The sequence below is a fragment of the Lacerta agilis genome, chromosome 11 (assembly GCF_009819535.1).
Source record: "Lacerta agilis isolate rLacAgi1 chromosome 11, rLacAgi1.pri, whole genome shotgun sequence".
NCBI lineage: Eukaryota > Metazoa > Chordata > Lepidosauria > Squamata > Lacertidae > Lacerta > Lacerta agilis.
Genome location: NC_046322.1, coordinates 115051 through 251744, shown reverse-complemented (window position 1 = coordinate 251744; position 136694 = coordinate 115051). Strand labels below are relative to the sequence as shown.

The 136694-nt window shown below is 54.2% G+C and overlaps 6 protein-coding genes across 13 annotated transcripts in view; 3 read left to right on the top strand and 3 right to left on the bottom strand.

The window, feature by feature from the left end:
* RGP1 (RGP1 homolog, RAB6A GEF complex partner 1) overlaps positions 1–3951 on the bottom strand; it is a 9400-nt gene extending 5449 nt beyond the window's left edge. For all 4 annotated transcript variants that reach the window (XM_033164345.1, XM_033164346.1, XM_033164347.1 and 1 more), the window contains exon 1: positions 3805–3951. In XM_033164345.1, the coding sequence (XP_033020236.1) occupies positions 3805–3920 (116 nt within the window). In that variant the 5' untranslated portion in view covers positions 3921–3951. The remainder of the gene's footprint in view (positions 1–3804) is intronic.
* Positions 3952–4321: 370 nt separating this feature from the next.
* Positions 4322–21530, top strand: GBA2 (glucosylceramidase beta 2). The gene is made up of 17 exons (XM_033164189.1): positions 4322–4575; positions 5776–5867; positions 6095–6210; positions 6448–6666; positions 8878–9117; positions 9325–9427; positions 9528–9681; positions 11437–11562; positions 12419–12597; positions 12910–13014; positions 13277–13384; positions 14552–14703; positions 14816–14922; positions 19410–19552; positions 19675–19790; positions 20985–21176; positions 21270–21530. The coding sequence occupies exons 1-17, from the start codon at positions 4337–4339 to the stop codon at positions 21513–21515; spliced, it is 2637 nt and encodes an 878-aa protein (XP_033020080.1). The 5' UTR covers positions 4322–4336; the 3' UTR covers positions 21516–21530.
* A 1487-nt stretch (positions 21531–23017) lies between these two features.
* LOC117055196 (avidin-like) lies at positions 23018–26371 on the bottom strand. Its single transcript, XM_033164595.1, has 4 exons — positions 26218–26371; positions 25424–25637; positions 25067–25187; positions 23018–23070 (listed from the first exon to the last, which is right to left on the bottom strand). The coding sequence occupies exons 1-4, from the start codon at positions 26341–26343 to the stop codon at positions 23037–23039; spliced, it is 495 nt and encodes a 164-aa protein (XP_033020486.1). The 5' UTR covers positions 26344–26371; the 3' UTR covers positions 23018–23036.
* Positions 26372–62967: 36596 nt separating this feature from the next.
* On the top strand, positions 62968–66495 carry LOC117055313 (avidin-like). Its single transcript, XM_033164782.1, has 4 exons — positions 62968–63120; positions 64273–64495; positions 65442–65562; positions 65988–66495. The coding sequence occupies exons 1-4, from the start codon at positions 62983–62985 to the stop codon at positions 66019–66021; spliced, it is 516 nt and encodes a 171-aa protein (XP_033020673.1). The 5' UTR covers positions 62968–62982; the 3' UTR covers positions 66022–66495.
* Positions 66496–67972: 1477 nt separating this feature from the next.
* CREB3 (cAMP responsive element binding protein 3) lies at positions 67973–77289 on the bottom strand. Its single transcript, XM_033164507.1, has 11 exons — positions 77210–77289; positions 76567–76694; positions 74586–74720; positions 74176–74497; positions 72650–72768; positions 72408–72500; positions 71911–72017; positions 71436–71504; positions 71005–71089; positions 70537–70624; positions 67973–69230 (listed from the first exon to the last, which is right to left on the bottom strand). Exons 3-11 carry the CDS (start codon positions 74718–74720, stop codon positions 68821–68823), a joined length of 1428 nt encoding a protein of 475 aa, XP_033020398.1. The 5' UTR covers positions 76567–76694; positions 77210–77289; the 3' UTR covers positions 67973–68820.
* Positions 77290–81773: 4484 nt separating this feature from the next.
* Positions 81774–133484, top strand: TLN1 (talin 1). 5 transcript variants are annotated; one of them, XM_033164627.1, is made up of 58 exons: positions 81774–81848; positions 98867–99030; positions 99328–99425; positions 99576–99705; positions 99867–100019; positions 100152–100294; positions 100934–101061; positions 101332–101392; positions 101679–101783; positions 102061–102216; positions 105007–105108; positions 105337–105413; positions 105503–105683; positions 106735–106848; positions 106965–107282; positions 108167–108265; positions 108436–108486; positions 109287–109454; positions 109747–110041; positions 110207–110373; positions 111078–111206; positions 111323–111436; positions 112136–112249; positions 112362–112496; positions 112897–113025; positions 113131–113233; positions 113496–113704; positions 113794–113913; positions 114973–115170; positions 115673–115812; positions 115953–116046; positions 116180–116269; positions 116419–116541; positions 116669–116812; positions 117255–117416; positions 118311–118451; positions 118640–118821; positions 118979–119111; positions 119443–119544; positions 120391–120561; positions 120757–120906; positions 123600–123701; positions 123870–123989; positions 124285–124431; positions 124842–125008; positions 125100–125283; positions 125443–125568; positions 126114–126230; positions 126340–126525; positions 128134–128241; positions 128402–128404; positions 130108–130213; positions 130419–130543; positions 130766–130891; positions 130977–131039; positions 131222–131404; positions 132108–132236; positions 132395–133484. In XM_033164627.1, exons 2-58 carry the CDS (start codon positions 98901–98903, stop codon positions 132524–132526), a joined length of 7683 nt encoding a protein of 2560 aa, XP_033020518.1. In that variant the 5' UTR covers positions 81774–81848; positions 98867–98900; the 3' UTR covers positions 132527–133484. The 5 variants fall into 5 exon arrangements, with proteins under 5 accessions (XP_033020518.1, XP_033020517.1, XP_033020520.1 ...); XM_033164626.1 differs by having other exon boundaries at positions 81789–81844; positions 98864–99030; XM_033164629.1 differs by lacking the exon at positions 108436–108486 and having other exon boundaries at positions 81789–81844; positions 98864–99030.
* Positions 133485–136694: the final 3210 nt, after the last annotated feature.

Sequence of the window (136694 nt, the reverse complement as noted above, 5' to 3'; positions counted from 1 at the left end):
GGCAGCCCCAGAGCCCCCCTGGCACTGCGCCAAGCTGGTCCCAGCCGCTGAGAGGTCCAGGAGAATCAGAGGGGGGGGTCCCCTTTCCACTGTCCGTCTCTCAGCACAAGTCATCCACCAGGGAGACCACCTCACAGGCTGCCTGGAAACCATCAGCACCTGGTTCCTCACCTGGGGGTGTGCCTGGAGGGACCCCCTCACAAAGGAGGTTCAAGCAGAGGCATAAGCGGGGAGTGTCTGGCCTGGGGTACCAGCCATGGCCTCTCACTGAAAATGGGCATGGCCACAGGCACTCCAGCTGCACACTGGCTAACTGGAAAGAGAGCCTGGCAGATATCGGAGACATTCAGCTTCCTTGGCAGAAGTACACCCAGGCACCCTTGGCCCATGGACCAGAAACTCAAAAAGTCTGCTTCTGCCAGTGACTCCCCCCCCCCCCACACACAGGGGTTGTTGTCTTGCTGCTATGAGCTGCTTTTTAATTACTTTGCCATTAGCCACTTTGAAGGTCTTTCTGACCAAAAGATCAGAATAAAAACACAGGAAATAAAACAAGCATTTCTGCATCAAACGGAAGTGGGGGGAAGGTGGGGGTCCCGAGAGGCCCCAGAAGGAGGGTTTTGCAATGCCACAGCAAGCCAGAACCGCACCCAGGAAGGCAGACTCACTTGGCTGCCACAGCTGCTCCCTTTGGGGGGCGAGAAGCAAAGAGGGTCTGGACCAGCCCTCTGCACACTTGACTGCCCCCCACCCTCAGGCTCCAGGAGATGGCCGCCTGATTCATGCCGGCTCCAGCTGACTGGGAGGAGAAAAAGCTGCAGAAGCCGGCAACACATGAGAGCAACCCAGTCAGATGGGTGGCTAATACTAATACTAATAATAATAATTCTATGAGTCTCTTATTCTCCTGTGCACCAAACCCAACCTGCTGCCCTCCCTTGCTGGACATCTCCCTAGCACATCCATCCTTTCTGCACCACACAGATTTTATAGACACAGAGTTGGGAGGGATCCCAAGGGTCATCTAGTCCAACCCCCTCTGATGCAGGAGTCGCAACTGCAAAGCCCATCAACAGCCCACACAGGCCAGCCGGCTGAAAAACAAATACCCCGCCTGAGGACTTGGGCACCTCAAGCAAAGTGCCCAAACTGGTCAAGCCAGCTTCACCGCATAAACAGGCCGGCCAGCTGTGGAGAAGCAGCTCTCTCAGGATCTGGCAGGTGACAAGGAAGGCAGCCATCGCACGCCAGGGCCTGAGGCCAAAAGTGGGAGGGCAGCCAATGCACCAGGCCCGCAGAGGCTGTGCTCAACCAAACAGCCACGGAGCTCCTTTCTGAGGAGACCAGCATTGCCAAGGCTGGCTGGCTGGGCGAGGGCCACGGTACTTTCAGCACTTAGCCGTACTGTACTTCCTCATCTCCTTAATTGCTCCCAGGTCCTCCTCTATTTGCTCAATTGCCACATAAAACACTGCATCAGTTGTGGGGCTGCCTCAGGAACAGCCAACCCTGCGGAGGAGGCCTAGCACCCGGCTCAGGAGGAGAGACAAAGGCCACAGCTCCCCAGGCCTGCCTCAGAGTCCTGCAGCCTTTGGCCACGCGGCTCCCAAACAGCCGCTGTGAGGGCCAAGGAGCCTCCCTGGACCTCAGTGCATCCGGTCAGTGAGCCAAGGTCTGGCAAGACCCCCAACCCCCTGCCTGGCCTGACCTGACTCACTGGTCTCCCCCACTGATCCCATCCTTTAAATAAATAGATCCCTGCCCTGGATCTGTCCAGTCCTTCAGGTGGCCTGAGCTCACGGTGCCTCTTCTGGGAAGCCCCAAGGAGGACACGAGCTCCTGCTTTCAAGGGGGTGTCAATGCTCCCCACAAATGCTCCTAACTAGCATCAGAAGACAGGCCTACCCCTTCGAGAAAATCTGGCGGCTGAACAGTGGTGAGGCCTGGCGGGTAGACCTGCCCTCTAAGAAACTGGCCCTGCAGAGGGTTGGACTAGAAGACCCCTGGGGACCCCTCCACCTCTATGATCCTCCCTTTCTCAGTGGGTCGGCCCAGCATCCAGGTCAGTCTTTCAAGCCACGGAGAGCCTCCCACCCCCAGCGAGCCCTTTATGAACTGCACTGCTGATGCAATCAACTGCACCCCCCTCCCCCCCCCCAAAATGCCATCATAGCAACACTGGACATGCCCTGCCCTAAACTGGGATGCCAGCACTGGATTTCCTTGCAGGGCTGGCATAATCCACACCCGCTCAGCCCCAGCCCTGCAATTACAGACTTGATCTGCGCTGGCAGTTTTTTTTTAATGTTTACCATCTCAGAAAAATATTCCTTTGGGGTGAAATAAGCTCAGAGTTTAAAAGAGTGTGAACTGAATTAGTTTCTGTTCCTGAATTTACACTCAGCGCCGGCCCTCTCTGAATTGCATTGCTATTTCTCCACCAGCAAAAACCAGCAGAAAATAATTACAAGTTCCTTCTCTAGATAATGGGCGTTTCACACTCATCTTCTCTTTGGCTAATTGGCTGGATCCACCTTCCTGAACGTCAATCATTGAGGCGGCTTCATCCATTGGCTAGAAGCACCATCAACCAGGAAGAAGCAAACGGTTCCATTTGCAATTCCAGAGGGACTGGGAAGCTGCGTGCAAAACTCCCCTTATTCCAGGCGCATTTTGCAGCAGGGAATTTCATTAGTTTCTGGGCTCTGGCTCTGGGCGCAAAACTGGGCCTAAGATTTCCGATCAAAACTGCAGAGTGGAAGGAGAGGAGGACCTTTTTCTGCCTCCCCACTGCCAGCTACTCTCCAAAGACTGGAGAAGACCCTTTTAAGAATATTAGGGGGGTAGCTAGGGCCGGATTTAGGTTTGATGAGGCCCTCAGCTCCTGAAGGTAATAGGCCCCTTTCTATGTCCAGCTGTCCTTTGTCAACAACAAATTGCTGCTGTTTTTTGTGTTGGATATATGCTATATGGTCATTTATGGACCTCATAGGTATCTAAAGGCAGCCCTGTTTAGGGAAGTTTTTAATCTGTGATATTTTAAATGTATTTTAATATTTGATGGAAGCCACCCAGAGTGGCTGGGGTACAAATAATAAATCTATTATTATTATTATTATTATTATTATTATCATCATCATCATCATCATCATCACGTGCAGAATGTAGGCACCCTAAATATAGAAATGAGCAAAGCAGTGATATTTTAGGGAGCAGGCTAGCAGACGGGGCCCATGATTTACATCATAGGAGCTTACACAACACAAAACACTGTTGCTGTAGGTAGGTTTCATTTTATTTGTTTTTTATCTCATATTTTGGAAATGTGCATCGTTTTTTCCCCTTTAAATCTTTGGGGGCGGGGGCCAAGAGAGTGGGGCCCTAAGCTAGAGGTTGTTAAGCTTATATGTAAATCCGGCACTGGGGGAAGGACTAGATCAAGCTTCCTCATCCCCGGCCCTCCAGATGTTTTGAGACTACAATTCCCATCATCCCCGGCCACAGGTCCTGCTAGCTAGGGATGATGGGAGTTGTAGGCCAAAAACATCTGGCGGGCCGAGGTTGAGGAAGCCTGGACTAGACCATGTGAAAAAAGAACATAATAGTTTAGCTGCTTATCAAAAAGTGCCCCTGGCTGGACACCCCGTTGTTGCGCCCATACCCTCAGTTTAAGGCGCCCTTCAGCCCTCACTTTCCTATCTGTGCAAATGGCTGAAGCGACGGCCACTGCGACGGAGGCGTTTCCCGCCCTCCCCGGACGGCCCTCCGCCCGCCCTCCGGGGTCCCCGCCGCGGCTGGCTCTACCTGGAGGCGGACGTGGCGTCGGGCGGCAGCGGGTTGCGCAGCGTGACGAGGCACTCGAGCGGCTCCCCGGCCAGGAAGACCGCCCCGCGGAGCAGCGCCGCCGACACCTCGATCATGGCCGGGGGGGGGGCGAGGGACCCAGGCGTCCGGGAGGGGAGCGCGCGAGAGGGACCGTGCCGGGCTGCGACGGAGGCCCCGCTCAGCTGTCCTCGGAAGCGCCCGCCCGGAGGCCCCGCCCCCCCTGCCTGCTTTCGGCAGAGCTCGGCCCTTTCCGCTCCCGCAATCCCCGCCCGCGACCCATCTTCGGCAGAGCTCGGCTATTTCCGCCGAGCCGTTGCCGGCTCTCTCTCGTTGTCTCCGCCCCGTCGGGCGGCCAGAAAGGGGGCGGGGCGGGGCGGGAGGGGGCGGCGGCGAAGGGGCCGTTGCTGCCGCCGACGCCGACGCCGGAGGCAGAGGCAGAGCCGAGGCAGAGCGGCGGAGCTGAAGACTCGCCCTGGCGGCCGGGCACGCGCAGCTCGGCGCCGCCTCCCCGATGGCGACCCCCGAGGAGAACGGCAGCGGCGGCGGCAGGACCGGCGCCCGTCGGGGGGTCTCCCTTTCCGGGGAGCAGGAGCTGATGCGCGCCTTCGAGGGCTCGGCGCCGGGCCGGGGGCTGCCCCGGTGGGGGTGGCGCCTGTGCCTGGCGCACCGCTTCGCCGAGCGCAGGAAGCCCTACCAGGCCTCCGACGTCTCGGCCGCCGACGCCGTCAAGCACCTCGGACTCGCGCTCAGGTCAGCGGCCGAGGCCCACGGGGGAGCCCAGCAATGCGCCGCAGCCCCGCCGCCGCCAGGGGTGCGGGGAGCCGGCTTGGGCCGCCCCGTCCCGGAGCAGCGCCGCCGGCTGCTCCCTCCCCGCCGCTGCCAGGGCGCGCCCGGAGCTTCCCGCTGGAGCTCCGCCGGGCTCGAGTCTCTGGCGCCGTGCCCGGTAGGCGGCTCCGGAGCTGCGAAAATGAGGCCTCCGGGCTGCAGGCGGCGGCTGGGGCGGAGGAGCCGCGCCGCGGGAGGCTTCTCCGGAGCGGGGACTCCTTCCTCGAGGGACTCTGGACGTGCGCAGAGGAAGGCTGGGCTTGGCTCCTCCGGGCAGGAGAAACGGGGAGCGGCGGGGGTCGGGGGGGGGGGTTCTCCCTTCGCAGCTGACGCTGGAGAGGAGCTTGAGCCGCGAGAGGATCTCCTCCTCTGCTGCTGCTGCCCCGGGTCCAAAGGGCGGCAGCAGCGGAACGTGCTGGATTAGACAGGGGAGCTTGGTTTTGCAGTGGCCAACCTGGTGCCCACAAGCAGGACCTGGGCGCTGCAGCAACACTCCCCTCCTGCAGCGCCAGCCACTGGCACTCAGAAACATGAAAGCCTCTGTGGCTACCAAAAGGGGGTCCAGCGCCCTCACCTTGGCCAACCAGGCGCCCCAACAGGATGCCCCCAACAGTGCTCTTTACATCCACCTCCCACCAAAAAATGCCTTTGGAAGCCCAGCTGCCCTCTGTGACTTAGCCCGGTCCCCTTTGAAAGCCACCCAACTGGAAGGAGTGGATTCCTTTGGGTGGGGTTTGTTTAGTTTTACTCTCAGTAGACCCACTGAAGTTAATGGGCCTAACAGTGGAATGTCACCCATCCTTTAACTGTGTGCTGGTTCAGGGCCTTCGTCATCTTATTTTTGTTGATTTGTCACAGATGTTCTTACTCTTTAAGCTGCCTGAGTGCCTGTTAGCAATGAAGGCAGCACCTAACTAAATAAATTGATGATGATAATAATAATAATACAGTAGTAGTAACAACAACAACAGCAACAATATATGTGCAGGCTCACAGATGTGCGTGTAAAGAATAGCAGAGTATAAAAACGGATTGCACAACTGGGGGGGGGGGCCCTAGCCAGGTTCTTAAGATGCATCCGTGGAGCCCGGCCATGACCTTCCAGGTGTGCCTCTCCCTCCCCAGGTACTTCAGGTGGTGGTACCGGAAGACTCGCGTGGAGAAGAAGCATCCCTTCATCAACCTCTTCAACTCCCAGCCCCTGCGCCAGATCTATGGTGAGCAGGGCAGTGCTTGGCTTCTCCCAGGCCGTGCCCACGGAGCTGTGCCCTGGGTGATGGGCAGAGCCAGCCAGGGATTCCCTGCAGTGGAAGGCAGGGAGGAGTCTTTCAGGAGCACAAGGGGGCCTGGCTGGGCCGCTGCCATGGCTTCCTGGCAAAGTGGAAGGGTTTGCCTCCCGCAGGGCTCGAGTTCACCAGCCTGCCGTCCTTGCTTTCCCCCACAGGCTGCCCGTTGGGGGGTTTTGGCGGTGGCACCATCACACGAGGCTGGCGGGGGGACTTCTGCCGGTGGCAGCTGAACCCTGGGCTCTACCACTACAAGACGGTGATCGCTGACCAGGTGTGTAGCTGTGCGAGGACTTGGCTTCCTGGTCTGTGCCCCTGGGCTGGGCGCGGCAGAGTTGGCGCAGCCGGCCGAAGCTCTGGGGGTGTTGGGACTCTCTGCCCTCTCGGATCAGCTGCCTTGCCGACTGGAAACCTACCTCCCTTCCCAGGGAGCACCCAGTATGGGTGTTTCGCTCCCCTGTGCTCAGGCTGCCCCTCACCTGGCTTTCCACCCCCCCACCCCCAATACCAGTTCACCGTCTGCCTGCGCCGGAAGGGCCAGACCGTCTACCAGCAGGTGCTGTCGGTGGAGAAGCCCAGCCGCCTGCAAGGATGGAACTGGGGCTTCTGCGGCCACTACGCTTTCTACCATGCTCTCTACCCCCGTGCCTGGACTGTCTACCAGCTGCCCGGGCAGGACGTGGTGCTCACCTGTCGGCAGGTCTCCCCCATCATCCCTCATGATTACCAGGTGAGCCTCTTTCGTACCTGTGCAGGTACCTCTGCAGGGGTGGGGTGATGGGTTGCATTGTTCCGTTGCAAGGGAAGAGAGGTGGGGGGCACCTGGGAGCTTTTCAGCTCACTTTGTTGGCCCTTTATTGCATGCTAATCCTTTTATTGCATGCTTTTCTCTGGAGAGAAACTCCTTGCAGAGTAGTTCTTAGGACCAGCTGGGAAAAGCTAGCAGCCCAGCTGTGTCCAGGGCTGGATTGAGGTTTGATGAGGCCCTAAGCTCCTGAAGGTAATGGGGCCCTTTCTATGTCCAGCTGTCCTTTGTCAACAACAAATTGTTGCTGTTTTTTTGTGTGTTGAATATATGGTATACAGTAATTTATGGACCTAACAGGTATCTAAAGCTATTTGCACATGTTGCCCTGCAACCAGTCCATGCAGAATGTCGGCACCCTATATATAGAAAGGAGCAAAGCAGTGATGTTTTAGGGAGCAGGCTAGCACGCGGGGCCCATGACTTACATCACAGGAGCCTGCACAACACTAAACACTGTTGCTGTAGGTAGGCTTTATTTCTTTTGTTTTTTATCTTATATTTTGGAAATGGGCGTCCAGGGTTTTTTTCCTTTAATTTTTTGGGGGGCCCCCAAGAGAGTGGGGCGCTTAGCTAAAGCTTGTTGAGCTTACATATGTAAATCTGGCACTGCCTGTGTCCCAACCTGGCAGCAGTTGGGAGGCTGGCCAGCCCCAGCTTGTATCTGGAACCAGCACATCCTGATTCAGTGGCACTGGGTGAATTCTTTAGCACCCTGAGGCTCCCCCCCCTCCTCCATGGGGGTGTTTGCACCCTGGCCCACTCTCAGAGCGGGGGCCCAACCTCGGACACCTGAGGGCCAAGAGCAGCTGGCCTGGCTTGTTGAGGGTCCACAAGCAGGCAAGGCCCAGGTGGCCTCAGGTCAAGCCGCTTTCCCTCGGAGGTGATGGTGGCTGTGGTGGCTGCTCTGAAAGGAATTATGCTTCCATTCATTTTTTAATATGAATATTTATTGAATTTTACAACAAATAATGATACAAATCTCATTCATCATGTTATATACAATTATTCTTCCTCCCCTCCTCTGGACGTCCCTCAACTCCCCCTTCTGCTGAGTTATTTAGTTTTATTTTCCTACACAAAAATAAAATCCCTTATCATTTCTCTGAAATATCTGTTACTCAAATGAAATTGTGAACCTTTATTCAAATCCTGCCAGTGAATCCAGTCCATTCTGTTGTTTCTGCAAATAAACTGTAAATGGTTCCCAGACTCTTTTGAAGTCTTTTTTGTCCTTCTCTCATAGTTTGTCTGTTAGCTTAGCCAATTCTGCCAATTAGTTCATCAGTTTTTCTTGCCATTGTTCCTTGGATGGTTTTTCTTTTGTCTTCCAGTATTGTGCAGTCATTTTTCTTTTGGTAACTCTTGAGTTGAGATACCTAACAAAAAGGCTTCCATTCAGAGGTCTGAGTGGCTGACTAAGGCAACAAACACCTTTTTTGTGGTTTTGGCATGAGCTGCTGTTCCAAACCAAGAAGTGTGTAACAGGTTTTAGTATCTTTGTTGAAACTACATGAATGAGCATGTGGTAAGCAAATTTGTCACTAATGTAGAGCGAGTAAGGTCACAGGTCACATTGCAGCTCTGACTCTCTGTGGACTGGCATCATGACACGCCTTAAGTTGAGGAAGTGGCGATGGAAGAGCCTTCAGGGACCTGAAATACTAGTTTTCAGGGTTGTCCTTTCCAAAAGCTCTGTTGACCAGGGTTGCGGAAAGTTTGGGGGGTTTCGCTCCCAAACCAGAACTGCTGGAATAACCTCTCTAGCAAACAGTGTCCACCGCTGAAACGTTAATTGTCTTACTGAGACAATGAGGCAGAAACTCCCAGTCCAACATCCTGCGACTCTTTCCTGATAGGCAGGCTGGAAACTTGTTCCTTTGGGAACCCAGGGCCAGGTCAGGAGAGAGCAGCCCTGTGGAAAACAATAGGAGCCCATTGCTCCCACTGATTGTTTTGAGGCAAATTCACGATGCAAATTGCTTCACATAAGAGCAGTTTCAAGCCCAATGTGGAGAGTCCCGCAGCCTGCATCCTTGCTGGTGCATGGAAAGGGCTCGGTTGTCCCTGCTTCCTGCCCCACACAGCCTCCTTTCTGCAGCCCCTGACCCCCTCGCCGCCTTTTGTTGCCTCCAGGACACCAGCCTGCCCGTGGGAGCTTTTCTCTGGGACGTGGAGAACCAGAGCGGGGAGGACATGGAGGTCTCCCTGATGTTCACCTTCCAGAACGGCACCGAGTCCAAGGGGGACCGGATTGGGGGCCACTGGAATGAGCCCTTCTGCCTGGAGAAGGACGGCCGCTGCGTCCGGGGTGTGCTGCTCCACCACTGCCTCCCCGTGAACCCCTACACGCTGGCCATCTCTGCCCGGGAGAAGGTAAGGAGGGGGCATCGTGCAGGGAGGACGGGGGCCAGGAACGTCCAGAGGGAGGCCAGCCATGGTGGGAGAGATCCCTCTCAACTCACCTGCCTCACAGGTGGGACTCTGGGCTGCTGGGTTTCCTATCCCTGCTGCTTTCTGCTTCCCGTGGCGCCCGGTCTTTGCCACCGGGCTGGGTTTCAATTCCTTTGCTCTCCCCTCTAGGCAGGCACCACTGTGACCCACCTCACCACGTTCAACCCTGCTGGCACTGGGCAGGAGGTGTGGCAGGACCTCCTGGCAGATGGCAAGCTGGCATCCCCCCCAGGTGAGCCCCAGCTCCCCCAGGAGGGGGTGGCACAGAGGGAGCAGGGAGGGAGCAAGAGGCCAGGTACCCTGACGTGCAAGGAGTGCGCTCTCTCTTTCAGGGAAAAGCCCCCCAACGGAGAAGGGGGAGCCTTGCGCAGCAGCTGTGTGTGCCACCTGCACGGTGCCAGCTTCTGGGCACTCGACGCTGGAGTTTGCCTTGGCCTGGGATATGCCCTGCATTCGGTTTGGCTCCAAAGAGAAGGAGCACCGCAGGTGAGTGTCTGCCGCTGTGGGTGGGTGGTACACTTCTCAAGGTTTGGCTTCATCCCTGTGGGATCATCTGAGGCCAGCCTCCTCTCGGCCAGGGCGGGGGTGTCCAGGCATTGCTCACAGGCTGTTCCAAAGTGTGCTCAGCTGGCACACCCAGCCTCACCCAGACCGTGTGACGAGAACTTGTGGGCACCCGGGGAAGCTGAATGCTGGAAGAAAGTCCTCCTTTGTGCAGCGCAGAGTTAAACTGTGGAACTCTCTGCCCCAGGAGGCAGGGACGGCCACCCACCTGGAGGGCTTTCCAAGAGAACTGGAGAGATTCATGGCAGAGGATTAGGAGTGGGCAATCGATGGCCGCTGGCCGTGTTGGCCCTGCTCTGCTCCCCACAGCCAGAGGCAGCAATGCTTCTGAATTCCTCCCCCCCCCCCCCGCTGCAGGGGAAAGCGTTGCTCTTGTGCTCGGACCCCTACTTGCGGGTGTCCCATTGGGGCATCTGTGGGAAGAGGATGGTGGCCCAGAGGGGCCATGGGCCTGATCCAGCAGGCACTCTTGTATGTCCTTCTGTCCAGCGTAAGGAGCAGCACCCCCCTTTGTTCCCAAACTGCTCTGAGGCATTTTCCATCAGGAGCAGCTGGGCTGGCAACGCAGGCAGGCAGGCAGGAGAGCAACCAGCCCCCCCCCCACCTGCCACCTTGTGTCACCTTGACTGCTGTTTGCAGACCCCCCCCCCAGGTGTTGCCCTTGTATCCCTCCCCAAACCAGAAAGATTCCCGGGCCAAGAGGCTCACGAAGGGAAAGGCTGGAGCTGAGCTGTTGGCTCAGGAAATTACTAGATGCACCCTGTGTCCTTGACTCAGTTTGTTCTTTTGTGTACACTGTGGCAATGGACGCATTGCAAAGTTGCTACTCCTTTTGTTGAGTTTAGTCCAGCGATCATTGATTGTAGTTGTTGAGTCTGGATTTCTGCTTGTTTGTTATTTGGTAATATTTTGAGAGTTAATTTTATTGTGCAGTGTTGCATTCTGAATAGACCCTTGTATATTACTTTATGTTAGTTGGTGGTTTAAAAGTAATATCTATTAGGACATTGGCATTGGATGGGATAGTTCCTGGGTGTGTGATCTTCCTTGTGCTTCCTGTTGTTTCTACGGCTTGGAAACTGCCTTGGGTGTAGCGATACAGAAAGGTGGTAAACAAAGTAAAAGTGAAATGGAAAATTGAGGGAGTTGACCTGATAGAGTGAGAGAGAAATCCAAGCCGTGTGGAGGCCAGGCAGAGTGGCTGGACCCATCCTCTGCCATTTTGCCCCTTCCTCTGAGCGAAACTTGAACTGTGTGCTCTTTTCCTGCTCCAGAAGAAGATTGGGGGGGGGGGCGCAGAGGAAGACCCCTGCCATTCCCACACAAAGCCTGGGCAGCCCCACCATCCCGTCTGCCACCTCCTGACTGTGCAGAGTGCACCACCACCCAGACTGGCACATGGGCATCTCCCCCCCCCCTCATTGAAGGCTGGCATCTCTCCCCTGAAGCAGAAGGGGCTTGATCCCAGCCCTGCTGCAGCCCCTGGGATTGGGCCCTTTGAGAGGTGGGAAGCCAGCACAAAGGCCTCTTGCACAGAGACACCCCCCCCCTGCTCCCTGGGAGCAGCCTGACATGGGCAAGGAGCGGGCAGAGGGTCCCTGCCTGCTGTTTCAGGTGAGTGCTGAGTCTGGTGTCCTGATGTGCCTTCCTCCTCCTCCTCCTCCTCTTCCTCTGCAGGAGGTACAGTCGCTTCTTTGGCAGCAGGGGAGATGCCTGCCCGGCTCTGTCTCACTACACCCTCTCGTGCTACCAGGCGTGGGAGGAGAAGATTGAGGCCTGGCAGCGCCCCATCCTGGAGAACAGGTACAGCCCTCCCTCTGCTGCCAGTTCTGGGGGTGATGGCACCTCCTGGCAGGGCTCCCACCCCCCACCCCCGCGTGACAAGGTTCCATGCCTGCCGCCTGCCTTTTGCCCCAAGCGAGTGACTGTCTGCAAGCCTGCATGGGGGTCCGTGATGTGAGCTGCCCCCTTGAGATAGTCCTGCCCCTCCCTGAGCAGGGTGCGGCCCTCTGCCCCACCAAGCTCCCTTTCTTTCCCTAACAGGGTTAGAAACTCGCATATATCAGTTGGCACCAAATGGCACCTTAAACCTCGGTTGCGGTTGCCACTACAGAATGTCTGTTCGCCCGGGGCCTGAACTAAATGACCCTCCCAGTTCTCCGATTCTATGGTCTCAGCTACGTTGCTTGGCCATCGCCTTCTCATACAATTATTCATTTCTCCCAGTATGCCAGAGGGAGAAACACGCACAGTGAGAATGGCGTTAACTATGGACTAACACAGAGGTTTTTAAACTGCAGTTGCCAAGCTGGCACCCAGAAATCTCCAGGTAGTTGCCATTGGACCCATGCCAGTAGCAAAGGTGCCTGGCCCCTGGCTAATTTCTAGCACTGCTCCCAGGTGTGGGCTTTGGGATCCCTGCGCCTCCTTCCTTGTGATAGAATCCCAGAACTGCAGAGTAGGAAGGGGTCCCAGGGTCATCTAGACCCACCCCCGGCACCTGGCAGGTGGTCGTCCAGCCAGCTCTGCTTAAAAACCCCTTGACAAAGGAGGGCCCTCCCCTTCCTGTGGTTTTGAGGGAGGGCATGGCGGTAGCCGGCTGGTTCTTCCTTGGGGGGCCCATGACAAGTGCCTTTCTTTCTGCCCCCCCCCATTGCAGTGACCTGCCCCCTTGGTACAAGTCAGCCCTCTTCAATGAGCTGTATTTCCTGGCAGACGGAGGGACCCTGTGGGTGGAGCTTCAGCCGGAAGACCCCGCGGCCTCCCTGGGGGCCTCCCTGGGCCTCTCCCAGCACCTTCCGGTCCTGAGGGAGTACGGGAGGTTTGCATATCTGGAAGGTAAGGGGCCGGACTCTGGCACCACCCCTGCCGCCATTGCTTCTGCATCAAGCGGCAGAGGGGGGTCTGTGGCACGTGGGGAGAGGGAAGGGCACGAGGGGCTTCGCCACCCCCAGCCTTGGGTCAGACTGAGGCACCACAGATTTAAAGCATGTGCACCTTGGGAACTGTAGTTGCCATTCCCAGCACCCATAAACTACAGTTCCCAGGATTATGGAAGGAGGGGGAGTTCTTTGGACGTATAGTGCGTGCATTCTTGGGGCTGGGAGTTCCGCCGGTGCCCACCTGCCTGCTTCTGTCTGCTGCTTCCAGGCCAGGAGTACCTCATGTACAACACCTATGACGTCCATTTCTACGCCTCCTTCGCCCTCGCCATGCTGTGGCCCAAACTGGAGCTGAGCCTGCAGTACGACATGGGTGGGTGAGCCTCGACCCCCCCCCCTGCCCCTCTGCCCACCACCTCCCAGGCGCCCCACCCCCCACCCGAAATGCCCCACGGGATGGCCTCTGCTGGAGTCGGGTCCCGGGGATGAATGGGTGGGTAGGAGCAGAGCGCCATGTCTCCCTGGGCCTTGCCTTTTTGTGGGGAGGCCAAGGCCCCTTGGGTGTCCTGGGAGGGGGGAGGCAAGAGAGAGCAAGACCCCTCAACTGCGGAACCCCCCCCCCTTCTCGCCCGCAGCGGCCGCCATCCTGAGCGAGGACACCCGGCCGCGCATGTACCTGATGAGCGGGCAGACAGCGCAAGTGAAGCTGCGCAATGTGGTGCCCCATGACATCGGGGAGCCTGGTGAGGCCGCACGTCCAGAGCCGTCCTGGCACACACACACCCCTCGGCTGCCCTTTGCTGTCCCCACCCTTAGCGAAAGAGGCGCAGGTTGATCTGGCAGCAGGCACAGCGATGCCCTCGGCCCCCCGCTGGCCAGATCAGAGAACCCAGCTCAGCTCAGCTCAGCTCAGCTCATTTCTTTCCTTTATTGCATTTCTATCCCACCTTTTTCTCCAAGGAGCTCAAAGGGGGTGTCAGCGATTCTCCCTGCACACATTTAGTCTCCACTACACCCCTGCGAGGGAGGCTAGGCTGAGAGGCAGCGATTCGCCCTGAAGACACCCAGTGAGCTTTGTGGCCCAGTGGGTTTTAAAAAAAAAATAGTTATTATTAAAGAAGTTCTTTTGTTACAAAACAAACAAGGAAAGGTACACAGAGCATCTCCACCATCGGTTCCAAGAGCCTTGTTTACACTTCATTTACATTTGGTATGAGACTCTCCTGTCACAGCCCAGTGGGGATTTGAACCCGGGTCTCCCTCCCAGGTCCCAGTAGCCCAATTGACCCGCTGCACCTCCCTGGCTCTCCATTTGAGGCCCCACGTGGGGCAGGATGGGGCCTGAAAGCCTGCCTAAGCCGCTGCTGCTTCTTGGCATTCACCGCCAGCTCAGTTGCCCCCAAGTGCCCCCTCTGATCTTGGGTGAAAGGGGGGCCTTTCCATGGAAGAACCTGCATTTTCGCCCTCTGCCTTCCGAGGGGCCTGAGACACACGTGGAGGGGGTCCTCCTCAGGGTGGGTTTGATTTTAAAAAGCAACTTGGACTGAGTTTTAGCACACACAAAAAACTTAAAACAAATCATTATTTCCTGATGAATAGCCTTTGGACTATAATATAACTTAAATAGAAAATCTTTGGAAAGATTTTTCCTCCAAAAGCATTTTATTTTAAAAATCTGATTTAAAAAAATTTTAATCCGGTTTTTTTAAAAAAGAAGAAGAAACTATTGATTTTTATCCCCTCAGTCCTCCTCCTTCTTTGCTTCTCCCTCCTGTCTCCCTTGCCAGCCCTCTTTCTGCTTGGCCGTTCTCAGGCGCGTGCCCAGATCGTGCCCCGTGTGCAAGGGTGGGGCAACCGGCAGCGGGACCCCCCTGGGCCTCACTCTGCCCCCTCCTCTCCCCCCCCCCCAGATGACGAGCCCTGGCACCACCTCAACGCCTACCTGATCCACGACACGGCTGCCTGGAAGGACCTGAACCTGAAGTTTGTGCTGCAGGTGTATCGCGACTTCTACCTCACAAAAGACTCTGCATACCTGCGGGACATGTGGCCCATCTGCCAGGTAACGCCAAGAGGCGGGCTTGGGGGCAGTGGCAAGGCGGGGGCTGGCCATGGCAGGGGGCGGGCCCCAAATGCCCCCCCCCCCACCTCCTCCTCCCTTCCGCTCCCTGCAGGCCGTGATGGAGTCGGAGCTGAAGTTTGACAAGGACGGCGACGGCCTCATCGAGAACTCTGGCTTCGCCGACCAGACCTACGACGCCTGGGTGGTGACGGGCGCCAGGTGAGCAGGCAGGGGGTTGGGCTGGATGACCCTCAGAGGGCCCTTTCCAGCCGTGATTCTTTGAGGAGGGCTGCCCTGGCCAAGTGCTGAGCTTGGCTCAACACCCTCAGGTGGTTGCAGCGGCAGAGTGGTCAACTTTTGGGCAGGCGCAGGAGGGCATCTGGCGGGGAGGGTCTGTGCTTCAAAGGGGGAGGGGCTCCCTCTGACAAAACGGCTGCCTTGGCTGAGAGGGTGGCAGCCAATGGGCTGGCCGGAGCAGCCGTGGGGGTCTGTGGGGCAGGATCCGACTCCCCAGAGGCCACTGGGCCGTTCTCCTGAGCAGTGGCACTGGCTGGGCCTCTCCAGCATCTCTTTTCATCTCTGCCACATGGAAAAACATGGGGGCGACTTGGAATCAGAGGTGGATTTAGGGCAGCGCAACCAGTTTCTCTGCACTGGGTGCTCAGCCTTGGGGGTGCTGCAGAGTGTCACAGCTGTGACCCCAGGCCGGATTTAGGTTTGATGAGGCCCTCAGCTCCTGAAGGTAATGGGGCCCTTTATCTGTCCAGCTGTCCTTTGTCAACAACAAATTGTCACTGTTTTTTGTGTGGAATATATGCTATATGGTAATTTATGGACCTAACTGGTATCTCAAGCCATTTGCACATAACAAATGGGAACCTACACAACACAAAACACTGTTGCCGTTTGTAAAAGGTAAAGGGACCCCTGACCATTAGGTCCAGTCGTGGACAACTCTGGGGATGTGGCGCTCCTCTCGCGTTACTGGCCGAGGGAGCCGGCGTACAGCTTATGGGTCATGTGGCCAGCATGACTAAGCCGTTTATGGCGAACCAGAGCAGCGCACGGAAACGCTGTTTAGCATCCCGCCAGAGCGGTACCTACGGTATTTTTCTGCTTGCACTTTGACGTGTGTTCGAACTGCTAGGTGGGCAGGAGCTGGGACCGAGCAACGGGAGCTCACCCCATCACGGGGATTCAAACCGCTGACCTTTTGATCAGCAAGCCCTAGGCTCTGTGGCTTAACCCACTGTATATAGGTTTTATTTTATTTGTTCTTTATCTTATATTTTGGAAATGTACACCCTTGAAATTTTGGGGAAGCCCCAAGAGTGTGTGGCCCTAAGCTATAGGTTGTTTAGCTTATATGTAAATCCGGCACTGCTGTGACCTGTTGAATTTTTGAGCAGAACGGGGGGGGGGGAGGCAGGGGCTCCAGCTGACTCAGAGGAAGTTTCCAGTGGGGAGGTGGGGGTCCCAGGTGGGCCTGACCCTCCTCCCCTTCCTCCCATTAACCCCTCCCTTGCTGACAGGCTGTTGTCTGGCCCTTTTTGCCTCGCGCAGCAGTTCGGGGCCACAGCTTTTTTCTTCCGAGGAGAGGCCACTCCCAGCCCCCTCCTCGGTTTTTAAAAATATGTTTATTAATTTTCAAAAAAGATATTATACAAAAATCTGCAAAATCTAGTGTCATTGCACAGGATCTGATGACAACATGCAGAATCCATATGCAATTAGAGATTGCGGTTGAACAAATATAGACGTGAAAAGAAACCCAAATAAATAAATGCACCAGAGGTGTGTTGGATGTCTGGAAGGCAGCGACTGGAACGGATTATGGCACAGATATGATGTTTAAACAAGGCAGGAATGCAAAACTCGGGCCTTGCCATACCAAGGGAAAGGGATTGCAAGTCTTCAAATAAGCCTGCGAGTCAGTGGCCGTTTTGGTTTGTGGGCCAAGGGGGTTGATGGTCCTCAGCCACGTTCCTCTTTGCTTACAGATAAAGGCACAACAGTCAAATAAAGGCACAACAGGCAGGTACGATCCCCCCCTTTTTTTCTTTGGCCCCAGAGGACTCTTGGCTGCTTCTTTAGCTTTTCCAGCCGTGCAGTATCCCACATTTCATGTGTCAAGTAGCAAGACTGGCCCCATTTCTCTTTTATAAAAAAATAATTTTTATTAAAGTTTTACACAATTTTTTTAAAACATCAAAATATCATAACATATAACAAAAATACCATTCCCCAATTTCCCACTCCCCTCCCCCACTTCCCTCCATTTCCTCTTCTGGTTTTTTAGCATATTATCTCCTGCTTATTTTGTTATTTCTTAGTTTTTAAGATTTTTAAAATAATTATTCTTTTCTTATCATTTTGGCATCCTCATTCTATTTCCTTCATTTATTTTGTTAATTGCAAGTGTTTAATCAAACCCAGCTAGTGAGTCCATTTCTTTGCATTGATTCTGTAAATACAGCATGAATGGTTCCCAGTCTTTCTTAAAATCTCTGTTGTCCTTGTCTCGAAGTCTTTCCGTTGACTTGGCCATTTGAGCTTATTCCATCCATTTTCCTGGCCATTCTTCTTTAGTTGGTGCTTCAAAACTTTCCCATCTTGGTGCCAGCAATATCCTAGCCGCAGTTGTAGCGTACATGAAAAGTTTTTTCTTCCCTTTTGGCAAATCTTGACTAGACTGGCCCCATCTCAAAACGGGAGTCTTTTAGGAGCAGGCATGCCGAGTTGCGCCCAGCGTTGGGGGGGAGGGGCATCACGTGTGCATGACATCACATGCATGACGTCCCCCAACGCGGCCAGACCACGCGGCCCGACATCCACCGGGCGTGTTTTTCGGAGGGGGCGTGACCATATGCCCCCCCCCAACAGCCTCCCATTGGAGCCTGGCTCCCGCGTGCCAAGGGGAAGAAGCTTCCTGGGAGTGGAGAGTTGGCAGCAGCAGCGAGGTGCCCCCCTCTCTTCGTCTGGGCTGCCCTGTGCGCAGCTGTGACACAGCAGAGAGAGAATGCCATGCGGGGCAGGTCCATTTCCGGGTTGAGCCTGTCCTGAGGGGCAGAGAGAGGCTGCGGTGAGCGAGGGGCACACGGAGGGTGATGTTCACCCTTGCCCGCCCTGCCCAGCTGCCAAGCACTCGGCAGGGTGGGGGGTGGCAGTCCCCTTATTATTGGGGGTGCTGAACCCCCTGCCCCCCAAAATGAGGGGCTTGGAGCTCCCTCTCCCTCAAGCCCCGTCCTCAGTTGACAGACAGCTGGCACCTCCAGCACCCGAGCGCCAGAGCTGCCATGTGGGGCCTCTAGATATTGTGTGTGTGTGTGTGTCTGAGTTTGGGGGGAACAGGGCTGGCTCCTTTCACTGGTGCTTGGGGATTTTGGGGCTGTCCTTTATTATTTATTTATTTATTTATTTATTTTGCTTCATTTACCGTAGTTACATCCATACATCAAAGACATTTTATAGTCTGTAAATCAAGCTCATCAAAATAAAAAATTCCAACCAAGAAATATATATCTTCATAAATTTGACTTCCTGTCCTTCTCAGCATCTTTCACTCCAGTAAAATTATCAGCAAAATCATAATAGAGTATTAATATGCATCTATGTATACATATCGATTTAGCCCATTTAACCTTTATTTACAGAGCTTATTCAAAAGCTGCGACTGAGTTCAGATTGCAACACTTATTTTTTAAGTAACTCTTTAGAGGTTCCCAGTTATCAATGAACTCCTGTTTTTTCTTTAATCTTTTCCAAGAGACTATCTAGTTCAGTATATTCTACCAATTTTAGTAACCATTCTAATCTGATGTTGATTTGGTCACTCTTCCAGTGTTTTGCTATGAGTACTCTCCTGGCTGTGGTGGCATACAGAAATGTTTTCCTTATCTTCCTGGCTATATCTGGTCCTGTAATACCCAATAAAAATGATTCTGGGTTTTTTTTTTGGGGGGGGGGGGATGCATTTAACATTATTTGAAGCTGAGTATGTGTGTCATTCCAGAAGGTTTTGGTCTTTTTACAAACCCACCACATGTGGAGCATGGCTCCACCTGATTCTCCGCATCTCCAACATGTGTTAGGGACACTTTTGTACATTTTGGAGAGTTTAGAAGGGGTTAAATACCAGTGGTATAACATCTTTTGAAGCTTCTCCCTTAACGTATAGTGTGTGGGGGGGGGGGTCCCTTTATCAGGTTAACTGGACCCAGCAGAGCCTGAAGACCACCAACAAGAGAATTGCCCCTCTTTGCCCAGCAAGAGAGTGTGCCAGGCAGGCTCTCTCCCTTTGGCAGCCCAGACTGCCCCCTTGGCTGCCTGGATTAGGCCACGGAAGAGGGGGCAGATGCAGCCCTGTCCCCTCCCGCCCATGAGAGAGGTTGGGCCCAGGGCATGGCTGGCATGTGGCCCCACAGCCTGCTCTGCTCTGCAAAGAGATCTGCCAGGGGGCTGGTCTCTCTCTGACCAGAGAGCGCCCCCCTCTGGCTAGACACAGCAAGAGGCCTGAGCAGTGTATCCCTCCTCGGCTGCAGCTCACTGCTCTGAGGACCCCAAAGTCCCGGAGCTGCTCTGCCCTCCAGCACCCCTTCCGGTGGTGGCACCAGCGTGGGCCCCAGTTTCCCAGCCAGGAAGGCTCCCCACGGTGCCCATGTGCCAGGGCCAGCTCCCGCCAACCTCTTCCTCCTTTGCTTTGGCAGCTCCTACTGCGGAAGCCTGTGGCTGGCGGCTCTCAGCATGATGTGCAAGATGGCGGAGCTCCTGGACAAGGAGGATGCCCGGCAGACGTACTCTGCCATCCTGGTGAAGGGCAGTGCGGCCTTTGAGAAGCTGCTCTGGAACGGTGTGTGGGGACAAAGGCGGCTGCCTGCCTGGCTGCCTTCTCCCGGGGATGGGAGGATCTCTGGGGGGCTGCAGGCGTCTCCCTCCCACCCGGGATCACCCTCCCTCCATCCTCTCCTCCAGGGAAATACTATAACTACGACAGCAGCAGCAGCACCTCCTCGGACAGCATCATGTCCGACCAGCTGGCTGGGCAGTGGTTCCTCCGCGCTTGCGGCCTGGGAGAGGGCAAGTCTGAGGTGAGGAGGGTCCCCAAAGGGGGTGGGGGGCTCGTCCACATTTGCGAGGGTCCCACCAGGGCGCAAGGAGTCACCCTAGGTGAACTTCCATGGCGGTGGAGGGTCAGCCTGTGGAGAGACTCCCCTCCTTTTCCCAGGGGTTGGTGGGGGGTCAGGCACCCCTCTTGGAGGCTCACATCAGATCACTTTCAAAAGACATCCGAAAGCAGCCCTGGGCAGGGAAAGCGCCTTCTGAATATCCAGTGGCAGAGAGTTCCATAGGACTTGGTTGATGACACTAAAACATGGTTAGGCAAACTAAGGCCCGGGGGCCAGATCCAGCCCAATCGCCTTCTAAATCCGGTCCGCGGATGATCCGGGAATCAGCGTGTTTCTACATGAGTAGAATGTGTGCTTTTATTTAAAATGCATCTCTGGGTTATTTGTGGGGCATAGGAATTCGTTCATTTCCCCAAAAAAATATAGTCCAGCCCCCCACAAGGTCTAAGGGACAGTGGACCGGCCCCCTGCTGAAAAAGTTTGCTGACCCCTGCACTAAAGGCTCAGTTTTATATCGCCATCAGCTGAGTCTTGCAAACTCAATTGACCAGTGATGCTGCGGCAGGTGCTCTCAGTGGCTGAGCTGGGACGCTGGACCTCCATTGTTCAGGGCTTGTGCTTTTAATATCAGAGGGGCAGCATATGAATAAGAACATGGTTATTTTTATTATTTCTTACTTACCGTATTTTTCCGTCTGTAAGATGCCCCCATGTATAAGATGGCCCCAAGTTGTTGAGCTTCTCCCCCCATGCCGCTGCGGGCAGGAAACACTCCCTAGATCAGGGGAAGTTGTGCGCCCGCCAACCAGCTGGCTGGCAGCGCACAGCTCCACCTCCCCCCGCCACTATCCGTGTATAGGACGACCCCAGTTTTTTGACATGATTATTGAGTCAAAAACCTCGTCTAATACACAGAAAAATACAGTATTAAGATTTGTATGCCACCCTTCATCTGAAGGTATCGGGTCGGTTTGCAGCATAAAAATAGAGAGTCAAAAGACAAAATGCAGAATGAAAGCAAAACAAGGGGGGCAAGAGCCCCCTGGGTGTCAGGAGGCCAGAGTCCTGCCCATGCTCCCTCTGCCCCTCCCGCATTGGTGGGTGGGTTGGACTAGATGGCCCTTGGGGGTTCCACAGTGCTCTCCCTCCCCACAGGTGTTTCCCCAGAGCCACGTGCTGAGCGCCCTGAAGACCATCTTCGAGCGGAACGTCATGAGCTTCTCCCAGGGGACGATGGGCGCCGTCAACGGCATGCGCCCCAGCGGGGTCCCGGACCACTCCAGCGTCCAGTCGGACGAGGTTTGGGTTGGTGTTGTGTATGCCCTGGCCGCCACCATGATCCAGGAGGTGAGTGGGGGTGGGCACTAGGGTGGGTGGGCGAGAGAGAGGCAGGCTGGGGGCTGGCTCTCACCCCCCCTCTTCCTCCTCCTCCTCCTCCAGGGGCTGGTCCAGGAGGGCTTCCGCACGGCCGAGGGCTGCTACCGGACGGTGTGGGAGAGGCTGGGCATGGCCTTCCAGACGCCCGAGGCCTATTGCCAGAGGAGGGTCTATCGCTCGCTGGCCTACATGCGCCCCCTCAGCATCTGGAGCATGCAGCTGGCCTTGGAGCGCAGGGGGGCCGGGGAGGCCCAGGCGCCCCCCACTTCCTCACAGGCCTCTGACCCCCCCACCGCCATGAGCCCATGAAGTGGCTCCCTCCTTCCTTCCTTCCTTCCTCCCACTGCAGGAGTGGGGGTCCCACAACTGGCCAGCCCAGGAAGGAAGCTGGCAGGAAGGGGGGGCCTGTGGGTGGGGCTGCTGCCCCTTCCCTGTTGGGCAAGGCCCCCCTTACTGTCCTTATGCATGTGGGGGGGGGGCTGCATGGCTGAGCCGCTCCCTGGGGCGGGGGTCTGTTGCACAGTGTGTATGAAGGATCTTTCTCTGCCCCCCCTCTTTCTGACTGCCCTTTCCTCTTGGGGTCAGTGGCAGGTGTCCCTGCCCCCCCCCACAGTTCACAAGAGGAGCGGTGCTCCATTTTCAAGGGGGTGGTGGAGGAAGGGGCCCTTCAACACCTGCTTTCCCTCCCCCCTTTCTTTCCTACGATTGATTTGCACACAATCAAGCTCTGTACAATCTGGGGGGTGCCTCAGAGTTATTTTTAGATGCAGAATAATTTTAATTTAAAATAAACAGTTGTTGGCTCTCTTGTGTATTTTTGTGGGTGGATGTGTGGGGCAAGGGTAGGCAGACCCCCCCCCTCTTCCCTGGCCATTCCTGGTGCTTGCCTGGCCTGTGGGGTCTGTGGCCCAGCATAGTTCTCTAAATGCGGGGAAGGGGCGGCATCAACGTCCTGCTCCCCCAGTCATGCTCTGTGTTTCCAGGGCAGTGGAGTGCCTGCCTCTCAGCCTTCTCCCAGGGGTCGTGGGGTGGGGTGGCGCCAGGCTCCCTCCTGGGATGCCAATACTCAAATCGCAGGCTGGCCTCGAGAGTGATTTCTCATTGACAATGGTGAAAAGTTTATTTATTGGTTTTTTGCTCATCAGCCCATGAGACAGTTCTCTGGGGCAGGCACAGAGAATTTAAAAGAAAGTTTAAAAATACAGAAAGGCCAATAAAAGCCCCTAGCAAGCCCAGTGAATAAACTATTGGCAACTGCTGCATCAAAAGTTTCCCCCACCTGCAGACTTTCAGCAAATGCCCTCTCTAGCTCAGGGGTCGGCCAGGTTCACGTCGCCTGGGCCGGTTCACTCCAGCAGAGATCCCTCTGTGGGCCAGAGCCCACGATGTCCGCCGTCTGCATCTGCGCAGACACGATTTCCAGCGCCGCAGAAGCGAGTCCCCATGCCATGCTGTGCCAGTTTAGTGCAGCACGCAGGGATTCGCCGAGCAGGCAACTCATGGGTCGGTTAAACGACCCCCGTGTGCCACTTGTAGCCCATGGGCCTTAGGTTGCCGACCCCTGCTGTAGCAAGTGGGGTGGTGAGCCCTTCTTGAGCCACCCTTGACCAAACCGGGGGGGGGGCTGCAGGCTGGTGGGAGGGGTGACCAAAAGGGGGGGGGGAGACACAGCATACATGCACACACATGCACCCCTGAGGGGGGAATTTTGTCCCTCCCCATGGAAGAGGCCAGAGGGGCAGTGCTGGTGGAGTGCAGAGGGAGTGGGAGCCGTCTTCTAGCTGGTCCTATGCATGAGTAGCAGAAGCAGGTCCGGATCCTGGTTCCTTTTTATTTGACACGTACAAAGACGTTCTTGCCAACCCTGCAAGGAAAAAAAGAGGCTGAGGATTGTCCAGCAAATGCCCTTCACTGATTTTGGTGACTTGTGGGTCAGGGGCCAGGACTGGCTTCAGTGTCCTTGGATGACCCTCCCGGTGCCCACGGCCCCTTGAGCTGCCAGCCTTGCCCTCATCCTCCACATGTGCCCTCAGCAGTGGCACCAGAATGGCATCCTGGGCAGCCTTGCAAGCAAGCATGGACTGGGGCATAGAGCTGCCAGCCCCCATTTCTTCACCCAAGGCAGTGAGGGGGCTGCCCTGCTGTTGGGTAAGTCCCCCTCCCCACAAGTCAGTCAGAGGGAGATGTTTGCAGCAGCCCTGCTTCACTTGTAGGCCTGCCCCCTCTGGATGTTGAGCTGGGCAGTGGGGAGAAGGCCAATCCCCATATGCTGAAGATCGTGGGTGCCTGCAATGAAGGGCTTAGCCCCACAAATGTATTGTTGTGGGTGCTGAAGCGCCCATGGCCCCCTGGAGTTGGCTCCAGTGACTGGTGGGGTGGGGATTCTCTGCAGCAGTTTCAGCCTAGGGGGCTCCTCTTTGGCCCATGGCCCGTGGGGATGAGGAATTGAGGGGCTGTTGACTCACAGAGGAAGTTCCCTTCCATAGTAAAAAAAGGAGTAACCAGTTGAATTCCTGCCTGCCACACGGCTGTTAAGGGCACAAAGCCCTTCTCTGCCCTGACAGCAACTCTTAAGGCTAACCCTAAACCACAGAAAGAACTTGGGCTCCATGAGGGACAAGTCAAGCAGTCTTGGGTTGGTTGGCAGGACCACCTTCTGTGCTGTGGTGCCATCAGGAAGCAGAGGACATTCCCCCTTAAGACCTGAATGGGGCTGTCCTCCCCATTGGAAGGGAAGAGGGAGGGGGCTCCTGGAGCCGCGGTGGGGGCTGCTTTTGCTCCTGGGAGAGGTGGCTTGGTCGCCTTCCTGCAGGCAGGGGGAATTCCAAGAAGATCTTGCTACTAACTAAGCCCCGTGTGGGGCGAGGCATCCCTTTGTGGTTGGTCCAGGAAATGCCGCCACTGGGCTTGGCTAAGAATTTGCAAAGCTCTTCGGATCTTGGGACAGGATTTCTCAAAGGATTGCCCCCCCCCCATGCCTCCTTGACCATTTTGCATGACGCTCCCTCCCCAAGTGGTCGGAGTCGCGCGCTCTCGCGGCATCTCTGAGCTTCCGAATGCCTTTCCTACTAACGGGAGGTGGGCAGCCCACCCACGAGGCTCTTTCGAAAGGCTAGTCAGACGCGTCGTTCAGTTTATGTTCTCTCTGTCGGGCTAGTCTAGCTGCTTGCTTGCTTGCTTGCGGAGGTGGTGTACATCACCTAAGGTTAGTAAGCAGTTTTATTCCCCCCCCCCCTCCCCAGGTTAAAATAAAATTCAATTTAAGACCAGTCGTGGATGCGCGTTAGAGGTGAGGCAAGCAGGGTTCCGGCGCTGCAGTTTGGGCAAATTTAAGACTGAATTCTTCGGATGCAAGCAGCGTATTCTGAGAGCATCATGGGCTGCAGTTACTTACTTAGAGGCCGAAGACATTCTTTGGCCGATAGCAAAGAGGATTTGAGCCTTTGACACTAAGAGCCTAATTCAGCACCGAGCTCTGGCGAACTGGACTAAGTCAAGTGAGTTCCTGGACGCCTCTGGCAGGATTGCGTTTTTATGAGGATACCCTCTTTGCAGAGGGGAGGCCGATAGGGGTCGAGCTGGGGCCACACACACACACACACACACACACACACACCGCTTCTCGGGAGTGGAGGGAACTGAATGGTCCCCGAGATCTGCTTCGAAGCGTAGGGGAAAGCGGAAGTCTTCCTAGGAAGAGCTGCTTTTCCTTCTGATCCTGAAAGGGAGGGAACTGATGCTCAGCCCCGACGGGGCGGGGCCCCTCCCCCCCCCTTGAGGGTCTCGTCTGCCTTTTTTAATGGCTGGGGTGGGACCTCCCGGACGGGACCCCCTCCCCAGTCGGCCCTCGGGCCGCTTACCGGTTGGCCTTCCAGTCGTCGGCGTGCGTCGCCACCTCCTGCCGCAGCAGCCACATCGTCTCCAGGGTCTCCTCGCCCTTCTCGTCCACGAAGCACTGCCCCGCGAAGACGGTGATGGAGTCTGCAAGGGGGCAGAGAGAGGGAGGTGGGTGGGCTAGCGCCGAGGTCGCTCTGCTTCCCCTGCGAGGGTCTTCAAGGGTGGCATGGTGGGGAGATTGCCCAGCCCGAGGCCGAGAAGCCACCCCATGACCTGGAAGGGCGGCTGGGGGCCCTTCCCTTCTCCGTCCACGGAGCTGCTCGGACCCCTCTCTATCCCCGCGGGGTTCGTGCCTCCCGCCCTGCCCTCCCCCTGCCTACCGGAGAAGGACCAGCTGACGGTGAAGCCGAAGGTGGGCTGGGCGCGCTGGTTGGTGTGGTGCTGCCTGCCGTGCAGAGGCGACTCCCGGATGGTGGCGTCGGTGGCAGCGGAGACGGCGGTCAGGTAGGAGCCCGAGAACTGGCCGTCCTCGTTGGTGGTCGCGATGACCATCTTGGAGCCCAGATCGTTCACCCACGTGCCCGCCAGGTTGCACTGCGGGGCCAGAGCGGAGAGGAGAAGGGCAGAGCCGGAACGCACCCCAAAGGGTCATCAAGTCCAGCCCCAAAGGCAACTAACTCCCCAGCATATCAGAGAGGGACCCCTCGGCCGCACACAAACGGGCGCGGAGACCCCAATGGGCACCTTGCGCCCCCTGAATATAGCGCCTGCTCCAGCTCCCCGCCCCTCAAAGCCAGTAGTTTTTATTGCCTCCCTTCCCGCAACATTTTTCAATCCCATACGAAGCCACCCCCTGCAAGGCGCCTGTCGCAGCTGCAGGTCAGAAATTAAGACCCTGCGAAAGAAGGAGCCTTAAACCAGAAGGAAGGGCAGCCTACCCTGCCCCACAAGCGCGCAGGGAGGCGCCTCGCCCTCTCCGTTCCCTTCGCGCTCTGACTGTGGCTTCGTTTTCCGCCCCTCCGGTGAGGTGCTGCTGCCGGTCTCTCGCAGAGCGGAGAGCGAGGCGGAGACCACGCAAAGCCCCTCTGCCTAGATGCGGAGGTCTCTCCGACTGCAGCCGGAGCCACTTGCCTGCCCGCCCCATCCTCCTTGCCTCGCCTCTGCCTGGCCCTACCTTGGCCGGAGTCTCGCTTTCCTTCTGGACGTCCAGCGCCAGCGAATAGGCTGGCGAGAGGGAGAGAAGGGCGCCCAGGAGCGCCAATTCTGCCATGCTGCCGAGAGAGACCGTGTGCCGCGCCATCCTCGATGCCGGGAAGGGAATGTCCCCGTCGAGCCGGCGGCCGTCCTCTTATAGCGCCCGAGCGGGCGGGCGGGCAATTGCGCAAGCCGGGTGGGCGCGGCGCGGAGATCGGTGCCAAGAGGGGCGGAGGGGCTGGCAGAGGCATCTCGGGCCCACCCCGGCCAGGCAAGATGTTCGACCACCTGCCAAGGCTCCCTTATCTATTTATTTGCTTATTTTTTTAAAAAAATTGTATGCTGCTGTACCATGGAAATATATCGCAACAGTTTACAACGATATAAAACCATACAGTAAAATCATAAAAAGTTGAAAACAAGTGAAAATCAAAAGAATTAGAAACAATATTCAGTTGACCAGTGTGGGGGTTGTGTTCTTAATTGTCTGCCTGCCTAGGCCTGGCGGAATAGAAGAGGTTTCAGCAGGCATTTAAAATTTGGCACAGAAGGTGCCTGCTGAGTCTCCAGTGGCAGAGAGTTCCATAGGACTGGGTCATGACACTAAAGGCTCAGTTTTATACTGCCATCAGCTGAGTCTTCAGAACTTGTGGAATGACCAGTGATGCTATGGCAGATGGTCTCAGAGGCTCAGCTGGAACAGAAGGGCTTGGGGACCCTGGACCTATGTTGTTCAGGAATTGTGTTTTTAATATTTTGTTGGGAGCCGCTCAGAGTGGCTGAAGCAACCCAATCAGATGGGTGGCATATAAATCATAAAATGATTAATAATAATTAACCTGCAGGTGCTTGCAATTCATTACTTAATTAACCTGCATCTTACAAGAGGTCTGTTTTGCACAAGGTCAGAATTGGGCCTACAGTGTGGTGGCCCCAACCCTTGGAGCAGCCTCCCATTCAGCAACCATGGTCTTCTCCTCTTGTTGTTGTTTTCTGCTGCCCCTGAAATGCCCTCCCTACAAATTCCCAGGTGGGGATAATCAGCATCCCTTCCTCCCATTCACCCTCCCCACCAGCAGCTTCCCTGCTTCTGCCCCTGATAAGCCTAATAAACTTTGCGCTCATGTTTGCTTTCTATCTTTCTTTATAGATGCCCAATTGACTTACTGCCTTCTAAAGGAAAGTGAAGAGTCTGGTCACCTGCTGCCTTGCCCAGGCACATGTGTGCCCCCTGTGGGAATGTTCCCCGCCCATCTGGCTGGGTTTCTCCAGCCACTCTGGGCAGCTCCCAACAGAATATTAAAAACATTATCAAACATCAAACATTAAAAACTTCCCTAAACAGGGCTGCCTTCAGGTGTCTTCTAAAAGTCGGATATTTCCTTGACATCTGACAGGAGGGCTTTCCATAGGGTAGATGCCACCAATGAGAAGGCCCTCTACCTGGTTCCCTGTAACCTCACTTCTCGCAGTGAGGGAGCCGCCAGAAGGCCCTCAGAGCTGGACCTCAGTGTCCGAGCTGAACAATGGGGGTGGAGACGCTCCTTCAGGTATACTGGGCTGAGGTCATTTAGAGCTTTCAAGGTCAGCACCAACACTTTGAATTGTGCTTGGAAACATCCTGGGAGCCAATGTAGGTCTTTCAGGACTGGTGTTATATGGTTTCGGCGGCCACCCCCAATCACCAGTCTAGCTGCCGCATTCTGGATTAATTGCCTTCAAAGGTAGCCCCATGTAGAGCGCATTGCAGCAGCCCAAACGGGAGATAACCAGAGCATGCACCACTCTGGCGAGACAGTCTGTGGGCAGGGGGGGGGGTCTCAGCCTGCATACCAGATGGAGCTGGGGAAGGGCCAGGATTTTGATGAGAAGGATCACTGTGACCTCCTGCCGTCAGCTTGACCTGGCTCCAGCATTTGCACTTCTTGCATATTTTGTTGTGTAACGTTTATTTTTCCACAATTTGTTTTATAACAGTTATTTTTCAGCAACAAACCTTAATCCAAGTTCTGCACAAGCTGTGTGCCTGCCCTTGCCTTGAGCACGTGCCCAGGTGCCTGCCAACTTTCACTTTCGACAGGGAGGAGAGGAGAGACTGGGAGCAAACATAACAGCCCTGAAGGTGGATCAGGCCCAAAGGAGGTCTCAAGACCCAGCATCCTGTCCTCACCGGGGCCAAACACTATGGGACCTGAGTCCAAGAGGAGCAGTCTCCCCTCCTGCGCTTTCTGGAAACTGGTATTCAGTTCAGAATCTGAACCTCAGTTTAATCCTGTGCACAGCCCTGTTAGTTCCCCATCAAACTTTGCAGTGCAGTTTGGAATGGGTCAGTACACCGTCTTGATTCCAAATGGCATCCAGTTATAGATCCAAACCTCCTTCTCAGTATCAAGGACCACAATACACAATTGGGAAACAAGGCTTTCAGAAGCATCCAAATCAGAGCAGTTTGGAACTTTTTGGTCCACCATCTTGATTCCAAAGGGCACCCAGCTCCTCCATCTTCTAAATGCCAAGTATTGTGGCAACTGTATCTCAAGAAGCCCTTGATTGTGCAGAGAACAGGGCAGCAAGCCATTTCCCCAAATATAGAGTAGATCAGGAACTCCCTCCAATCCATCTTTGTTTTGCAGAATAATTTGACAGTTACTAAACACCAGTAGCAATCCAGTTTGGAAGTGCAGAGCTCTAGCCTATGAAACTCAGCTGGCTGCCTGGCAGGCGGGGGGGGGGGAGTCTTCAGCTGCTGCAGAGTTCGGAGAATGAGTTTCATCAGGGCCCCCATTGTTACCCATGGAAACCTGGAAGTTTGAGCCCCTGCCCTGAGTTTTTTAAATGTATTTTTAAAAAGATTTTCTTGATTTACAGAAGTATGTGCAATGTCTCTCTCTCTCGTATTTTTTCCCATGTAACATTTTTACAAATCAGTTTCATTTGTTGTGACACTGGGAAGAAAATGGGGAAAGAGGTGGACAGGGGAAAAGGTGGGTGGGGGTGGGGTTCAATTGCCAGGTAGGTGAGGCTAGGAGAGGGCCTTTGGTCTTCTTGTGAGATGGCAGGGTGCCTCACTCATTTGCTGCCCCCCCTCACCCCCCAGTTGAAGACTACTTGAATGGAGATGGTTATCAGGATTGGTGCAAACCTGGGCTTCAAACCCTCCTAACCACAGAGGGCAAGGGGTGGTGCCATCCTTGACACTTCCTGTTTGGATTGACCAGGCTGATTTCACTGAGATCTATGGCAAAAACGGTGGCAGCAAGAAACCTGGTTTGCAGGATTTTGTTGGTGGGAGATGATGTCACCCATCATGGAGGCTGGTTGGTTTGGCTACAGCACACCTGTGACACACAAACACACAGAGCCTTTTCCCCTGTAGCCAAGGGGAAGGGCAGCTTTTCCTATAGCCAGAGGCAGAAATGGGGAAGAAATCGATCCTGTTCATTGCTGGGGGTGAGGGGTGGGGGTGGTGATGACCCTCTGTGGGCAATTTGTGCTGCCTTCCTTCCGACCTCCCCTTTCCTGCATTCCGGAGGAGCTCCTGGCAGAGCTTGGATCTCTCTTAAGCTCACGCAAATCAGGTTCTTGCAGGTCAGGTTGGGGTGGAAGGAAAGGGCTGCATGGAACAAAGAGGATGGTTCACTTCCATTGACATTTTGTGGTTTTGCTCTTTACAGACGGGTGACTGACAGGCTGCTGTTTATACTGGGCACAGACAGCTTACTCACCTTGTTCTGTGCCCCGCACTCGCATTGCTCCACACCCTGCTGCTCGGAAACAAGAACCGCTTGCTCCATCCTGGGTTTCTCCCTTCCATTCTTGCGCAAGAATCCCCTGTGTTGCTGCCAGCTGCCTTCCAAGCAGCCACTGATCTGAGGAGCCCAAGACTGCCAACACTTCCTGGCAGTGGCTCTGCAGGTTTTCAGGCTGAGATTCCTTGCAGCCTGACCTGAACCTGAGACCTTCTGCATAGCAGGCAGAGATGCTCTGTCACCAAACTAAAGCCCTTCCTCGTTTTGGCTGACAGAAGGTTACATTCCCCAGTGCATCCCCCATCCTGCCCAGTACATGATGCCAAGAGAACAAGAGAGAGGAGGAGAGGTGCCTGGGTCACATCCCAGTGAGGTCTTTCAAACACAGGATAAACACATCTGCTGCAGCAGCATCCAGCCTGGCTGGACGTGGGCCAGAACCTGCTTCAGGTCTGTTGTAATTTGAATTGCTTCAGTGAGGAAAACATCCCCTGTGGTTTGGCACATTGTGACTTGTGGGCGGGGGGGGGGGGCATGTTTGTCCACCAGCTCCTTCTCAGAATTACATGGATTAACATGATCTCTGCCTGAATAAATATTACAACCTTTCTTCCCAAATAAAGGAACAAGCACAGATTGGAAATCCCCCCTCCCTGTGCTCTGGCAAGATTTCTGCAGCTGGCGCTGGAGCAAGGGGCAGTGTGGGGGTTGCCCTGGCCTGGCCTTGGCTGACCTACCATGGGCTGCATCTGCAAGAGGAGGGGGGGACTGAGCCTTGCAGCTTCTGGGAAGGGGAAGAGCACAGGCATGCAATCATTGCTGCAGCCTTCCTCTTCCTGGCAGGGGGGCAGGAGGAAGAGACAGTAGCAGCCCTGGGGCACCTAGCCCCTCCTCTCTGGGACCTTCACCTCTTTTAAAGAGGACTAGACAAATTAATGGAGGATATTTAAACTTGCAATGGCTCTCAGGCACAATGGCAAGCTAGCATGCCTCTGAATACCTGGCTGCACAGGTGGTGTGTCGGCTGGAAGGGTTTGGCTTCTTGGATTATGGTCTCTGCTTCCTTGAGGAAGGACTTCTGGCGAGAGATGGGCTGCACCTCACAGCGGCTGGCAAGGATGCCTTTGCTACAAGCCTTGTGAACCTGATCAGGAGAGCTGTAAACTAGTTCCTGAGGGGCAGGGAGGCAACATTACAAATGACAAAAGAGCACCTGGTAGTGGGGATAATGGCTTCATTGGTGCACAGGAAACTGAGGTGCTGCTCCAGAAACCTGCTAAAGGAAACTACTGTGGGATGTAAAATGCAGGAGCAGTCAAACAAAACATTGCTAGAGTGGACATAGAAAGAGAACTCTAGGCCATCCAGTCGGAACTCGCTGTTTCCCCTGGGCTGGCATGGACTTCCTCTGTGTAACTGGAGATGGGTGTGATCTCACCTAGGCAGGTTAACACAAAACCACAGGGGCGAGACTCCATCTCTCTCTCTTTTGGACCACGCTCTCAAGGAAGGAGCACCACTGAGATACTCTCTTGGCTTCCAGCCAAGAGATCACAAAGGAACTGTTTTCCCTTATGGAACAGTCTCCTGAGTAAATGTTACTTTTACTAAGTTTATGTCTGCCGTCTGGGATCCAATTGTGAACAGATGATTTTTCATGAGCAAACTTTTATGCTTTTATAGAAGACTGTGTAGTGTCTTATTTTGAGAGGGATTAATGGGGAAAATACCAGGACATTTATTACAGAGGTTTTAACAAAGAGCAAGCTTTCTGCTGTGTGTGTGTTTAAAAAGGGGAATGAGAACTCTGCTAATTTCTGGGACTTGTAAACACAAGTTGGAATAGGATATCTTAAACAATATATCCTCTCCTGCACCCCAAAACATTCCCACAACTACAAGAAGAAAGCAGCTGGAGGGAGCAACTCATGGTTTCAGTTGTCTCTACACAAATGCACAGAGTATGGGAAACAAGCAAGATGAATTGGAGCTTTCAGTACAGGATGGCAAATATGACCTGGTAGGCATTACTGAAACCGGGTGGGGTAAGACTCATGACTGGAATGTAGGAATTGAGGGGTATAACCTGTTCAAAAGGAATAGACCAAACAGGAAGGGAGGAGGGTAACCTTTATATGTAAAGAATGTGTACACTTGTGAAGAAACCCATGACCTGGAGCATGAAAAGCAGATTAAGAGTATATGGATAAAAATTGTAGGAGAAACAAACAAACAAACAAACAAACAAAAAATCATTCCAGTAGCACCTTAGAGACCAACTAAGTTTGTTATTGGTATGAGCTTTCATGTGCCATGCACACTTCTTCAGATACCATCTAAACCAATGAGCCTCTTGGGCTTGCTGATCAGAAGGTCGGAGGTTCGAATCCCTGTGATGGGGTGAGCTCCCGTTGCTCTGTCCCAGCTCCTGCCTACCTAGCAGTTGAAAAGCATGCCGGTGCAAGTAGATAAATGGCAGGAAGGTAAACAGCATTTCTGTGTGCTCTGGTTTCCGTCACGGTGTCCCACAGCGCCAGAAGCGGTTTAGTCCTGCTGGCCACATGACCTGGAAAGCTGTCTGTGGACAAACGCTGCCTCCCTCGGCCTGAAAGCAAGATGAGCACTGCAACCCTATGGTTGCCTTTGGCTGAACTTAACCATCCAGGGGTCCTTTACCTTTTTACCTTACATATGAGATGTAATTGCTTTGTGTTTTCCTCTTGGAGATGGTCTATCGTTCCTGCATTTGGTTCTTCTTTTCTAGAGTGGAGATGGTGCCATTGAGAGTTTTTGCTCTGGGGTTCAGGTCATTGATCTTTTCCTCCAGGGGAGTCAGCATGTTCTTCCAGATTTCCGTAAGTCTCAGCTCCTTTTCCCTCAGGTTCCATCTTGTTACTGGGGCATTTTCGTTGTGAGGGGGTGCTGTGGTCTCCTTGTCTTTTCCCTTCCTCTTGGTTGTTAACATTTTGACCATCTTGGTGACCTTGGTCTAGGTTGTGTGTGTGTGGTGTCATTCTGAGGTTGTAGGTGTTGTGACTGGGTGGTTTTTTGGGGGGCGGGGCGTGTATTCTTGGTTGGTATGGAGATATCCAGGCTGTGTTGTTTGGTGGCTCCTTCAGAGCAAAGCCAAGCACGCATTATTGCAGGAACCCCTTTCATTATTTTTGTTGGTGGATTGGGTAAGTTGGGTGGTCCATTTTTAAAAGTCAAAAATGAAAAATTCACCCACCCCTGTCAATAACCCCAGTTACTGATCCCTTTTAACGACCCTCTTCCCCAAAGAAAATAAACATATTTACACATCCCCCTGGCTGCAAGGCTTTCCTGGGCTTCTCGTTTGAAAGTATCAGGATTCAATCCACCATCCCAGGATTTCTGCCAGGGGTATGTGCTGCCCTTGATCACCTTCTGCTTCCTATTGTTATAGCTGTCAACTTTTCCCTTTTCTTGCGAGGAATCCTATTCGGAATAAGGGAATTTCCCTTAAAAAAGGGGGAAAGTTGACAGCCTATGCCTATTGTGTGGCTAAATTCCCACCTTGTGGAGGGGCAAGGGGTATGTGACCTCATGCTTAAGGGATTATGGAAGCAGGGGAGACTTGGATTCCCCTCTTCCAGAGGAATCATTAGTCGCTGGAACCAAGGAAATCGGTCAAACCATTGAATATTGGCGATTATTTGAAGTTTCTACAGTTTTATGTACAGTATTGGATAGTCAGAGGAAACAATAGGATGCATGGTATCTGCTTATTGTTACACTTTTATACTGTAGACTGCTTTTCTGAGCCTCTTTGCTGTTGTGTATGGTGCCTGTGTCAACGGTCATTGTTCTGGCCTTAATTCGAGACTTGGGATTTTTGGGGAGTCATTTAACTGCCCCCCTATTCCTGAGTTTAACAACATTTAAAAGACAGGAAAAAGTGAAACACCGGCAATTAGGTTTTTAATCAGGGGGGTTCCCTGTTTAGTCTTGCAAGAGAGCTAGCAGTTTTGTTGCTACGCCACCAGAGGGCCCTCGAGCAACTAGATTTTTACAGTTACAGGTAGGTAGCCGTGTTGGTCTGCCATAGTCAAAACAAAATAAAAAATAAAAAAAATTCCTTCCAGTAGCACCTTAGAGGCCAACTAAGTTTGTTCTTGGTATGAGCTTTCGTATGCACGCACACGAAAGCTCATACCAAGAACAAACTTAGTTGGTCTCTAGGGTGCTACTGGAAGGATTATTTTATTTTTTATTTTGTTTAGATTTTTACAGACCTGGCCCACCAGTGTGTGGCTCCCTTTCACTGGCAGATGGATTTAGTTGTGGGGCGGGGGCGCCTTCCCTGTTCCCCCTGGCTCAGTGGGTGGTTCGCGGTGGGTAGGCAGGGAAGAAAAGAAAAGGGAAAGGAGAATAGGAGAGAGGGGTAGAGCGAGGCTTTTAAACCCCATCCGGCTGACCTGCAGTTCTCACTCTCTGGTGTGAGCTTGGGGGTGGGGGGGAGCTGCTGAGAGTAAACAGTAAGAGGAAGAAGGGGGGGTAGAGAGTAAAAGGGAGCTCAAATGAAGGAAGTTGGATGGTGCAGCCCCAAGCCTTGGCTGCAGTCGTTGTTAACCTTTTCTTGCCTGGTGTGTGGCTCATGGCAAAAAGGAAATTTAAAAGGTAAGAAAAAAGGCAACATAAAAAATATGATAAGGACAAAATATTGGGGTACGGTGCGGGTTCCGAATTGGTCAGCCTCAAGCAACAGACCACAGCCAGACAAATTGAAGCAAAACAGCAGATAGGAAGCCTGTTCATTTATTGTTGCAACAAGGTTCCAACCTCCACAAAAAAACGAAGAAGTCCAGAAGAAAAGGTGCGTGGGTTGTTCTTAAAAGTTCCCACAATACATTTCACCAGTGCTTTTTTTCAGTGAGTACTCAAGGGTATGAAGCACTGGCACCTCCTTTTTTGGTTAAAAAGTGTGGCACTTCATGGTGAGTACTGGCACCTATTTTTCGGGGGGGGAGCACTGCATTTCACACAGCAGCATCAAACATCAGCAGTATGTCACAGAAATGTGGGAATGTTCAGGGTGGCAGGAGAGGATATATTGTTTATTAATATCCTCCCTAACTTGCGCTAGCAAGTTCCTTTACTTAGCAGTGTCATTCCTCTTTACACAGCAGAAAACTTGTTGCAAACTCGCGTGAGTTTCTTAAGACAATACACAATTCTGTCTGGCTTGTCCAGATTGAAATGTGTTCTAATATTTTCCTGGTAAGACCCCTTGAATTCCTCCTGAAATAATAAAGATAATTTTTTAAAAAATGTGAACTGCCCTGAGACCTTCGGGTATAGGGCAGTATAGAAATAAAATTGGAGGAGGAGGAGGAGAAAGTTTACTCATGATCAGGCAGAGTACAGTGTGATCCCCGAAGGCAGGCTTATGGCTTAAAGTTACAAGCATATACAAGCAGGTTTACCCCATATGTGGGTTGACCTAGTGACTGCAGTCAGGGGCGTAGGAAGGGGGGTGCGGTGGGGTGTCATCCCAGAGGGAGCCCGAGCAGCTAGCTCCACCACTGACTTCAGTTAGCAGTTCAGGAAGTTTACAGGACGAAAGGAAGATGGGAAAGAGAGAGAGTGGCAGCATGCCTTGTCATTTTACCAGGTCTGGAAAGGTCACACCCACCCACTAGTCGCATGCAAGGAAGGATGCTCCAGGCCAGGAGGAACAGGAAGTTTCAACTGGCTGGACCAAACATCCCCTTGCTTGCATGTCCACTCTAGCAAAACAAGGAATGTTGTACTTGACTGCTACCCGTGGCTCACATCCCTCAAGAAAGGCTGTGGTGTCAGGCAGAAATCTGTGATCCAGATGTGCCCCTAGCAGAAGCCGGCATTTACACCTCCTTTTTGAGGGATGTGAAACACAGGAGCAGTCAAGTACAACATCCCTAGCTGGGATAGACTTCCTCTGCATGTGACTGGAGGTGGGTGTGGCCTCACCTGTGCAGGTTAAACAAAAGCAAGGAGGCCAGACACCATCTCTCTCTCTCTCTTTTTTGACTTTGCTCTCAAGCAAGCAACATCTTCTTAGCCAAAGATGCTCTCTTGGCTTCCATATGGAATAGTCTCCAAGTATGTAACTTCACTGAGCTTAAGTCTGCCTTCTGGGATCCTTTTGTGAACAGATGTGTAAGTAAACTCTTTTTATACCTTTATAGAAGATTGTGTCGTGTCTTATCTTTTAGGAGGGAATAAAGGGGAAAATACCAGGACAATATTATTATAGAGGTTTTAGCGAACCTTAGCAAAGCATCCGCTGTGTGTTTAAAAGGGGAATGTAAACTCTGCTGATATTATTGAACTTGTAAACTTGGAATAGGATATCTTAAACAATACATCCTCTCCTGCATCCCTGAACATTCCCACACTTTTGTCATTTAAACTTGGTTGGCGCAGCTTCTTTGCTCTTCCTGGGTCTCCTTCCTCCTTTCCTGTGGTGACTTTGATTACACCTAGACTGGCAGATGGGAGGGGGATCTGGAGTATGTGATGATACATCTTGAGGAGTATTACGTCCTAGTTCCTTTCATGCCATGAGTCAAGTCCCCCCTATCCCTGGATCACAATTTTATTATCCTTTGGCACTAAATGAAACCATTAATTTTGCTATTTTTGGTGAATTTCTTTGTTTCAGAAAATGGGATTTTCTCCTTTACTCTAGAGCACTGCACTGCAAGGGCTTGACAACAGCATTGCATAGCTGTCAACCTTCCTTTTTCTTGCACTGGGAAACAGCCATAGCTGTCAACTTTCCCTTTTTTGCGGGAAATTCTCTTATTCCAGCACCGTTTCCCAATGCAAGAAAAAGGAAGGTTGACAGCTATGCAATGCTGTTGTCAAGCCCTTGCAGTGCAGTGCTCAAGCTCAGGAGGTCAACGCTTCTGATGTGTTGGTTAGGGTACCTCCCCTTTGTCAATAACAACTCCAAGAAGTTGCAGATCCCATAAATGTTGGGTCGGCCTACCAGGCATCTTCCAGTGTCTACTACCACATTGCCTCCTTGACATTCCCTCCTTATCCTGCACCCTGCAAATGTCAGGTTACTCTTGGGATTTAATTGTCCTTTCTTTTGTTTCCAGTTGATTTTGATCTGAACAGGGAGTACTTGACCTGCGACCAGTGGCAGACACAGAGCCCTGAGCAGCTGTTCTAGGCAGTGTGAGGCTGTTCCCATTAAAAGAGTGAGAGCTGGAATGTGGTCAGGTTCCCCTGTTGCTTTCTAGAGGATGGAGCGGTCTTGTCCCTTCTTTCTCTCCTCGAGTGGGTGACTTTCGGCACTATCCTGTGCTTGAGTGTCCTGGATTTCTTTGGGTGGCATGGGAGACTGTTCAGGTGGGGTGGAGGAAGGGGGTGCAGTGGGGGTGGTCCGCCCCAGGTGTCACCACTAAGGGGGGTGACAAAGCGGGAGGCACTCACCGTGGGGCCTGCAGTGCGCCCAAGTCATGTGTCTCTCCTAGGAGTGACTCCACACTGTCCAAAACGGTCCGCCCACCACCTCCCCACAGCTGTAGGCTGAGTGGGAGGAGGCAGGCAGACTCCTCAGAGGCCCCGCAAAGCATCTTGCCCTGCCTGGCCCCACCCTGGGGGGCACCTGGCCCTGCTCCTGGGTGCAGGGCACGTGTGCTGCCCCAGGCACCCAATCAGCTTGCTCCACCGCTGTCTTCAGGTGAGCTTTCTTCAGTCCATCTTTCTGGAAGTTGATGGGAATAGTTTATGGCATGGGAGTAATGTTGAAACAAGGCAGGATTATGATGTTAGAGATTTCAGTGACCTACTGCAGAAAGGAAATGCAGCTGTTATCTATAAGCAATTAGTAGTTGGCAGAAAGCCCAGATTGCTCTCTCTCTGACCATTAGCAAGCACCTGTGATTGGTCAGTGGAGTACTTAAAGAACTCAGCTTTCACTGAGAGGGTGTGGTAGGTGCTGGTGTGTGGCGTTAGGTTGAAGAGAGAGAGAGAGAGACAGAGAGAGGAAAAGATTTTATGTTTTGTTTCTTTTATTTTATAAAGTCTGCAAATAGTAACTTATGGATGCTAGTTGCTTCAATCAATAAATACTGCATATAGTTATCCAGTGAGTTGCTGAGTTCCTGCGTTGAGCTGTCTAGTCAATTTCACAACAGCCAGAAGCTTCCAGAAAGGCTGCGTCTAACTCTGCTGTGTCCAGGAATACATTATACTCCTGACACTAAATCCCAAAGGTTATGATTGTCTTAAGATATGAAACACTTATCTTACCATAATAGAGTCAAATCTCGGCTCCTGAATGCCAAAAACCCGGAATAAATGCTCCGGTTTTCGAACGTTTTTCAGAAATCAGACATCTGACGCAGCTTCCTCTTGAATGCAAGAGCCTCTTGCAGCCAATTGGAAGCCACACTTCAGTTGTCGAACATTTTGGAAGCCGAATGGGCTTCCGGAACAGATTACATTCGATAACAGAGGTTTGACTGTAATGGAAAGGGATTGCTACGAGTCAGTGGCCATATTCATTTGTGGGCCAAGGGGGTTGGTGGTCCGCAGCCACATTCCTCCTTGCTTACAAAGTCAGAGCAGAAAGGTATGAACTCCTCCTTTTTCCTTTCGCCCCAGAGGACTCTCGGCTTCTGCATTAGCTTTTCCAGCCATTCTAGCTACAGTACTAGGTGCAGGTGACCTTTCGAGTCTTATGGTGCAAATTCTGGCTCCCCTGAAATATAGACAAAAATGCTAATTCAGAAGTTAGGATAATGTGGCAATTTAAGATCTTTGTAGCTTTATCTAAATACCATTGCCCAAAATTACTGCATTCACATACCACCCTGCCAAAGGTGAGGTGCAGTCCAATTTCTCCAGAGCCTTGGGGATGCAGGTGACTATCTGTACGAGAGTCTTTTAGGAGTCAGGCACCATGTGCCAATCAAGTCCCCTCCTCAGGTGACAGACAACTGACCCCTCCAGCACGCGAACCAGAGCTGTCGTGTGGGGCTTTGGCCTGTTAATGGGGAGTGGGACACATGTGTGTGTGTTGAGTTGTGGAGGAACAGGGCTGGCTCCTTTCTCTGGCGCACAGAGGTTTGGGGTCTGCCCTTCCCACACTGAAGGGGATCCTTTATCAGGTTAGCTGGACCCACGCTCTGTACAATCTGGGGCCTGCCCCAGTGTAATTTTTATACGCTGAATAATTTGAACTTAAAACAAACTGTTGTTGGCGAGGGTGAGTCTCTCTGTGCCTTTTTGTGGGTGGATGTCTGTTGCTCCAGGTGTGTTGGGGGGGGCAAGAGTAGGTAGAGCCCCCTCTTCCTTGGCCATTCCTGCTGCTTGCCCAACCTTTTGGGTCTGAGCCCCAGTGTAGTTCTCTCAATGAGGGGAGGGATCTGCGTCAACGTCCTGCCCCCCTGCCCAGTGATCCTCTGTGTTTCCACGGCAGTGGAGGGCATGCTTCTCAGCCTGTTGAGGGACTCCCTGCCTTCTGCCAGGGTTTTTTGAAGGGGAGCTACGGATGGTGGTGATGTCAGTATTCCCTCTGGGATGCTAACATTCAAAAACTATGCTGGCCTTGAAGGTGATTTTTCTGACAAGTTTAACAATAGAAAGGTTTATTTATTGGTTTTCTGCAAATGAGACAGTTCTCTGGAGCAGGCACAGAGCGTTTAAAAGAAGGTTTAAAATATGTAAAAGGCCAAAAAAAAACCTAGCAAGCGCAGAGAATAAACCCTTAGCAGTCACCTTATCAAAAGCTGTCACAACCTGCAGCAAATGTTCTCTTTAGCGAGTGGGGTGGTAACAGCAGCATCCCCCCCCCCAACCCCTGCCCTGAGGGGGTATTATTGCCCCTCCCTTTGGAAAAGGCGCGGGGGGGGGGCAGTGTTGGTGGAGGGAAGGGGAGTTGTCTTGTAGCTGGTGCTACGCACGCCCAGATCCTGGTTCCTTTTTATTTGGCACGTACAAAGACGTTCTTGCCAACCCTGCAAGGAAAGAGAGAGAGTTTTCAGATAAGCCATTCATTTGGCAGTTTCTTGGGTCCCTTTAAGTCAGGAGCGCTCCTGGACGACTCTGGCATGATTTCATTTTCATGGGTTGGGAATCTTTGCAGACAGGCAGCGGGTGGAGGCTGAGCTGGGGCCTAGGCCCACCTTAGTGGGGCCAGAGGGGACAGACTGGTCCCCGAGATCTGCTTTGAACTGTTACGGAAATGGGGGGGGGGCAACCATTGGGAGCAGCAGCGAAAGGTTGCTTCTTATTACTAGGAAGGGAACTGATGCTCAGCTCCGACGGTGCTCCTTCGCCCTTGAGGTCCTCGCCTGCCTCTTTTAATGGATGGGGGACGCCCTCCCCAGTCGGGCCGTCGGGGCGGCTTACCGGGTGGCCTTCCAGTTGTCTGCGTGAGTAGCCACCTCCTCCCGCAGCAGCCACATCGCCTCCAAGAACTCATCGCCGTTTTCATCCACGAAGCACTGTCCCACGAAGACGGTGGTGGAGTCTACGGGGGCGGGGGGGGCAGAGAGAGGGAGGTGGGTGGGCTGGCGCCGAGCCGAGGCCGTCTAGCCTCTCCTGCGAGGGCCTTCAGGGGCGGCAGAGCAGAGCGGGGGGAGAGGTGCTGTTCCTCGGCTGGCCAGCCCAAGTCGGTCCCCCGACGCCACCGCATGAACGAGAGGGCCCCTGGCGGCTGGGAGCCCTTCCCGTCTCCGTCCATGGAGCTGCTCAGACCCCACCCCACCCCGCCTACCGTAGAAGGACCAGTTGACGGAGAAGCCGAAGGTGGGCTGGGCGCGCGGGGGGTTGGGGTGCTGCGTGCCATGCAGGGGCGACTCCCGGATGGCGGCGTCGGTGGCAGCCGAGACGGCGGCCAGGTAGTAGCCCGAGAACTGGCCGGCCGCGTTAACGGGCCCGATGAGCATCCGGGAGCCCAGATCGTTCACCCACGTCCCCTGCAGGTTGCACTGCGGAGCCAGAGGGGAGAGAAGCGGGTCAGAGAAGGGACAGTGGGAAGGGACCCCAAAGGGTCATAAAGTCCAACCCCAAAGACTACTCCCTCCAGCTCAGAGAGAGACCCCTCGAGCCCGGACAAATGGGCGCGGAGATCCAAAGGGGTACTTTGCGCCCAGTGGAGATTGCGCCTGCTCGCCACTTTTCGGTGCTGCAAATCGGAAATTAAGACCCGGGGAAGCCGGCAGCAGCAGCGGCTTTCAAGGCCCCCAAAGAAACGCACAGCCCGCCCGCCCCCGCCCCCAAGTGCGCCTCGACAGCTCCGCTCCCTTCGCGGTTTGACCGGGACTTCTCTGTATCCCCACCGGTGAGGCGCTGCTGCCTTTCCCTTTCGCAGACGGGAGGGCGACACAGAGACCACGTGAAGCCCCTCCGCCCCGATGCGGGGGTCCCCTCCGAAGGCCGCCGGCGGCACCGCTTGCCCGCCCGCTTGCCTTGCCTTCCCTCGGCCTGGCCCTACCTTGGTCGGTAAAGGGGGTTGGCTTTCGGCGGGCGAGAGGAAGAGAAAGGCGCCCAGGAGCGCCAATTCTGCCATGCTGCCGAGAAAGACCGTGTGCCGCGCCATCCTCGATGCCGGGAAGGGAATGTCCCCGTCGAGCCGGCGGCCGTCCTCTTATAGCGCCCGGGCGGGCGGGCAATTGCGCATGCCGGGTGGGCGCGGCGCGGTGATCGGTGCCAAGAGGGGCGGAGGGGCTGGCAGAGGCATCTCGGGCATCTCCCCACTCCGGCCAGGCAAGATGTTCGACCACCTGCCCAGGGTCAGGGTCAGGCCACTGGTCCCATCACCTCCTGGCAAATAGAAGGGGAAGAAATGGAGGCAGTGAGAGATTTTACTTTCTTGGGTTCCGTGATCACTGCAGATGGTGACAGCAGTCAGGAAATTAAAAGATGCCTGCTTCTCGGGAGAAAATCAATGACAAACCTAGACAGCATCTTAAAAAGCAGACATCACCTTGCCGACAAAGGTCTGTACAGTTAAAGCCATGGTTTTCCGAGTAGTGATGTACGGAAGTGAGAGCTGGACCATAAAGAAGGCTGATCGCTGAAGAATTGATGCTTTTGAATTATGGTGCTGGAGGAGACCCTTGAGAGTCCCAATGACTGCAAGAAGATCAAACCTATCCATTCTGAGGGAAATCAGCCCTGAGTGCTCACTGGAATGACAGATCCTGAAGCTGAGGCTCCAAGACTTTGGCCACCTCATGAGAAGAGAAGACTCCCTGGAAACGACCCTGGTGTTGGGAAAGATGGAGGGCACAAGGAGAAGGGGACGACAGAGGATGAGATGGTTGGACAGTGTTCTCAAAGATACCAACATGAGTTTGAACAAATTGTGGGAGACAGTGGAAGACAGGAGTGCCTGGCGTGCTCTAGTCCATGGGGTCACGAAGAGTCGGACACGACTAAACAACTAAACAACAAACAAACTAAACAAACTGTGTGTGTGTGCTGTTGTTGTTGTTGTTGTTGTTGTTGTTGTTGTTGTTGTTGTTGTTGTTGTTGTTGTTTTATATATATATATACACTCGTATACAGTGGTACCTTGGTTTACAACCATAATCCATTCCGGAGGTCCGGTTGTAAACCAAAACAGGTTGTAATCCAAAGCGGTTGCAAACCAAGGTACCACTGTACTGCTGTACCATAGAAATCACAGCAGTTTACTACAATATAAAACCATACAGTAAAATCATAAAAAAGATTAAAACAACTTTTAAAAAAATAGAAACAATATTCAGTTGACCATTGTGGGGGGTTGTGTTCTTAACTACCTGCCTAGGCCTGGCGGAATATAAGAGATTTCAGCAGGCATTTAAAATTTGGCACAGAAGGCGCCTGCAGAATCTCCAGTGGCAGAGAGTTCCATAGGACTTGGTCAATGAAACTAAAGGCTCAATTTTTATTTTTATTTTACTGTAGTCAACTGAGCCTTGCTGACTCGTAGAATTACCCGTGACACTATGGCAGAAGACCTGAGTGGCTGATTTGGGACAGAAGGACCTCAGACATTTCAGGGGAGAGGAATTACCTCAACCCCAGAAAGGAGTCTGCAGAGCTGGAAAAGGCTCAGCCAAGGACAACCAACATTATCGGGGCTGGGGGAGAAATGTACTTTTGGATCAACCAGTGTCAGTTGGTATTGTTAAGCACTTGTTGGCCGAACAATTGAAAGTGGTCAGATCAATGCTTGATCAAGATGAAGAAAATGAGCCAGAGAAATATGAGGTGGAAGATGGAAATGGGGAATACTCAGAGGCAGAAATGACCTCCATTCAAGGATTTGGAGGAGAAGAAGATAAAACTACAGATGGTGATTTGCAGAACTATCTGGATATGGCATTGGCAGTTGAGAGGGAAAGAAGCTTTAGGACTTGAGTCCTGGCCTTTCTTTAGTTCCAGCAGAGAGAAAGCACTGGAGTGAATTCAGAGAATGATGCTATTAAAGTTATGGTACCGTCTCTGGAAAAATATTGGAAAAAAGAAAATGGAAGTGGAGAACAAGATACCATTGGAAATGGAATTGCAGGAAATGGAATAAAGGCCACCCTCATTTTGCCTGGGGGTTGCATTCCAGACCCCTGCATGAGTTGGTGGACATAACCCTGCTCTGCCCCACCCTTCAGGCATGTCGCCATCAGTCCGTCCTCATGGTTTCTGGTGGCGCCCCTGCTGTGAGTCTGGTCCTCCGCATCCTCCGCAGATCTGGGCTGTTACATGTTAGTTGTGGGAAGTACATGAGGTCTTGTGTTTCTTCCTCTGTTTGCTCAGAAAGATCTTTCGACAGCTTTGTCAACTACCTGTCCTGATCTGCCTTGTCCTGCTTTTAAGCCCATCATTCTATAGCCTTTCCCTCCAGAATAAGGAGCTATATAGGATTCCTTCCTGTGCTCCGGTGTCTAGCTTTTGCCTACTTTCTTTGGGTATATTAACTATCAGATATGCTTCACATGTGTGTGACAAGCTGGGTGTTCTCCCATGCCAGAGTTCCAAACTTGCGCGTGGAGCTCCCTTGGTTGGCTGTCAGTTTTGGAGATGCACCACAGTGGCTGCTGGGTCTCCCCACATTCACTGGGGAAGATTTTCATCCTTTAGCATGCAACATGTCATTTCCATAATGGATCTAAACTTTTCCTCTACAATATGTTGTGGGGCAATCCCTTCCTTTTCATGTTGATTGAACAATACTCACCCTGTTGTCAGTTCTGAGAACTGTGCTTTTTCTCTGGCGCTTGTAATTCACCATGACAATATACTTTATGAACATCTATAGTGTTTTACTTTTCTCCTCGAGAAAATACACAACAAAGAGTTATAGGGAAATGGGGAGTTGTCTTTTACAGCCCATCTCTATAATAATTAACAACAACAACAACAACAACAACAACAACAATTTATTTATACCCTGCCCATCTGGCAGGGTTTCCTCATCCACTCTGGGTGGCTCCCAACAGAACATTAAAAACATGATAGAAGATAGAAATCACCCTAAACAGCGCTGCCTTCAGGTGTCTTCTAAAAGTCAGGTGGTTGTTTATTTCCTTGACATCTGACGAGAGGGCGTTCCACAAGGCGGGTGCCACTAAGAAGGCCCTCTGCCTCAAGGGATTCAGTGTCCCCCTAAATTTGTTGTTGGTTAGAGAAAATTGAATGGAGGCAGGAACTAGTGAAAGCAAGGAAGATCTTTATTTTTCTGTTGCATCAGAGTTCCAACTCAGGTATGAGGGAACTTTAAAAGGCTTTCGAAATTGCATAGCCCCTTAGCCAAGGACCACCCAAAAAGGATCATACACAGAGAGTGTGGCTTGTCTCCTATCTGTCAAGATATCTAATAATTGTATGCTGAATGCCCTGGACCATCCTTTTGAAATGGTATATACCTTAGTTCCTGACTCTTGCCCACAAATCTGCGCCCATTGCTAAAAGAAGATACCACTCTGCTTAACTTGCCAAACTGGTTTTTTCAAAGGGGCAAGCCCCCTCATTCCAAGCAGTTTATTTGTTTACAGGATTTACAAGTGAAAAAATACTATTTTGAAAGGTATTCTCCCCCCCACAACACTTCCTTCTACTACAGAGAAATATTTGGGGTCATCTAAGAGAAATATTTGGGGTCATCAAAAGCGTCTCAGGATTGTTCTCTTGCACCATTTCAGAATATAGTTTATGTACCTATGTATGTATGCCCATCCTGTGTATTTATTGTAGGGACGTGTATAGATGCTAGGAGAGGATATATTTATGAGATATTATCCTTCCTTCCTTCCTTCCTTCCTTCCTCATGTTTGTGAGTTCAGCAGAGTGCCCATTCCTTTGCAGCTTAAAAGGGAAGCTTAGATAGGCTAGGTTTAGCCTTTTTGTTTGAGACAGTAAGGATGCCTTAAGGCAGACTGGATTCTCCAGGTATTTTCCCATTTTTCTCCACCTTGAAACAACAATCACACAACAGATGTGTAAAAGGTAAAAACAACAGTTATTCACTCAGAACACTTATTAAAGAATAACAGAAACTGCAGCTCTGTTTAGGCAGCCTTAATATGACAATTCAGTTACAAAGATGGTGTCAGCAATGGAGCTCAGACACGCAGATTGTGCTCACATTTCTGGCTTGGTGATGAGATGAAGAGCAAAGAGTGAAGAGAGGCAAAGGAGAGGATGTGCCCATGTCAGGGCACAGCGGGAGTGGGCACCAGGAGGCCTCAGCTGAAACTGACTCTACAGCTCTGTGATTCTTGGATCCCGTGTCGTTGCAGTGCAGACTGCCCCTGCCCCAAATAGCCAATAAGACCCAAACGTTGCAACCTTTTCCTCCTTGTCATCCTGGATATTTAAGATCATGAAAGTTAATTGTGCACAAGATGCAATTGTACTGTATACAAAAAATTAGCACTGATCAGTCTGATAATATAACAGTATAAGAAAAGGTATCTATCATCCTGACACGTTTTGACCTCAACAGGTTGTCTTTTGTGGGAAATTAGACAGTGTTAAGATGGGATTCAGAGTGCCAGTGGATGGTGTTGAATGGCTTGGATCATAAGCTCTACCAAGCCATGCTGTTAATGTTTCAGAATGGCCAAGATGGGGCATGAATGTAAAGGTCCAAGCAACTTTTGCCTCATTTATCTTGGTTGCCACAGGACTCTACAAGCATTCCCGGGCTACAGTTGGCTTCAGCTGGAATGCCAGATTTTACTTGCCGGCAACTGATGTTGAGAACATTCGTATTTCAGAAAGAGAGCTGTGTTTCAGCATGTACAGCTTAACTCTGAGACTACTTTGTAATCAGTTTGCTGATAAAGAATGAGTGCAATAAAGAAATTGGTGAAAAACTAGCCTAAAGTAAAAGCTCAGTCCCTTTTAAAAAGGGACATGATTCAAATGGGGAAATTATTTATTTTTGTTCCTCCGTTTTCATGACTTGTCCTAATTGCATGGGCGTAGTGAGCTGCTTGGCTGCGGGGGGGGGGGGCGGCAAGCCAAGCGGCACCCCCAGGGGCGGGGCATCGCTCTGTGCGCATGACATCATGATGCATGCGCACAGAGCGACGCCTCTGCCAGGGCCAGCAAGGAGGGGCATCATGCTTGTGGCTGGCGTGACACCCCTCCTCGCTGGCCCACCTGGCTCTGCCCAGGGAGCCCAGCAGCAAAAAAAGCCACTGAAAGGGCTTTCCCCCTTTCAGCGGCTTTTTTCGCCGCTGGCTGGAGGCGCCGATTGTGGCGGGGCGGGGCCCTGCCCCGAGTGTCACCCCCCCCCCCAGGGCGCAACCTGGGGCGGACCGCCCCCCCACCCACCTTGCTCCACCCCTGCCTAATTGTACAGCTAATTGTGCTCAATTATGACTGTCTATTGCAGATAGGTTAAACATTTCTAGGCAGTGATGTATATAGATTGTTTTTATCAGGTTTTGAAGCAATTGTCAATTCATTAATTTGAACAATGTGTGAATGTCAGTTGCTCTGGGTGCATACAATTGCCGTGTGTTTCAGCTTGGGGAGGTTGGCAGATCGGCTACTGGTGAACAGGTTTGGTGTCAAGACTAAATGACTGGCTAGAATGTCCTTGTGTTGACACGTTTCACCTGAATTATTAGTAAAGAATTTTTTCATCTTTTCTGCTAGAACAGCTTTAACCATTTCCCTGACTGGGATGAAGTTGGCAAGTAGCAGACACAACTGTTAAAGCTTCTTAGCAGGCCAGTGTTAAAGCTAAGTGGGCTTCAGTCAATTTGTGTGATTTGTGTGCATGTGTGCGTTGGCTTCATGAGGTCAGGACTCTGAAAGAATAGAAGAAAAAGTGACTTAAACAATTGCCCTTGTTCTCAGATCTGTCTGTCCTAATGACCAGAACATGGACACAAACTACTGATTATGCTTTTCTCTGGCTCTCCTGTTGATTTAACTAAACAGCTATCTGGGTTAAAGATTAATCAGTATTAAAATGTATTTCTATTAAAAATCCCCAAGCATGCCTGCTTCTCTTTTCTAAAAGAAGCCTTCTTTATGATATATTAGACAGGAAGGTGTGCCATACTTGGTCATAACCCAAAATATTCAGGGATGTATTACAGTGGTACCTCGGGTTACATATGTGCTCATACCAAGAACAAACTCAGTTGGTCTCTAAGGTGCTACTGGAAAGAATTTTCTATTTTGTTTCGACTATGGCAGACCAACACGGCTACCCACCTGTAACAGGAGTCCCAGAGAATTTCACAGCACATTAGGAGTGAGAGAAGCTTGTGTGTTTCCTATTAAGTCTTTCTTCTGATGGACAGAGGACAACTTGGCAAAGAAGGTTCTGCTATAGGAGTCCTTACAGACCCACTTACGCACAGGCTACATTCCTTTGTGTCAGGATGGACTGAAGGCATGGCCAGGAGCTGGTGGAGCAGGGCAGAAGCAGCAGCTGCCTCAAATTGAACACAACCTATTCAGCTTTCTTGGAGCATAAAGTCCAGATCAAGGGAAGTAATAGAGCCACTCTTGGTCAGACCACACCTGGAATACTGTGTCCAGTTCTGTGCACCACAATTTAGGAAGGAGATTGAGAAGCTGGAACGTATGCAGAGAGGGCAACCAGGATGGTCAATGGTCTGGAAAACAAGCCTGAAGGAAAAGAGGAGACTAAGAGGAGATATGATAGATAGCCTTCTTCAAATATCTCAAGGGCTGTCACATGGAAGATGGAGCAAGCTTGTTTTTTCCTGTTCTGGAGGGCAGGACTCGAAACAATGTCTTGTAATCAAGTTTTGTTGTTGTTCAGTCGTTCAGTCGTGTCCGACTCTTCGTGACCCCATGGACCGGAGCACGCCAGGCACGCCTATCCTTCACTGCCTCCCGCAGTTTGGCCAAACTCATGTTAGTAGCTTCAAGAATACTGTCCAACCATCTCATCCTTTGTCGTCCCCTTCTCCTTGTGCCCTCCATCTTTCCCAACACCAGGGTCTTTTCCAGGGAGTCTTCTCTTCTCATGAGGTGGCCAAAGTACTGAAGCCTCAACTTCAGGATCTGTCCTTCTAGTGAGCACTCAGGGCCGATTTCCTTGAGAATGGATAGGTTTGATCTTCTTGCAGTCCATGGGACTCTCAAGAGTCTCCTCCAGCACCATAATTCAAAAGCATCAATTCTTCGGCGATCAGCCTTCTTTATGGTCCAGCTCTCACTTCCGTACATTACTACTGGGAAAACCATAGCTTTAACTATACGGACCTTTGTTGGCAAGGTGATGTCTCTGCTTTTTAAGATGCTGTCTAGGTTTGTCATTGCTTTTCTCCCAAGAAGCAGGCGTCTTCTAATTTCGTGACTGCTGTCACCATCTGCAGTGATCATGGAACCCAAGAAAGTGAAATCTCTCACTGCCTCCATTTCTTCCCCTTCTATTTGCCAGGAGGTGATGGGACCAGTGGCCATGATCTTAGTTTTTTTGATGTTGAGCTTCAGACCATATTTTGCGCTTTCCTCTTTCACCCTCATTAAAAGGTTCTTCAATTCCTCCTCACTTTCTGCCATCAAGGTTGTATCATCAGCATATCTGAGGTTGTTGATATTTTTTCCGGCAATCTTAATTTCGGTTTGGGATTCATCCAGCCCAGCCTTTCTCATGATGAATTCTGCATATAAGTTAAATAAGCAGGGAGACAATATACAGCCTTGTCGTACTCCTTTCCCAATTTTGAACCAATCAGTTATTCCATATCCAGTTCTAACTGTAGCTTCTTGTCCCAAATAGAGATTTCTCAGGAGACAGATGAGGTGATCCGGCACTCCCATTTCTTTAAGAACTTTCCATAGTTTGCTGTGGTCGACACAGTCAAATGCTTTTGCGTAGTCAATGAAGCAGAAGTAGATGTTTTTCTGGAACTCTCTAGCTTTCTCCATAATCCAGCGCATGTTTGCAATTTGGTCTCTGGTTCCTCTGCCCCTTCGAAATCCAGCTTGCACTTCTGGGAGTTCTCGGTCCACGTACTGCTTAAGCCTGCCTTGTAGAATTTTAAGCATAACCTTGCTAGCGTGTGAAATGAGTGCAATTGTGCGGTAGTTAGAGCATTCTTTGGCACTGCCCTTCTTTGGGATTGGGATGTAAACTGATCTTCTCCAATCCTCTGGCCACTGCTGAGTTTTCCAAACTTGTTGGCATATTGAGTGTAGCACCTTAACAGCATCATCTTTTAGGATTTTAAATAGTTCAGCTGGAATATCATCACTTCCACTGGCCTTGTTGTTAGCAAGGCTTTCTAAGGCCCATTTGACTTCACTCTCCAGGATGTCTGGCTCAAGGTCAGCAACCACACTGCCTGGGGTGTATGAGACCTCTATATCTTTCTGGTATAGTTCCTCTGTGTATTCTTGCCACCTCTTCTTGATGTCTTCTGCTTCTGTTAGGTCCTTTCCACTTTTGTCCTTAATTGTGGTAATCTTTGTACGAAATGTTCCTTTCATATCTCCAATTTTCTTGAACAGATCTCTGGTTTTTCCCATTCTGTTATTTTCCTCTATTTCTTTGCATTGCTTGTTTAGAAAGGCCCTCTTGTCTCTCCTTGCTATTCTTTGGAAATCTGCATTCAATTTCCTGTATCTTTCACTATCTCCCTCGCATTTTGCTTGCCTTCTCTCCCCCGCTATTTTTAAGGCCTCATTGGACAGCCACTTTGCTTTCTTGCATTTCTTTTTCATTGGGATGGTTTTCGTTGCTGCCTCCTGTATAATGTTACGAGCCTCCATCCACAGTTCTTCAGGCACTCTATCCACCAAATCTAAGTCCTTAAACCTGTTTTTCACTTCAACTGTGTATTCATAAGGAATTTGATTTAGATTGTATCTTACTGGCCCAGTGGTTTTTCCTACTTTCTTCAGTTTAAGCTGGAATTTTGCTATAAGAAGCTGATGATCAGAGCCACAGTCAGCTCCAGGTCTTGTTTTTGCTGAGTGTATAGAGCTTCTCCATCTTTGGCTGCAGAGAATATAATCAATCTGATTTCGATGTCGCCCATCTGGTGATGTCCATGTGTAGAGTCGTCTCTTGTGTTGTTGGAAAAGAGTGTTTGGGATGACCAGCTTGTTCTCCTGACAGAACTCTATTAGCCTTTGCCCTGCTTCATTTTGAACTCCAAGGCCAAACTTGCCAGTTGTTCCTTTTATCTCTTGACTCCCTACTTTAGCATTCCAATCCCCTATAATGAGAAGAACATCCTTCTTTGGTGTCATTTCTATAAGGTGTTGTAAGTCTTCATAGAATTGGTCAATTTCAGTTACAGGACAGGAAATTCTGAATAAACATCAGGAAGAACTTTCTGACAGTAAAAACTGTTTGACAGTGGCACCGACTCCTTCAGAAGGTGGTGAACTTTCCTTCCTTTGAATTTTTAAGCAGAAGTTGGATGGACGTTTGTCACACAAGACAAACCTAGGAGACCCCTGGGTTCCTTCCAACTCTACAATTCCATGATTCTAAAGTTTGGGGTGCTTTGGGTGTGTTGCAGAATTTTCCCCCTCACAAGTCGCACAAGCACCTACACAAGCCCTCGCGATAAAGGGTTTCCCCAAAAGTCCCGATCTGCACCCCGAAATTAGCCCCGAGAAGCGCTGCTGTCAAAATCGCTTCTCCTACACGCCATTTTCTTCAATGAACATACAACCCACCAATCAGGAGCATGCATTCAGCTCAGCCTGCAAAATGGAACGTTCAGACCAGCTACTATGATTCAATCATCACCTTCACGCTTGACTGAACACTAAGTGGGTTTTGACAGGCTCCCTGCTGGGAGAACAATGGAATCGAAACCAAAATGTAACCAGTTGGGGAAACTATTAATTATAACTTGCAACAATGTATCAAATGGACAATTTAGACGCTGGGTGGCCAATTTTGACAGCTCGAAATATTTATTATTGTAAAAATCCACAACTCCTGAACGCAGTGTCCGATTTGCCTGGTTCGGGTGTCTATTTGCTCCTTGTAAAATAACCTTTCTAACCCCTCGGTCCCCGCCATCCTCCGATCATCAGAAGTATATTATTTCGATACTGCATAATTTTTGGACTCTCCACTCAGTGGCTTTCATAATCCCCTAAGCAGCGAGTCACGTCCGCAGGAGGAGATACACCCCTCCCGATAATCCAGTCAAGCACCCATCCATCAGCTACCATGGCAGCAGACATCCTCCTAGGAGCTTTCTATTGTCCTGACGCAGAAGAAACCTTCAATGTGTATTACACCCACCCTAGATCCATTCACCGGTTCCTGCCATCCTTCCTGATATGCAAACTTGTTTTTCCCCTATGTAAATTTTACTGTAACCTCCTCTCAACCCCTCCCGTCTTGTGAATATTAAAATTACGTTTCTAGGGGCGTACCTTGGTGATGGGGTAGGTAATATAAGGAAAGTGCCCCCCCTGCTCGGGGCCTTCCATTTTGCTTCTCTTGGGTGGGTGGAGGACCGGTCGCGACCGTATTTTCTTTCAATAAAGGCCAAGCCTACTGGCTGCTGTTTTGCTCCATCTCCTAGCCTGTGCCTCGTTGTTTTGTCCAAGTGGACCCTATATTGGACCTTTTCCTTTGTCAGATGGCGACCACGAAGGGACTCTTGGTTCTCCTGTGAAGAGGTGAGGGGGTGCTGAGGGAGATCGGGCGCCACTGGGCAAATTGCCCGGGATCTTCCCTTTTCCTCCCTTCCCTTTTTCCCGGGCGGTAATCAACTGTTACCTGAGGCCCAGGACAGGGGAGCAAAGGCAAGGTCTAGCCGGCTGACAAGGATCCCGGGATCGACAGGGGACGTTCTTCGGACGTGAGTATGGTGAAAGACTAGACACAGAGGGTGGTGGGTTGACTGGGATAAGCCACGACAGTTGCTTTTTCCTCCTTTCCTGCTCCCAGGACGTTCCGTCGGAGGATGCCCAGAACGGTCCTGGGGGGCTCTTTATCTATGTCTTTCTCTATATTCTATCCCAAACGAAGCCGCCCCTCCTACACGGCGACTTTTTGTTAAAGGATGACCCGTGTATGTGAGAACGCAAGGTCGTTTGTTCTGTTTCCCGCGTTTTCCTTCCTGGGTTTTTGATCTGGCATCGCACTGCGCGAGCGTCCAGTAGGAAACCCTTAGCTGTGACACGCTAGGTAGGACTGTCGTGGCTGTAGAATGGGAGGTAAATATGCATGAAAAGGGCCCCACACTAGGAAAAGAGCTCATGGCAAGAAAAGGGGGTTGACAAAGTGTTTGTGGGTGATAGACCCAGGTCTTGTTGATTGTGTGGACGGTGGCTGCTGTATATAAGAAATTGGAAATCCAGAGTTAGAGGTTCCCCTTCGCAGTGTTTTCCTCAGTACGTTCCGTCGGAGGATGCCCAGTTCGGACTGAGGAAACGCTGCGACTCAGATAGAACCGTTGTACTGAAAGGTTTTTTCTTTCTTCTCTCCCCTTCCCCCTCTTTTGTCTCCCTTCACTTCCTTCAGTGTGAGGATTAGTCAGTAGCTTTCTTCTCAAAGGAAAGATGGGATCCCAATCGTCCAAAGAGACAGGGTGGATTCCCCCTGACAACCAGGCTTCCCTGAAGCTTGCTTGTGCTAAGGTGGACTCAGACACCCCACTTAAGTTTGTTTTGTCTCAATGGAAGAGACTGAAAGGCAAGGAGGGCTTGTCCAAGTCCAAATTGCGTGATCTATGCAACCTTTCCTGGGTTGCCTACACCCAACATTTGGAACAAGGATCCCGATGGCCACCTCAGGGCTCCTTTAATGAAGCAAAGATACAAGCGCTCAAACTCTACTTAGCTGATGAAAAACCCAGACAGCTGTACTACCTGAATGCATTCTTAGAAGCCCGAGAGATCTTTAAGGCTCAACAATTACACGTGGCCCGACAGATGGCTGTATTAAGCCCCACCAGGCCACCCCCATATGATGAGATCCGGACTGAAGAAGAACAATTGGACCGGTCACTTATTTCGTTTTATTACCCTGAACCTACTCGACCCCCTAGACCGGAGAACCTTAACGCTCTTGCGGGGGAGGTAAATAGGCAACCTGCCACAGCCAATCCAATCGTTAACCCTCCGAGTTCTATATCACTGCCTCGTGAGGCTGCAACCGGAGCAGAGGGGGGTCTAGCAAGCGCCCCTGATGAAGAGGAGGATACATCCCCCGCATCGCCCCCCGTTTCCAGCAGGCTGCGCAGTAAAACCGAAGGTGAAGTGGATACTGTACTCCCTTTGCGCGCCTTGCCCATTCCTCCGGCTAGAGCAGGAGATCCACCCCGCATGGTGTTTACACATCAACCATTCCTTACCTCCGATTTGATGAATTGGTCAGATAAAATGCCTTCCTTAAGGGACGACCCTGATAAATGCTACCGACAGGTCGCCACTATATTCTCAACACATAACCCAACCTGGGCCGACGTGCACATGCTGCTCGGTGCCCTTTTTAACGATGCAGAAAAGAAGGAGATCATAACCAAGGCGGGAGAAATCTTAATTAAGGACAATTATCAGACCGATAGACCCGAAGGTACTAGCCCTTTGACTCCTCAAAACCTTACTGTCGACCCCACCTGGGATTATAACACCACTGCAGGGATATGGTACCTCAAGACATTTAAAAGGGCCATTTTGGACGGCCTCCAAGCAGCAGGACAAAGAACTGTTAACTGGACGAAAGTCCAATCCGTCCTTCAAGGGCCAGAGGAACACCCCTCCGATTATTACACCCGTCTGGTGTCAGCCATAAAAACTTGGGGTGGCATAGACCCGGAAAGCCCGCAAAACGAAGTAATCGTTAAAGGCTTCTTCAAGGATCAGGCTACCCATGATATACGAAAGGCTTTAAACGCCCATCTAGGCTACGATGGGAAATCCGTAAATGAGATCCTGTCGATAGCGAAATCTGTTTTTAACTCCCGAGACGATAGGAAGCGTAAGGACCCAAAATTGGATAACCCCAGGGTGCTAGCATACTCGGCTGCAGTCCCTGCCCAACGGGAACCACGGAGGGGGCCATGGTACGATCAGTCTGACCCCCGCCAGATGGACACGCGTACCTGCTTCAACTGCTTACAAAAGGGCCATCTACGCAGAAATTGTCCACTCTTAATGCAACGGACTTCAGGAATGGATGTCCCAGAACACCGACCTACCCAGCCTAGCTTCCCTCCACACACTAGGCAGGACTACAAGGATTACAGACACAAGGGATCTGGACCCGTTCATGAGCATAATCCAGCCAGGGTCCAGAACCTCGGATACTCCTCAATACCCCCTTCGCCCCTTCCTAGAAACTCTGGTGGACACGCTACCCAAAACCCCAACCCATTCAGCCAACCACCAGCTCGCGGTCCTAACATTCAACGCGAAATGGTAATGGAAGAATATCCAGAATACTGACAATCAGCCGCAGATCCCTATCCCGGTGCACTATTATGTCCGGTTCTACCATTGTCGGCTACGGACCCAATCTGCACTATAGAAATTGACGGGCATTTGTACGACTGCCTTCTGGACACTGGGGCGACTTACTCCACGTTAACAAATAGCCATCTAACTGCAGGAGACGAGTCCAAAACTGTTATGGGGCTGGACGGTATCCCAAGAGTTTGTCCCCTTTCTAAACTAGCCACAGTCACAGTCGGACATTTGACGGTCCACCATGCCTTTCTGTTAACATCTAGTCCGGTAAACCTATTGGGACGGGATCTGCTTTGCAAACTAAACACCACTATTCAATGCGGCCAAGATAAGATCTATTTGCACATGCCTGAGGAATCCGTGCTCAACTTTCAAGGAGTACTCCTGCATGATGATGGAATAAACACTCTAAATATTGACCTACCCAAAGAGCTACTGGATGCGGTTCCCCCTTGGTTATGGGGCATGGAGTCTACCTCAGTGGGTTTATTAAAATCTGCTACCCCAGTACAAATTAATTACCGGAAAGATCGCCCTTTTCCTTGCACCAAGCAGTATACATTACCCAAAGAGGCCATAGATGGACTAACCCCCATGATTGACGAATTTCTGCGGGTGGGAGTTCTAGTGCCCTGTGCTTCACCGTGCAATACCCCTTTGCTCCCTATCCGCAAACCAAACACCAACCCAGTAAAATGGCGCTTAGTCCAAGACCTCCGATTAATTAACTCCTTTGTGATACCTAGACATGCGGTAGTGGCAAACCCCCACCACCTGCTCAGCTCTATACCTGGGGGAACTATAGTTTACACGGTCGTGGACCTATGCTCTGCCTTTTTTAGCATCCCTATACATGTCAACAGCCAGTTTCTTTTCGCGTTTACCTGGCAAACTGGTCAACTCACGTGGACTAGACTGCCTCAGGGATACGTGGAATCTCCTGCTATCTTCTCCACTATCCTCTACCAAGACCTACTGGACATCACTTTGCCGGGGGGGTCCACGCTCTTACTTTATGTAGATGATCTTTTGTTATGCGCTAAGGACCACGAATCATGCAAATTAGACACCATAACACTGCTCACGAATCTGGCCTATAAGGGGCACAAGGTGTCACCAAAGAAGATCCAATACTGCCAAAGGGAAGTAAAATACCTTGGCCACATCCTAGGGGAGGGAACCCGAGCCCTAACAACGGACAGGATCGACGCCATCATTAAGCTACCCTTGCCCAAGACAAAGAAGCAATTGCGATCTTTTATAGGCATGAGCGGATTTTGCCGTGCGTGGGTCCCCCGATATGGCGAACTCACCCGCCCACTCACTGCCATGACCCATGAGAAAGCTCCAGACCACCTCGACTGGTCAGCAGAGGCTTTGGAATCCTTTGAATGTATAAAGAGGGAACTGAGGTCCTCCCCAGCCCTGGGTCTCCCAGACTACCGTCTGCCGTTCTCCCTGTTTGTCCACGAACACAAGGGAGTCGCTTCTGGTGTCCTTACCCAACCCTTCCAGGGGAGGAACCGGCCAGTCGCGTATTATAGTCTCCAACTGGACACTACCGCTTTGGGGAATGTCGGGTGTCTCAGGGCAGTAGCAGCAGCAGCATTACTCCTGGAGAAGGCTCAGGAAACAGTGTTAGGACATGACCTGACCATAAATGTCCCGCACGCCGTGGCTACCCTACTTAATCTGAAAGGGTGCCAACGCTTTACCATTCAGAGGCTTAATAGGTATGAAGCAATACTCCTTAGCCCCTCAAACGTCACCATTAAGAGGGTAAACACTTTGAACCCTGCCACCCTGCTACCTCTCCCTGAGGATGGGACCCCTCACCACGACTGTTCCAAAGTCGTCCGCCACGCCGATAAACCGCGGGAAGACCTCGACTACCTCCCGCTACCGGAGTCTGATTTAATCCTTTATACAGACGGTAGCTCCAAGATGATAGGGGGGGAGCGGAAGAGTGGGTACGCAGTGGTGACACAGGACGACATCTTAGAGGCTAACCCAATTAGTCCTAAATACAGTGCCCAAGCCGCGGAATTAATTGCATTAATACGGGCTTGCGAACTAGCCGCTGGGAAGAAAGTCACCATTCATACGGACTCAAAATACTGTTTCGGCCTGGTGCATGCAACGGGACAGATATGGCTGCAAAGGGGCTTCCTAACTTCATCAGGCACCCAAATCGCCCATGCACCTCTGGTGGAACGTCTTATGACTGCCATCCACCTCCCTGAAGCCATTGCCGTGGTGCACTGCAAAGCCCACACTAAAGGGAGGGATCCCATATCTGTGGGAAATCGGCGCGCTGACCATACGGCACAGGAAGCTGCATTACTCAGTCTACTACCCACCCATGACTTCCTAGGACCCCACATCCCTGCAGACGTAGACTTTGGACAAATGTACCGAACCGCTACACCTGAAGAAATAGAGGGATGGAAAGAGCATGGGGCTGTCTACAAGAACGGGGTTTGGCACCTCCCTGACAACAGGCTCATTATGCCAAAGCTCTGGGTACCTAAACACCTACGGGTCCTCCACCACTGCACTCACTGGGGACGTGACAAGTTGGTAGAATGCATGCAACGTCACTGGTATGCACCGGGGTTGGCACTAGCGGCAAAAGCAGCAGTGAAGAACTGTCACACCTGCCAGAGTTTTAATCCAAAGCATACAGCTAGATGCCCACCGGGAGCACGACCATGGGCTTTTGTGCCATTTGAGAGCTTACAAATAGACTTCATTGATCTACCCCCGTGCCAGGGCTATAAGCATGCTGTTGTGATAATTGACAAACTAACCGGTTGGGTAGAATGCTTTCCATCCCGACGTGCGACTGCCCAGGTGGTAGCTAAAATCCTGCTACACGAAATCATCCCTCGCTTTGGGGTACCTCGACAGATAGACTCTGATAGGGGCACACATTTTACCTCCGACATTGTACAGCAGACAGCGAAAGCCCTGGGTATAAAGTGGAAACTACATACCCCTTACCATCCACCTTCCTCTGGCCAGGTAGAAAGGGCTAACCAACAAATAAAACTGCAATTGGGTAAGCTCTGTAAAACCGCAGGCATCAAGTGGATCAACGCATTACCTCTGGTACTACATAACATCCGTGGTTGCCCTGCCGGGAGACTAAATCTTTCCCCTTATGAACTACTCTTCGGGAGACCTTCCCCTGTCTACACCACCCAATTTCCCCCTTCTGAGCTTGAAGTAGGGGAGTCCGAACTAACGCAATATGTCATTCAACTTCAACAGCAACTAACCTCTCTCCATAAATATGCAGCTGCCAGCCAGAACCTTCCACTGGATGAGACCGTTCATTCCTTCCACCCGGGAGACTGGATCCTCACCAAGACCTACCTCAAGACACCTCTGGAACCGACTTGGGAAGGTCCCTACCAGGTACTTCTAACGACTCTCACCTCTCTTAAGGTTGCAGAGAAATCCTCTTGGTTACACCATACGCGCTGCAAGGCCGTGCCCCCCCCTGCGGAACCTGCGGAACCCGAGGACTCGACCGACCCGACCTTCTCCCGGCCGCCCATCCCCTGCACTGACAGCGACGACGAGGAATCGGCACCCTCCGGACCAGGATCGGGGCCAAAGGATCGGGCCCAACAGACAGGACCAGCCTCTGACCAGTCACCGGCCGACACAGCACAGACCGGACCAGAATCGGGGCCGAGGGATCGGGCCCAACAGACCGGACCAGAATCGGGGCCGAGGGATCGGGCTCAACAGACCGGACCAGAATCGGGGCCGAGGGATCGGGCCCAACAGACCGGACCAGCTTCCGCCTCACCACCAGACGCCCCGACGTCCCGTTGGACTTCCGAACTGCTACCGCATTCAGGCAACACTGCGAGACCACCCATCCGCATGCGCATCCGTAAAAACTGACAGCTCAACTGACAGCTCTCAACTGACAGCTCAACTGACAGCTCAACTGACAGCTCTCAACTGACAGCTCAACTGACAGCTCTCAACTGACAGCTCAACTGACAGCTCTCAACTGACAGCTCAACTGACAGCTCAACTGACAGCTCAACTGACAGCTCTCAACTGACAGCTCAACTGACAGTTCCTGACGGCTCAGCTAGAGAATGGGACCGCTCCTATTTCCACTTCTTTTTGCCTCTTTGACCTCCGCTACCTTTGCCCCCACCTCACCGGCCGTCAATTGGTGCCCTGGACTAAATGTTACCCAACAATACCTGGATTATGGGACTGTCGATATGGTCCGGAAAGGCACATTGGACCGCTTGGGAGATTTTGATTTTTGCCTTCCCGAAACCCGTGTCCTCCTTCGACACTCTGTTTTTCCCAACCTCACACCACTGCAAAGCTGGGAACTCTTTATACGCTCCTCTTCTTTTGTTCCCCTGGGTAAATTTACACTTACCCTGGACGACTCCTGGTTCCGAGCACGTTGCCAAAATGGATCTTACAATCGCTTCCAGGATGGGGAAACCCTGCAATCCCTGAACTGGACTTTGTTGGACATTGGGGGTGGGGAGGTCACATACACCGACAAACATCACCCTTCGTCTCGGCTATTGTATGGCTTCTACTGTCAGAGAGTCGATACCGCGCCCCGAAAGACCACTCTACAAGGGGTATGCCTCCGCCGCTTTTGTTGTGTTTGGGACATTGGTGTCGCTCAATATTGGGACGGAAAGGCATACCTAGAAGGGTGGCACCATTCCACCTCACCTGACTTGCAGGTCTGGGACAACACCGGACCCCAACGTTGTGGCGGACTGGCTTCCTCCCTGCCCTTACTCCACCGTCAAGACCCCCTTCACCCCATGGGAACGGCCCCTCGCCAAAAGGGGGAACTGTTGTCAAATATCAATAGAAACCTCCTGTCCACTTGGCATTCAAATTCTTATGTCAAGTTACTTGCCAAGGTAGCCGAACAGGCCAAAATGGATAATTGCTGGATTTGCGCTAACACACCTGCCCACATCCAGAGCGGAATTCCCTTCCTCGGGATTCCCCTGACGTTACAACAATACCTCACTGCCAACGTGACAGCATGGAACCTGACAGCAGTAAACTTGACCAACCAATACATATACCTAACTGGACCTACCTATGGAGACTTATGCCGCAAATTCACTGGCGACGATCGTATGATAGGGGACAGCTCCTGTGAGTACACTATTGACATTTCTCTATCGGGGAGGGTAACCCTTTGGCACAATAATGCTCCCAAGCCCCAGACAGACCTCACCTCTGCCTGGAGGACGGTAATGAATCTCCCTGACTCCTGGGTCCCTAACCCCACGGCCAGATGTTTCCTCCGCACATTCACCACTGGCCATATTGGTACATGCCTGCAAGGACTGTTCTGGCTATGTGGGCACAGGGGTTATGTCTGGGCCAGCCCCCATTCTCGCGGCACCTGCTACTTAGGACTTATACTACCTGGCATACGTGTTACCCCTGAACTACCTACCGGGAGACGGCGAAACAAAAGAGAAAAATCTCTGTCTGACCACTCCCAAGTGGAGGCCAATGGGGAAACCTACGGTAGAGCCCTTTTTCCTCCATATGGGGCAGGTGCCAACCATGTAGATATTCTCAAGCTGACAGACATCCTACTGACTTTTATGGAAGAATCGAATGCTGCCACCCAATCTATGCTCACTGAACTATCGGAAGTCCGCCAGGTGGCGCTACAGAATAAATTGGCTCTCGACTATGTTCTGGCATCGACGGGCGGGGTTTGTGCCCTGGTGGGGGCAGAATGTTGTACGTTTGTCTCTGATCAAACCCTAAATATCACTGGCCACCTAAACAACATCCATGAACTGACCAAGGACTTGAAGGGTATTCAGCATGAGGGTCTATCTGATGTCTCTCTGTGGGACTGGTTGCCAGGGACGGGGTGGTTGAAGCAACTGGTGGGCAATATCCTCCTTGTCTTGTGTGCCGTTACTCTATGTATCACTCTATTTTGCTGCGCCATGCATTGTTTCCCTATGTGCTGCCGTACGGGTAGAGCATGTTTCCCCTCACCTTTGTCCCCTTCCACAACTATCAGGGAATGCGACCTGCGGTATGACCAATCCGAATACGTTGAAATGAGACCCGTAATTGCCCTGCGCAATAAGGAATTCGCCCTTTAAAGAAGCCCTCAACTTGTGCGGAGAAAAGGATCGCAAAGACCCCGTTTGCGATCTTATCTCCGAGGGGGGGAACTGTTGCAGAATTTTCCCCCTCACAAGTCGCACAAGCACCTACACAAGCCCTCGCGATAAAGGGTTTCCCCAAAAGTCCCGATCTGCACCCCGAAATTAGCCCCGAGAAGCGCTGCTGTCAAAATCGCTTCTCCTACACGCCATTTTCTTCAATGAACATACAACCCACCAATCAGGAGCATGCATTCAGCTCAGCCTGCAAAATGGAACGTTCAGACCAGCTACTATGATTCAATCATCACCTTCACGCTTGACTGAACACTAAGTGGGTTTTGACAGGCTCCCTGCTGGGAGAACAATGGAATCGAAACCAAAATGTAACCAGTTGGGGAAACTATTAATTATAACTTGCAACAATGTATCAAATGGACAATTTAGACGCTGGGTGGCCAATTTTGACAGCTCGAAATATTTATTATTGTAAAAATCCACAACTCCTGAACGCAGTGTCCGATTTGCCTGGTTCGGGTGTCTATTTGCTCCTTGTAAAATAACCTTTCTAACCCCTCGGTCCCCGCCATCCTCCGATCATCAGAAGTATATTATTTCGATACTGCATAATTTTGGACTCTCCACTCAGTGGCTTTCATAATCCCCTAAGCAGCGAGTCACGTCCGCAGGAGGAGATACACCCCTCCCGATAATCCAGTCAAGCACCCATCCATCAGCTACCATGGCAGCAGACATCCTCCTAGGAGCTTTCTATTGTCCTGACGCAGAAGAAACCTTCAATGTGTATTACACCCACCCTAGATCCATTCACCGGTTCCTGCCATCCTTCCTGATATGCAAACTTGTTTTTCCCCTATGTAAATTTTACTGTAACCTCCTCTCAACCCCTCCCGTCTTGTGAATATTAAAATTACGTTTCTAGGGGCGTACCTTGGTGATGGGGTAGGTAATATAAGGAAAGTGCCCCCCCTGCTCGGGGCCTTCCATTTTGCTTCTCTTGGGTGGGTGGAGGACCGGTCGCGACCGTATTTTCTTTCAATAAAGGCCAAGCCTACTGGCTGCTGTTTTGCTCCATCTCCTAGCCTGTGCCTCGTTGTTTTGTCCAAGTGGACCCTATATTGGACCTTTTCCTTTGTCAGGTGGAACCACAGTAGTTCAGTAGAGCTTGGTCAACGGAATCAGAGTTCACAAAGTACATATGGCTGCTCTGGCAGTGTTTATGGGAGGCTGCGCCTTCTACTTTCTCAAAACAAAATAAAAAAATAAAAATAAATCCTTCCAGTAGCACCTTAAAGACCAACCAAGTTTGTTCTTGGTATGAGCTTTCATGAAGAAGTGTGCATGCACACTTCTTCAGATACCAAGAACCATTTGGATCCCTTCCAATTTGGATTCAGGCCTCATCATGGGACTGAAACTGTGGGCTTCCCAGAAGAGGCGTCAGGTGGGCCACCTTGAGACAGAGGCTGAACCAGAAGGTCCTCTTTGGCCTCATGGGGCAGGATCTCCTTCTGTTCTCATGGCTCTGGGCTACTTCCAAGGAGTGGGCAGAGGTTCTGCAGTGATGTCCAGCATCCCTTCCGGCTGGGCCCTCTGAGGCCAGAGGTTCTTCTGAAGTCCACCCTGCGCCGCATGCCCTTCCCACAGATTCTCCCCTCCAAATCCCCCTCCTCCAGTCTCCTCGCCCCGCCCCGGCTCTTAGGGAAGGCATGCCGGGTGAGCGAGAGCACTGAGCCGGCCTTGGAAAAACGCCGGTATTTTTGGAGAAGTGAAAGTAAACAACTCGCGAACTTTCGGTTTTGCAGGGGGAAAGGCAAATCAGCTGGTTTCTCAGAAAACACCGGGAAGGAGGAGGGGGCGCGCGGCCGGAGGCTATATGAGGCCGGCAGGGGCTCGCCGGGCTCCGATCCCTTCGGCAGCAAGATGTGGAGCAAAGTGGCCCGCCCGCCCGTCCTGGCGCTGCTCTTGGCAGCCGGCGCGAGCGCGACGGCCGGTTTCACCTGTTCCCGCTCGGATTCGCCGGTCCTGCCCGTCGTCGAGGCGGCGGAGAAGCGGTTTAAGGTGAGGCCGGGCGGGGCGGAGCGTCTACCGCCGCAAGGTAGACTCCCTGGGAGGGGAGAGACGCGGACGGGGTGGCGGATAAGGCGCTTCTGCGCCACCTCCGACCTCCCCCCCCCCCCGCGCGCAAAACAGTCAGCAGCAACACACACTGCCCGCTTGCTGGGCGGTGCCGGAAAGCAGAAGGAGCGCAGCCGTCGGGCCACCTCGGAAAGGGCTACTAGCCGTGAGGACTGTGCGCTCCGCCCGCTACGGGAGGCAGCAGGTGTCTCTTAGTTCCCGTTGCTGGGGAAGCGCAAGAGCGGAGAGAGGAGCGGTTGCACTGCTCGCGTGCCATTGCGGGAGAAAGAAGAGCCTGGTCTGGGGACCCATTAGTCTCCCCCTGATGCAGAGGGGAAGGAACTGGCCATCCGCTGCCTCTCGGGGGCTCCGGACGGGTCCTTCGGCAGGGAGGCCGCAGGACGTCGCGGCGGAAACCCTCTCCAGGCACCGGGCAGGCGTCGGCCCGGGAGGGGAACCCAGACCAGGAACGTGTCGGGTCCTCTTTTAAAGGCCCTCAAGATCGTGGCGGCCCTCTTCGCCCCCTCTTTTGGGGAGGAAGGGGGCGGGCCGGGATGGGGCGCTGCCTCGACGCCGCCGGGCAGGGCGGGTTCTGCGGCCCCGAAGGCGGAGCCAGCAGCGCCCGGATGCCCCCTCCTTGTGCGCCCGGACGGGGCTGTCCCTTCTGGGACGAAATAAAATAAAACTATGGCAGACCAACACGGTTACCTACCTGTAACTGCTTTCTGGGACGAGAAAGCCAGCTTTTGCCCCCGCCGGGCTGCCCCCCCCTCCGAGAGACGGAGAGGGGTCCTAGGCGGCGAGGCGCGCCCTCTTCGTCTTCAGCCCACCGCAGCCACGAAAGTTTCCACCCATCCCGCTTCGGATTTAGCACTAGGAGGAGTTTCGGATGCGGAACTCTCACCCACTCTGTCGGGGGCAGAAGTGAGGAATTGGGGCCTGAGGGCTGGGCCCCCCAAACCAGCCTTGGGCCGCTTCGTTTCTTGGGCCAGGGTCCCTGACTGCGCGCGGCCGTCTAGTCCACCATCCCGGGAAGAAGGTCTGGGGAGTTCCGGGAAGTCTCCCCCCTGCTGAGCCTCCTCTTTCCCTCCTTAGCCCGCCTCGCCAACCCTGGCCGGCACGTGGGTCAACGAGCTGGGCTCCAAGATGGTCCTCAACCCTCCCGACGACTCCGGCCAGTTCACGGGCTCCTACCTGACGGCCGTCTCCGCCGCCCAGAAGCCCATCCAGGTGTCTCCCCTCGTGGGCGCCCAGCACGACCCGAAGGGGGCCGAGGAGGAGTATACCTTTGGCTTCCTGGTCAACTGGTCGTTTTCAGGTAGGGACCCCTCCCCGCTTTCCAGGCTGGTCTGGGGCCGCTGAGAGGTGGGAGGGGGAATCAGGGGGTTTCCTTTATTTCACAGGCTGATAATTTAGAGCCTGCCCTTGTTTGCATCACTCAGGCATCTTGTTTTCATTATTACGCTGCATAAATTAAGTCCTTAATGTTGTACTTTGCCCGGAGATATTTGGGTAAAGGGCTGTATATAAATTGAATAAAAGATTACAGCAACAAAAATTTCTTCAACAGAGGAAGCTGACTTTATTGTGCTGAACCAACTGAAATTCTGCTTATATGCCAATAAAGGTTTGAGAAGTAGAATTGGAGTCAGGCCACTGGTCCATCTAGCTCAGTATTGTCCACACTGACTGGCAGCAACGCCTCTCCAGGGTTCTAGAGTCTGCCCCATCCCTACCTGGAGATGCTGCTGGGGGTTGAGTCTGGGACCTTCTACATGGCAAGCAGGTGGCCTCTGTTGAGCCACAGTCCTTCATCATGCACACCACCTTAAGCTCCTTGGTGGAAAGGTGGACTGCAGATCCAGAGGGTGACGGTTGTTACTCTGATTTATTACCTGCCCTTCGCCCTTAAGATCCCAAGGTGGGTCACAACAATTTAAGCGAACATATTTTTAAAAGTATAAAACTTGTTAATTGATAGGTCATGTTTGGGGTCTGATTATTCCACAGGAGCTGCTGAGCTAATCTCTGCAGGATGGGATTTCTGTGGGACTTGGGAGTTGCAAGGCCTTCGCTGCAGGCAGGCAGGGAGCCCAAAGGGGCTGGGGGGGGTGGAGCTTGACCTCCCCAAGGCAACTCTGCCTGGCTCCCTGTTCCCAGGCCATCACTCCCCTCCCACAGCAAAAGTTTTGCAAATGTTTGGGCAGGGAAGAGAACCTCTGACCTGCAGCCTTGCCCCTCTCGTGTCTCCCCCCCACCCCCAGACTCCATCGCTGCATTTGCGGGACAGCGCTTTGTGGATGATGAAGGGAAGGAGACCCTGGAGACAACCTGGCTTCTGCGGCAGAAGGTGGAATCCCATGGCGATGACTGGGAGGCCACTCGGTAAGCGGATGTGGGCCTTCTCTGGGGTTCTCCCACCTGCCACCTGGTGCTCCTTTCAGGTGCATTTCCACAACACACTCGGCTGGAGCTGCACCTGACCCAGTTCCCCCCCCTCTCTCTGCCACCCCTCCAGGGGATACAATTTTGCCAAGCAAGGACAATAAGAACCAGCATAGGTGCAAAAACTCCTGCTGCGCTGCTGTTCCATTTGGAGGTGTCACGCTTCCACCAGGCTCTGTGGTGCTTGCAGGAGGGCGATGCTGCCCTGGTGCTTCCTTGGGGGACACCACTTTATGTCTGGGGCAGGTGACAACCACAAGGACCAAGGGGGGGGGTTCATGGTGGCAATTCACGACATCAGCCCTATTCAGAGCAGGGCAAGCACAAGGAAGAGCCTCACCCTTCCTCACTCTGTTTCCTTGCAGGGTTGGCAGGAACGTCTTCACACGGGCAGCATAACAGGATCCGAGACTCGCTTGCTGCTGCTGCTGCTCTGCCATGTAGCACCTGCAGGAAGGGGGCTTCCCTTTCCCTTCTTGATTAAACCATTTATATACATTGCTTCTTCTACAAACATAATTGTGGCTGTGACAGGCCCCCGTCCTCCCTCCCCAGCAAGTGAAGAAGAAAGAGTGCCTGGAAAAATCAAGCTGCACCATATGATAGCTGTCTTCCAATACCTGCCCCATGGAAGATGGAGCGAGCTTCTTTTCTGCTGCTCTGGAGGCCACGACCTGAACGGATGAACTCAAGTTACAAGGAAGGAGATTCCAACTAAACATCAGGGACCCAAACCAGTTTAGAGAATCAGAAAGAATGTAACTGTAAAGAGAGAGATGAAAAGTACAAATATGAAGGCAACTTTTCTAGAAATTGTATGTATAGAATATTTAAATTATGGTTTGTACTCCTTAAATGATTGTATTGAACAAATAGTTTTTTCTTTTATTTTAATCTCTGCATATTTTATATTTTATTCTGCATTTTAATTTTGATTTTGGACTGTTGTTGCTGATTGTCTTTTTTATTTGCAAAATTAATAAAGCATTTTTTAAAAAATTAAAAAATAAACATCAGGAAGAATTCTTTGACAGCAAGAGACAGTGGAACAGACTCTGTCGAGAGGTGGGGGACTCTGCTTGGGAGGTTTTTAAGCAGAGGTTGGGTGGCTTTTGTTGATATTTGCGGGGTTTTGGACTAGGTGACTCTTCCAAATTTACTGTTATTCTCCAATAAACCACCAGCAATGGAACAGGCCTGCTTGTGTTCTGGCCTGGTCTTTTCTAGGTCTGCACATAATCCTGGCCCTCATTCCTTATTTCTTTTTCATTTATTATTTCCCGACAATTCTATCCAGCCTTTCGTCTGTTACAAAGTGGGGGGGGGGGTACCCAAGCAACACCTCAGAAGCGGTGGCCTCCTGAGCTGGCGTGCTCTCGCTCCTTGGCAGCTCCACCCATTCATGAGAAAGGCTTCGGGAGTAAACACTGGGGAAAGATCCGTACCCGCTGCCTTTCGGGACATATTCTGAGAAGAAAAGGCTCAGGAGCAGGGGCGTCGCTGGGGGGGGGGCGGTACGCCCCGGGTGACAGGGGAGGGTGGGGGTGACAAGCAGCGGCCCCTCCCGCCACTCCCACGCGCCGCCGCTCCCTCCGTCACCCCGGGAGCAACAGCGCACAGCCGAGCGAGCACCCCATCTGTGCAGCGCTGCTGCTCCTGGGGTGACCGGCAGCATGGGGAGTGGCAGGAGGGGCCACCGCTTGTCACCCCCACGCGCTGCCGCTTGCTCCGTCGCCCCGGGAGTGGCAGCGAACGGCCTGACAACGGAGTGCGCCTGCGCGACATTTCGTGCAGGCGCATTCTGCCGTCGGACCGCCGCTTCCACGGCCTCCTTTTGAGCCGCCTTAAAAGGGGGCTGCGGAAGCGGCGGCATCACTCCGTCGTGATGTCACAATGTGACGTCACAACGCCCTGCCCCCGGGGGCGTTTCCTTTTGCCACCCCGCGGAGCCTTCCTCCGCCACTGCTCAGGATTAAACCCGACACAAATCTGGGGCCAGGTTACTTTATTCCCCCCCCTGCTTCCCCACCCCCCATGGAGCAGAAGTCACTTATTGGGACCCCCCTCTTGGTTTTTAGGAAGGATCCTGAAGTATTTCCTGGTTCCCTCCGCTCCTCCGCTTTACACGCAAAACAAGGGAGAACCATTTTGTAGTCATTTATTATTTACATTTACATCCAGATTCTGGGCTCAACTATGATCCTCCCCACCCCACCCAGCTTCTTTCAATGATAAACTAGATAAAAGCAAGAACAATGAAACAAACTGAAGCAGAGAGTCAATTTAAACAGTGAAAAGGAAGGAGAAGGGCTCCAGGTTACCCCCCCCCCAGTCCTCCCCCCGGGATGGATAGGGGGTTGCTCTGCACACCCACACATACCCACGGCTGCTCAGCTGCAGCTCGTTTACAGCCCTGACCAATGGCCCTGCTGGGCTCCCTTGGGCGAAGGTAGGGGGGGTCTCAAGGGCCCTTTGTCCAGGAAGCTCCTCCAAGCCTGACGGGGGGGCAGGGACTCCTTCAGGGGATCTCAACAGGCCGGTGACAGGGCTTCTTCCCTGGACCAAGACAGCGTCACCCACAAAGAGGTCAGGAATGGGCCTGGAGGTGGCCAGCACCCAGCTGCCCCAATGGCAGAGGAAGCCTTCCTGGCCCCCCCTGCCTCCCTCCTGCTTGTCCCAATTCCTCGGGTCTCATTTGGAGGCCAGACGCTGCCTCCCCAGAAACCCCGGCGTGTCTCAGGGGGTCGCAGCAATGAAAGCGCATCCTTTGGGCAGATGCTGGAGCTGCTCTTCCAGGTGCCTGGACTGAACAGGGGGGTCTGCTCTGTGGGTGGGGGCCACGCATGCCAAGGAGATGCATCTGGAGCAGCCTGCCAAGGCAGGACGGGCAGGGGGGATCCTGCCTCCCTACCTGCAAATAGTGCCCCTCCCACTTTTGGCTCCTTCCCCTGCACAAAGGACCCCCCTCCAGTGCTAATCTGGGGGTGGAGGTAAGCTAAGAGATACCAAGCGGGGGGGGGGGGAGGCTGCTTCTCAGAAGGCTTCCACTACAGGTGACACACAAGGGGTCCACGTGCAGGAGGAGGGGGGGTCATGAGAGCCACAGTCCAGGCCTCCACGGCTAAGTTCTGGGCCCCTCAAGACCAGAGTTGGACTCTGGGTGGAGCCGTTTCCTGGTGCTGCCCCATCACCCAAGCCTCACATCTCATCCGAGTGGCGTGGCTGGATGACCACGCTGGTGGTGTGACCCACCCAGCCCTGCTCCCGGGGGTGGGCAGAGGCCAGTGGGAGGGCCCTCTCCTTCCCCAGAGGCTGGTGCTCAGGGGGCAAAGGAAGCCCCTCTGCCTGCGGAGAAGCCGAGGGGTCGGAGGAGGAGTTGCTGCTGCTGCTGCTGCTGCTGGAGGGCGGCTGGGCCTCGGCAGGGGGGCTGCGGTGGCCCTCCAGGGACCGGTTGAGGCTCCCCGCTGCTGCATCCTTCAGGACGGCCGTGGGCACTGCCTTCTGTGTGGGGGTTGGGGGAAGCAACGCAGGAACAAGGCCAGGGGCTGCTTCTGCCGGCTGGAGCTGGGCAACGCTGCTGTGGTACTCCCGCAGCCTCCGGGACAGCACTGCAAGGGCAAAGGGATCGTATAAGCAGGGAGTGAGGAGCCCCAGCCCCCCAGCCTGGCCTTAACTCTGCGGTTCAGTCCTGCTGGCATCCCCTCAAGTTGCGCTTCTCACTCTCTCTAGCAAGCCTCTGTTATGCTAACCACTAAACCTCCTAATCTGGCATTCAGCTTGGGGGTGTCCCCTGGGGACACGTCTGGCTACCAAGAGAGCAAGGCGTGCTGTGCGCCTGATCCAAGGTTTTTCCTGGCCCTCCTGGTGATATGATAGCCATGTACAAATATATAAAAGGATGTCATCTAGAGGAGGGAGAAAGGTTGTTTTTTGCTGCTTCAGAGAAGCGGACACGGGGCAATGGATTCAAACTACAGGAAAGAAGATTCCACCTAAACATTAGGAAGAACTTCCTGACAGTAAGAGCTGTTGGACAGTGGGATTTGCTGCCAAGGAGTGTGGTGGAGTCTCCTTCTTTGGAGGTCTTTAAGCGGAGGCTTGACAGCCATCTGTCAGGAATGCTTTGATGGTGTTTCCTGCTTGGCAGGGGGTTGGACTGGATGGACCTTGTGGTCTCTTCCAACTCGATGATTCTATGATTCCTGCCTCTCCCTTCCAGGTCTTCTTCCTTGGAGGAGTTCCCTCTTCTGAAACTAAATGCAACAATGCTGGGCCTTCTTCTAAGACATTTCCCACTCAAGATATGTTGAGTGTCATAGTGTGGCTACCCCTGGCCCTGAGCTGCAGAACCCAGAACTTCTCTCTCTCTCTCAAAGTTGGGGTTGGCTTTTACAGCCCAGCTCCCATTCAAGGCCCACCATCAGTCAGAGAAAACAAGCTGAGATGGAATCTGGCTGATCTTAACTGCATTATCTGCTGCCACAGAGTCCCCTTGTCACCCCTTTGCTCACTCCGGAATCGAGGGTCTGCCTCTTCCCCACAGAATCCTCATCTTCTTACATGAAGGTGCTAGACCTGTGAAATGTGTGGCAGGGACTTTTGGGCTGCCTCCTGCAAGGGACGGACCCTGCATGATGCCTCAGAGAAAGGGCGAACGGAGGATCTCAGGTCAACAACCTGCTGGGCCCTGGGAGCTGCTATGTTCAGCTGAAGAGGGGGTGGGGGGAGAACCCGGGGAAAACTTTGCCAAAGGTGCTTTTTGTCCAGATTAAGAAGGTGGGGGTCAGGAGCTGTTGAGCCAGCCTGTCCATTTGCAGGCAAGGGGGCTCCAATGTCCTTCCAACTTGCAATTGCCCCCCCCAGCGGCTTGTGGCTCTTGCTACAGCCACCTTGGCACCTTGGGTGGACACTCACCTCCCTGGAGCTCCAGCTGCTTCTCCTGGCTTCCTCCAAAGGGGTAGTAGCTGGGCCAGAGGATCAGGCAGAAGGAGAAGACCAGGACCTATCGCAGAATCAGAGAATTGTGGCATTGGAGGGGCCCCAAAGGGTCTTCTAGTCCAACCCTCCAGGAGGCAGCCCAGGGCAGGTATCCCTCAGCAAGGGCTGCAAAGGCAGGCAGGCAGGCAGGCTGCCTGGGGGCAGTTCAGGAGGGCACAGCACCTGGGAGGGCTGGAAGGGGTGTGAGGAGGAGGACTAGGACCTCACACAAGTCAGTAGTCTTCACCGCTGAAAGTCAGGGGCACCAGTGACAGACAGAAAATGCCTCTCCCCCGAGAAACAAGGCAGAGCCCCTCTGGCCAAGAAGGTGGGGACAATGGCCAGCAGGCTGGTGTGGATTGCTGAGCCAAGGGGCTGCGGGGGTGGGGGGGTCCTGCAACTCACCAGGACACAGGTGCTGGCTGTCGTGGTCTTGGTGGTCGAGTGCTGGATCAGGGCTTGCAGCTTCCGCAGTTGCTCAAGCAAGGACCTGCAGGAGAGGCAGAGCAACCAGTCAGCCTCCAGCTGCGCTGTGGAGCCTTGGGACAGTCATCCTCTCGGCCTCAATGCCCCTGCCCATGAAATGGGAGCAGGAGTGGCCCACCTCCCTCCGCAGGGCAGTCGCAGTGGGCACAGCACAAGATGACAACCCCAAAGCACCGTGCCAGTGGCAGGAGGTCAGCGAAGGAGGAACCGCCACTGGGGCTGCCCCCTTGGGCTGAAAGACAGCCCCCCCCCCGTTCTCCCCAGGGCCACCCTTGGGAGGAGGTGGTGGCGACATCGCAGGGGAGCCCACCCTCCTTCCCATGGACCCGCGAGGCAAAGGAGGGCCTCACATGTTTTGCTTCTGCAGGAACTGCACTTTCTTCTGAAGTTCGTTGTTCTGCGCTGTGCAAACGACGACCCTGCAGGAAGGGGCAGGAGAGGAAGAGGGTTGGGAGGGGCCTGGCAGACGGGGTCTCAGATGGGGCTGTGGAGGTGCAGGAAGAGGGGGGCAGAGGAGCCCCAAGGCAGAAAGGCAGGGAAGGACTCCTGGCTCTGCAAAGCCCCCTCTCGGTGCTGAGGAAGGCCCCCCCCCCGCTCTCCCAGGTGTGTCCATCCTCCCTCCCCCCATGCCCAAGAGGCCACTGCCCCCCTCCCCCGCTTCCACCCTGGACTCCCTTGAGATGTGGTGGACTCTCCTTCACTGGAGGTTTAGAAGCAGAAGTCAGATGGCCCCCTATCAGGGACTCTTGCACTGCGATTTCGGCATCGCAGGGGTTAGGGTTAGGGTTAGGGGTCCTTTCCAACTGCACCATTCTGATTCCTCACCTGCTCTCCAGGCTGTCCACATAGACCTTCTTCCGGCGGCGGCTGTCCTGGGCCGACTGCTTGTTCCGGATCTTCCGGCGAACTCTCTTCAGGACACGCTCCTCGGCCTGCAGCACACAGGGCTCTGTGGGTGAGCCAAGGGCCTCTCTGTGCCGCTCAAGGCCAGGCTAGCAGCCAGCAACCCTCCTCTGGTTCACCCAGGAGCAAAGAGGGTGTGCCCCCCCAAAAAAAACCCCCACAAGGGGCATTCACCCCAGGAAGTACAGGAGGCTGGCTGCAAAGGCACCAGCCCCTGGTAGGAAGGGCACCCCTTTACTCTGGAATCAAGCACCTAGACCTCATCGTTCCTGAGAAAGGCCCCTCCCCCCTCCCCCGAGAAGCACAAATTGCAGTCAGGAATTGCTCTCCCATTTCCCGCTTGCCTCTGCCCACCTTGCATAGAAGCACACCTCAGGGCAAGGGTACGCACGCACACGTGCAGAGTTTGTGTCACCCACCTTGGTCAGCGGCAGGTTGGAAGGGATTGAGACACCCTCTTTCTCCAGAAGCTTCTTCTCCTCATCCGTCAGAATCAGCTGAGGGAAGTCCAACTGAAAAAGCACCAAGTTCAGAGGTGGGGCTCGGTGGGGGTCTGCCAAGCTGCACCCCCCCAAGAGGCAGGACAAGGGAAGCCCCTGTGGGAGCCTCCCCCAAGAGCCAGGTGTATTGGGGGTGGAGGGGGGACATGGTCATCTGGTACCTGCAGGTCCCCCCCACTTGGCTGGGGTGTCGGTTCCTCAATGGAAACTGTGACTGGGAGAGCACAGCCCCGATCGCTGCAGCAGGAGTCGGACGAAGTCTCCATAATCTCCCACATCTCTGGAAGAGGAAAGGGGGCCACACAGTCAGGGGTGGACAGGGCCGTGAGGCCAGAGGGCCCAGGCTTGCCGGGGGGACGGGATGGGACACACTGCTCTCCTTCCTTGGCACACTTTGCCCTGGGAGGTGCAAGCATGTCACGGAAACTTGGCAGCGCTCACAGCTCCACCCCAATCCCACACGCCAGCCAAGAAGGAGGCTGCTCCTAGCCCCAAATCAGCACTGCCAACGCTCCTTTGTGAAAGGGGCCACAGAAATGGCTATATTGGGGGGCCTTCTCTTGCTTTTTGCATTGCATTCCCCCATGACCTCACCGCTTGCATTCTCTGTGCGTCCATTACTGTGCACCTGCCCACTGAGGAGGGCACTCTGCGCATGTGGGGAAGTGGCCCCTGGAAAAGGTGTGTGCAAACAACAAGCACGACCGCTGCCTCTCCCCCTTCCAAGGCATTCCCCAGAGTGGCTGGGGAAACCCAGCCAGGTGGGCGGGGTACAAATAAATTATTATTATTATTATTATTATTATTATTATTATTATTATTATTATTATTATCCCATAGGGAACAGCTCTCCAGCCCATCAGACCCTGCTCAGGGCGATGGCAGCTCCCCACAAGGGTGTGTGTGAGAGAGAGATGGGGGGGGCAGAGAAAGTGACCGGCCGTGAGTCAGACCAGGGCAGTGGGCCCCCTTGTCCAGCGTCGTCCCCCTGCCCCAGGGAAGCTCCCAAGCAGGAGTGACAAATCAAAGATGGAGCAAGCTTGTTTTCTCCTGCTCAGGAGGCTTTGGCCCAGTAGACCTGAAGGAGCATCTCCACCCTGGACACCGGGGTCCATCTCCCGAGGGCCTTCTGGTGGTTCCCTCCGTGCGAGAAGTGAGGTTACAGGGAACCAGGCAGAGGGCCTTCTTGGTAGTGGCGCCCACCCTGTGGAACGCCCTCCCACCAGGAAGGAAATAAACAACTATATGACTTTTAGAGGACACCTGAAGGCAGCCCTGTTTAGGGAAGTTTTTAATGACTGATGTTTTAATGTATTTTTAATCTTTTTTGGAAGCTGCCCAGAGTGGCTGGGGAATAAATTATTATTATTATTATTATTATTATTATTATTATTATTATTATTATTAAAGCACTGGTCTCAGTCCAGATACCCCTTGATTCCCTCTGCTGGGGAACTGTCCATTTCTTCCTACTTTCTCCTTCCTGTTCCTAAAGAAGCTAGTCAGCAGATGCAGAGAGAGAGAGAGAGAGAGAGAGATGAAGAGAGGGAAGGAGAGAGAGAGGTTCTGCACCACCATGTCAGCAAGCACAGAGGAAAGCTCACAGCAGCACCTTCCTGCTCTGGCCCAGCTCAGCGCCTGTCCCAAAGGACATTGCATGGACCCCCCAGACACACTGGGCACTCACCCAGGTCGATGGCGACATCCCCGTCGCCCACATCCGAGGAGGAGCTGACACTCTCCAGCGCAGGGCCTTCGGGGGGCCCAGGCAGCGCCGGGTGGAGGGAGTAGTTGTGGTCGGACTGGACACTTTCAGAGCCGGCGGGGCTGCCAGTGGGGGACCCCTCCCAGCTTCCGGGGCTGCAGGAGAAGTTCTGCTCTTCGGCAAGGCTGCTGCTGCTGCTGCTGCTGCTGTGAGGAGGGGAGGGGTCCGGCGAGCCGCTGGACTCTTCTGCGAAAGGGCTCAGGAGGCACCTCAGAAAGTCGTCCACCTCCTCCTCGCCCAAGGCCTGGAGGGAAAGGAGGTTGTGAGGCAAGGATGGGGGGGGGGGACTGAAACAGCAGCAACCCCCACCCACCACGGCAGCTGGCACTCACCTCGGGCCCTGGAAAGTCCCAGTCTTCTGGCAGGAAGCCTCCCTTGCCCAGATCAGCTGAGGGACCTCCGTCCTGGAGGAGGAAGTCAAGGAGGTCCTCATCGGCCAGAGAAGCCATTTCCTCTGGGCACAACATCTGGAGAGAGGGAGGGAGACGGAGGGTGTCAGGGTCATGCAGCAGGGCCAGGAGCCCCCAAGGAACCCCTGGTTGGTATGTATGTATGTATGTATGTATGTATTTATTTATTTGAACATGTAAGCCACTTGTCCAAAAAAAACCAACCTCACAATCAAGATAAAATTAGAAGAGCACTTTAAAAATACACAAAGTTAAAATATTAAAACTGGTAAAAATTCACATCAACTTTCTAAACATTTCCTGGGTTGGCTTGTCAAAACAAGAATGTTTTTAGCAGGCTCCAAAAAGAGCGCAAGGCACCTGCCGGATATCAATAGGCAGGGAGTTCCAGAGTGTAGATGCTGCCACACTAAATGACTAAGTGCTGACAAATGCAGAATGGGTATCATGTAGTGCCAACTCCACCAATGGGCAATGGCCATTGTTACATGAAAAATTGAGGTTAGCTTTCGCAGCCCAGCTCCCCATTAAGAGAGTCCCCAATGTCCATGATCGGTCAGAGAAGGAGGACTGGAGGCAGGACCCAGTCAAAGCAGACAGATTTTTATTTTTCTGTTGCAAAAGAGTCCCCCCCTCCCACTTTACAAGGAGGTGAGGACAAAGGTGCATAACAGCTTTTAAAAGCTTTCCTCAACCCCTTAACCAAAACTCACTAAAAGAACCATACAAGCATCACAGAAAGAGAAATTTGAGAGTGTAGCTTGTCTCCTGTCTGTCACCATACCTGATAACATTTACTGATTCCTTTTTCCTGACCAGCCTGGGCCATTATTTTGAAATGGTGAATACCTTGACTCCAGAATCCATTTTCACACATCATGCAGAGTTATCAATACTTGTAAAACCAGTTTTACAGAGAGAGGGGGCTCAGGAACAATTTCCTGCTTTGTGACTGACTAAAGGTGAAACGCGGCTCCTGTATTGCTCTCTGTACTATTCCACCTCAGGTGTTACTGGTAAAAGTGATATTTCACCAAGTTATGTTGCAAAGTCCATTTCCACAACAGCTCCTATTGCATTACAGTGGTACCTCTGGTTAAGTACTTAATTCGTTCTGGAGGTCCGTTCTTAACCTGAAACTGTTCTTAACCTGAAGCACCACTTTAGCTAATGGGACTTCCCGCTGCCGCTGCGCTGCCAGAGCACAATTTCTGTTGTTATCCTGAAGCAAAGTTCTTAACCTGAAGCGTTATTTTTGGGTTAGAGGAGTTTGTAACCTGAAGCGTCTGTAACCCGAGGTACCACTGTACCTGGAATGGCATGCAGGGTGTTTTGTGGACAAGTGCAGAGGAGCGATGCCTAGGGGCCGAGGTCCCTTCAGCCCCTCCCAATATTTTTTTTAGAAGGCCAGGCACCCCCAAAGTTAATGGGCATTACTATTCATATGGTGTGCGTGCACTGTGTCATGTGATTGATTCTGTGGGGTGGGGCGTACCTGGGTGTCCCCCCCCCCAAAAAATTATTCCACTTGGCACACCTGGACAAGTGTATTTGCAAATGCACCCATCCCTGTACGGTTCTAATGGCACATCATTAATTTCCATAACATAGTGAAACAAAATAGGAAACAAAATAGGAAATTCTTTCCAGTAGCACCTTAGAGACCAACTGAGTTTGTTCTTGGTATGAGCTTTCGTGTGCATGCACACTTCTTCAGATACATAACATAGTGAGACGCAGACAGCTTAGGCACCCGAGGTTGTGCCCAAGAGATCTGGAGGGTGAGCTCTCTCCCTCACACACAAACCCGCCCTGCCACCACAGGGGCAGCTGTGCAGAGCAGCAGTGGGTTAGAAGCAGAAGCCTGGGGGAGGGGGCTTTGGGCTCCCCCAATTTTGCTTACCTGTCCTCAAGGAGATGCTCCCAGAACTGAAGGAGCTTCGCTGCCAAGCCCCAGCAGGGCAGGTGGGGCACAAAAAGGGTCGTCCTTCACTTCAGCTGGAGGCTTTTAATCCGAGGTCGCGTAGACACCTGTCAGGGATGCTTTTGTTGTGATCCCTGCATTGCAGGGGGGTGGGCTAGATGACCCTCAGGGGTCCCTCCCAACTGCCAACTTCTATCCGTCTATGATTCCGCAAAGGCCCAGCCGGGCACTCCCTTCCCAGGACCACCAGACTGCCCAATGGGGGTGGGCTCCGGTAGGTCACCCTGGACGTGGGGTTTCGAGCCGAGGCTGCCCTCCCCCACGGGAACAGGAGACCTCGCGGCGGCCCCGGCCCCGATCCGCGCCTTGGCCGGGCAGTGGGGGCAGCCAGCGGCGCCCTGGCCAGAGCACGGAGGAGGCGAAGGCAGCCGCCGCCCCGTCGCGGCAGAGCTGGGGCGCACCGTCCGGGCCCCAGAGAGAGAGGCGGGGCGGGGCGGCGCCGGACTCCTGGGTCCCTTGGAGAGAAAAGACCGCGTGGGAAGGGCCCCCGGGGCAGATCGGGGCAGCGCGGCTGGGGACGGGGAGAAGGGAAGCCCCGGGACCCCGACGGCACCCCACCCACCTGCGCGGGCCGCTTCGCCTCCGCTCCGTCTCCTCCGCTCTCCTTCCAACACAGCAAAAGCGACGTCACTGGAGTGCAGGAACTGGCCTCGGCCCGCCCTCTCCACGCACTGATTGGCAAAGCGGCGGAGAGCCCGGGGCCGCATTGGCCGAGGCGAGTGTCGCTCGTGGCCGGGAAACCCCCTTCGGCCTTGAGGGGCGGGGCTCCGCTCTGACGCCAGAGGGTCGGGCCCTGGCGGTGGCTCCTCCCCGTCGGGGCCTCCCTCGCTTGAGCTCCGCCCGGGGAAGGATTGTGTACTCTGTAGCTGACCTCCTTTGTCAAGTTTTATTTTAAAAGCTTTAAGATAATATTTTAGTTTTCTGTTATGTTGCTTTGACTGTATACTCTATATTAGACTTTCTTCAGCTGGCTTTATTGATGTTTCATTGATGCAACATGCTGTAAACTGCTTTGAGCTTTTTCTGAGAAACATAAAGCGGTATAGAAAAAATAAAATAAAGGCAGGAAGGGCCGCCCGCCACTCCGAGGCAGAGAGAGGCTCCGCTCAGCGGGCGGAATGCGGGCTGGCCAGGTCCCCGACCAGAAAAGCCAGAGAGCTGCTGCTGCCGGTCCGTGCGGACACGGCGGAGCGAGATGGACCCGCCGCGAGGCTTGACTCGGGCAGCTTCCCGCGTCACTGCCCTGCTCTTCGTGGCGCGGGGATTTCGAGGACGTGTCTGCGTCTGAAAGCGGTGCTTCCTGGACGGCTCTGGGAGAGGCAGAAGAAGCGGCTCAGCAGCTTGCTCCACAAATCCCCGCAGCAAATCGAACCGAGAGCCAACCGGCCTCCCAAAGCCCGGCCGTGTCTGCACCGCCGCCTGGGCCTTGCCAGCCCCGCTTGTCCCGATGCCCACGGTTGGGGCTCTTGGGGGGGGTGCTAAGTGAATCCCCGAAAGGACTGCGCCCGAGAACCGGCCAGAAAGGGAGAGACACTGGACTCAATTGTGCATGGCATTCGGGACTTGGTGTGAGATGGGTTGATGCTGAGCCAATTTGGAGTGTGAAAAATTTGTTTTGCTTGGGGGACAAATTGAAGCCTGATTTCTATGCAGCAGCAGCAAACGGAGCCTGACAGTTCAGTTTTTCACCTTCCTTTCCTCTGTGACAGCTGTCACGTTAAGGGGAGGGGAGCAGTGCCAGAGTATGCACTGGACTATGGGCCTTCTAGGGTAAGGTTAACAGATTTTTTTCAATGAATCCGAGGACACTTTTCAATTTCAATGGATTTTGTATGGGGACTGATTTGTAAATCTGGGGACTGTCCCCGGGAAACAGGGATGTCTGGTAACCTTATTTTAGGGGTCCCATGACCACGGATCAAAATAATATTGATATGATCTTGAAAGGAAATTACAAAAACGTAGTAGAATATAATGGGGGGGGGGGAGCGGCAGCAAGGTATCTACTTCCTGGTGGCCTTCATGGAGATTAATGCGGCATTGGAGAGGAGTTAGCCAGTCAGATGGGCGGCAGCACATAACTAATAAATTCTCCTCTCTGCACTCCTATAATAATAAATGCAGCAGTGCATTTGCATTAGCACAACCAGACGCCTTCCTCTGCCTACACGAAAACATGTCTCTCCCGCATGGGTCTCTACAGCCACAGCAGGAGCTGTAACATTCACCCAGTTTGACTTTGTCCCCAAAAGCGCTTTTCTCCTCCATTGTCTCCTGAGACGGACAGATGCCAACATCTGGATAGAGGTTATCATAACCTAAATGATACAAGACACTGTGTGGCTCACATCTGAGCATACTAAAAGTTTCAATGTTAAACGTAGGCTATGCTTTAAATATATAACTAATCTACAAAGGTGGATTGGTTAACTCAGGCCAATTTAATGTTTTGTTTTTATAAGAAGACATTAGCGTCTTGTTGCAAGATAGGGAGTGGGTAATAGCAGTGTCTGGTATGCAGATCTGGCCTGTCTCCAAAAGATGTTACAAAAATAGAGAGATGCCTTTTATTCCAATGTGAACAAGTCTAATTGTGTTGCATTAGGGTAAGGAATAACAGCTTTAGGGCCTATTCCATTACCTCTGAAACCAGCCAATATAGGTGCAAAAAATGTTTGCAGAAGTGGGAATATTTGCTGTAGAAGAAGTGTTCAAACCACTGTTAAATTAAATCTACATGTAAATGACCAATTGCCAAGAAAATCCAACGCAGTCACATTTGATTTCAAAAAGGAAAATTCCCCAGAATGAGGAGGGTGGTAAAAAGGAAGTTGAAATGTGAAGTCAAGAGGGTCAAATCACTCCAAAATGCTTGGGAGTTATATATATATATATATATATATATATATATATATATACACACACACACACACACACACACACACACATATATATATATATATACACACACACACACACACACACAAACACAGTATTAGAAACTCAAGAGGAGTGTGCACCACCGATCAAGGAACATACCACAAAGACCAGTCAAAGAAACTATTAGAGGCAAGAAAGCTTCCCTTTAAAAAATTGGAATTGTTGTCCAAATGAATAGAGCAAAAAAGAACACTGGCCAAAAAAGGGCAAGCAGACAGTAAAGGATGCTTTAAGAAACATATTTTGAGAAGCATGTTGCTAAAAACATTAAGACCAATGAGAAGAAGTTGTTTAACAAGCATCCATGTAGAGCGGATCCGGTTGACATCGGGTCCTTGGACTTTCAAAAAGCCTTTGACAAAGTCCCTCACCAAAGACTCCTGGGTATATTTAGCAGCCAAGGAATAGGAAGAGAAATTATCTTGGGGATCAGAAATTGGTAAGTTGCAGGAAGAAAAGAGTCCAGGTTTTTAATTGGGTCATTAACCAGACAGAAGGCCTTCTTGACAGGGGCACCCTCCAGAAATCCCCCTTCCCCACATACATTTAATGTTAATCACTCAAAGGCCTGGCTCCTAAATATGGATACTGAAGGCACCAGCTGAACCTCCTTGGGGAGAGCATTCCCCCAAACAGAGAGCCACTGCCTGTTCTGGTGTTGCCACCCTCTGGGCCTCTCTGAGAAGGATGAGGATGGCAGAGCCTGGGTTGGTCCCTTGAGGTCTTGCAGCTTGTAAGCTGCTGCTTCCTTTCTTTGGTGAGCCCTCCTAGCCGAGTAAGATTGTCTTCCATGAACATGGTCTTAGCTCCAGTTACAGGTAGGTAGCCGTGTTGGTCTGCCATAGTCAAAACAAAATAAAAAAAATCCTTCCAGTAGCACCTTTGTTGTTCAGTCGTTTAGTCGTGTCCGACTCTTCGTGACCCCATGGACCAGAGCATGCCAGGCACGCCTATCTTTCACTGCCTCCTGCAGTTTGGCCAAACTCATGCTAGTCGCTTCGAGAACACTGTCCAACCATCTCATCCTCTGTCCCCTTCTCCTTGTGCCCTCCATCTTTCCCAACATCAGGGTCTTTTCTAAGGAGTCTTTTCTTCTCATGAGTAGCACCTTAGAGACCAACTAAGTTTGTTCTTGGTATGAGCTTTCGTGTGCATGCACACTTAGCTGTCAGTGCATAAGTGACTGTGGAGGTCAATTCTGGATCCACATGTCTTTCCACAGTGGGGACATAGATTTCCTGGAAGGAGTGGATCACGGTGAGGGTTTGCCAAGCGTGCCTTCCTCTTAGCACGTTTCTCCCTTTCTCCTGAGTTTGAACACCTTTGGTAAAGGCTGTTCTCCAACTGGAGCGCTCGCAGGCCAGTGTCTCCCAGCTGTCAGTGTTTATACTACATGTTTAAAGATTTGCCTTGAGAGCATCTTTAAACTTTTTATTGCCCACCTGTATTTCGCTTTCCATTCTTGAGTTGGGATTGGAGTAGTTGCTTTGGAAGATGAGAATCAGGCATCCGCACAACATGACCAGTCCAACGAAGTTGATGTCGAAGAAGAACAATTGCTTGGACACTGGTGATCCTTGCTTCTTCCAATACACTGACGTTAGGCTTGTAAGCACCTCTGTCCAGAGGGACATGCAAGGGCGTGCGTTTGCGGAATTTCGCACTGTCCTTAGCTGAGAGGGGCTTTTCCCCTGCCTCCGTCGCAGACGCCTTTCGGTGCTTACCAAATCGGAGCCTTCCCAAGTGTTGTAGGCGGCGCTGCTCTGGGCTCCCAAAGACGCAGCCAGACACGTGTCTGGGGAGGGAGCGACCCTCTGAGTCCGCTTTTGTTCTGGTGCTTGCCCGGCTGCGGCAGCACAGCTCCCGGCTCCCGGCGCGCCTGGTGAGAGCCTGCTCAGCCTCTGCTCAGCGCACTGCGCCAGGGCAGCCCCGCGCTCTCCCGGGCGCCAGCACGACCCCGCGAGGCTTCGTCGCGCCAGCTGATTGGCCGATGGCGCCGCCACCCATCGCCGCCGGGGAAAGAGCCCGGCGCCCACACCCAACATGGCCGCGGCGGCTTCCTCTCGGCTCTGCGCCTGTGCCGCAGGCAGACGGGGCGGGCGCCACTTTTCCTTCGCGGCGGCGGGGTGGAGCGGCCGGGGGGCGGGTCTGGGGGACCCGGAGGAGGAGGAGGGGAGGTCGCGCTCCCGCCCCTCGGCGCTCCTCCCCCCAGAAGCCAGTCGCGCCCCGCAAGAGCCGCCGCCGCCGCCGCGTCCCCCCAGGTAGGAAGGAGCCCCCCGCCTCATTCCGGGGAGGGGGCGGGAGGCGACTCTCTTTCCCTTGACCCGGACAGGAATTGGGGGGCCGAGGAGGAGAAGACGCCCCCCCCGGGGTGCTTACGGGAGCGGGGCGGGAAAAAGAAGAAGTCGAGCAGGGGCGGCGTCCGCGTCCGGGCTCCGCCGGGTCTTGGCTCCGCCGGCGGGTCCCTTCCCGCTCCGCGCGACTCCTCCCTCGGCCCGCGGGTGCCCGAGTGCCGCCTCCCGCTCGCGTGCCAGGCGCATCCCGGCCGCCTCTCGGCGCAGCGCAGCGCGGCTCGGGCAGGGCAGGGCAGGTCCCACCCTCCTGGCTTCCTGCCCCGACGGGTTTTCCGTAGCCTCGGGGCCGGGCCCAGGCGGGCTCCGCCGCCCTCGGGAAGAGCTCTCCGGCGGGGAGGAAGGGTCTCTGCCCCGTGGGGCACGCGCCGTTCCTTTGCGGAGGGCCCCAGCCCCGCAGCGGGAGGCGGACGGGGTGGCGCGTGGGCGCGGGACGGGGCGGGCGAAGACCGCCTCCAGGAGGCTCTCGGCTTCCTCCTGCTCGGGCCGGTCCCGGCTGCTTGCACGTGACTTCCAGATGCATCCCCGCGGCGGCGACCACCTCGTTGGGGCTCCCTCGCCAGGGAACGAGGGGCTGTCCTGGGCGGGCGCCGCTTGCTGCCGCGGGGCGTCTGGGCTTGGGCGCGGCCCTCGAGGGCGCCCCTTGGGCAGGAAGTGAATCAGGCCCGGCTGGGTCCCGCCCCGGCGAGCGGCAGGCTGCCGCTGCCCGCTCGCTCGCCAGAGTCTCCGGCGGGCGCCGTTTCCCTCTCCGCAGCCTGGCTGCTGCAGAGCCTCTGGGCCGGGGCCCACCTGCCGGCCCTTCGCTCGCCACGGTGGGCCCCGCAGCCGTCGAGGCCCCGCTGCCAGATCCGGGAGGCGCTGCCTGTCGGGCTTTTGCCTTCCGCGGGCTGAGCGCGAAACGGGAGCGCGGAGGCGGAGCGCGTGGCTTGGCGAAGTGCCGCAGCCAGTCCTGCTCCCGCCTTTCCTGCCGCCGCTTCTGCAAGTCTCTCCCGGTGGGCTTGGTCGCCCCCGACTCGCGGGGCTGCGCGCCTGTCCCTTGACGGTGCGGGCCCCACTTTGGCGACCCTTGGCCAGCTTCATTTACCGGCGTTTCCAGGGCAGAGGTGCCCTCCTTTTCCTGGGGGTGGGGGCGGCTTCCTGGCATTCCGGACAGCCGTGGAAGTCCTTCCGTTTCTCTAGCCTTCAGGTCGGACTTTCTGCACCTATTTGTTCCCTGCACGTTCAGAGATCCGCACTCGGTTGCTGGAGCCTTTTTCATTCACTCTTAGTAGCCCCTCACTGGGAGCCACGACAAGCTCAAAATTACCCGGCCAGGGTCTGCAGGGGAAATCGGAGATCCCCCCCCCCACCCCCCAAAGCTCCCTCCCAACTGGCAAGGGAAGAACAGCCACCAGCAGTTTGGCATCTTTCTTGACCTCAGGGAAACCGATTAAAATTGGGTTACCATTTGCTGGTTTCTTAATGGAGGAAAGTTTTAGCTGGTTTCTTGCTCTGTGTTGATGCCTCTCTGCTTTTCCGGCAGGCTCTCTGCCTGATGCTAGTTGCTAAATTAATCATTTCCTCATTTGTAGTGTGGTTGTCATGTCTCCCTTTGTGCCTTTGAGGAGTTCAGAAGCTACAGCTGCCTCCCTTTGCGGGGATCCTCTCTGCCCACCTGGGCCACTTGGCAGCCTGGCTTCCGGGGTCGAAAACCAAGGTTGCCCCCCTCCCCAACCCCCCTGCCCACCTGGGGCTTTGTGCCCTCCTTGCCACTCCAGAGTGGAGCCTGCTGATCTCCGACCTAAGCTGTTTGTGACGGTGTGTCCTGCACAGGCTGGCTGGTGCCCTGATCCCAGAACAAGGTGGCGATTGTACCCAGAGGCGGAGGAGGAGGCTCCGTGGAGTGTAAGATGCAGGCAGACGCTGCCCCTCTTTCCCTGCTCCACTTAAAGGGCAGCCTGGCTCCAGAGAATAGGCCTCTCTGTCTCTCTCACCCCTGAGTTTGCCACATGGAGACCCTGAGGCAGGTTGGTGGGCACAGCAGCAGGGCGGGGCCCTGAGCCCTGGTTCCCTGGCTCCTTGGCTGGGCTCGGCCCTTGTGTGGTGAGGAGCTTCTGGGCTTCTGCTTCAGAGCAGGCTGGCCTGGCACCACCTGCGGTTTCAGTGGCACGAGAACGTGGGTGGCAGGTGATGGCGAGGTCTAAAGGGGCAGCTGGAAATGGACCCGCGGTGGCCGGTGTGTAGGGCAGAATCATGGCCCCTGGCCATGGGCGCCCCACACAAGCCCAGGAATGCATCCAACCTGTGAAGGATGAGGACCCATGACGTTTTGTGTTCCGGGGGGGGGGGGACTTGTGGCCTCGGGGGCCTTCAGAGAGCAGAGCTGCTTGTGCGCCTGGCAGGGAGCAGGAGAAGTGCCTGGGCCTCGTTCTTTGATTTACCTGAGGGTGCTGTGTGTGCAAGTGCCAATACTGTATTGGTATGAGCGCAACTTCCTCCATAGAAACTCGATTCTTGGCTATGAAGCCCCCTTGAGAATGATGGTCTCTCCCTCTTGGGGTCCTGCTTTTGCGCCACGTGCCATCTCTTCAGGGCAGGTTTTGCACTGAGTCACCAGCATGGTCCTCTGCATCGGCTGCCTGGAGGAGGCTGGAAGGCTGTGGGGCTCTTGGCTCTGTGACTGGCCGGCTACAAATTCCATATTTGGTAGCAGTCATTGTTTACGCCTCAGATTGCAAGGGGGGGGGGGAGTGAATGTTTTCAGGCAGCAGAGCTTCCCTCTCCCTGCTGGAATCTGCTGCTTGCCTGGAAGGCTGGGATGAGGCTGGACAAGAACAGGGCCGCAGGGGAGGCATCCGAGACTGGCTGTAGGTCTCCATCTGTGGAACCTGCTACAGGGGGAGGCCAGCAGTTTGTCAAGAGGTTTCCCAAGTGTTTGACACATTTTTCTGCCCGCTCTGCCACCTTCCTGTGCTCCTGTCAAACTCAGGAGCAGGTGGACTTTGTGGTGGGTGGGTGAAGGGGGCTCTTGCTTGGCTGCTTGCCCTCTGGGAACCCTCCTCTGACTTCCTTGCTACCTGTCCCTGCTCCCCTTGTTCCCTTTTCCCACGCTCAACTTATTACCCACCTTGAATCACCCTAGAGGGAAGTTGAAACAGCAGACTATGATTATTTTAAGAAATGAAAAAAAATACTTGTGAGATGACGTTTTATTACAGCGAGTCTTGGAACACTGCAGAAGAGGCTTCCCGGCTTGGCTTCATTTCCTTCCCTTTTAAAAGATTTGACACACATTTTTCACAGTTCATCTTCAGGTTGTGGCGCTTGAGTAGACCTGGAGAGAGTCTGCTCCAGCTCTGAGGATTGTGCAGTGCAGTTGTAGTGCCCGCTTCCAAAGTCGTTCCCAATTAATTCAGGGGAGTTTGCTCCCAAGCTCTTTGCCTCTGAATTAAAGGGCTGCAGAAGTTCCTTTGGATGCCTTTTGCAGAAATGGACTGTCTGAGCAGACAAGCAGGCAGAAGTGAGTCTTCAAGGGAAATAGTTTTGGAGATCCTCTTTCTGAGAGTCAGGAACCTCCCAGCAATCTTTTCCGGCCCGTCCAGAAGAAGAAGAAGAAGAAGAAGAGTTTGGATTTGATATCCCGCTTTTTACTACCCGAAGGAGTCTCAAAGCGGCTAACATTCTCCTTTCCCTTCCTCCCCCACAACAAACACTCTGTGAGGTGAGTGGGGCTGAGAGACTTCAGAGAAGTGTGACTAGCCCAAGGTCACCCAGCAGCTGCATGTGGAGGAGTGCAGACACGAACCCGGTTCCCCAGATTACGAGTCTGCCGCTCTTAACCACTACACCAAACTGGCTCTCCAAACTCCAAACTGTCCAGGCTGAGCCTCTTCTCCTCGTGCCTGGTAGGTGGGCGGATGAGGGGTTGGGGGGCACATCCAGTGGCTTGGAAAGGCTGCCTCTTTCTTCCAATTTCCAGCAGGTGCCAGGCTGTATCCCCCCATCCCCCCCCCCACCACCCATGCTTCTGTCTTTCCTTCTCTCCCTCTTTGGGAACTTAGGTGGGCAGCTCCTTGAAGCCCCCCCCCCCCACAAGCCATGTTTAATGAAGAGGACCTGTGGGTCAACAGGACAGGACCCTGCATCATCTCCGTCAGTGGTTTTAAATTAAAAACCATGGACTGTATTCAGAGTAGACCCACTGAAATGAAGAAGCTCTTCTGAGGCTAATTCTAATGCTGTATTATACCACATTGAACAGTCCTGCCTGCAATGGATCCTGGGAACTGTAGTATTTTTAAAAATCTTATTTATTAATTTTTCTCAAAAAAAGAAAACTTTGCACATTTTAACATAAACCGTAAGTTACTCTATCTGTTGACTTCCTGTCCTCCTCTTTCATCGTTTCCATATTTCCCCTATTGAATACACCTAATTGAACTATTTGTCTTAATAATTCATGCTGTTGCTCATATTTCAAGTCCTGCTCGCTTTTTCATTTCGCTATAGCATTGCTTTAAATACTCAATAAAAAGTTTCCAGTCCTCAGGCTATTGTTCATCATTTGGTCTCTGATCTTTGTTATTAATCTTGCCAGTTCTGCATACTGCATCATTTCCAAAAGCCAATCTTCCTTTGTTGGAACCTCTGCTCCTTTCCATCTTTGGCCATACAATATTTGCGTGGTTGTCGCTGTACTGTACAGTATACATAAATAAGTTAACCAACTCTTTTGGAACATCATTATCTATAAGGGTGCTGAGAGTCATTAGTAAACCCCTAATTCCCATATAGAGCTACAATTTCCATTCCAATTGTGCAGGTAAAATATAGCTAATGGAATTCTACTGGATGGGGTATTAGTGCATGAAAACAGTCACGATCCAAGGATCCCCAGGCATACACCTCCAGGTGGTGGAGATGTCAGGTGCCATCCTGGCACCTGGGCATCTTCACTTGGTTGCAAGAAGTCAAAAGCCAAGTGCAAAATGTGCTTGGCGCCTGGCTAATTTCGAACACTGCTTTGAGAACTGCCAGCCTACAGGTATTATATATAAAATGTAATCATACTGCTACTGAAGAGTAATTAGCATTCATGGACATGTTTGATTGTTGAAATCCCTTAGCACAGGGACAGGGGAAGCTGCCTCCCCCCTTCCCCCCCCCCCCTGCCAAGCTGCTGTGGGAGCCTTCAAGGAGAGTGCAGCCCCATCCAGAACAGAACTGACCCCTTGGAAAGCTCTTTCTGCTTCCTTGGCATCCAAGGAAAAGGAGGAAGGAGAGAGTGGAGTGGCATTGGCGTACTGATGGCATCAGTGTTAGAAACTGGGATAGAGAAGCTGATTGCCAAATGGCTCCTGGAACCGCAGAAGCAGAAAGTTCGCTGCCATGTGGTCCTTTTTACAAGGGTGACTCGCTCTTCTCCTTCTGCACCCTCAGGTTCCAGCCTGGGGACTCGCACTGTGGCAAGGAAAGCAGCATTTCCCAGCACATGCAGCAGTGATCTTTCCTACTCTGGAGCAGGGTGGATAAAAATCAATGATTTTTTTTTAAAAAAAACTGGATTTCTAAAAATTTAAGTTGGATTTTTAAAATTTAAATCAGATTTTTAAATCAGATTTTTAAAATAAAATGCTTTTGGAGGAAAAATCTTTCCAAATATAGTTTTCCATTTAAGGTACATTATAGTCCAAAGGCTATTCATCAGGAAATAAGAATTTGTTTTAAGTTTTTCATATGTGCTAAAACTCAGTCTAAGTTTTTTTTTTAAAAAATCCTTCAACCACATCAGTTAACAAACATGGATACATATGCTATAATGCTGTTGTTTTAATTAAATAAATTGTTTAAATTGTTATTAAGGACATTATTACTTTTCTCTTTCCAATAAACTACAGCAAATTTGTGTTTCTAATAGTATAACCAAATCAGCAATTTTTGATATAACTGTAAAAACTACTCTGAAAATTTATTATTCCAAAATGAAACCTTCATCTGGTTGTGACTATTAAGATTATACCAGCAAGAATGAGTCTTTATGTAAAAAAAAATGATTTAAATCAAATCTTACTGACTAGTGATTTAAATCAATTTGATTTAAATCAACTCCACCCTGCTCTGGAGTTGGGCAGAGAGGCCTTTCTCTTCCCATGCTCTCACCAGCTGCAGCAGCAATTTTATTCTTGAGTCCCAGTCCCAAGACTTCTCAAAATTCTTGCATTCTGACAATCCCCAGTTGCAAAAGGCACCTGGCTATTTTTGAACCCTGTCTGACATCCCTGGAGAATGTCTCCCTGGCGTTTCACAGAGAGGAGAAAGGATGGATTGGAACCCTGAGGAGTCCTGTAGGGCAATGGGCAGGGGGTCGAGCATCCATCAGGCAGGCTGGCACCCTCCGCAAGGCACTGCCTCCAGTCCCCATCCTGAACAATCTAGAGTCAGTGGCAACTTTGGATAAGTTGGATCCCAAATCGGTTTCCTCTAGAAAGCTTAGAGTTGAGTTGCCACGACCTGCTCAGATAATTTGCTAGGAAATGGCAGTGCTGAAGACCAAGACCAGCTAATAATTATCCGGGAGGGCAGCAAGTCCAGTCAGGATTGCTTGGGCAGACGTCTCATGCCTGCTTCCTTTCCAAGAAATGGTACTGTTTAATTTTTTTAAAGGTCCTGGCAGCTTCTGCCGTCCTCGGCTGATCTTGTGGTTTTCACCAACCAGGTCAGGCAGGACTCAAGGCTGGTCTGAAATCTCGTAGCGACTGACCGACACCCGCAGGCTCCATGAGCTGAAATCTCTCCCACTAAAGAGGATCACTGCTGATCGCATTCCTCCGAATGTTGGGCTTAAATTCAAGCTACTTTGGCAGCAGAGCATGGTGCAAACTGGCTGCAGGAGCCCCCTGGGGATCCTGGCTCTCAGAACAAATAAATTCCTCCTGTGTGTGTGTGTGTGTGTGTGGTGGCCAGAGTTATGCCCTCCAAGTGCTGCTCACCTCACTCTTCCTCCCATCAATCCCAGCCAGCATGGCAAGCAAGGGCCGGAGGGGGTTGACACCATCTGCCCAGGCAGAAAGGCTCCGCTGGCCAGCCCTGCTCTCAGGTAAATGGTTGTTGTTGTTCAGTCGTTCAGTCGTGTCCGACTCTTCGTGACCCCATGGACCAGAGCACGCCAGGCACGCCTATCCTTCACTGCCTCTCGTAGTTTGGCCAAACTCATGTTAGTAGCTTCGAGAACACTGTCCAACCATCTCATCCTCTGTCATCCCCTTCTCCTTGTGCCCTCCATCTTTCCCAACATCAGGGTCTTTTCTAGGGAGTCTTCTCTTCTCATGAGGTGGCCAAAGTACTGGAGCCTCAACTTCAGGATCTGTCCTTCTAGTGAGCACTCAGGGCTGATTTCTTTGAGAATGGATAGGTTTGATCTTCTTGCAGTCCATGGGACTCTCAAGAGTCTCCTCCAGCACCAGGTAAATGGAGACGGGGAGTTTTCTGCTGCCATCATTGTCATGGAGGATTCTCTGACATGGGCTCAAGACAATACTGGGGCTTATGGGCAGCTGGTGCTTCATTCTTATTGGTTGCTAGGGTCCACTGATGGCAGCGATGGGGGTGGAAGAGAAAGAGGTGGCCCCCTGGGGTGCCCATTCATGTATGTTTGAGTTCCCTAGAGTCGCCCTGTGCCAGTGCACGGCTCATCTCAGCCCAGAATGATGGATCCTGGCTCTCTTTGGGCTTTTACTTCTCAACTGGTCTTTCGTTGATAGGCATTCGTTGTGATTCCTTTGTTGCCGGGGGTTGGTGCTTCCAACCCTCCAATTCATGTGTGAGTTGCAAGGCAGTGTCCTGCTCGGGTCCCAAGGAGGAGCCAGTGGAGCAAGGCAGGTTGGCTGCTGCAGCACCAAGGAGAGCTCCCAGGGAGCCACTTGCTCCTCAGAGGGCGGGAGGCGGAAGTGGGGCCATGTTGAACCTCCACCTGCAAATCTGCCTCTCCCAGGCTCTGCCCCTTTGGGAGCCTCTTGGAAAAGGCCAATGGCCCCTCTGGTCCAGCGTCAATGGTGTGCGTGCATGCAATTATGTGGGGGTGGGGCTTACCTGGGCCCCCCAATATTTTTTTTCAAATTGGCACCCCTGTTTAGGAGGTGCCTCATTGGTGCAGCGTGTGGATCTTGGAGTGCAGATGCCTCTTCCTCTGAGGCCCAGTGGTCTTGTAGGTTCTGGGGTTGCATTTTGCTTCCTTGAGAAGTCTTGAGTCAGGCCTGATAGGCGTCCAGCATTTCCTTGGGCGCAGTCCCTTGTGTCCTCATGTGCTGAGTGATGTGACAGAGGTGGAGGAGGGCCGCGGGGTTGACATTTTGCTGAGCACCCAAGTAGGGAAGGCTTTCACCAGCTATTTCCACCAGCATTCAAAATTAGCCAGGCGCCAGGTGCATTTTTGTCTGGCGCGGGTCCCATTGTGACCACATGGAGATCTCTGGATACCAGGCTGGTGACTAAGGAAAACAAAACGTCCCTTAGAGAAGGATCTGAAATATTTTTTCCTTGAAGCTTGAATTAGTTTTATTCTGGATTGTTTTATCTGATGTTTTAATGTGCTGTAAATGGCTTTGAGATTTGTTCTTCAAAACATAAAGTGGTATAGAAATGGTAGTAATAGTGATGATGATGATGATGATATCCCATGGGGGGACAAAACCTATACATTCCATTGTACCAACAGCAGCCTAGGTTTAAGCTGCCATTTGGCAATGAGATTATATATCTGAGCTTCTGTCACTGATTTCTACCCCCCACCCCCTAGTATAGTAAGTTTGCTGACTTTTTCCACTGAGTTTTCCTTTTGGGGCTGCAGCTTGACTAGAGCTGGAGCAAAGATGACTAGGGGTTTAAAAAAGTATTTTTTGGTGGAGAAGCCTGTGACTTGGCTGAGAGCAGCGTTGGAGGTGGAGGGGGGCGCTGAGCTGTTCCCTCCCAGCCTGAAGTTCCTCTTCCTGCTCTTTCTGGCCCAAGTGGGGGTGGGGAGCGGAATCAAGGACCTCAAGGGAGGCTGGGCTGGGGGTGGGGAGAATGCCGGTAGAGCCGCCTTGCCCTGCGCCCTCCCTGCGGGCCGCTGGGCTGTGTGCAGAATTGCTGGTTCCCAAAGGCTCCCGTCAGGCCCAACCACTGTGTGCTGGCTCTAGTGTTTCGCATGAAAAATCCCGGCGTGCATGTGTGAAAGATCCTGAGCGCATGTGAACGTGTGTGCATGCAGTTCCGGTAGGAACTTGGCCCCTGCTGGTGGGCTGGTGAGGCCAGAGAGATTGCACAAGGCCCATCAACGCATTGGCCAAAGCAGGGAGTGGGGCTGGCTGTGCCGCTGCCTCCCTGCCTCCCCAAAGGCCTGCAGAGCCGCCGAGTGCTAACCACGCTGCTTTGCACAACTTCCTGTGCAAAGAGAGCAGGCCTTGCAGAGGTTTCCCCCCCCCCTGCAGCTGTGAGGGGGAGGCTTGCAAGCCCTCCCTCCTCCTCTTCCTCTGCAGGCGAGGCCTGGCAGCTCAGGGCAGACTCTCCAAATGCACCCAGCCGGGCCCTGTTCTCACCGGCTGCTCTGCTGCCCCAACAGGGAGCCTGCAAGCCAGAGCCCATCACGATTTTGCAGTTTCCAGAAGCACCTAGAGGCACAGCAGAACCATTGTGGTCCCTGGCCATGGGTAGCGCTCTGCTCCAGGCATGGGCCTAATCCCTTTTCAAGGCTATCCAAGCTAGTGGCTACTTTCAATCCCGATTGCTTGTTAAATGTATTTATAACCATCACTTCGATTAAAAAACAAAACAAAACACTTATTGGGGTTTTCAACATAGCATGAATTAATACACAATTCACATAAGTGACACATTGTTAATATCACATTTTTAGCAGAACTTGTTAATACAGTACATGCTTAACTTGGTGTTTACTGCAAAAATATTGGTACCGTACTTCAGTTTTCAAAACACTTATTGTTGAACTCCTTCACATATTGTCTATCCTTAAAATATACTCCCAGGCTTCAAATCATGCACATTTCAGTAATCCTTGAGCGTCAGCTAGGCGCAAAAAATGGCACCCAGGCTTTTTAAGGTGCTCGCAAATGGAGAATCTGTAGGTGCAAAATGCGCCTTGCTCCCTGCTAATTTTGAGCCCTGCTCGCAAGCAGAACCCACGAGCGCTTGGCTTTCTCAGCGATCCTGAGCCCTGGAGAGCTTGGAAGGGGACGGGGGTGAGGGGGACTTCCCAACTCTGGCAAAAGGATGGGGGCTGGATGACAAGGACGGGGTGCCCTTGCCTTCTGCTCTGGGGTCCAGGCCTGGGGGGAGCAGCTGACTTGCGCCCCCGAGTGGCTGGGGTGCCGTTGGGGCACATGGAGGCCAGCTTGCAAAGGGGCAAACCCACTTGAACTTGGGGTGCAGCAGAGGTGCGGGACCTTGGCTGCACAGCCCTGTCCCTTCAGGGACTCCTTCGTAGAATGATAGCATTGTAGAGTTAGGAGGGACCTGGCGGGGCATCTAATCCAGCCCCCTGCAATCCTGCACTGCTTCTCTGTGGCTTCCCCCAGAGCAATGGGGTTTCTTTCTCCAGAACGGCTCCTTCTCTTTCAGTATGCAGAGTCTCCCCCCCCCCCCCGCTCACTCCTGATCTCCTTTCAGGTGTTCACCCATCTGGTGTGGGGCCAGTGGAGGTTCCCATTCTCATTCGGCCCACCCTGTGGCTCCTCCGACCTGCTCAGACCCCCCTGTCCCCGTCCTGCTCTCCGCTGGCCCCTCCATATGAGGAAGAGTTCTGCAGCTGGATTGGACCTCTGGCCAGCACCCACCTGCCCACCCTGACCTGCCAGGAGCCTCATGGGGTGGAAGCCCACAAGCAGAGCCCAAAGGCCCTATCCTGCTCCGCCTCCTGGGATTCAGACCTTTGGGGCTGGGCTGTTGGAGGTGGCAGGCATCGCCCCACCAGGACCAGCAGCCATGGGGAACCCTTTCCCCCTCTGTGCCTTTGCCTAATCGCCATTTGCACCTTCTGGTAGCAGATTCTGGAGGGCTCTCCCTGGGATGGGCTCCAGAGCTCTGCTTTGCTGGCTGACTGACATGGCTGCATGATCTTCCTCCTTTCCTGGCCCTTTGCTGGTCCTGGATCCATGCGGCTGCTGCCTTGCAGGATGAGAAGCCAAAGGCCCCCCCCCTTGACTCAGGCCTGCATTCTTGGGTGACACCTTAGACAGCGTGGAGCTGGCTCTCCTCTGCAGCTGCCTGTCAGCTAGAACATGTTTTTTCCTGTTTGGGGGACTCCAGCCCTGCCCCTCCCCACAAAATCCTCTCTGCTTCACCTTGCGGCACCTGCAGGCGAAGCTTCAAGGCATTGGGGGGGGGGGTGCCTGGTATTTTTTCCTGCGTATCTTCCCTCTCTGCTGGGGCACTGAGAGCAGGACGGCTGTCCTTGGCGCCTTGTGACCCTTGCGGGGACTCGGAGAAGCAATCCTAGCATTGACCAGGCTGGTCTTTTGAGGAGCCAGCCCCTCACCGTGTTCCCTCTGTGGCATCTTGTCAAGGGGCCTCTGGTAGCTCACAGCTGAGGGAGGCAGTTGGGAGAGCATCTGCCTGGTGCTCCCCCCCCCCCGCTTAGCTGCTGCCTGGCACCCCCTTGGGCTGCCTGCGACCTTCCTGTGGCTATCTTGAGATTCCTCCTCAAGCCTCCCCTGCAGGGGTGCTGTGTGTCTGGGGGTGTGTGTGTCTGAGCATGAGCATTGACACACGTGGGCATGACTGGGGAGGCACCAACTCCCCTCTGTCCCCCAGGATCCACGCGGTCTTTGACATGGCAGCACCAGGCCTCTCCCCTCTGCCTTGTGTGTGTGAGAAGACAGGAGGCAACTTATCTTGTAGATGCAAGAAGCGAAGGTGGCAGCGAAGGAAGAGCTTCTGCAAGAGATTGGGCAGCAGGCGGGGATTAGCAGAAGGAGCCTTGGAGAACCATTGGGCAGGTGCACAGCTTAAATGAATGCCAGTTGGATGTGCCAGTTGCAAACGGAGCCTCTGTGCCCAGGGGTGTGTGTGCTCTACCTGCCAGGAGCAGGCGTTGGCAGCCAAATAGCCAGGGTTGGATCCTGAGCTCCCCAGGAGAGGCTGCTGTGAGAAGCTGGACATGGCTGGCCTGGATGGGCCTCTGACAGGGATGATGGGCACGCGGGCATCTGAATTTTGGCTGCCTCTTTCCTTGTGGGCTTCCCTCCTTCCTCCTTTGGGTCTGGCTGACCCAAACATCTGCCAGGAAAGGGCAAAGGGGCTTTGGCAAGGCCCCCATGGAGAAGGGGGCGCCTGACTGTTCTTTTGGAGAAAGATCCCAGGGGTTCTTGCCATTGTCCTCACCTGGGAGGTTGCAAGCCCTGCCTGGCCAGAGGGTCTTCAAGCAGTGGGGTACCCTGGCTCCAAATTGACCAAATTGGGTGGGGTGGGGTGGCCTCCCAGGACCCTTTCAGCTCCATGATGCTGCCCCACATGCGACCTCCCTCCTCTTGTGAAAGGCTGGTTTCCCTGCTGGCCCTTGACACAGATCCCATCCCTCCAGAGGCGGCATGTGCTGAGTAATGCCCTAATTGGAGGCGGCTGGAAGAGGCGTCCTGCGCTGGCTGCCGGATACACACTTTGCCTCTCTCTGGGCTTGGGCAACCCAGCTGGCAGACTTCCTTGGCAAAAGGGCAGCGGCCGATCCGGTTGCCAGCCCGGCCCAGGAAGAAGAGGGTGGGCCGCAGAGCCAGGGGGAGCGTGGGGAGAAAGTCAGGGGCAGAAGGAGTTTTGTGCAGAGGGGGCACAAGCTTTGCTTTGTGCCTGGGCTGGTGCTGCTTGGTGGAAGGAGGGTTTGGGACACACATGGGTGGGGTGTTGGTGCCTTTGTGCCGCCCTCTGCCAGGGTGCTTCTGACATTCCTTGGCCTGCGCGGGGGGGGGGCAAACCCTTCCCTTGCCCGATGGGCTCCGTCAGCCAATGGGGAGTCTGGGCCTCTGCAGGCACTGGATTGCTGAGTTGCTCAAGAATGCAGGCCTGGAATGTTTCTGTGGAGAGGAGGGGAGGGCTCCTCCGTCTGCCTCCTCCTCCTCCTCCTCCTCCTCCTCCTCCTCCTGGGCCACGTACAGCTTCTTCTTCTGCTGCTGCTGCTGGCGGCACTCTGCCTTCCCTCCACCCAGGGCCAGTGCAGAGCGGGCGCTGGCCCCCAGGAACAGCGCCTGCCTGGCTGGGGGCCCTGCAACACTCCTGCTGCCTTTCTCGTGCTTCCGCTGCGGCTTCAGAATCAGTTCCCTTTGCTCTCCCTTCTTGCAAAATCCCACCCACTCTCTGCGCCTGCAATGCTGTGGGTGAGGCTGGAGCCTGCCTGGTGACTCTCCCATCCACCACCTTCAGGGGGCAACCAGCATCTCTGAATGGCTAGCAAGTTCTAGGCCCCAAAACCCCACAGTCAGCACAGCAGCAGACGGAAAGCAGAAGCCGCAAAAGGAGCCTCTGGCAAACTCTTCCTGAGTGCATCTCCTTGAGGAGGAAGTGGCAAGAAGAGGAGCCCTGCATTTTCTTTGACCCATAGCTGGCATGTGTGGGGAGCTTGAGCCGCATTGGGGGCTTGCATCCCCTGACTGGACACCCCCTGTGGGCAGTCCCACAGTCTCATAGCCACATAAGGCCCAACCACATGGGACAAACATGGCACCCAGTTTTGCCCTCTGCTGCCTCCTCAGTTCCCAATGATCCTTCCCTTCCTGGAGTCTCCCTCTGTGCTCCTGACGTTGTCCCAGGGCCACTGCAGGCCGGACTCTGAGCCCCCGGGGTCACTGGCAGGACCTTTTCCTGCTCCTGAGCTCAGTTCCTGGCAGAGGATGAGAGCCATGCAGGGGGTGGGGAAGATCTCACCCAGGGCGGAAGAGGCTCAGGCCAGGGGAGAGCCAGGCTGGTCGCTGGTCTCGGGTCAGGAAATGGGCTGGAGGAGATAGGAGGAAGGAGGCAGAGGGGGCGAGGAGCCCAAAGCAGTAGCAGCAGGAGCTGTGTGCCCAGGCAGGCAGAGGCAGGGAGAATCCTGGCTGCAGAGACTGCTCAGAGCGAAGCCCAGGGGCAGGAGGAGGGCTGGTGCTTGAGGGCCTTGGCCGGCCTATTTGGCTTGGAAGCTGCTTCTTTCCAGTGGTGGAGCACAGCTGACCAAGACCTGCACAGTCAAGTGAGGCGCTTTGGGCCTGGGTTGGGATGCAGGGGGTGAGAGTGGCGGCCCGAGGGGGGGGGGCTTGTGCTGCTCAGAATTGGGTGCTCATGAGCTGGTTCACTGCCCAGTGAGGCATGGTGCCAGGCGGCAAGTAGATGAACCCAAAGCAGCCCCCCATGGCTTCTGGGACAGGGACCCCTGCCATGCTGGGGGTTCCCTTTTACACTTCTTCGGCCAGGGCGGGAGACCAGTGCATGAGGGAGAGAGTGCCTCCCCCCCCTCCTGGCCTGGCAGGGGCACCTCTGGTGCTTGGAGCAGCTTCCTCGGAGAGGGCAGGATGAATCTCCCTGGGCCCAGGCACTGGGAAACCACAGAGGAGCTGAGCTGGGAGCGGGGAGACCTCTTTCTCTGTTCCTTTATTGCCCAGGTGGTGCTGGTGGTCTCAGCAGCCCCTTCCCCAAACCCAGAGGGTCCCTGTCCTGGTAGGAGCCAGCCAGCCCCCCAAACAGTTGGCTTCCCTGGCTGGGCTGTGGCTGCACACATCCCATGGTTCTTCAGGTGTTCAGCTGGGCTGGTGGAGATCAGGTGGGCAGAGGGGTTGGTTTAACCCAGCCCAGGAGGGAGCTGGGGTCCATTCCTGACCAGGAGACCTTTGTCTAGACAGCTGAGTCTAAGGCAAGGCTCACCCACCTTCCTGTCCCTCACCTGCAAGCCACAGGTGGGCACCACACACACAAACACCACAACAAAAGGCACACCACACCCTGTTCTGTTGGCTAGGAATACAGTGTGCTTCTTTCCTACTTAATTTCCGCAAAGGGGGGCACATTGTAGTCACCAGGGAAGGCAGCAATGCTTCTACTGCCAGTTGCCAGAAACCGTGGCAGGGGAGAGGGCTCTGGTGCCTGAGTCCTGCTTGCAGGTTTCCCCCAAAGGGCACCTGGCCGGCCACCATGAGAACAGGAGGCTGGACTCAGTGCCCCCATTGGCCCAGTCTCGCAGGCTCTTCTTCAAGTGACGCCTGGAGCCACATGCTTCCCTCCTGCGGTTTCTCCGTCATCCTCGCCAGCCACTTTTCCATATCAGTGGCTCCTTTTTGCCGCAGGGTCTTATCAGCCGGGGCTCCTGCCAGGCCCCCTTCCTCTTGGACAGCGGGGCTGTCACTCCAGAGTGACTCGCTGTTCCTTCCTGCTCAGTCCTGGGTCCCGCTGCCTCCCAGCCACAGCGGCCACTTGCTCCCTCGCCTGCAGGGGCCCCCTGGCTCCCCCACAGCCAACATGGGGGGCTTTGCACCTGCCCTCTGGATCGCCACTCCTCCTGCAGCCAGCCAGACACCTGCAGTTGTGCACTTTGCCCCCAGATGACAACATTTCTGTCTCGCCAAGCCTTTTCTGCAGAATCAGTTTGATTTGGTGTTGGTCATTTATTCTCCATTTTATTATTTTATAATTATACTGTGTTTTAATGACTTGATTGTGCATTGCCCTTTAAAAAATGTATTGGTAGTTTGTAAAAATGCACATTGTTGCAGCATATACCCTTTATGGGGTCTGAACTGGAGCAGGACCTCGGGGTCCTGGACTAGGTGGGCACTGGCCAACAATCAGAATCCACCAGGCGCCTTTTGCACCTGGCTATCAGCCGCTTGCCACCAAAGGAAGATGCCCGGGTGCCAGGATGGCGCCTGGCATCTCCACCACCTGGAGGTGCCTGCCTGGGGATCCTCGGGTCTGGACTGTTTTCACACACTAGTAACGCATCCTCATAGCAGTGTTAGAAACTGGGATGCCCAGGTAGGAGCCATATGGCTCCTGGAACTTGGATCACGGGTACCAAAACAGAATGTCTAGTCATTCTCGTGTGTGTGTGTGTGTGTGTGTGTGTGTGTGTGTGTAAAGACAGATGCAAAGATTTTATTGATTGATTTTCTGCCAGGTGAATCTGGGTCTGCAGGGTATCAGCTGATTTGCTTGGCAGTGCAGCATCAGCAGCAAAAAACAAAGACGTGTCTTTTGTTGCCATGCTACTCAACCAGTTGCAAAAGGCCAGTTGCCAGTCACAAAAAAGGGACCCTGAGGATCATCCAGCTCAACCCCCCGCAATGCCCCATGCAGCAATCAAACCTGCAACTTGGGTGTTATCAGGACCACACCGTAACCAACTGAGCTATCCGGGCTCTGCATATCCTGTAGAATTCTATCCATTGTGTTTTATCTGCACAACCAGAATGAATTTCAGAAACCAAAAAGTCAACTTTTGAGCCATCTGGCTCAAAAATGGCAACTAGACCTTCCGTTTTGGCGACTGTAACCCTGGTTTAAGGAGGCATTTGGCACCTAACTTCTATATCTTGAATTTTCTTTTTCCTTTTTTTATACATTTTTATTAAATTTTACATAACAAATTTAAATTTAAATTCAAGCATTAAACATCCACTTCATCATTTAGGATTCCCTCAATCCTTTGACTCCTCTCTGCCCTTCCATCGTTACCATTATCAATACCCCCCCCCCAAGTGCTTCCCTTGTTTTCTCAATTTTTTAAAAGAAAAATAATTACTTTCACCATAGTTTTTTGTACATTACAAGCATTACTTGAATCCTGTCACAGTTTTTAGTTGTTTGAATGGTCGAGCTGGAAGGGACCCCTGTCAGTTGACCAACCTTTGCTTCAGCGCCTCCTCGAGTGCTTCCTGGCTGAAGGGAGTTGTGGCCTCTCCAGGGGTCTTGCTCACCAGCGGCTGTTGCCCCTCTTTGCCCCGCAGGTGAAGCAGGAGAGGGGACCCCCCAGCCGCCACCATGGTTGCCTTATCCCTCAAGATCAGCATTGGCAACGTGGTGAAGACGATGCAGTTTGAGCCGTCCACCATGGTGTACGATGCCTGCCGCATGATCCGGGAGCGAGTTCCGGAGGCGCAGATGGGCCAGCGTAAGTCGGAGGCAGGGGGGTTTGGTAGGCTGGAGCAGCTGATATGCGGGGGGGGGGGTGTTGAATGTCTTCTCAACTGCATCTCTTCACATCAGGCAAGAGAGGGGGGCATGCCCTTCAGATGGCTCCATGCAGAGCTGAAGAGAGGCGGAGAGTGTTGGGGGACATCTGCAGAGGCGGGTCCCCAAGCCCAAGCCCGGGGGTGGGTGGGGGGCGGGGCCTCCCCAAAGCCCCGCCTGGACCTCCGTCTGCAGCCACTGGACCTGCCCTGGAAGAGTCTTTCCTGCTCTTTTCCAGCTACCGACTTTGGCCTCTTCCTGTCGGACGAAGACCCCAAGAAAGGCATCTGGCTGGAAGCTGGGAAGGCCCTGGACTACTACATGCTCCGCAATGGGGTGCGTTGCCCCCCCCTTCCCCGCATGGGTTGTCCTCTGGCCGTGCCCTCCCTTGCCAGGCGGGCGTCTCCTACTTTGCATGGCCTCTTCTTTCCCCTCACCTCCCCCCCACTCTCCCAGCCCTCTCTGATGCCCCCCCCAATGTTCCAGGACACCTTGGAGTACAAGAAGAAGCAGAGGCCCCTGAAGATCCGCATGCTGGATGGGACGGTGAAGACGGTCATGGTGGATGACTCCAAGACGGTCACAGACATACTCATGACCATTTGCGCCAGAATCGGTGAGTGGGGGGCCCTTGATCCAGGGAGGGAGGGAGGGAGAGAGAAGGTCTCTACCCCCCCCCCCCCACAACACAGAGGCACGTTGTCTCTCCCAGTCTGGCAGGGCTGATCTCTCTCTCCCCACCCACCCTCTTGACATGGAGGGTCTCCTCACCCGCAGGCATCACAAACTACGACGAGTACTCCCTGGTGCGGGAAATTGTGGAGGAGAAGAAGGAGGAGCAGACGGGGACCCTCAAGAAGGACAAGACCCTCCTGCGGGATGAGAAGAAGATGGAGAAGCTCAAACAGAAGCTCCACACGGATGATGAGTGTAAGTCGGTGGGGTGGGGGGATGACCCACAAGGTCCCAGGAGCAGTGGGGCTGGCTGGAGGCTCCGCAAAGAGGGGGGAGCTCTCCTCTTCCCCCCTGCCTCCCCTCCCAATGTTCTCTGCGTGCTCACAGTGAACTGGCTGGACCACGGGCGCACCCTCCGGGAGCAGGGCATCGATGACAGCGAGACCCTCCTCCTGCGACGGAAGTTCTTCTACTCGGACCAAAATGTGGATTCGCGGGATCCTGTGCAACTCAACCTGCTCTATGTGCAGGTACTGTTCCCTTCACACAACCCTGCAAGTCTCGGGCATGATCCTAACCCCAGTTTACCTATGAAATCCCCTCACCCCACATGTAGCCTCTCAGTGGGATGGGCCCCGCCATAGATGCCAGATGAGCCCCATTTTCTGCATTTGTAAAGCATTTGATCATTTAGTGTGGCAGCACCTGCCCTCTGGAACTCCCTGCCTCTTGATATCAAGCAGGTACTTTTGCTTTACACTTTTTGGCGCCTGCTGAAAACATTCTTGTTTAGACAGTCCCCCCCCCTCCCCACCCAAATGCTTGGAAGGTAGAAGTGAGTTCTAACCTGTTTTTGTATTTTTACTTTCTTTACATTTTCAGCACAATTCTAATGTTTTATCTTTTACTTAACTGCTTGTTGGGGTGTTGTTGTTGTTTTTTTACAATCAAGCATTGTATAAATTTTGTGAAATAAAGTAAATAACCCCAAGGTATACCTGGCAAGTGCCATAAAGGTTGGGTTGGTGAAGTGGGCAGCAGGTCTCCCCCCCCCCAGGCCAAAATCCTTGGGGAGAGGGTGGGAGGGAAGGGTCAATTAAGGAGATATGAATTGACTGTGAATTAACTAAGGAGATTGAATTCACTGTGCCCCTGCCCTCCTTCTTCAGGCCCGTGACGACATCCTGAATGGCTCCCACCCCGTCTCCTTTGACAAGGCCTGCGAGTTTGCGGGATTCCAGTGCCAGATCCAGTTTGGCCCCCACAATGAGCAGAAGCACAAGCCGGGATTCTTGGAGTGAGTGCCCCGGCCGGTCTCTGCCCGCCAGGGGAAACCGAGTCACATGGCGCCTCGCAGAAGCGAGTGGCCTTCCCTTCCTTGGGGGTTTTCAAGTAGAGGTTGGACAGCCGTCCGCCAGGGGTTCTTCCCTGCAGTTCCCTTCATTTGGGCAATGCCTCCTTGCGCTGGGCAGGACTGCCCCCCAGTTTGGGTTGGGCAGCAAATGTTTGGGGTTCTTCCTTGCTCTCCCTCCCCTCATGCCCCCCTCCTCTCCTTCCCCTTTTCCAGCCTCAAGGACTTTCTGCCCAAGGAGTACATCAAGCAGAAAGGCGAGCGCAAGATTTTCATGGTGAGTGGAAGGGGGGGGGCTGGCTGCAACCCGGGACCCCTTCGACCTCCAGGGGAAGGGGGCTCACAGGGGGCAGTCCTCCCCCTCCATGGATAAGTGTGCATGGGGGTGTGGCACACAAAATCGCTGCTTTTGGCAGGATCTGCTGCCCATTTCCCGGAGGACCCCCTGTGGGGACCTGGGACGCCCTTGCTGTGTGGGGCGGCTCTGGCGGGTGAGGGGGGGCCCTTTCCCTGGGGGTGGGAGGAGTGGAAGGGTGACCCCCCCTCTTCTGCTCTGCCCTCAGGCTCACAAGAACTGTGGCAACATGAGTGAGATCGAGGCGAAGGTCCGCTACGTGAAGCTGGCCCGATCCCTCAAGACCTATGGGGTCTCCTTCTTCCTGGTCAAGGTGAGGGGGGCCCTGCCCCATCTCTCTGCCCTTTCAGGGGGGCAGGATGCTTGGGGAGCCCCCTGCCTCCAACTGAGGTGGGGCTGTTGCACCCTTGACCCTTCTGTGCCTCGCAGGGGGGTTGTTGTTGGTGGCCTCTCCTCCATGTTCGCCCCTTGAGGTGGGCACGGTGGCTCTGGGGGTGGCTGGTGCCCCCTCGGTGCAGGGGACGGGGGAGCTGAGGGTTCCCCTTGGGCTTGACACATGTGTGTCCCCCCTCCCCACCTGCATCCTGCAGGAGAAGATGAAGGGCAAGAACAAGCTGGTCCCCCGCCTGCTGGGCATCACCAAGGAATGTGTCATGCGGGTGGACGAGAAGACCAAGGAGGTCATTCAGGAGTGGAACCTCACCAACATCAAGCGCTGGGCAGCCTCCCCCAAGAGCTTCACGCTGGTAGGCCTTCATCCTTCTCCTCTTCCTCCCCCCCCCCCGCCATCTCCAACTCTCTTTGCCCTCTCCTAGGGCGAGCTGGGCTGGTAGCCCCATGGCAGGCAGGTGCCTTGTGCCCCCCTCCCCATGTGGAAGAAGTGCAGTGGCAGAAGGGGGCTGCCGGGTGCTGCGTCCTGCAAGCCGAGGGCAGGCAGGTGGGAGGGCTGGACGAGACCCGGGTTTCAACATTGTGGTGCATCACCAGCTGAGCATCGCAATAGACAATGTCTGGAATAAGAATGGAGCTGTGCAGGGCCTTCTCGGTAGTGACACCCTTCCTGTGGGACACCCTCCCTTCAGATGTCAAGGAGATAAAGAATTGCACAACTTTTAGAAGACATCTGAAGGCAGCCCTGTATTGGGAGGCTTTTTTTTTTGGTAAAGAATTTATTGGTTTTTACAAAACAAAGAACAACATAACACATATACCAACACAAACCCAAACACAAACCCAACAATCAAACCATAATAAAACAAATACAAATACACCAACAATTCTTTTTCTTGTTTACACACACACAAAAAAACTTTTCTTGTTCGAATCATTACTAGGTAACTTCCCCCGTTTTCTCTCCTTTGGTTCCAATTCCAATTTTACTTTAATAACTTCTCATCTCTGAAATTAAATCATTTAAAAATCAAAGCTGAACATACTTCTTAAAATCTTGTTTTTACTTCACAATAATCTATCACTCCTTAACTTAAATCAAATCTATTCCAAATATAACTTCATGATAATTAATAATACAGCTTCATAACACAACAAATTGCTTCTTATATCAAATCATGTCATACATCTTCTTTCACTTAGATTGCTGCTAATAAAAAAATTCAAATATCTCTTCTCTAGTTCAAAAACTTAAAATCTTAACACACCGGCTTCAGGGTACCATAATAAACCATCCTAATTTTATCCTTAATACATTTCACCCTATCCCTTTTCTAACCATTTTCTTTCGCCATTTCGGGGTCTCCCCCCAGACGTTCCTCCATCTTACACCAAAACCATTTTCCAAAATGTCCTCTTTTCTTATAAGTCCACAGTTCCAGACATAGTCCACAACAGTCCTTACAGGGAGCATCAGGGTACGCAGATCATCACCTTCCAGCATCTCCGGTTCAAAATTCCGTTCCTCTTCTAATTGTAAATATATAAATCTTTTCCCCATCATTCCTGGGCTCTCACCCCAGAAATTGGATATAAAAAATCTTCTCATCCTGGGTCTCCCACCCCAACAGGACTTTTCATCTTCTCGGAGTTGCAAAAGCATTATACTTTGTTCTTCAATAATTCCCCTCAGCTCTCTGCCAAGGTTTTCTTCCATTTTAACAATGTTCTGAATGGTCTTTCCTGTGGGATATAACTGTTCTGCAACATCCTGGTTCAGCAAAATTAATTTCTGGTTTAGCAATTCTAACTTCAAAAAAATAATCCTTTGTTCGTGAGTCAGTCCAGAGTCTAAAACCAGCTTGAAAACGAAACCCAACATGGTAGAAGTGGGCATAGGGTATCAAGTTTCAGTATTTTTCCATCTTAGTCACAGTACTTTTCCATCTCAGTCACAAGTCTCCGCAGCCATTTTCCCTGGAGTCAGGGCGAAAAGATTACATTCTGTCCACTTTAGAAAGAAATATTCCCACCAATTTAAGTCCCCCAGAAGGGGTCTAATCAGTCTCACTTGTCAAAATCGAAACATTGTATCCATCACTGCAACAGCAGTCGCCATCAAAGCAGTTACTTTCTTTCCACCAAAGGGAGAAAAACGGGCTTCCTTTCCGCCGTATCTCCCGGAGTGCCAAATATCAAAGATAGATTCAATTGTTCACGTACTCACGGCCAACGGGCTTCTTTTATTTTCCTTCTGCCAGAAAGAAGCCCGTTGGCTTCGCCGGTCCGGTTGGGGCATGCCTCCACAGCCTGGCTCCGTGGTCCCTTCACCCCCACTCCCCCTTTACAGGGGGAACGGGGGAAGGGTTCGGAACCATTGCGGGCCCGCTGGAGAGCCCATGCCGCGGGACGCTCGACCCGCGGTTTAGCGGAGCCCCGCTTTGCGGTAGCGGGGCTCCTACCCCCGGGCCGGCCTGAGTCGCTTCACTGCCGAAGCGACCCACGACCGCCCGCGATGGCGTCCTCGCCAGAAGTCCGTATTGGGAGGCTTTTAATGCTTGCTATTTTTATTGTGTTTCATCATCATCATCATTTTATTTGCATGCTGCCTTTCCATAGCTAAACCATAGATTTACATAATTACCAACGTAACAAAAGTCATAAACAATAAATAAAACACATCAAAAAGTACACAACCAAATGGAAAAACAATTTCCACAGGAATCATAAAATCTAAAACTAAGATTGCAGCATTAATATCAGTCACAATTTAAAATGACATGGATAAAAAATAAAAGCAATTTGAAAACAAAAAGAAAACAAAAACAAAAATGGGACCCTCTTTGCGCAGCAGCAGCGGCGGCGGCGGCAGCAGTCCTTTGTGGAGCCAGCCAGGCCCCGTCCCAAGCCAGGTGGAGAGAAGCAGGGCCCTTCAGGCTCCCAGCAGGTCACACTATGGTTTTAGATAGGCTGTAAGCCGCCCAGAGTGGTTGGGGAAACCTAGTCAGATGAGTGGGGTATCATCATCATCATCATCATCATCATCTGGCTTCACAGTTTCTCCCCACCTTGTGGCTGCTCTACAGTGGCTGGGGGGGGGGGAGAGAGAGAGCTGCCCCCCTGAACTTTTTGCTTTCCTCCTGCAGGACTTTGGAGATTACCAGGACGGCTACTACTCTGTCCAGACGACGGAGGGGGAGCAGATTGCCCAGCTCATTGCTGGCTACATTGACATCATCCTGAAGAAGGTGAGGCCGTGGGGAGGCAGGGAGAGGGCGCCGACCTCAGGTGTGGCTTCTGCCTGGGCATGCGGGAGGGCAAGGCCAAGCAGGCACTGCAGGATGATGGCCGAGGGGAGGATGTCCCCCCCCCCACCAGGAGGATGGGCTGCCTTGCCCTGGCGGTGCTGGGAGGCCCCATGGCCGCCTTCGTCTGTGGACGCGGAGTCATTGCCTGCCCACTTCTCTGCCCTGCAGAAAAAGAGCAAAGACCACTTTGGCTTGGAGGGGGATGAGGAATCGACCATGCTGGAGGAGTCTGTCTCCCCCAAAAAGTAAGTCTGGAGGGAGAGGGGGGCAGGGGGGGCTGCTGCTGCCCGGAGTGGGGGTGCTTCTCTCCTCCCTCCCTCCGCTTGCCTCGCAGGTCCACCGTCCTCCAGCAGCAGTTCAACCAGGTCAACAAGGCCGAGACGGGCTCCCTGGCCCTGCCAGGCATCATCCGCCTGGGCGCTGGCGGACCAGAGAACTTCCAGATGGGCACCATGCCCCAGGCCCAGCAGCAGGTCACCAGCGGGCAGATGCACCGCGGGCACATGCCCCCCCTGGTAAGGAGCCCTTCCCTCTCCCCTCCACTCGCATGGGGGCCACCAAGCCGTTTCCCTGCGCATCATGCATGGTTGGGTGGGTGGGAGAAGAAGCACGAAGAGCATTGAGTGACCATCCGGCCGGGATGCAGGGGGTTGGGCTAGATGACTGCAAGGGGTCCCTTCCACCTTTACAAGTCAATGATTCACAGAGTCCTCTTCCCACTGGGCCTGTTTGCACCCGTGGCTGCTGCTGGGGAGTGGTCAGTGCCAGATTTACGTATAAGCTAAGCAAGCTATAGCTTAGGGCCCCACTCTCTTGCCCCCCCCCCTCAAAAAAACCAAGAAATAAAAACCTTGATGTACATTTTCAAAATATAAGATAAAAAAACAACAGTGTTCTGTTGGCTCCTATGTTGTAAAGTCATGGGCCCCGCCTGCTAGCCTGCTCCCTAAAATATCACTGGTTTTCTCCTTTCTATATATAGGGGGCCTACAGTCTGATATTTATAATTATTAGTAGTTTGCATCATATATTTACACCTATTATTTTTTCTTATTATAGCAAGTTCCTAGAGACTTTGTAAATTGTGTTTCTATAGGAACTTTTGTTATTGCCAAATGCCAGTGTGTTTGCATCATTAAGTTTGTTATGAATAAAAAATCATTTTAAGATAGAGCTTAATAATTATTTCACTATTAATATACTTCTTAATTCTATTTCACCTTTTAATTGTATTTCAGTTCAACAGTTACTTGGATAAAACACATATTTTGTTATGTGCAAATGGCTTGAGATACCTATTAGGTCCATAAATGACCATATAGCATACATTCAACACAAAAAACAGCGACAAAGGACAGCCGGACATATAAAGGGCCCCATTACCTTCAGGAGCTGAGGGCCTCATCAAACCTCAGTCTGGCCCTGGGAGTGGTGCTTATGTAGCCCCAGCCACATTGCAGCCCACGGGTGGCCCTCCCCACCCAGGGCTCTCTGTTTGCCCCCCTCCTTCCAAGGGCCCTCTTCCTCCTCCTCCTCCTCCTCCTCTTCTTCTTCCTTGTGTTGCAGACCTCGGCTCAGCAGGCCTTGACGGGCACCATCCTCTCCAGCATGCAGGCGGTCCATGCTGCCCAGTCCAACCTGGAGGACTTTGACACACTGCCCCCCATGGGGCAGGACGCGGTGAGTGGGGCTGGCCAAGGGAAGGGGCCCTCAGGGGCGACTGGGCACCCTCCGGTGGGGGGGGGGAGCCTCCCCTATGGAGTCCTGGAATAACAGCCCCCTTTCCTCTCCCTCAGGCCTCCAAAGCCTGGCGCAAGAACAAGATGGACGAATCGAAGCACGAGATCCACTCCCAGGTGGATGCCATCACGGCCGGCACGGCTTCCGTGGTGAACCTGACGGCGGGCGACCCGGCCGAGACGGACTACACGGCCGTGGGCTGCGCTGTCACCACCATCTCCTCCAACCTGACAGAGATGTCCAAGGGGGTCAAGCTGCTGGCCGCCCTCATGGAGGATGAGGGGGGCAACGGCAGGCAGCTCCTGCAGGCCGCCAAGAACCTGGCGGGGGCTGTCTCGGAGCTGCTCAAGACCGCACAGCCCTCCAGCGCAGAGGTGAGCCTGGCCGCTTGGGTCTAAGGAAGGTCTCCTCTGCAGTGCAGCCCTTTGGGTCCCCTCCCGCTCTGCAGCCCTCTGACTTTATACTTGTATCCCACAATCTCAGTTTGTTAAAAAAGATCAAAGTGGTTTAAAAGCATACACAGTCATACCTTGGTTGTTGAATACCTTGGTACGCATACGTTTCGGCTCTCGAACGATCGAAACCCGGAAGTGAGTATTCCGGTTTCCGAACTTTTTTTGGAAGCCGAACGTCCAATGTGGCTTCCGCTATTGTTTCCAGAGCACCTGGGCAATCGGAAGCCAATCGGATCGGAAGCCTCGCCTTAGTCAAATGGACTTCCAGAACGCATTCTGTTCGAAAACCAAGGGACGACTGTATGCACATTAAAAACATACACACATTAGAATCATAGCAACATTTAAAACCACAGCTTGGTTGATTTTTACAGAAAACATTTTTTGCAATTGGCTTCAGAAGCCTGGTGGCACCGAAAGATTCTCCGCCAACATGTCAAGGTTAATGTGCTGGAGACCCCCCTTGACCCTCCTACACCCAGGAGAGCCCTGCCCTCTGCAGGGGGTGGACTAGATGACCCTGGGGTCCCTTTCACATTAACTCTGAGCGGGGCCTTCCATGTGGTTGCCCCTATTCTGAGGGACAGCATTCCTCTAGAGATGCAACAGGCACCCAACTCTGCCCACTTTCTGGAAGCAACTGGAGCCCTTTGTGCTGTGACAGCCATTCCCAGCTGGACAAAGGGGACTTTACCACAAGGGCCCGCCCGTTAGGGTTTAGGTCTTGTGGGTAGCTGCGTTTCTCACTGCGTGTGGGTTTCCTTCAGGGGCCACCCCTAACCTCTAGCCCTTTCCTCCTCCAGCCGCGGCAGAACCTTTTGCAAGCTGCAGGTGCCGTGGGGCAGACGAGTGGGGAGCTGCTGCAGCAGATTGGGGAGAGTGACGCTGACCCCCATTTCCAGGTGAGTGGCGGGGGGCCACCCCTGCCAGGTGAGAAGCAAGCGGGAGTCCTCTGGGGCACACCTGGCAGGGGGCAGCCTAGCGCAGGCCACCTGCCCTCTGGCACAGGGTGGGCAGTAGGGGGTGGCGCTTGGGCCCAGTAACCTCTCTTGTCTTGTGGATTCGTGTACAGATGGTGGAGAGCCGGCGCCCTCGGACCCTGTCCGCCCCTGACCCCAAGACGGTAAAAGGGCCTGAGCCCAGCAGGGGCTGTGCTCTCTGGGGCAGAGCCCTCCTCTGCGCTGCTGCCAATCATTGGGGCTCGCTGGCCGAGGGGCTTGGGGCAAGCTCTCGCTCTCGCTGGCTCATGCTCGGCTCCCCTTGTTGCAGGAGCCTGACCCACAAGCCAGGAAGCCCCCAAGATCACTGGCCAGAGGGTCTGCTTAGGCCAAGATTTGGCAGGACCCCCAGGAGGCTGCCTGTGGGACTCTCTGCCACATGGTGTAGCAAAGTCAGCAGGGACCTCTGTTGGGAGAGAAGCTTGCGCTGCCAGATCTCCCCACAGATAATGGCCCCGATGCCAGAGAACCCTGCCAGCCTCCCGGGGCTGGGCCTGCATCAGGGCAGGCGGTCTTGAGGCTCCTTCTGCCCCCAGTGCCCCATGTGGGGTCTTGGCTGCTTCGGCAGCAGGGGGATCCGAGCATCTTCTCTCCCCCCCCCCCCCGGTCCTTGCGTTGGGGGGCTGTGGGCGCTTCCTCTTGGTGACGGGTTTGGTGTGCGGTGCTCTCTGCGCCTGTGATTGAGGCCAGAGAGGGTGGTGGTTGGGGGGGGGAATCTTGGGGTGGGGGTGAGTGCCGCAGGAGCACAGTGGGGGGTTGTGTGTGGCGGCTCTTGTCTGGCAGAGGTGGAAGAAGGATGATCTCACCTGCGCCAGGGAGAACTTGGAAGGGCCCTCCTTGCCCGACTCGGGTTTCACTGCTGAATGTTTCATGAGCTCAACCAGCCAATGCCGCCTCTTCCTCCCCCCCCCCCCGCCCCCGACAGGACATGCTGATGCAGCTGGCGAAGGCCGTGGCCAGTGCTGCTGCCGCCTTGGTCCTGAAGGCCAAGAACGTGGCCCAGAAGACGGAGGACTCGGTGCTGCAGACGCAGGTCATTGCTGCTGCCACGCAGTGCGCTCTCTCCACCTCCCAGCTGGTGGCTTGCACCAAGGTGAGCAGCAGGCCCTGAGCACCCACCCAGGACCCACCGTGCCCCGCTCAGGGTCTGGGGCAGCAGCTGGCCTTGGTTGCTCCTCTTCCAGGAAACACCCGCCTCGGTGTCGGGGCACTTTTTGGGCTTCTGTTTGGAGAAGCCCCCCTTTGAGGAGCGCAAGCCAGCCCCTGCCATCTCCCCAAAGGGTGATTTCTAAGCCTTCTGGGAAGTGGGGTTGGGGGGGATGGGGCAGGCTGGGCCACTGCTCTGACCACCCTGTGCCTTCCCCATTCCTCCTCCTCCTTGGCAGGTGGTGGCGCCCACCATCAGCTCGCCCGTCTGCCAGGAGCAGCTGGTGGAAGCCGGCAAGCTGGTGGCCAAGTCCGTGGAGAGCTGTGTGGACGCGTCGCAGGCGGCCACGGGCGACGAGCAGCTGCTGAAGCAGGTGGGGGTGGCGGCCACGGCTGTGACGCAGGCCCTCAACGACCTGCTGGAGCACATCAAGCAGCATGCCACGGGCGGGCAGCCTATCGGCCGCTACGACCAGGCCACCGACACCATCCTCAACGTCACAGAGAACATCTTCAGCTCCATGGGGGATGCAGGTGAGCGGGCGTTGGTGGGAGGAGCGACCCCTTGGGGCCCAGCCACGGAGGCTCTGTGAGGGCTGGCTTGTCCACGGAGCCACGTGGGCGGAAGGGATGGCTGGGGGCATCTCAGGGTCCACCTGTGGGGCTGGCCCTCACCTCTCTCCTCCTCCTCCTCCGCAGGGGAAATGGTGCGTCAGGCCCGCATCCTGGCTCAAGCCACCTCTGACCTGGTGAACGCCATCAAGGCCGATGCTGAAGGGGAGACGGACCTGGAGAACTCGCGCAAACTCCTGAGTGCCGCCAAGATCCTGGCCGACGCCACGGCCAAGATGGTGGAGGCAGCCAAGGTGTGGCATCGGTGGAGGGGCTGGGCAGATGGGGGGAAGCCTGCCTGGCAGGGGAGAGAGGTGGTGGGGCCAGGCGCAGGCCTGTCTGTCTGACCTCTGCCCGTGTGCCTTGGCTCAAAGGCAGGAGGTGGCCTCAGGTGAGGCCCCTCCAGCCCTGCCTCCTCTTCCCAGCAGCAGTGACGCTCCCCGCTGGGAGTTCCCAGCAACAGGGTCAAAGAATTGTAGAGGGAGGAGGAAGGGACCCCAAATTGTCATCTAGACCCGCCTCTTGCAGCTCAGGAATCACGACTTCATGTCCTGCCTCTGGCAGTGGAGGGAGGGAGGGTGCAGGCGCTGTGGCCATGGAGAGCCTCCGCTGCCCTGCATTTGTCCCCCTTCCTTGGGAAGCAACAACTGAGTGCCACAATGATGCCCTCCTCGCCACATCCCATTTCAGGGAGGGGGTTGTCCACCCACCCTGGGTGATGTCCTCTCATCCTGTCCTCATGCCCTCTGGTGCCAGCCACATACGTTTCCTGGGAGCCGCACCAGGCTAGAGCTGGCCGGTGCCCCTCGCCAGTGCCCCCCCCGGGCACCTGGTGGGAGCCTCACTGGCGCCTCTTTGCCCGCTCAGACTCTCTGCTCCTAGTCCCCGCGAGGTGGGGGGTGGGTGGCCTGGCAGGGGCCATTCTGACCAGCCTCCCCTCCTGCTCCCTGCCCACCAGGGGGCTGCAGCCCACCCAGACAGCGAGGAGCAGCAGCAGCGCCTGCGGGAAGCGGCCGAGGGGCTGCGCATGGCCACCAACGCAGCCGCCCAGAACGCCATCAAGAAGAAGCTGGTGCACCGGCTGGAGGTTAGTGCTGCAAGTGGCGTGTGTGCCCATGCCCGTCGCTTGCCATGGCCTGGCAGACTGGGCAAAGCGAGGGGCCTTCCTGGCCTCACCCTGTCTCCCACTTTCTCTCTCCCCAGCATGCAGCCAAGCAAGCAGCCGCCGCCGCCACCCAAACCATCGCAGCCGCCCAGCATGCTGCCACCACCAACAAGAACCCGGCTGCCCACCAGCAGCTGGTGCAGAGCTGCAAGGTGAGCAGGAGGGAGGGAGGGGGAGTGCTGGGCTCAGTGTGGGTGTCTGGCTTGGGTGAGAGGCCATCCCAACCTCTCCTTATTATTGTTGCTGTTGCGGCCATTGCTATTAATTAAATTTATATACCACTCTTCTTCCAAAGATCGCAGGTCAGGTTGCGACACAAAACACACAGTGCATAACACAATAATTTTAATAACAATACTGATAGCAATATTAATAACAATAACATGACATTATGTTAGCCGTCATACATTCATTCATTTGACAGAGGAGGCTGCTGCCAAGTAAATAAATAAAAGCAGCCATGTTTAGGGAAGTTTTTAGCCTTTGATGTTTTATCGCTTTGTTGCTGCTGCTGTTGTTGTTGTTGTTGTTGTTAATATTCTGTTGGAAGCTGCCCAGAGTGGCTGGGGAAACCAGAGTGGAGTAATAATAATAATATTATAATTATTATAAATGAATGGCTTCTATCACAATGATCAGAAACACCAGTCACCCCCCCCCGCAAAACAGACACATTTTAACGGCCACAAGTACTTCCTACTGTGGGCGCCTCTTGCTTCCTTTGGGTGTGAGTGGACTCAGCACCACCCCCTGAGCCCCAGAGACTCTCCTGGCACCCCTGGGGCAAGAAGGACCAAGGTGGGGTTCAGATGGAGGCCCCCCAACCGTCTCTTTCTCCCGCCCTCCTCCAGGTGGTGGCGGACCAGATTCCCATGCTGGTCCAGGGCGTCCGGGGGAGCCAGTCGCAGCCCGACAGCCCCAGCGCCCAGCTGGCTCTCATTGCTGCCAGCCAGAACTTCCTGCAGGTGAGGGGATGGGCAGCGGAGGGCACCCGCCGGGTGAGGGGGCGGGTTGTGTGGGCACCCAGGGTGGGGGCTCCTCGTGGTCACCACTCTCCTTTCCCTCCCCCTGCTGCAGCCCGGCGGGAAGATGGTGTCCGCGGCCAAGGCCACGGTGCCCACCATCTCGGACCAGGCCTCCGCCATGCAGCTCAGCCAGTGCGCCAAGAACCTGGCAGCCGCCTTGGCCGAACTTCGCACGGCAGCACAGAAGGTGAGAAGGAGCAGCCATCAAGCCCCCTGCCCTCTTCACAGCCGTGGCCCCTTCTTCTTCTTCTTCCTCTTCCTCTTCTTCTTCTTCTTCTTCTTCTTCTTCTTCTTCTTCTTCCTCTTCCCCTTCTTCTTCTTCTTCTTCTTCTTCTTCTTCTTCTTCTTCTTCTTCTTCTTCCTCTTCCTCTTCCTCCTCCTCTTCCTCTTCCTCCTCCTCCTCTCGCGTCTTGTGGCCATTGGTTCTCTGTGGGGTGAAGGGGGACCTCCCTCCCCACAGAGTCTTCTGCCTGTCTTCTATGGAGCAAGCCATGCTAAGGCCCTCAGTGTCGGACGGTGGCAGGACCTGGGGGTTGGGGATGACGTGTGGCGCCCCCTGGGGGTGACACCCTCCTGTTCCACGGCAGGCACAAGAGGCCTGCGGCCCCCTGGAGATCGACTCGGCCCTCAGCTTGGTGCAGAGCCTGGAGAGGGACTTGCAGGAAGCCAAGATGGCGGCCAGAGAGGGCAAGCTGAAGCCTCTTCCGGGAGAGACGGTGAGCAGAGGGGGGCATGGGGTGGGCACGGTGGGCACAGGGGGGAGGTGGGGGCAGCAGGCCAAGAGGGGGCACGGGGGCCTGTTGACTCTGCGTGTCCTGCAGATGGAGAAGAGCGCCCAGGACCTGGGGAACAGCACCAAGGCCGTCAGCTCCGCCATCGCCCAGCTGCTGGGAGAGGTTGCCCAGGGCAACGAAAACTACACAGGTACTCCTCAGTGCCCCCCAAACCCCCTCCCCACCAGCAGCCTCCATTGCTCCTCCCCCTAGCTGTTGCAGGCTCCCCCCTTGCTATACATAGTTCAGGATTCGCCCCTCTGTTCCTCCGGGGTCTGGATTGGGCCCATCCCCCTCCTTCTCACCCCCCCATGGGGTTGTTCCTCTTGGGGAGGGAGGGTCCTTGCCTCAGGGGCTGTCCTGGCCAGGGTTAGGCTGACGCTGCCCTCTCCCCCTGCCTCCTTCCTCCCCAGGGATTGCTGCCCGCGATGTGGCCCATGCGCTGCGCTCCCTGAGCCAAGCTGCCCGCGGGGTGGCTGCCAACTCGGAGGAGCCGCAGGTCCAGGCCGCCATGCTGGAGTGTGCAGGCGACGTCATGGACAAGGCTGGCAACCTGATTGAGGAAGCCCGCAAGGCCGTGGCCAAGCCGGGAGACCCCGAGAGCCAGCAGCGCTTGGCACAGGTGAGCCCTCGGCCTGTGGGGGGGGGGGCTTTGGGTGGGGTGGGGGGTTGTGGCCCTCCCCACTGAACCGCTCGGCCCTCTTCCGGCAGGTGGCCAAGGCCGTCTCTCAGGCTCTCAACCGCTGCGTCAACTGCCTTCCTGGGCAACGGGATGTGGACGCCGCCATTCGCACGGTGGGCGAGGCCAGCAAGAGGCTCCTGGCCGACTCGGTGAGCTCCTTCCCTTCTCTCTCTGGCTTGGCGGGAGGCGGGGGGGGAACCCCCTCTGTGGGGTCTGGCCGCTCAGCTCTGGGACCAGTTTAGCAAACTGGGGGGCCCTTGGCAGCGTGTCTGCCCACCTTCCTCTGGGCTGCAGAGTTATCCCTCCCCTTTTAAAATGGCCCAGGCACAACACACCCCGACAGTCGCACAACGTCTCACTCGTGGCTGGAGTCCAGCGGGTGCTCTAGGGCTGCCCCATCGACTGCCGCCGCATTAGTGATCCTGCAGAGCAAAACCCCATCAAATCCAGCCCCACCACCCAAAAAATCACAGGGGCGCCAGTGCCGGGAAGTCAGTTCCCCTCCTGCATGGCCGAGAGTTTCCTGTGCCTGTTTTTTTGAGGGGGGATTCAAGTGACTGTGGGTGGGTTTTGCTCCTCAGTGATGGACATGCCCTCCCTTTGGGGGCATCAGGAGGTGGATCGGTCTAGGCCACAGAGGGTCTACAGGGGGAAGTGCAGCAGGATATGTCCTGGGCCCTCAGTTACATAAAGCATTTCTGTCCTGCTCCTTGTTGTAAAAGCCATTCTGGGGCAGGTTACAAATTGTGGAGTCAGAGGGGTCACCCAGGGCTCATCTAGTCCAACCCCCTGCAGTGCAGGAATCACTGCTAGAGAATCCCCAACAGGCAACCATGAGGTTTCTGCTTTAAAACCTCCAACGAAGGAGAATCTGGCCCCTTCTTCCGAGGTTGTCCAACCTGCTGTCCCAAGGATAGAATAAAACATTAATTCACATCCATGAAAGGAGCAGTACAAATATGAGCACAGAGGGCAGCAGATCCATCCCAGCCAAGTAACACCTGGGCAGGTGAACCTGACTCTTGCTTTGATCCCTGGTCTAAGGGAAGCCCTTTGGTCGGGGGTGTTGGGTCTTGTCTCTGAAGATGGAAGAGGTGCTGCTGTAATTTATTCTGGCCGATAGGCAGTGTTTCTTTGCATGTCAAGGGAGGGGGGGGCATAGCCCTGTTGTGAGTCCCATGCCTGAAGCTGATTCTCGTTCCCTCCAGTTCCCCCCCAGTGGCAAAAACTTCCAGGAGGCCCAGAGTCACTTGAACCAGGCAGCCGCTGGCCTCAACCAATCGGCCACGGAGCTGGTGCAGGCGTCTCGCGGGACCCCCCAGGACCTGGCCAAGGCCTCCGGCAAGTTTGGTCAAGACTTCAACGAGTTCCTGCAGGCCGGCGTGGAGATGGCTGGCCAGTCACCGGTAAGAGACCCCCTTGGGGAGGGAAGGCTGTATACACAGGGTGGCAAATTGCATGTGTGTGCGCGCACAGTGGGGTTAGAGTGGGGCTCAGGTGGGCAGTGCCAGGGGACCATCTTCCCCAGAGGAACGAGCTCTGGAAGAAGGACAGGCTGCTCAGTCCGGGCTCCGCCTCTTTTCCCCGGTGCAAAATGGCCATTTCACTGGCCCAGACAAAGCCCGGAGGGCAAGGCGGGGAGTCCCACTCTGCTCCTCCATTCAGGCTCAGCACCTGGCTGGATTGGGACCGGGAGCCATGACAGCTCGCTATTAAAAGAGCAGATTGGCTTTACGTGGATTTTTAACCGTAGTAAAGAAAGCAGGTGCAAAATGGAGTGTCCCCTCGTCCCAAGGAACAAGTTGATGCCAAGCTGGTTGGCTGGCAGTGGGGCTGTTGGGTGAACCCTGGCCTGGAGCGGATGGCTGAGTGACTCCTCCTTCTGCCTCCCCCCCCTTCTCCCCACAGTCCAGGGAAGCCCAGGCCCAGGTGGTCTCCAACTTGAAGAGCATCTCCATGTCGTCCAGCAAGCTCCTCCTGGCCGCCAAGGCTCTCTCTGCTGATCCTGCGGCCCCCAACCTCAAGAACCAGCTGGCAGCCGCTGCCCGGTAGGGTCTCCCTCCTGGTGGGGGCAAGGGCGGGAGATGAGAGTGGAGGTGCCCTGTGTTGTCTTTTGGGCTGGGCTTCGTCCAAGCGGCTGTGGATGCTCCTTCCAGGAGGGGCTCATGGGCTGCCTCTGTCCTTGCAGGGCCGTGACGGACAGCATCAACCAGCTGATCACCATGTGCACACAGCAAGCGCCCGGCCAGAAGGAGTGCGACAATGCCCTGCGGGAGCTGGAGGTAACTGTCTGCGCAGCGAGGGGAGACAGAGGCTGCTTTGTGGGGGCCACAGCCTGCCAGGCGGGAGGGGAGTCTCTAGGAGGGGCCTGCAGTGGTGGTGGGGGAGTCCTGAGCTGCCTTTCCCCCTCCCCAGACGGTGCGAGAGCTACTGGAGAATCCCACGCAGGCCGTCAACGACATGTCGTACTTCAACTGCCTGGACAGTGTCATGGAGAACTCCAAGGTGAGCAGCGGGGGGACGGGGGGACGACTCTCTCTTTTGCGGGGCGGGCAGTGGCTGCTTTGTGTGATCCCAGCCCTGGGGGGCTATGCTTCCCCTCCCAGGCCTGGCACCCACCCTCTCCCTCCTTCCCTCCCTCCCTCTTTCTGCAGGTGCTGGGGGAAGCCATGGCCGGCATCTCCCAGAATGCCAAGAACAGCAAGCTGCCCGAGTTTGGCGACTCCATCAGCACCGCCTCCAAGGCCCTCTGCGGCTTCACGGAAGCCGCTGCCCAGGTAGGGAGGCCCCTGGAAAAGAGGGAATGGGGGAGCCTCTCATTTTGGGGTGCAGGCAGAGCGTCTTGCTGCTCCATTGCTCACCCACCCACCCACCACCTCTCGCTTCTCTTCCTTCTGCTCCCAGGCTGCCTACCTGGTTGGCGTCTCGGACCCCAACAGCCAGGCGGGACAGCAAGGCCTGGTGGACCCCACCCAGTTTGCAAGAGCCAACCAAGCCATCCAGATGGCCTGCCAGAACCTGATTGACCCGGCCTGCACCCAGTCCCAGGTGAACCCTCGGGTGGCGCAGCAGCCAAGCTGTGCAAGGGAGCCATAGGGTGGGGGGTGGGGTGCAGCACAGCCAGAGCCTCTCGTGAGGGGTGTGTGTGTGTGTCTGTTGCTGGCTTAGTCCTTCGTCAGGGAGAAAGTCCTGCAAGGGGCCAGGATAGAAGCCAGCAACACACCCAAGTCCAGCTGAATATGTTGGTGGTGCCGTGCCGTAAGCAAGGAGGCACCTCAAACAGGGAGGTTGGAGGACCTGCTGTGGTAGCAAGGCTTCAGCAGGGGTCCAAAGTGGAGAATGAAGGAAGGGTTTTCCTGTGCCCTGTGCCACGAGTTTCCACATGCCCATTTCCAGGGGCCAGGCAGGAGGACTTGCAGGCCCCCCACCTCCCTGGCTGCCATCCACCTGCCATGGCCTAACATAGAGGAGCCTCCCCTGCCTCCCGCAGGTCCTGTCGGCTGCCACCATTGTGGCCAAGCACACCTCTGCCCTCTGCAACACCTGCCGGCTGGCCTCATCTCGCACCGCCAACCCTGTGGCCAAGCGCCAGTTCGTCCAGTCTGCCAAGGAGGTAGCCAACAGCACCGCCAACCTGGTCAAGACCATCAAGGTACTGGTTGACAGGTGTCAGGGTATGTGGGTGGGATTACACCATGATGAGCCTGGGAATGGGGGGAAGGCCTCCTTGCTGTCTCTCTTCTCTATTCCCCTCTAAATCTTTTTCTCTTTTCTCCCCTATCTCCTACTCTCTCTCTCTCTTTTTTCTCCCCCCCCCCACTCTTTTTCTCTCCCCCTTTTTCTCTGGTCAAGGGCAAGCATTGGTGAGGCAGCCCCTCCCGGGCCTTGCTCTGCCACCACCAGCTCCCAAGGGAAATCTCCCCCTGTTTCCCCACACAGAGCAATGGCTCCCTGCTCCAGTCTCTAGTGTTCAGCCCATGAAACAATGTGGGGAGCCAGTCTTGAGCCAGGGGCTGGAGCTCTGAAAGGGTGCTTTGGGGTCTGTGATACAGAGTGGAAAGTGGCCCTTCGCACGAGGGCTAGTGATTAGAGATTAGATCATTACCTTCATGAATCAAAGAGAAAAACCTCAGAGCCAGGCTGGAGAATTCACTGGTGCAGTTGCTGGACGTCAAAGGAGGTCCATTTCTGTGCTGCGCCACTAGATTTATCTGCCAGGAACGGAGCTGCTGGCTGAGCAATCCCAGAAATATTTGGCATCTGACAAAAAGCAGATTCAGGGGAGGGGCAGCGCTGGCTGGAGCTGAAGGATTCGACCTAAAGGGCCTGCTTTCTACAAGGGAACTGTTTCCCCCCCCCCAACCCTTCAGCCTAGACCAAACTGCCTGGCCTTGCTCATGGAGAGCTCAGGGGATCCTGTCCCTGGAGGAGCTGCTGGGGTGGGGAGTCCATCTTGGCAGCCCCCCGTCCTCTTCGGCTGTGGGCTTAATCCGTGGGCAGGAAGTCCAAAGGCCAGTGCTGCCCATCCCTCTGTCCTTCCTTGCAGGCTCTGGACGGGGCTTTCACCCCAGACAACCGGGAGCGATGCCGCGAGGCCACTTCCCCCCTCATTGAGGCCGTGGACAACCTGACCGCCTTTGCCTCCAACCCAGAGTTTGCCACCGTTCCTGCTCAGATCAGCCCAGAGGTAAGTCAGGGGGCAGGACCCAGTCAGGGCCTGGTGGGGAGATACTTCCTCTGCTGCCAAGGGCAGCATCCTTTTGGGAGAAACAAGGAGTTAGACTTGGTGGTGGGGGGGTTCTCAGAGCCCTGGCTGTGCCCCCATGTGCTTGCCAGCCTCCCCTTGACCACCTGGTGCTCCCCCCACCCCCGCAGGGGCGCAGAGCCATGGAGCCCATCATCTCCTCTGCCAAGACCATGCTGGAGAGCTCTGCCGGCCTCATCCAGACAGCTCGCTCTCTGGCCGTCAACCCAAAGGACCCGCCCAAGTGGTCAGTGCTGGCCGGACACTCGCGGACCGTCTCCGACTCCATCAAGAAGCTCATCACCAACATGAGGTGAGAACCACAGCACCAGGTGGGGGTGCTGGGTGCCTGCCATGCCTTCCTGTGCTGCAAGGCTGGGCCAGGCTGGGGGGGGGGGGCGGGCGTCGGCCGCTCTGGGTGTTTGGTGGGTGCAGCCACGCTGATGGTCTCTCCCCCTCCCCCCTGGCAGAGACAAGGCTCCTGGCCAGTGGGAATGCGACGAGGCCATTGAGCTGCTGACAAAGTGCATTCGGGACGTGGACCAGGCGTCCTTGGCCGCCATCAGCCAGCAGCTGGCCCCTCGTGAGGGCATCTCTCAAGAGGTGAACGAGCAAGCGAGCGAGTAGTGCCAGGATGCCAGCAGTGGGCAGGGGACCAGTCTTTGGAATAGGAAGCATCTTTTCCCTGGTGAAAAAAGGGCACACAGCCCACACGGGACAAATTCTGCCTAGTCCCTTTGCCGTGCCTGCGGCACCTTCCCAGTCAGGAGCTGCCCCTGTGTGCCGGAGGGCTTGCTGGGCTCTAGTGTTTGTGGGGTGGGGGGAACCCGTGGGGCTCTGAGCAGCTGAGTCTTCCCCAATCACGGCAGCAGGTGGGTGGGCTTCGTGCCCCCTTCCCCAGACGGGCCTGCCAGGAACTCTCCCTCCCTCGCAGGCCTTGCACAACCAGATGCTCACGGCCGTCCAGGAGATCAGCAACCTCATTGAGCCGGTGGCTGGGGCAGCGCGAGCCGAGGCCTCCCAGCTGGGGCACAAGGTAAGGGGCTGGTGGGCTGGGGGGGCAGGGATGTGGGTGCTGGAAGAAGGCAGAGCCAAGGGCTGCCTAACGAGAGTTGCTGGAGGGGAAGGGCCAGAGCAGCTGCTGGGCAGGCAGAAGGTTCCTACTCCGGTCCCCACAGGCAGCCCACCTGCCTGAATCCCTGCAAAGCCACTGCTGCCAGCCTGTGCAGGAAGCCTGGCTTGGGATCTTCCTGTGAGGGATGATGGCATATTTGGAGTGGGGAAGAAAACCAGCAAGCAAAGGGGAGGCTTATGGACCTCTGGTGCCAGAGAGGGAGCTTCCGTGGGCCTGGGATTCTGGAAGGAGCTGCAGGTGAGAGAGCGATGGGCAATCCAGCTGCCATGGCATTGAGGGCGAGGCCTCAGGTGTGGCCAGAGATCTCTTCTCCAGGGTCTCTGGCGTACCTGAGACTTTGCCTTCAATGCCATGGCAACCAGGCTGATGAGCAAAGCAACAAGCTCAGTCCAGAAGGGGTGCTTGGCCCCCAGCGCTCACTGGGGAGATCTCCTGCCCTCCTGTGGCGTAAGAGTGGCATGCGAGGGGTTCTCCTGGCAGACTCTTCAGGCTGCAGCCCCTTCACCTCTCCTTCCTCCTTCTCTGCCTCCCTCCTTGCAGTTCTCCTCTTCTGCTGAGGTTTTGATCCTTGTGACTGAATCACATGGCAAAAGCCGTTGCGGGAGGGTCCCTCTTCTGCACCCAGGGTGCCTAAGGCAGGAGCTGCCGGAGGCTGGCCTCCCAGGTGCTGTGTGCCCCCTGCCGGGGAGACTGGGATTCTGCTTCTGCCCCCTCCCCCCCCTTCACCTGCCTCTTCTCTCCCTCCAGGTGTCTCAGCTGGCTCAGTATTTTCAGCCACTGGTTCTGGCCGCCGTGGGGGCTGCCTCCAAGACCCTCAACAGCCAGCAACAGATGAACCTCCTGGACCAGACCAAGACGCTGGCAGAGTCGGCCCTGCAGATGCTCTACACGGCCAAGGAGGCCGGGGGGAACCCCAAGGTGCCAGCTGGGTGTGGGGCAGGGAGAGGGAGGCTGGCGTGGCTCTGCCGTTCCCAGAGGGGCCTGCCAGGCAGGTGGGGAGTGCCACACCAGTGTCTGCTCAGGTGGGAAGTGGCGGAGAGCCTCCACCTGTGGAAGATGAGCATCGGGGCGCCTCTGGGAGAGCAGGTGATGCATCCCCTTCTCCCCCCACAGCAAGCAGCCCACACGCAGGAAGCTCTCGAGGAGTCTGCACAGATGATGAAGGAGGCCGTGGAGGACCTGACGGCCACCCTGAACGAGGCAGCCAGCGCAGCAGGCGTGGTTGGCGGCATGGTGGACTCCATCACTCAAGCCATCAACCAGGTGCGACTCCTTCCCCAGAGCGCAACTCCCCCTTTGACTATTAATGGGACCCCCCCACCAAGGCCACAGGAGGGGAGAAGGCAAGAGGGTCTGTCCCCCCCCCCCAATCACACGCAGGACTGTTTCTTTGGCTGCAGTTTTCTGCTTCCCACAAAAGTGTTCTTTATCTCACTCCACCGCAGCAGAATTTTACATAATTGCCTAATTGCATTACAGTTGAGGATTAAGGGGGAATGTAATCAATTGTGTATCATTTGAAGACTGAAAAGAGTAGCAAACACAAATCCTGATTGTGTTTGCTGCATTCATATTAAGATTTTTATTTAAATATTTCATAGTATGGTAAGATATAGAAAACTAACATAAATTTTAAAAAGCCGAAAAGGAAACAACTACCAGAACAAGAAAGAAAGAGGAAGAAGAAAGGAAAGAGAGAAAAAGGAAAGCAAAGGAAAAGATAGAGAAAGGGAAAAGATACAATTAAGAAAGATAAAAAGGACCTCCAATTTTCCATCCACCAGTTACTGTATATTCTGGCGTATAAGACTACATTTTAATCCAGGGAAATCTTCTCAAAAGTTGGGGGTCGTCTTATACGCCGGGTGGAGAATCTGCAGTTGAGTATATCTCAAACTCTATATTTTAACTGGAAAACTTGGGGGTCATCTTATACGCCCAGCCGTCTTATACGCTGGAAAATACGGTACATAAAAAACGTTATTTAAGACGTTCTGTCCATAACATCCATCTTCTCCACTTTCTGTTCAGTAATATTTATTTTGAGTCCATGTGTTTCACTGCTTTCTCCTCTTTTGGTGTTTCATCATCCAGTCTTACCAACTTTTCATCAGTTTTGTCTGAAATCTAATCTCCAATTCCATTTTTCATTTCATATCTCTCTGATTCTTTTTCTTCCCCCCTTTCATGAAACATCGATCTGATCATTTCTAATTGTTCAGCCACCAACTGCCGAACAATACCAACAGTCACTGGGGAAGCCAAATATATATTTGTCAAACTGGTTGCTTTTGATGTTTTTGATGTTATTAACAACTCAATCTCTTCATAATTCCCGACTCTACTTTAAGATTTCCACCTTAAGATCGCTGTCACAACAATATTCTTTTTCCACACAGGAAATAATTGCCGGTTTTCTTTCAGTTCCCAAGTTTCTTATTTTAAAAGAAGAAAAAGAAACAATGATTTTTTTCACATGAGGAATTCCCTCATATGTTTAATCTTTATTGTCAAACATAAATGAGGCTTTTTGCTCTGCCTTGGACACTTAACCAGTTTTCCTTCTCTTCTTCTTAAAGACAGAAAGCGGCTCTTGCAAGTTTTCCAATTGTGAAATTTTATCAGTAGACAGAGAAATCTCTTTTAAGTTACAGATTATCTTGTCCCATAAATGTTTAAGAAAGAGAAGATGCAGATCTTATACCCATAAAGGGTTATTACGTGGCATTTGAACATGATGTCAGTTCCTTGGCTCACCAGCCCGTTTTAGTCCCCAGGCGCCGAGAGCCGAAAACAGCCTTGGTCAGAGCATTTGCGTGACTTTATCCCAGAGTGATTTGATCATCAAACCTTCTGTCTGATTGCTGTCAATCACCACGTAATGATCTGACAGCAGAGAGCAATCAGAAAGATGGTCAATCTGCCCTTTCCTCCCACTGGAAGTCGGTTGTGTTTGCTGGATTGATTTCCACTCTGGACATGGAAAAAATAATCAGACCATATCTGCTCCCTTTTACGTTGTGTTGCGTTCCAAAAGCAACATGGAGAATTGGACTCTGAGAAAATAACCACTCACATGAGGTTTTGTCCTGCAAGACCTCTGAGTGTGTGTGGGCAAAAGTGAGATCCCACCTCTCCAGCTCAGGTCGTTTTATTAACCAAGAGAATTGCAATGCAGATTCAAAAGAACCAATCACATCTACACACACATCAGTAGTAGGAACCAATCAGATTACTTCCAGCACACCTCAAGAAGTCTTCACGTGGTTGAGATCAGGTAACAATGACCTCATGAGAAACCCAGGAAACCCACCACATTCCTACATCGAAGGATGGGATAGATGAACGGATGGGATAGATAGCCAGAAACAGGACATTGCAGGAAAGGAAGAGAAAAGCCATAAACAGCAGAGAGAGAGACTAACATCCTGATGGGGTTTACCTTTGCTAGCAATCTCCTCTCTAGGGTTAGGAATCAAAGAACCTAGGATTAACACAGGAATGCCAAAGTACCATTTGGTTTAGCAGAGACTCTTGCTCTCATGGTAAACATGACTTGCCAGCCTTTAGGGAGACACGCAGCCTTGTGGGATTTTATCAGAAACCTATGCTTATGAATCAGGCCCAGTAATGATATGATTCATATTACATAATTCCTCAATCATAATCCCCAAGTGACTGCCACACGTTGGAATTCCCAGTGCCTTTGTTCCAACCCACCACCTTGGATTTATACGGCACTCCCTTCTGGTCTTCCCCAGGAAGTTCCCTCCCCCCCCCAGGTTGTCTCCAGAAAGGCATTGGGAGCTCCTTGGGTGCCTCTTGGGTCCAGGGGTGGGCCTCCTACAGCAGAGGCCAGGGTGCTTCCAGGGCCAGCAGTGGAGCTCAGCTGCTTGGGGGCCAGAGGCAGCCTTGGTGTCCTCTGAAAGGAGACGTTTCTCTTTCTTCCCACCCAGCTGGATGAGGGCCCCGTGGGAGAGCCGGAGGGGACGTTTGTGGACTACCAGACCACCATGGTGAAGACCGCCAAGGCCATCGCTGTGACCGTCCAGGAGATGGTGAGGCATTGGGGGGTGTTGTGGGGGAGGCCTCCATGGGAGGTTCTGGGCCAGGCCCCTTTGAGAACCCCCCCCCTTCCTTCCGCCTCCTGGGCCAAGCTGCCTTCTGCCAGGATTTGGGGACGCCCCTCTCTTCTTCCCCCTTCAACTTCCCCCATCCTCTTCCAGGTCACCAAATCCACCACCAACCCGGATGAACTGGGCACCTTGGCCAACCAGCTCACCAGTGACTACGGACAGCTGGCGCTCCAGGCTAAGCCAGCTGCCATCACGGCTGAGAACGATGAGGTGAGGAGGGGGGCATCCCTGGTAGTTGGGCAGTGGGGTGGGGGCAGGCAGCTGGTTGATTTGGCCAGAGCTGTGAGTCTCAATGTTGAGTTCTTCTGCTTGCTCTTCCTGAACCCAGAAGCGCCCCCAAGTGGGCTGGCTGAGAAGGACCTTGTCGCCTCTGGCGGCTGGAATGAGGAAAGGGTGGTTGGAGGTCAGGTGGGGCTGGGGGAGAGAAGCAGTAGCCGCACACAGATTTGTGAGCAGAATATGAGGGCCACACAGCCAGGCTCCCACAGCCTTCTTTCCCTTCCAGATTGGCTCTCACATAAAGAACCGGGTGCAGGAGTTGGGCCACGGCTGCGCGGCGCTGGTGACCAAGGCCGGAGCCCTCCAGTGCAGCCCCAGCGACACCTACACCAAGAAGGAGTTGATTGAGTGTGCCCGCAGGGTCTCCGAGAAGGTGCCTGCCTGCCTGGGCTTGGGTGGGGGGAGTCCAGGGCCCAGTGGCATCAGCAGCTCCAGAGCCAGAGAGGCCTCTTGGCAGAGGAGCTGGCTCTGCCAGCTGGGTTCTCCCTTCGGAGGTCGGAGGCAGCAGTGCTTCCAAATGCCAGTGGCCGGAAACTGCAGGAGGGGAGAGTGGCTCTCGTGCTCAGATCCTGCTTGCTGGTTTCCCTGGGCAGTTCAGCCACTGTGGGAACATGATGCTGGGCTAGAGGGACCATTGGCCGGATCCAGCAGATCCCCTCCTAACTTTTCTACACACAAGCACATGCATGCATTGTCTCCTTCCCCTGGGATCTTCTCCTGGGACGGTGTTGGGGGTCAGGCCCAGTGCCAATGGGAAGCCAGCTGTCCTCTCTCCCTCCACAGGTGTCCCATGTCTTGGCCGCCCTCCAGGCAGGCAACCGGGGAACCCAGGCCTGCATCACAGCAGCCAGCGCTGTCTCTGGCATCATCGCCGACCTGGACACCACCATCATGTTTGCCACGGCTGGGACCCTCAACCGCGAAAATGCAGAGACCTTTGCCGACCACAGGTAGCGGCCCCCAGCAGTTCCCGTGCGGCCTCCAACAGGCCTTCCAGAATTCCTGGCCACCTCTTGACCCCCCACCTCATTTCTTTGGCAGGGAGGGCATCCTGAAGACGGCCAAGGCGCTGGTGGAGGACACCAAGGTGCTGGTGCAGAATGCCACGGCCAGCCAGGAGAAACTGGCGCAGGCCGCCCAGTCCTCCGTGGCCACCATCACACGCCTCTCGGAGGTGGTGAAGCTGGGGGCCGCCAGCCTGGGGTCCGAAGACCCTGAGACGCAGGTAAGGGCCACAAGGGCTGGGTCGCCCCTCTCCTTGGATCTGTCCTTCCCTCTCCCTTGGCCACCCAAGGGCTCTTGCACTCAAATCCTGCTTGCTGGCTTCCCCTTGGGCCTGATCCAGCGGCAGGCTCTGCTCATGTCCTCTCCTCTCTGCGCTCAGGTGGTCCTGATCAATGCCGTGAAGGATGTGGCCAAGGCCCTCGGGGACCTGATCAGCGCCACCAAGGCTGCCGCGGGCAAGTCTGGTGATGATCCGGCTGTCTACCAGCTGAAGAACTCAGCCAAGGTGGGAGGCCCTGTGGCAGGCCGTGGGCACGTGTGGTGGGTGGAGTGGGGTGCGTGGGGAAGACAGGCCCCTTGGAAGGGGGTGGGCTCTCCTTCCTTGGGGGTTTTTAAGCAGAGCTTGGATGGCCACCTGTCAGGGATGGTTTAGTTGTGTCATTGCAGGGGCTTGTACTGGATGACCCCAAGGGAGAGAGCCAGTGTGGTGTAGTGGTTAAGAGTGGTAGACTCGTAATCTGGGGAACCGGGTTCGTGTCTCGGCTCCTCCACATGCAGCTGCTGGGCGACCTTGGGCTAGTCACACTTCTCTGAAGTCTCTCAGCCCCACTCACCTCACCGAGTGTTTGTTGTGGGGGAGGAAGGGAAAGGGGAATGTTAGCCGCTTTGAGACTCCTTTGGGTAGTGAAAAGCGGGATATCAAATCCAAACTCTTCTCTTCAAGGGGTCCCTCCCACCTGTGCAGTACTTAGATTCTCTGGCCACCCAAGGGAGGAGGTTGAGGAGGCAGCCCTCTTCCTCCCCCAAAGGCCACCCTTTTCTGCTTGGCAGGTGATGGTCACCAACGTCACGTCGCTGCTGAAGACGGTGAAGGCCGTGGAGGATGAAGCCACCAAGGGGACCCGAGCGCTGGAAGCCACAATTGAGCACATCCGCCAGGAGCTTGCGGTGAGTGTGTTGGTGGGAGGGGAGCTGGGGCTGCTGCCCCCTTGCTCTGCCCCACCCTCCTCCTCCTCCTCCTCTCCCTGCCAGGCTGACCACCTCCCGTCCCCCGCAGGTCTTCTGCTCCCAGGTGCCGCCCGCCAAGACCTCGACGCCGGAGGATTTCATCCGCATGACCAAAGGCATCACCATGGCAACCGCCAAGGCTGTGGCAGCCGGCAACTCGTGCCGGCAGGAGGACGTGATCGCCACGGCCAACCTGAGCCGCCGCGCCATTGCCGACATGCTGCGCTCTTGCAAGGTGGGGAGCAGAGGGCTAGGCCCGCGGCCCCCCTGCAGGCATGCTCACTGTGGGGGGAGCTGAAGGGGGGCATCTTTGGAACCAGGTAGGCCAGGGTCACACGGCCCCCTTGGATGGTCAGCGGAGGGCTGGGGGGGGGCACTGCATTTTACAAGACTCCAGATGTGAATCCTGAATTGCTGAGGGTTGGACTAGAATAGGGTTGCCATATTTTGAAGAGCAAAAAAGAGGACATGGAGCCCCCTCACCTTCCATGGCACGCACACACTGGGCACACTGCACCCTCAAACATTTCTCCAATGAAAATAGGGACATCCTATTCAATAATAATAATAATAATAATAATAATAATAATAATAATAATAATAATTTTATTATTTATACCTCGCCCAACCAACTGGGTTGCCCCAGCCACTCTGGGTAGCTTCCAACATACATTAAAACATAATAAAACATGAAACATTTATCATCTTCCCTGTACAGGGCTGCCTTCAGATACTTCTAAAGGCTGTATAGTTACTTATCTCCTTGGTTCGGGGGTCACATAAGGGCAAAAAGAAATACAATATGAAGATCCAAGCAGAACGGTGACCAAAGGAAAGGAGCAAAGCTTTTAGAAGGGAAATGGGGTGCCAAGCACTTCCGCCATTTCCTCCACTCTTCCCCCCCCCCACAACCCCCAGCACTTTCTTTTCTAGGTTCTTCAGCCTGCTAAGATTTTGAGATGTATAAAATAGGGCACACAACCCACACACAAAAATGGGGAGGGGGGCTTTCCCTGGCCTTACGTGAGAGCTGTGTATTTTAACTTACATTCAAGAATTGTGTTTAGAGGTACCCGAGGTGATATGGTTCCTCTCCAAATGCTCCCCAAAGCTTTTAATTAGGACAGAGAGCTGGGGGGGGGTGTCTCTTTAGTAGCAGGCTCTCTCTTTCTTTTCTTAGATCTTTCTGATATTGCAAAATGGAGTCAGCTTAATAGCAATCAGTGGACAAGGCACTGGGGTGGGGAAGGGGAGACAAAGCGAGAAGCCCGCTAAGGCAGGTGCCAGCAGAGACCCCCCCCCCCCAGGGAATTTTTCCCGTCTGCTCACGGGCAACTTACTGGGCACCAGTATGGCCAACAGCTCAGAGAGGTCTAGGCAGCAGCCGATCTGCCGTTTGATGATGAGCCCAATCCCAAAATGCACCATGCAGGCGCACCGTAGAAATAGGAAGAGGTTAAGAGTGATCCATGCACAAACACTTCCTGGCTCTGTTTGCAAAAACTCAGACATTTTGGCAAATTCAAAAAATCTGCCCAGACTGAGATGTTGCACCCCAAAAAGAGGACCTGTCTGGGAGAAACCAGACAAATGACAACCCTAGACTAGACTAGACAGGCCTTGGGGTTGCTGCCAATTCCACAATTTTACAATTCAAAGGAGGCTTGGCCAGGATCTTGGAAGAGCTGGTAGCCAGAGCGGCTTTCCGGACCTGGCATGGCTCTGGATGCTTCTCTCCTGTGCCCAGTGCTCCAGCCCTGGCACCACTCTGCCAGGCTCCTGCACTAGGCAGAGGGGCGGGAGTCTCCTCTCCCCCTGTTTCTCACCCATGGGGCTTTCGCAGGAGGCTGCCTACCACCCAGAGGCCAACGCAGAGGTTCGGCAGCGGGCGCTGCGCTTTGGCAAGGAGTGTGCCAACGGTTACCTGGAGTTGCTGGAGCACGTGCTGGTGGTGAGTGTGTGTGCCTCCCTTTGCCCTGGACGCTGCGTGCCGGAGGCTGGATCTTGGGGCGGGGGCCCTTTGCCCCCCCCCCCAGCAGCCTCATTCTCCTCCCTGCTCACCCCCCTTTCTCTCTCTCTCTCTCCTCTCTCTCTCTTTCTCTTCTGGGCAGCCTGTGAGTATGGAGTGCCCTGCATGGGAGTGTGTGGCACCGGGGGGTGGGGGTGGGGGGGTGCTCATGCGCATGGGGGAAGAGTCTCCTGGCAGAAGGGAGGGGTGAGCCAGGCTCTCCTGCCCCCCTTAACTCTGGGCCCTTGCAGTGTGACTGCCTTTCTGCTGTGCTGTGTTGGATTCTGGGGTGCTGTGGTGAATAACCTCTGGGAGCCAGTCCCAGCTGCAGTGTGGCTAACATCTCACTCGGGTCGGGGGTGGGCAGTGGTGCTCTGGGTTCTAATCCCGGCTTGGCCATGACTAGTCTGAGCCAGCAGCTCTGCCTGCCTCTCTGTGTTGGGGGAAGGAGGGGCAAAAGAAGGTCTTCCTACTCTCAGGCGTGCGGCCCAGAAGGTTCCAGGTTCAAGCACCAGTTAGCCCACTTCCGGTGCCCAGGCTGGGTTAGGCTGGCTTTGAGGAGACCAGTGGCTACAGAGTTCAAGGCTGGAAAGGCCAGGAATTGGACTGGACATCGGAAAGGGAGGAGGGCGAGAATGGAAGAGGAGCCAGGGTCACAGAGCTGGGTGGGGCCCTCCAGGCTTCCAGGCCTAACCCCTTGCCCGCCCCGCCCCCCAGGGTCAGGGCAGCTGGGATTCCTGCACTGCAAGGGGTTGGACTAGATGAGCCCTTGGGGTCCTTTTAAATCTTGCGATTCTGAGATCTGAGGCCAAGCAGCCTCCCTTAGAGGTGTCATTGAAATTCTACTCAATATTGATCCAGAGCAGAACTCTGATGTGTAGTTAGCAGAGGAACGAACAGTATTCCTTAAAAATAGACCGGAGGCAATTATATTTCATCCAGCAGAGCTTTACTGCTTCTGAAGGTAAATGAGCATAATGGTCACAAATCCAATACATTCAGGATTGGCCCTGACCATAAGAAATCCAGTTGCAGCAGACTTAACTTACAATAATTTATAATAAGTCTAAACCATAACACTAATCATACTATGTACAGAACACCAGAAGGAAGAGAGATAGAAAGTGAAAAACAGGCTCTTTCTGGCCTCACTATTATAGTCAGCATGACCTTGACAGAAGAGATAAGAGAACCAGTTTAAGCCAACTGTACTCAGCTTCCCAGAAGGAATAACCCAAACATCAGGAACCTTCTGCCTGTTTCTTTCACACAGAGAAGCTCCCAGAACCCTCTTGAATTAATTAGAATAGGAAAGATCTCTACACATCAGATCAATTCCTTCTGCACTAAGAAAATGCAGACTGACAAGAGGTGCCCAGCCTGCTCCAGGGGAGGCAGCTTCAGGCTCTCCCTGACCCTTCGCTCTGCTGCTGCTGGGCAGCTCATGGAGCCGGGAAGTCCGTGCGGCCTTGAAACTCCATTGCTCTTCTTTCCATCTTCTCCCCTCCCTGGAAAACTGCCCCCTCCCTCCCTCAGCCTCTTGCACCTTCCTTGCCCCTTTTCCCAGGCTTCCTTTGGACTTTCCTTATCACCCCCTACACCCTCCAGGGGGCCTCCCTTGTGGTTCTTTCCAGGGTGCCTGGGAATGGGCAGCCCACGTCTTCCGCGGCTCCCACCCCTGGGTGCCCTGCTCTGCAGGCAAGCCCCTGTCAGGGGGAACCCTCCCCTCCCCAAGACATGCACCGCCTTCCGCCCTCCCCCTGTGGGTCTGGGCATGGCTTACCTCTTGCCCCCCTGCTCGTCCTCCAGATCCTCCAGAAACCCAGCCATGACCTGAAGCAGCAGCTGGCAGCATACTCCAAGCGAGTGGCCGGCTCAGTGACGGAGCTCATCCAGGCAGCGGAAGCCATGAAAGGTGGGTGGGGACAGGTCCCCCTGCTTCCCCTCTCTGGAAAGGATTCCTCTGAAGCAGTCCGGAGCAGCCTGGGGGTCTGGGGGCAGCAGAAATGCCCACCTGAACAAAATGGGTGGGAGTAAGGGAGGGGTCTTGTTGGGGCTCCTTGGGGAGGGAGGAATGGCTCTCTGTCCTCCTGACTGACTCCTGCTTCCCTCCCCACCAGGGACGGAATGGGTGGACCCCGAGGATCCCACCGTCATCGCAGAGAACGAGCTGCTGGGCGCAGCTGCTGCCATTGAGGCTGCCGCCAAGAAGCTGGAGCAGCTGAAGCCACGGGCAAAGCCCAAGGTGGGTGGGTGGGCGGGCTGCCCCCAGCAGGGCCTCTGTCCCCTGGGCCCCCCAGATGGCACCCTCATCCCCAGGGGCTGCTGCTGCTGGAGGCTACCATAGTCCCTCCCAGGGGAAGATTGTCTGCTCTCTGAATGTGGGGTTTGGGGTGCTTCAAAATCCTGCAGCAATGCCAGGTGAACCCCCCTGCTCTCCCCATTGACTGTGCTTTCCCCCCAACAGCAGGCGGACGAGAGCCTCAACTTTGAGGAGCAGATTCTGGAGGCTGCCAAGTCCATTGCGGCTGCAACCAGTGCCTTGGTGAAAGCAGCCTCAGCTGCCCAGAGAGAGCTGGTGGCCCAAGGGAAGGTGAGTCCTGTGGACTTGGGGGGGGGGAGGCCTGGCCTCTGGGGGACCCTCTGGGCTCACCCCCCTCCGCCTTCTCTGTTGCCAGGTGGGTGCCATCCCTGCCAACGCCCTGGATGATGGGCAGTGGTCCCAGGGCCTCATTTCAGCGGTGAGTACGAAGGGGACCAAAGGGGGGGGGAAGGAGGCTCCTTTTCCACTGTGGGGGCCACAGTCGCCCTCCCTGCTCCCCCTCTGCAGCTGCGCCCTCTGCAGGGGAGCCTGGAGCTGCCTGGGTAAACGGCCAGCCAGCTTCCCCCTCCGCTCACTCGCTTTCCTTCCTCCCACGCCAAGGCGCGGATGGTGGCCGCTGCCACCAACAACCTGTGTGAGGCGGCCAATGCAGCTGTGCAGGGACACGCCAGCGAGGAGAAGCTCATCTCCTCTGCCAAGCAGGTGGCGGCCTCCACCGCCCAGCTGCTGGTGGCGTGCAAGGTCAAGGCGGATCAGGACTCGGAGGCCATGAAGCGCCTGCAGGTGAGCAAGCGGGGAGACCGGGGGGCTTGCGGCCTCGGGAACACCCAAGTCTGGCGCAGGGGAGGGGGCTGCTCGGCTGATGCTGCCCACCTGCCTTGCGCCCTTGCAGCACAGTCCTGGGAGGTGGTACAGGACAGCCTTTGCTCTGAGTTTTCCCATGGGGGGCCCTCGTTTTGTGGCCCAGGGCGGCCCCATTGGGCCTGCGTTGCAGGGGTCGGACTAGATGGCCCTTGGATCCCTTCGAACTCTCCAAATCTTGGGAGCAGCAAGTCTTCAAGGGTGAGCAGGAAGGGCTTGTGGGGGCCATGTCTTCCCTGGCCCCCCACACTGCCGACCCCTCCCTCACCCTGCACCCTGTGTCCAGCATAAGCCAAATAAGGGGGGTGCAGTTGGCTGTGGGCAGGGGGAACGGGCGAGGGGTTCGGCTGCCCTCTTGCAGTTCATTCCTAACGATGTGGCTGTTGCCTCTTCAGAAGATTTTGCCTTCTGGGAAGGTTTTATTTTCTGACTTAATCCCACCCCACCCCCCAACACCTCAAAAAAATAAGAGTCCAAAAAGTTTCCTACGTCTCGTTTGGGGCAGGCAGCCAGGGCTGGTGAGCCTCCTGGCTGGCCCCTTCCCGCCCCCCCCCCCATGCCTGTATCCTGGCCGGCCCTTCTCTGGGGGACAGTTCCAGCCCTCTTTCTCTCCCCCCCCTTTCAGGCCGCTGGCAACGCTGTCAAGAGGGCGTCCGACCACCTCGTGAAGGCAGCTCAGAAAGCAGCCGCCTTCCAGGACCAAGAGAACGAGACTGTGGTGGTGAAGGAGAAGATGGTGGGCGGGATTGCGCAGGTGAGTCCCCAGGTAGGGGTGGGGGGGGGACAGGGCTGCCTTGGCAGGCAGGTGAGACTCTGGCTCCCCCAGTGGTTGCAAGAGAAGAAGGCAAACCATGGGGCAGTTGCTCCCCCCCCCCCACCTCACGGTCTGCCCTGCCTCCCCCCCCCCCCCAGATCATTGCTGCCCAGGAAGAGATGCTGCGCAAGGAGCGGGAGCTGGAGGAGGCACGCAAGAAGCTGGCCATGATCCGGCAGCAGCAGTACAAGTTCCTGCCCTCGGAGCTGCGGGACGAAGGGCCAAATTGAGTTCCGCCATTGCCTCCGCCCCTGAGCTGCCACGGCCACCCCCTGCTCCCCTATTTAATGCCGACACCGCCCCCAGCAAGGACCAGCCAGGCCTCCTCCCAAGCAGGGAGAGATGGAGGCCTGCCACTGCCCGCCCTGCGCCTGCCCTGCCCCCACAGCCCCCGCCACGTGCCACTTACTGGACTGCCCTTCCAGGGAGAGCGTCGGGGGGGGGAGGGCAGAGGCTCCCCAAGCCCCCTTGCCTTTTCTTCTGGAAATCTTCCTTGTGCCTTGGCTACTCAGCCTGTCTCTCTCTCTGGGAGGGGCTCCGCTGGGGGGGGGGTCACTGACTGTGCAATGTGGATTAGCCTCCACTCCAACCAAATATTGGGTGCCTTAAATGGGAGCCAAGGCGGGGTGCTTGGAGGCAGCAGCCCCCTCAGCCCCCTCTCTGCCTGCTGCCCCCCCCCCAGGCCTCTGCGCCCCACTTCTCTCTTGTCATAGCTGCTCTTTGTTCCCAAGTGCCTGCCTGTGTGGGCCCAGAACACTCCCCCCCCCCCCGTTCTGGCACCCACTTGCCTGCCCCCCTCCAGGTCCTGCTCTGACTCCCCCCCCCCCATTACAACAGCAGCAGCAAATTTGCTTTGTGCTGCAAACCCCCAAACCACAAGGCTCGACCCGCCCTTTTCTAAAACACCCCCCACTTGCTGAGGCTTCTCACCTTTTGTAATTTTGATACATCCATAAGCCGCCTGTGTCCTTTCTATGTCAGGGAATCCAAGGGAGGTGGGTGGAGGGACTCCTGTGTCCTGGGGGGTTGAGCTAGATGACCCTTAGGGTCCCTTCCAGCTCTATACAGTTGCATGATTCTATGGATTATGGGGTGTGTGTGATCAGCACACGAAGAACCAGACACGCCCCCCACCCCTTCCCCCAGGCCTGCAAAGGGCCTGCCTTGAATAAACTGGCTTCCCTGCAACTTCTGTCTCTCAGTGGTGTGGAACAGGTGCAACGCCCACCCACCCCCAACCTTTGGGTCTCTCTTCTCCACTCGTCCATCCTGAGGGTGATGCATGCTGTGTCGCTGCAGTGGGGCTCAGCTGTGGGGCAAGAAGAGCCCTGGGGAAGACTGGAAAGAGTTTCAGAGCCAGTCTAGCACCTGCCTTATTCTCTGCAGCCGTAGGCAGGGAGCAAAGTCTGGCCCTGCCAGCCCCACTCACACACCCCGCAGGCAGCCTTGTCCGTCCCGCCTCAGGAGGTGCCACTCCCATTTGCTCCTCTGAAAGGAAGAAAATCCTACGGAGACATGGTGGGGGCACTGGCTCTCTTTGCAGAACATGCACAAATGCTGGGCACCCAGCCACCCTGGGCAATCTCAGCTGGTCCTCCCTTGACCTTTGGCACATGTCCTTGAACCCCCAATAAGTGTGTATTTACTCTGTATTACAGATTTCCTCAATATGCACATTCATGTCCTCTGGGAGCAAAGTTGTGTGCCCATACCAATCATAGGAAATATATACAGAATAAAGAACCGGGTTGAGGTGTAGACACCACACAATAAGTTTTGAGCCACCTTGCAAGTGATACACAAATCTAGGAGAGTGGTATCCATAGGAAATGGCAGGCTGGTTAGCTTAATCTCTGTTCCAGGAAACATCTGCTAGTGAAACATTTTTTTAAATGGAATTCCTAACCACAGGTCTGACATGGGGGGTCCCATTTGGGGAAATTGGGCTGAGGGGGTGGAGAAGCCCCTTGGCTGCCCTTCTCTTGCACAGCCCAGAGTCTCCTCAAAGGACCCCTAAATGGTGGAGGGGCCCCTTCCTGCACACGAGGGGAGGGTTCAGCCCTCTTGGCTGACAGCCGGGTCTCCAGGGAGCTTTGCCCCAAGAAGGGCATCCAGCAGTCCTTCCTCCAGCCCCAGCAGCAAAGCTCCCACCTCGGCGGGGGGGGGGGGGTAGTGGAGACATCCAGGATGCTGGGCCAATGGTGGTCATCATTGTCTTTTCTAGTGCAGTGCATCATGCAAAGTACTTTACAATTTCTGTTTCAGATCGTCACAACAAACCTGTAAAGAAAGGCGGGGTGAGAGGGAGCCCCTGGATGGCCATGAGAAGTTGGGCTTGCATAGTCCAAAGTCTTTATTGGGGCTACTGATATGATCCAGGCATAGTTAACCCTTGGAACTACCTCCCACAAGAGGCAGGGATGGCCACCAACTTGGATGGCTTTAAAAGAGGATTAGACAAATTCATGGAGGAGGAGCGGGCTCTCACTGGCTCTGCTCTGCCTTCTGAATGCCAGTTGCTGGAAGCCAAAAGAGAGGAGAGGGCTCTTGAACTTGGATCCATCCTGGTCTGCTGGTTTCCCATGGGAAAACTCTCTAGCCACTGTGAGAACAGGATGTTGGGCTAGAAGGCCCATTGGCCTGATCCAGCTGGTTCTTATAGTGTTCTTAATGTAAAGGACCCCATGGCAGTTAAGTTCAGTTAAAGGCGACTGGGGTTGCGGTGCTCATCTTGCTTTCAGGCCAACGGAGCCAGTGTTTGTCCACAGACAGCTTTCCCGGTCATGTGGCCAGCATGACTAAACCACTTCTGGTATAACGGGTCAGAAGTGCACGGAAGCCAGAGTGCACGGAAATGTCACTTACCTTCTCGCCGCAGTGGTATCTATTTATCTACATGCTTTCAAACTGCTAGGTTGGCAGGAGCTGGGACAGAGCAACGGGAGCTCACCCTATCATGGGGATTTGAACCGCCAACCTTCTGATCAGCACGCCCAAGAGGCTCAGTGGTTTAGACCAGAACGCCACCTGCATCCCTGTTCTTTATGTGCTCCCTGCCCAGCTGGTGATCCCGCTGGCTTGGCACTTCCCTGCCTCTCTCGCAAGGAAGGCCATCTGGCCCCACAAGACCTCACCCACTGCACTTCCTAAGCCCCACATGCAGGGCTCTCCCCCTCCTCCCTCATCTGCTGCGGTCCTGAGGCAAGTTTATTATGGGAGCGTCTCCTTAGCAGTTGCAGACTTCTGTAGCCTGGAAAGAATGCCAGGTATGGCGTGGCGCTTCAAACACAGGCGGCGGCAGCAGCCATGGCCAAATCTGGCCTCCTCCCAGAGGGGGAAGGGGGAGCCCCTCTGTTTCTTGGGCACCTCAGTCCTGGCTCTTCTGTGGGGGTGCTACCAGGCTCGTCTTGGCGGTGAAACAGCCTGGCCAACCACAGCTGACAAAGGCTCCTCTCACCTGACTGGGCCACCCAGTTTGGGAGGCTGAAAGGAAGGTAAGACATGGGGGCAGAGATTGGGGGTGGGGGCTTCCAAGGAGAACCAAACTGAGGCCACCCACTCCCATCACCACTTTGGGATGCAGAAGCAACAGAGTTCATGCCTCTTCCACTGGGAAGTGCAGCTTCTTCTTACTAGCCAGTCTATGCTGAGCCATGCTCAAGATTCCTGGGGTCTTGGCCCTCAACCAGGGTCTGTGTCTTTTCCTGCTTCTTGTCTCCACAGCAGCCCACAGAGTCCTGCCACACACCTTCCCAGCACACTTTTAGATTTTTAAAAAATGACAGATTTTCCTGTGACATCATGTCCTCATCCCCTTGGCAACCTGCCAATTCTCCTGTCTGTCCACTCCTGGGGGGGGGGGCACAGTTCTTTTGCATTGCCAAGGCCCCCAATGACTCCATGCTGGTTCCCCATTGCTGCTCAGTGGCTCTGCAAGGTCAACCCATGAATTCTGTCACAGCTCTGCAGCTTGTCTTTTCCCTTCATATGCCAAATATTATCTAAATACTACCACATATTAGTTTCTAATATTCACTAACAGACTCTGGTCCCCGAGCCATAACACTATATATTTTATAGTACTTTCATATTGTGAGTCATCTCAAATAAATTAGTCTTCACTGCTGCTGCTGAGGCCCACTGAGGCTGAGGGGTTGTTGTGTCTTTCACACAGCCCTTCCTGGGTCTCCTTGGCTGCTGAATCCTCCTTGCGAGGAAGCCCCTTGTCTCTGTCAGACTGAGCCCCAGCCTGGCCCTCCTTTTGCCAGATGGCTGGAGAATCAGGAAGCTCTCTCTGTGGCTTTGAGCAAGCAAGAAGGGAGAAGGTGTCCTTTCTCGTGCTTTTCTCTGACCTCAGTAGATGCTGTCATCCAGCCCTTCCAGGTCCTGGGTGTGAAC

What these genes read in the sequence shown, in the direction of transcription:
- GBA2 (XM_033164189.1), top strand. Translation starts at nt 4,337, where the DNA reads ATGGCGACCCCCGAGGAGAACGGCAGCGGCGGCGGCAGGACCGGCGCC. An exon ending in CACCTCGGACTCGCGCTCAG is followed by an intron (nt 4,576 to 5,775) that starts GTCAGCGGCCGA and finishes CTCCCTCCCCAG; the next exon opens with GTACTTCAGGTGGTGGTACC. An exon ending in AGACGGTGATCGCTGACCAG is followed by an intron (nt 6,211 to 6,447) that starts GTGTGTAGCTGT and finishes CCCCAATACCAG; the next exon opens with TTCACCGTCTGCCTGCGCCG.
- LOC117055313 (XM_033164782.1), top strand. Translation starts at nt 62,983, where the DNA reads ATGTGGAGCAAAGTGGCCCGCCCGCCCGTCCTGGCGCTGCTCTTGGCA. An exon ending in CGGCGGAGAAGCGGTTTAAG is followed by an intron (nt 63,121 to 64,272) that starts GTGAGGCCGGGC and finishes TTCCCTCCTTAG; the next exon opens with CCCGCCTCGCCAACCCTGGC. An exon ending in GGTCAACTGGTCGTTTTCAG is followed by an intron (nt 64,496 to 65,441) that starts GTAGGGACCCCT and finishes CCCCACCCCCAG; the next exon opens with ACTCCATCGCTGCATTTGCG.
- CREB3 (XM_033164507.1), bottom strand. Translation starts at nt 74,720, where the DNA reads ATGTTGTGCCCAGAGGAAATGGCTTCTCTGGCCGATGAGGACCTCCTT. An exon ending in CCAACCTGCCGCTGACCAAG is followed by an intron (nt 72,018 to 72,407) that starts GTGGGTGACACA and finishes TGTGTGCTGCAG; the next exon opens with GCCGAGGAGCGTGTCCTGAA. An exon ending in CAGCCAGCACCTGTGTCCTG is followed by an intron (nt 70,625 to 71,004) that starts GTGAGTTGCAGG and finishes ATTCTGCGATAG; the next exon opens with GTCCTGGTCTTCTCCTTCTG.
- LOC117055196 (XM_033164595.1), bottom strand. Translation starts at nt 26,343, where the DNA reads ATGGCGCGGCACACGGTCTCTCTCGGCAGCATGGCAGAATTGGCGCTC. An exon ending in AAAGCGAGACTCCGGCCAAG is followed by an intron (nt 25,638 to 26,217) that starts GTAGGGCCAGGC and finishes CTGGCCCCGCAG; the next exon opens with TGCAACCTGGCGGGCACGTG. An exon ending in GACGACTGGAAGGCCAACCG is followed by an intron (nt 23,071 to 25,066) that starts GTAAGCGGCCCG and finishes TTTTCCTTGCAG; the next exon opens with GGTTGGCAAGAACGTCTTTG.
- TLN1 (XM_033164627.1), top strand. Translation starts at nt 98,901, where the DNA reads ATGGTTGCCTTATCCCTCAAGATCAGCATTGGCAACGTGGTGAAGACG. An exon ending in AGCTGGTGCAGAGCTGCAAG is followed by an intron (nt 111,437 to 112,135) that starts GTGAGCAGGAGG and finishes GCCCTCCTCCAG; the next exon opens with GTGGTGGCGGACCAGATTCC. An exon ending in TTCGCACGGCAGCACAGAAG is followed by an intron (nt 112,497 to 112,896) that starts GTGAGAAGGAGC and finishes GTTCCACGGCAG; the next exon opens with GCACAAGAGGCCTGCGGCCC.